Source organism: Telmatherina bonti (assembly GCF_933228915.1).
Source record: "Telmatherina bonti genome assembly, chromosome: 14".
Classification (NCBI taxonomy): domain Eukaryota; kingdom Metazoa; phylum Chordata; class Actinopteri; order Atheriniformes; family Telmatherinidae; genus Telmatherina; species Telmatherina bonti.
In genome coordinates this window covers 15,886,496-16,008,391 of record NC_136612.1, presented here as the reverse complement: position 1 = coordinate 16,008,391, position 121,896 = coordinate 15,886,496, and the positions used below count along the sequence as shown (strand labels likewise).

General features: G+C 40.4%; 7 protein-coding genes across 8 annotated transcripts; 4 read left to right on the top strand and 3 right to left on the bottom strand.

The window, feature by feature from the left end:
• Positions 1-1,234: 1,234 nt before the first annotated feature.
• Positions 1,235-10,103, top strand: chadla (chondroadherin-like a; the record flags this gene model as incomplete). Its single annotated transcript, XM_079253019.1, has 10 exons — positions 1,235-1,393; positions 1,609-1,803; positions 1,897-2,052; positions 2,153-2,298; positions 3,306-3,544; positions 3,698-3,972; positions 7,086-7,422; positions 7,546-7,898; positions 9,524-9,690; positions 9,797-10,103. 10 exons carry the CDS (start codon positions 1,235-1,237, stop codon positions 10,101-10,103), a joined length of 2,334 nt encoding a protein of 777 aa, XP_079109145.1.
• An 824-nt stretch (positions 10,104-10,927) lies between these two features.
• On the top strand, positions 10,928-13,864 carry rbx1 (ring-box 1, E3 ubiquitin protein ligase; the record flags this gene model as incomplete). Of its 2 annotated transcripts, XM_079252421.1 has the most annotated exons (5): positions 10,928-11,022; positions 11,916-11,994; positions 12,141-12,211; positions 13,274-13,359; positions 13,712-13,864. In XM_079252421.1, the coding sequence occupies exons 1-5, from the start codon at positions 10,945-10,947 to the stop codon at positions 13,722-13,724; spliced, it is 327 nt and encodes a 108-aa protein (XP_079108547.1). In that variant the 5' UTR covers positions 10,928-10,944. The 2 variants fall into 2 exon arrangements, with proteins under 2 accessions (XP_079108547.1, XP_079108548.1); XM_079252422.1 differs by lacking the exon at positions 13,712-13,864 and having other exon boundaries at positions 13,274-13,363.
• Positions 13,865-14,005: 141 nt separating this feature from the next.
• Positions 14,006-23,509, bottom strand: st13 (ST13 Hsp70 interacting protein). Its single transcript, XM_079252420.1, has 13 exons — positions 23,381-23,509; positions 22,856-22,995; positions 22,265-22,313; positions 22,036-22,126; positions 20,376-20,449; positions 20,183-20,249; positions 19,979-20,063; positions 19,747-19,857; positions 16,412-16,514; positions 16,199-16,315; positions 16,069-16,105; positions 15,766-15,854; positions 14,006-15,148 (listed from the first exon to the last, which is right to left on the bottom strand). Exons 2-13 carry the CDS (start codon positions 22,963-22,965, stop codon positions 15,014-15,016), a joined length of 1,068 nt encoding a protein of 355 aa, XP_079108546.1. The 5' UTR covers positions 22,966-22,995; positions 23,381-23,509; the 3' UTR covers positions 14,006-15,013.
• A 1,171-nt stretch (positions 23,510-24,680) lies between these two features.
• Positions 24,681-35,364, top strand: xpnpep3 (X-prolyl aminopeptidase 3, mitochondrial). Its single transcript, XM_079252751.1, has 12 exons — positions 24,681-24,896; positions 24,983-25,099; positions 25,971-26,093; positions 26,206-26,393; positions 26,504-26,723; positions 28,417-28,601; positions 28,728-28,790; positions 30,950-31,063; positions 31,191-31,276; positions 31,986-32,169; positions 33,912-34,032; positions 34,129-35,364. Exons 2-12 carry the CDS (start codon positions 25,030-25,032, stop codon positions 34,293-34,295), a joined length of 1,521 nt encoding a protein of 506 aa, XP_079108877.1. The 5' UTR covers positions 24,681-24,896; positions 24,983-25,029; the 3' UTR covers positions 34,296-35,364.
• An 8,107-nt stretch (positions 35,365-43,471) lies between these two features.
• On the top strand, positions 43,472-76,980 carry ep300b (EP300 lysine acetyltransferase b). Its single transcript, XM_079252942.1, has 31 exons — positions 43,472-43,642; positions 44,266-45,587; positions 47,271-47,869; positions 49,390-49,569; positions 50,996-51,305; positions 51,775-51,888; positions 51,975-52,238; positions 52,674-52,779; positions 52,908-53,036; positions 53,159-53,276; positions 53,390-53,573; positions 53,813-53,890; positions 54,110-54,195; positions 55,029-55,181; positions 55,433-55,969; positions 56,363-56,605; positions 56,706-56,901; positions 58,045-58,163; positions 61,807-62,046; positions 62,937-63,025; positions 64,157-64,237; positions 65,767-65,823; positions 66,537-66,614; positions 66,900-66,967; positions 67,146-67,296; positions 70,523-70,783; positions 70,897-71,062; positions 71,554-71,721; positions 71,822-71,983; positions 72,168-72,449; positions 72,551-76,980. Exons 2-31 carry the CDS (start codon positions 45,494-45,496, stop codon positions 75,671-75,673), a joined length of 8,436 nt encoding a protein of 2,811 aa, XP_079109068.1. The 5' UTR covers positions 43,472-43,642; positions 44,266-45,493; the 3' UTR covers positions 75,674-76,980.
• Positions 76,981-77,783: 803 nt separating this feature from the next.
• cbx7a (chromobox homolog 7a) lies at positions 77,784-84,243 on the bottom strand. Its single transcript, XM_079253380.1, has 6 exons — positions 83,943-84,243; positions 82,114-82,157; positions 81,922-81,987; positions 81,744-81,810; positions 79,501-79,792; positions 77,784-79,405 (listed from the first exon to the last, which is right to left on the bottom strand). The coding sequence occupies exons 1-6, from the start codon at positions 84,207-84,209 to the stop codon at positions 78,861-78,863; spliced, it is 1,281 nt and encodes a 426-aa protein (XP_079109506.1). The 5' UTR covers positions 84,210-84,243; the 3' UTR covers positions 77,784-78,860.
• Positions 84,244-88,837: 4,594 nt separating this feature from the next.
• On the bottom strand, positions 88,838-121,726 carry top3a (DNA topoisomerase III alpha). Its single transcript, XM_079253566.1, has 19 exons — positions 121,291-121,726; positions 119,520-119,579; positions 119,357-119,430; positions 119,191-119,266; positions 118,825-118,933; positions 118,605-118,748; positions 118,315-118,485; positions 118,125-118,225; positions 114,417-114,491; positions 114,195-114,277; positions 113,649-113,859; positions 111,563-111,748; positions 111,269-111,398; positions 109,547-109,660; positions 109,280-109,445; positions 109,005-109,151; positions 107,379-107,501; positions 97,620-98,365; positions 88,838-89,058 (listed from the first exon to the last, which is right to left on the bottom strand). The coding sequence occupies exons 1-19, from the start codon at positions 121,513-121,515 to the stop codon at positions 88,922-88,924; spliced, it is 3,078 nt and encodes a 1,025-aa protein (XP_079109692.1). The 5' UTR covers positions 121,516-121,726; the 3' UTR covers positions 88,838-88,921.
• Between the last annotated feature and the right edge of the window lie 170 nt (positions 121,727-121,896).

The window sequence follows — 121,896 nt, the reverse complement described above, 5'->3', positions numbered from 1 at the left end:
GAAGCTCTACCTCTTTGAAGTACTCCTTTTATGTTTAGTCATGTTCTTGACCTTTTGAAAATTGTCCAACACTTCTCTCCAAATCCCTGATCTATTTTTTTTTTCTTTTTATTATTTACTAAGTTTTTCCGTGAGTAAGGAACATGTTCACAGAATAACACAACAGATAAAGAACACAAATACATCGATAGTGGCACACAAGGCTGTGATGGACTGGCGAGCTGTCCAGGGTGTACCCTGCCTTTCGGCCAAAAGCCAGCTGGGATAGGCTCCAGCTTCCCCGCGACCCTGAATTGGATAAGCGGCTAGGAAATTGAATGAACAAATGAATGAATGGCACACAAGGGGAAAAAAAGAGAAAAAAATGGAGGTGGGGGCCAACTCATACATGTGAAAAAAGGATTAGTACACCACATGCACACAGTTTGTACATGGATAGATACATACATACATACATTGATGATCCATATTATTTTTAAAACTCTAAAAATGTTTTTAAAAGAAATTGGAAAAAATACTGTTTTTTTTTTCCCATTTGACACACATATCTAAACTGGCTCCCTCCTAACGACAAGACATGCATGTTTGGTTACCTGTTACGGTTAACTGATTGCTTACCACATGTAAGTCGCTTGTGGATAAAAACAGATGACTCAGGTTACTTCCACAAGCTTTTATTAAGACACTAATCAGAATTTACTCTGTAAAAAGCTGGACAAAATATCAAATACTTCAAACAGATATAGATGAAACTCAACACGTGTTTGGGTTTTTATGGAGTCAAATCAGCTGAAAATCCCGACTTTACCAGGTTTTTATTAAAAAGTAGATATGTTCAAACAAAAACAGTTGCTTGTTCCTTGTTGTCTAGCTGGGACTAGACCGAAAATGTAAAGCCACAGTGTTAATTTCTGACGAGCACAAGGATCAGGGGTCACAGCAAAAGAATTTACCAAAGCCACGTCTATTAGCCCACTGGACCCTCCAGTAACTCAGTGAGTGAGATCTTCTGCAGAAAGCTCAGAGCAGGACTTGCAGATTTACTCACTTTTGCCAAAAAGAAGGTGACAAACTGTTGAAGGTAAGTTTGTGTTTAGTTTTAAATTCAACCTTAATGCAGATATTTTGTTTATTGTATATATTTTTTACTTAAAAAGGTGACACTTGAAGTTAAAATGAGTAAATACAGTATTTGATAGCATTTCTATGTGTCTCACAAATTCTATTGGTCCAGATGCACTTCCTCTCTGCTACAGTCATCCTGCTCACTTTAACACTACGTTCATGTATTGAAGCAAGAAAATGTCCTAAAGAGTGCAGCTGCGATGACACCAAACTCACAGTCAGCTGCGTTGGCAAGAACCTAACACACATTCCCCCAACTATAGACGAGGTGAGGAATTCTGGTGTAGAAACTTATTTTTGTTTCTTATGGAATATTAAAACACAGAATATTTGTTTTATTCTTTTGAAAAATTCTGTATATCGCTTAAAACAGTATTTATGGGATCATAGAAGACTTCCACTTTGTTGCGTCCTTCAGGTTTCAGCCCTCATATAGAATATGAGTCTGATCTCAGCATTCATTCTGTTTGCTCATCCCTTCAGATTACAGTGAAGCTGGACGTGAGGAATAATAACCTGCAGATGCTATCCAGAGGGGCATTTATGCACCTACCTTTCCTTACTCACCTCAACCTGCAGCGCTGTAATATCATCAAGGTGAAGGAGGGTGCCTTCCGTGCTCTTGGACGCTTGGTCTCCCTAAACTTGGCCAACAACAAGATTGACATCCTTTACCAGGTTAAATCAGAGAGAGAAAAGAAGCTGTTTTTTTCTCACTTGAACGTAAATTTGGATGTGAGGTGTTGTTTTAATTTTTTGTGTTGTTTTCAGGAATCCTTTGATGGGCTCTCATCCTTAAAGGAGCTGCGTCTTGACCATAATCGTATTGAGGAGATCCAGCCTGGAGCCTTCACTCAGCTTGGCTTCCTGAACATGTTGGTCCTCACCCACAACCAGCTGGTTTACATCCCTAACATGGCCTTCCAGGTACGCAAACACCAAGGCGTAATCACCAAGACATGATTAGAAGCTGCAGTACACACATGCTATTAAGAGTGTGACCCTGTGTTGGTGAATACCTTTTCAGGGCTTGCAAAGCATCAAGTGGCTTCGTCTTAGTCAGAACTCCTTGAACAATCTGGCCCCTGAAGCTTTTGCTGGACTGTTCACACTCAGTCGTCTTAATCTGGATCACAATGAGCTCCAGTTCTTCCCCACACAGACAATGACGAGGTAGGACAAGCTGATGTTATGATTATTTTCAATGTTAATATTCTCTTATTATACATATAATGGTTATAGATTTCCAAAACAGTAACCAGTATGAAACCAATAAGAGAAACCAGAAAGAAATAACTACTTTCATGCATGCATTAATAAAAAAAACAATGCTACTTCTTTTTTAAATGCAGTATTTTACCTCTACAGACATATGTAATGATTTATAGGTCATATTTTTAATTAATTTGTTTTATTGATTTATTTTAATGTATTATATATAATGTTGATAAAATTATGTACGATCATAATTATATTATGCAATTTCTTTTCCAAAATATAGCTGTATAATTTTCTTTGCAAAGACAAACTTGTGTAATTACAATGTATGCGTCAATATTTAGTTATATCATATATTTCTTTATTCTTCAGTAATATATTGGATGACTCACTGACATCCACTGAAGGTTCATGTACAAATATACCATCCTCATTTATGAATATGCAGGAAAAAATTTAAATGTAAAAGGCTGTCCACTAAAGTGACCACTATGCATGAAAGGGTTAATCCATCAAAAAATAGCATAACATTTTTTTTGTTTTTTTATTATATGAGTAAACTGTAAAATGATGGCCTCTATAGTGATTTGGTATTCAGAGAAGTTCATGGTCAACTCAGTGACTGCAGAGAGTCCATGTCCTGTGGCTGTTAAACAAGTCCACATTATCAGCCCTCCACCGCCATGTCTGACCATTGTTCCAGAAATCTTGGGGGTTTTTTTTGGTTTTTTTGTAGAACTTAGCTAACTTTAGCCATGCTGCTGCGTATCTTTTTCAGAGAGAAGAGATCTTCTCCTTTCCCAACAAGCCACTCTTGTTCAGTCTCTTTACTGTTCTGAACTGTAACATTGAACTGTTCCAGGTTAAATGTTCCAAACAGATAAAGAAACAAATCCATTTTTTAAAAAAGCATATCAGATGTGTAACTTTTTTATGTTTGTGTGTTTTCCTACTTTTTACAGACTTCCTGAAGTCACACGGCTGGATATGAGCTACAACCCCATGACATACCTTGGGGAAGAATCTGTCTTCATGGCCAAGCTTACACACCTCTACCTGAGGCACATGTCCCTTCAGGACCTATCAGACCAAGCCTTCTCCCAAGCCCCCCTCCTCTCTCAGGTGGACCTCAGTCACAATCAGCTTCACTCCCTCGAGCCCCTCACAGGCCCAAAGGATTTAATCACCCTCAACTTGACTGGTACAACATCTGTCTATCATATCGTCTCATATGAAAGCTGAGAAGATCTTTATTTTAGATGAAGACATTGTGGAAAAATAGTCCTTACAACCCAGCTACATATGACAGGGAAATGTTTATAATCATCCAGATTAACATCCATTTCTTTTAAAGGAAATCCCATCTACTGCAACTGCTTCATGCGGCCCCTGAAGGAGTGGGCAACAGCTGGAGGCGTGAAGCTGCTGGGAGCGTGTGCTGGACCTCCCCACCTCTCTGATGAGCCGCTGCAGGCAGTCACATCCCTGGATCTCCGCTGCCGCCGCAGGAGTGAGGCTCTGAAGGAGGAGGAGGAGGAGGAGAGGAAGGAGCAGGAGAGTAGAGGAAGTATCCCAGCCACTAACAAGCCCAAGCAGCCCACCAAATGCCCACTTAACTGTGAATGTGATGTGAGTGTAATTTTTAGAGAAAATGACAGGTTTCAATATTTTTTGTTGCCGTTCACTTCTTTCCATATTCTTTTCATTTATTCATTTTTTCATTCATTCATTCGTTCATTCATTCGTTCATTCGTTCATTCATTCGTTCGTTCATTCAAGAAGCTTGAAAATGGAGAATGTTTTCTGTTTTCAGCTTCCATTTTTGGAACATTGCCCAATCTACAGGAGTTCCTCTAATCTTCCATTTTGTTCTTTTTCTAATCTAGTCCATTGAATTTACATAGCACGTAAACACGCGGTTACCAATGTGATGTACATATAGAACATAATTGTACAAATAAAGTCACAAAGACCTCTCTTTCCAGAAATTCCGTTCGGTATCTGTGCAAAAATGCACTAAAAAGTAGAAGGCTAGACTGTCTTAAATAGAAACTAAGACTAAAAGAAATTAAAAAATTAAGATGCACTAAAAGAACTTAAAGGTTAGAATAGATTGCCATAACACACAGAGTGAAAGCAGCTGGTTCCATATGCTCTCTGATTAACAACAAAATGCAGACACACAGTTTGGGTAGAAGTTAACATGCTCCTCAGGAAAAATCTGTTTCTTTTGAGAGATAGTAGAAAGAAAAACATAGTGGTTAATGGGGAGTTAGCATATTGAATTTGTAGCCATCATGTCCATTGAAAAACATCAAATAAGGCTAAAATAACTGCTTAACTTAATTTACACAGTTACAAGATGTCATCACGATTTTCAGGCTAACTTTTGTTTACGTATATTTACAGCAAAGATATTTTAAGGTGTGTAACATTACAAAAAAAAGTGGAAAAATCAGTGTGTAAGAATTAAAGACATCTAACCTAAAGATGGGCGTAGAAATGACTTCAAATGCCAAACGCAGCTGTGAATGGATGGTGGCTGTCGGTGGCCAAAATTCTTGCAGAGATAAGCATATTTTCATCTGTAAGTGCCTGTAAGTGGCTTCAGGTGAAGTATTGAATGTTCTACAAGAAGCTATTTCAACTTTGTGTAATGTGCACTGTTATCTTTTCTGTGTCTTTTAAAGTGTTACTTAAGTATTTGCTCATCTGCCTTCCCATGCATGTGAACTGACATCCCAAACTTAAGCCATAGTATTAAATGTGATGTCATTTCACCCTTAGAAGTGATCACAGCTTCAAGTTTTCTTGGAAAACTTTCCACAAGGTATAGAAGTGTTTTTATGGGAATTTCTGACCATTGTTCCAGAAGCACATTTGTGAAGTCAGACACTGACGTTGAACTAGAAGACCTGGCTCGCAGTTTCCACTTTAATTCACCCCAAAGGTCCTGTTGAGGTCATGACCCTCCAGGCCAATCAAGTTCTCCCACACCAAAATGGCTCATCCATGTCTTTATGGACCTTGCTTTGTGTCCTGGTGCGCAGTTATGACAGGGAGGAACCAAGGTCGGCTCTAGGAATGCACACATGAGGGAGCAGACTGAAATGTGAATGGGGCATCAACTCTTTTTGTTGTTATGATTGTGTTTTATTAATAGAACTGTTAGTAGAGTACAGCACTCTTTAGAAATGGATTTCACTTTGTCAGGCTTCTAACCAAAAACCTGTCCAGCTGGGGGGGGGGGGGCACACCAGAAATAAAGCTCCTGCTGGTATAGTTCTTAGGGTCACTGAGGTACGCTATCCCCCTGACCACAATACGGTGGCAATTCCTCAGGGGGAAAATTATAGACACATTAAAAAAGAAAAAAAATATTAAATATTAAACAAATATCAATAATACATTTTTAACAACCAACAACATAACAAATATCTCATTAGACAGCCAAATAACAATAAACCGAAATATGAAACTAAGCTGAAATAGTTTGGCCAGGGGTCTCCAGCTCCGGTCCTCGGGGGGTTACAATCCTGGAGGTTTTCCATGCATCCCTGCTCCAACTGACTCAAACTAATCAGTCATTGTGCGGAACTTCATTGGCTGTTAGATGCATTTAATGGAAGTCAGGTCTGTTGGAGCAGGGACACATGGAAAACCTGGACAGCGGACCTCGAGGACCAACTTTGGACACCCCTGAGTTAAGCCTATCACAAACAACAAAGCAGGGCAGAATGTCAAACTCCTGAACACAATAAAGCAGGATTCCCTCAAACAACTTCAAATTTATATAAAAATTAAGAACAAACAACAAACACAGAGTAGAACATTGAATGTTTTTAATTTAGCTGAATTTTTTTTTCTATCATTTTTTTTTCTTGAGAAACTCATTCCCTACTCTACAACAACAGTCTCCTGCTTTTCTGCCCCAAAACTCTGCAGGTGTTTACACACAGTGGACAGGTCAGTTTCATTTGGACATTTCTTGAGCAACATCTGTTTTGCCACAAGCATTTCATTTTTCTGATGAAGTGGATGCAGAGGCACACATGAAGCTCTATATGAGCTGCTGAAACAAGTGGGAGTAGGGGAAAAAACAAAAAGTAAAACTTAGTGCGATTATCCTCAAACCAGTATGTAGAACAGGGGTAGGCAACTCCGGTCCTCGAGTGCCGCAGTCCTGCAAATGTTAGGAGTTTCTCTGCTGCAGCACACCTTGTTGGCACACATCAGACCTAATTAGCAGACTTATGCAGAGCTTGACATCAAACTCTACACAAGTCTGCTAATTAGCCATTGATTTGAATCAGGTGTATTGCAGCAGGGAAACTCCTAACATTTGCAGGACTGTGGCACTCGAGGACCGGAGTTGCCTACCTGCCTTGGGAGGAATCATCCCCCAAAATGTTCCCATAAATAAGGTTTCACACCACTGTAGATCCCATTGGTTTGTGCACTTACAGCGGAAACATGACCAAGCATTAGGGCTGTGACATCATTCCCACTGTGGAGATCCGACTTTTGAGATAGATGAGATACAACAGGAGTCTTTGTGGACCACAAAAGTTTCATAATGTGGATGTTTATATACTTGGCCCACCTTTTGTAAATGTAGCTCCTGAAACTTTGATCAACCACTGGTTTGTGTGAGAACACAGCAACCAATATGCAAATAAACTCTGGATGGTTTGGATTTTCCATGATGTTATGTTAACATAAATATTCGATTTGTCCCTTAGATTAAAGCGCATCATGCTACATGTGAGAGTTCAGGTCATACCAAAGTCCCGCGAGGCTTCCCCATGAAGACACACCTGCTTGATCTCCGTGGCAACCATTTCCACTTCCTTCCCGCCAGCAGCTTCCCAAGCACTAGCCAAGTTGTATCACTTCACTTAGAGTTCTGTAAAATCCATGAAATTGAAGGAGGCGCTTTCCAGGGAATGAAAAGCCTGCTTTATTTGTATCTGTCTGACAATGACCTAACATCCTTGAACCCCAGAGCCTTTGCTGGAGTCCCAAATCTCACCTACCTCCACCTAGAAGGGAACCGTCTGGCACAGTTTCCTGGATCAGGTGAGTGATTGGCCGTGATTATCCTAGATGTATGTAGAATAAAGTTTAAATATATGTTGTTTATGCATGATTGAAAAAGACATGATTGTAAAACACATATTTTTCCTATTTTCCCCCCTGCAGCTCTTTCTCTTTTACCAAATTTGTTTGTTTTACATCTGGAGCGAAATTCCATCTCCAAACTGGAGCCCACTGGTTTGCTGTCTTCTGTTACTCCAACACTTAGGGAACTATACTTGAGCAACAACACCATAAATGTTATTGCAAAGGCTGCCTTGAGCTCTGCGTTCATAGGAACTCTTCACTTGGATTCAAATCAGCTGACTGAGGTTCCTACCCATGCTCTGCCCGAGGCCCCAAATCTGGAAGAGATTAACTTGTCTCTAAACTCAATAGGCTGGGTTGGACCAAAAGCATTTCAGCCCATATCTCAAAGTCTCAGGAGGCTTTACATGGATCAGATGGGAATGGAAAAGGTACTTTTAAACTGACATAAACAAGTAAAAGTCTTATGTGTTGGTTTTCTTTATTACTTTTTGCTGGTGAGATTTTGTTTTTCAAATGTAGGTTGTAACTACTGCCACTAGCAAGTTTATCCATTGCCTAAACCTACTTATCCCAATGCAGGGTTGCCTGGCAACTGCTGGGAGCTGATCCCACCAGCACAGAGAGACAAACAAACAGAATCTCTTTGGGAGCATTTAGAAACACCAGTTAATCTAGGTGTGGACTTCACCAAAGACGATCAATATTCTTCATCATTTAGTCTCCAACTTGCTGTAGTCTTTAAGGTCCTTGTCAGGGACCATACCTGGTGGAATATTATATTATCATTCTGAAAAATGTGCTCAGCATCACCAAACCTTTTTTAGCAGATGGAACAAAAAATAAAAAAAATAAAAATATCCAAAATGTCACCCTACAGCTCTGCTGTAGAGGTAATGGCTGCATCTCTGCTTGTTTTTACTTAACATTAACTATGTATCAGCACTGACTGAAGAAATGTTCTTCTTCAAGCTGAATACTTAGTTGAATCTGCACTAAAGTTCCAGTATTAACTCCTTGCCCAATGCAGATTTAAGATTTCTTATTAAATATCAAATTCATCTAATTGTCCACAATCCATGCCTGCTGCTATTTAACCCACTTTAACCTTGCTTTATCACTGTTACTGTTGATTTATTTATATTTTTAGTATTTAAAACCTTTTCTCTTGTTTTGGTCCATTCTTTTATTTATTGCGTTGTGCCATTTTAAGGCATATTGCTTTGAGCTTTCTGCTCTTTGATGTCTTCCTGGTTGACCTGTATCATTTCCATTCATCATACAGCAAGAAAATCCTGGGTTCAAACTTTAAGCATGTAGCTTGTGTTGGCTTGTAGGTTGTGTCTCTCTTTTTACTGTACAATTGTTCTCACCGTATGAGGTTTCATAGGCGTCATCCTTCTTAGACCTGGAAATGATAACATATTGTCATTGTGCTGAGACCCAGATATCAGCTGTGGAGTCCATGGTACACTCTGGGACAATGCTAATGCTAGCATAGCTGCTCAGTCACAATGACAATGCCATAGCATATATGAAATTAAATGAAAAATACCTTATTAATCCCCAAAGGGAAATTCCATATTGTAGTATATAATAATTAATTTGAGGAGGTCTTGTTCCGGAGGCTGCTGGCAGGAATGATCTTCTGTATCTTTCAGTCTTGCATCGGACCTGAAAAAGCCTCTCACTGAACACACTTTGCTGTTTCATCACTATGAAATGTGATGAAACAGCAAATATATATGATGATGAAAAAATATGAAAAAAAATATATATGATGAAAAAATATATGGCTTTCTGAAACACATTTTCTCAGTTAGGTTGTGAGCTGAACCAACGTTGAAAGGTAGTTTACAGGAGGACACATTTTATGTTTGACATAATAAAATAAATATTAAACTATTTAGTTATTTTAAACTTATAAGTTTTCTAAAGTAAGACTGAGATTTACATTTACTGTTTAGTGTCAATCCTATTTTTTTTTTTTTGCCCAATTAAAACTTAGATATCTATGCAGGTTTTACCGTTTTAACTAATTTCTACATCTGTTCAGATGTCTAAGGATGCGTTGTTGGGCCTGGGTCCGGGGCTTAAAGTGTTGACTCTAAGAGGAAACCAGTTGAAGGAACTCCCTGACCTTAGCCCACTCTCTGGACTGGAGGTGGTTGACCTGCAGGACAACCCTCTGCGATGTGACTGTGCTCTGCAGCCCCTACACAGGTCAGCACTTTCACTAAGAATAAGAATTTTGCAACATCCTTAATCAGATTGTTTATTTATTAACTGGAATTATATTTAATGTTTGCTCTCTATCTCTTTTGCGCAGATGGATGGAAAATATGAGGTTAGAGATTACAGCAATCTGTGGTCACCCTCCCAAACTCAAGGGTCAGCAGGTCAGAGATGTTCATGTCTTCACCACCTGCCAAGAAAACATTGCTCCTTCAAATAAGACCGTAGATCCAAGGCCTCCAAAGATGCAGACAGCCAGACCCAACTCGTTGAAGTCCCCCAAAGTGAAAACTAGCCAAGAGAAAGCCAAACTGGGCAAACAACCAAAGAAGCATTATCGTGGAAAGCCTGTGATGACAACAAAAAACAAGAACAAGAACACAGTGAACATAAGTAATTGAATTTAGTTTTTGTTTTTAATTAGCTGCGCCATCAATGTAAATTTTTTCTCCTACTGTGGATAAAGGTTTGAAGATTATTCTCAACAAATAAAGTCCTCAAGTTCACGTCCCTGAAATTATATTCACTCCATTTTATATATATATATATATATATATATATATACACATACATACATACATATCTCACCTCCACCTACAAGCCCATCGAGCATCTTCTGCTGAAGCTGAAGATGCTCTTAGAGGAGGCTTTGAGGCTACAGACTGGAACATCCTCTGTGAACCTCATGGAGACGACATCAACGCCGTGACTGAGTGTGTAACAGATTACATAAACTTCTGTGTTTACAGCATCGTCCCAACAAGAACAGTGAGGTGCTTCCCCAATAACAAACCCTGGATCACCAGTGACCTGAAAAAGCTACTGAACATCAAAAAGAAAGCCTTCAGGGATGGAGACAGGGAGTTATTGAGGGCAACACAAAAACAACTTCAAACACAAACTAAGAAGTGCAAGGAGGAGTACAGGAAGAAGTTAGAAAGTCGGCTCGAGCATGTGGTTCCATGGTGTAATGGTTAGCACTCTGGACTCTGAATCCAGCGATCCGAGTTCAAATCTCGGTGGAACCTACTGAATCTTTTTTTGCTTTCCATTTAGTCATCTTTTTATTACCTGAGATTGAAAAGGGCTTAATAAAACGGTTCATTTGCAACATTTAATATCTCCTTTGCCATATCCCACATTTCTCGATACCCTAAATCTAAATAACTATGATATAAATTACTATTATTGCTCATTCTTCCGGTTGCATCGTTACGTCAAAAGCTTCTCAACTGTTCCAAGATGGCAGCAGCGATGGATGTTGACACGCCGAGCGGCACTAATAGTGGAACAAGCAAGAAGCGTTTTGAAGTGAAGAAGGTACGGTTGAATTGATTAGCTGTAACGAAGTGGTTGAAAGTGGTATAATTAATCAGCAGGTCGGAGTCCAGCTTGATTTACCACCTAACTTTAGCATAGGGACGCTAGCATTAGCTCCCTGTAGCTTAGCCTAGCCCTTGCCCATAGACATTCCATGTACATGTCTACGGCCCTTGCCAGTAAAGCGTTAGCGTTTAGCCGGCTTCAGAGAATGAATGTGCATTTCTGTTTGTGGACTTAAATGTACTTTTGCTGGTTTGCTAGTGTATTTGAAACAAACAGTCCTAACTAACGGCAAACAATCGTCTGATTAATTAAATCAGATGTGCTATTTAACACTGAAACATAACTAATGTTAGAAACATAGCGAGCTATGTTAGCTTAATCAGCTGCGATGCGTTTCCGAGAGATTTGGCCTAATTAAACAGATTATACAATAATAGTGTCCGTGCTTGTTTTTACGTTTACACTTAATTTCGCTGGCAATGTCCACACTCAGACTCAAATGAACATTTTTCTCAGTTTAAGAAGAGTTACCACACATGTCATACTTCCCTTATGATTGCTGACATTACAGTACTTTTAGTTACGTTTGTCTTCCGGAACTGAAGTGTTTTTCAGATTGGATGCCATTTGTTGCTTGTGTTGTAAAAGCTAATAACTTTATTGAAGACAGTATTATTAATTTTCCTTAATCTCAAATGGACATTTATGAGTTTTTTTAAGCAGGGTTAATGTGTCATGGGTAGCATGTTATTTGTAATATGGATTCCAAATAATTTGCAGTATTGAAAATTAAAAAAAAAACTTTGAAGGACAGGTCATGAGTGTTTATCATTTACTTTAAATCTATTTGTCAATCTGTCCATCCATCTCTATCTCTCTTTCTCTAGTGGAATGCAGTGGCACTGTGGGCCTGGGACATTGTGGTGGACAACTGTGCTATCTGTAGGAACCACATCATGGATCTCTGTGAGTTCACCTAGACATAATTTTAGACCATTTAGTCCTCTGATTTACATTTTAGGTGTGAATAAGAACATACTTTTACTAAAAACATCTGTAGCTTCTGTGAGCTGTTTGCATTTCTGTGATGCATTTTACCCTTCTCCCATCAGGCATAGAGTGTCAGGCCAACCAAGCTTCTGCAACCTCTGAAGAGTGCACGGTAGCCTGGGGTGTCTGCAATGTAAGTAAAATATGCCCACTTACCTGACAATGTGACAGCTGCAGCTGACTGCAGGTCACCAATTGATCAAGGAGGAACATCTCTGGATTTGTCATTAGAGCGGTTCTTTTACAAAACCCAGTGATATCGACCATGAGATTTTTATTTCTGTGATAGTCAACAAAGGAAAGTGGCTATGTAACTGAACATCGTAGACTAGTGTGGTCTAAAGCTTTTATACTTGGTGGCTGATAAGAGAATTCAGTGGAAGCTCAGAGCAACCAAAAATGAGCTTTTTATCACAAATGATGAGACATGGTTTTTGGGTTGACTTACTATAAGGACCCCACACACAATTAGGTGATGCTCAGTTGTAATGGAAAATAAGCTAAACCAAGTGGAAAAGAGAAGTTACAATTCATTGTAAGAGTATGTCAATAATTCCGTCACATAAAGCTATCTGAAATGCAAAAGCATCAATAATAGTGCTTCTTAAAGTTTGCCTGTTAAAATGAACACTGTGGCCTAAATAAAGTTTCCCAAGTTCAAGTATCTTTTTTTTTTTTAACCTCCTGTAGTTTGACATATTGTATATATATTTCTGAACTTTTATTGAATGCTTTAAAACCATCTGCTTCACTGTGATAAACTGAGCTTCTTATGAAGAAGATGGTCTGCTACGGCCCTAATACAGTGACATATTGCAGCATGCAATTCAAACTGCACAACCTAATGAATTGATCAACACAAAGTATTTTCAATGTTTCAAAGGGGTGTTGTTCCTTTGCAAATGGCATCTAATAAAAACCTGTAGTGCAGCAGCATATAGTTAGAGCAGAATTTTATTGTTTTTATATGACCCCAGAACAATAGTGGGTACATAGATGAGAACCTTTTTGTTTGCAGTCAGAATTTTATTGTTTTTATATGACCCCAGAACAATAGTGGGTACATAGATGAGAACCTTTTTGTTTGCAGTATTGGTGTTCATGTCTATTATAGCCAGTCGGGATATAATAGACATAAACCAGTCATTCATTCCATGGTAGTCATTCTACTGATGCTTGGTTTTCTCTTCCACAGCATGCTTTCCATTTCCACTGTATTTCCCGCTGGCTGAAAACCAGACAGGTGTGTCCTCTGGACAACAGAGAGTGGGAGTTTCAGAAGTGAGTATGATCTAAGACTGTGGATCAGGGCTTTCCAGAGTCTGAGATAAAAAGTTATATTATGTTGTTTAATATTTTTTCCAAATACAGCATGTTGGGCAACATAACCACATGGTGCTGGGTTACATTTCCAAAATACATTAATAAGTCTGTTTTAAGTACATTCCTCATAAAATAATGTAGCTGAGCCCTTTCGCCATATCAGTTATCTTGGTAACCGGTAACTAAATTTATTGTTCATTTAGAGTTTGGAGGCTCAGCTCTTACTTTAAAAAGCTCAGCAGTGTCATGAGAATATTGTAGTAGTAGACTACTACTGAACTATTGTATTGATCACATCTTGTTTTCACAGATATGGACATTAGTTGTGGACCTTTTTCTTGGATTCAGCAAGCGTCACCCTCAATGCTACGTTTTTCCCTTTCCACTTACAATCCTGTTATTTTACACACATCTTTGTTTTGGTATGTTGTAAGTACTCAAATAAACAAATGTTGTTACAGTTTCTCATCTTGAGTTTTTAAGTATTAAAATGAAAATAAAACATTTTTTATAAATGAGGTCGCTTTGGTTGAGAAAGGTGCACCTTCGTGGTCATGGTGACGTCCGCAGCGAGACGAGTCTGCTCTGACCATGCATTATAAGGCATTAATCCTCTTTCTGAAGTTGTTCAGGAGGGATTAAAGGGCCTGGTGACCCACTCTCCATCTGAGCCTGACGTTTTCTACAAGAACGTGCAGCGTATTGATAGAACTAGTAATGCAGCTGTAAGCAACTTCTCTTATTAAATAGTCACAGCCTACAATCTATTAAGTTTCATTGATCACTTTTAAGAATTTTTTTTTTTTTTTGTAATGTGATCAATTAACAGTTTTCTTAAGATATTTGGACACTAGATTATCAAATCACTCCAAACCCAGAAAAAATTTCATTTAGCCCTTTCTTTTGAGACACCAGTAAGATTTATACTCTGCGTGGGGAAATGTCAGGCTGTGTTTCCATTTAAACCTTAGAAATCAAGAAGCGCTCAGGAAATTCATGGTTTCAAAGTTTTCAACGAACTGCTACCAAATTCAGTGGCAGAGGAAGGAGAAAATGACACATAAGGCAAAATGGCAAGTAAAATAAAGTTAAAAACAATTCAGCAAAAATAAAAAATTAACCTGCTCTGAATCAAATATTTTATTGTGAATTTTTCAACAAGGTCAAACATTAAGAGGGATTTTTTTTTGCACCTGTAACAGATCTAATAACAGAAAGTGCCGACACCAAGAGTGGTTTCGGCTCAGTTCAACAGAGGTTAAACCATTAGTGTGTATGAAATGGCAACAGAGATGCTAGCATGTTATTGAGAGATTCCAGTGCAGCTGTTCCAGATACAGGTTAACAATTCAACCTGCGGTTGAGTAAAATCCCAGCAGAGATGAGTCAGGTTTTTGTCAAACCTGACTCCGAACCTTGGGGGTATTTTAATTGAGGCTGGGGGCTAACAGGCTGATTAAGAACATTTTAGAAGTTTCCCCTTTCCCCGTATCACACCAGGTAAGCCATCATACGTTCATTCTGTTTCAACTACACAGTGAAAAATTGTTGAAAAGCATCGCTCTCCAGAGTGCTTCACCACACATCCACTCCATTTTGGTCCTGTCCTGGTCTATGGCTCTCCAGCGCCTGCATATTTGGAGCTCAGCTTGGTCATGAGGGACATGATTTTGGGGTTATTCTGATACTTAGACATGTTGGCTGGATTCTGTGCCACATCCTGAAAGGCAGCCATCACCTCAGGGTCCTGAGTGAAAAAGAAGACAATTTTTCAATTCAATTCAGCTTTACTTGAATAGCGCCACTTCACAACAATGTTGTCACAAGGCACTTTACAGACATCATTTCAAGCCAATTTATACATATCCTATAATAGAAACCAACTGATTGCATTGAGTCATGACATCTATCGAATTCTCCATCCTGAGCATGCAATCACTTAAAAACTTCAAATTATTTCACCAAAAGGCTTTTCTGAACAAACAAAACAAGTTGTCAGATTTTCCATCTAATTAAGTTTCAAGCTCATTTGTCAACAAATCTTGTCTGGATGAACCTTTTTCTTTTTCTTTTTTATATCTCTCTTGCCCTTTCTCTCTATATATTTACATTTATCACAGTAAACAGACTGACTCAACTAAATCAGTCTGTCTGCTTTAGGCTCAGTCACATGGTTTTAAGTGGGGTAATAAAACACATCAATCCTTTTAAAGGATCACTTTGTATTGTTCTTGTTTTCTAAAGAATACTCTCAAAACGTTAACATTTGTTTATTTTTTTCTCCACTATAACTGACTGTCCTGTGAAAACCTGTGCAAACACATGACGTATTAGTGGTAACATGAGAAGGGTTACAGAAGTCACCTTCATGGCGTTGAGGAGCTCGGGATCCTTAAAGAGTTCAGCGAGACCAGGCATTCCAGGAGGAGCTCCACCTGGGAATCCAGCAGGACCTGCAGAGTAACAATAGGACTGTAAACAGCTGCAGCACAAATGTGAAATTTAGTTGATGCAGGAATGACATCAAACTGTACAGAAATATCTTATCAAACCCAAAGATTCCTGATGAAATAAGGCTTTAATGATGCTCTAATAATCATTCTGACTTGGTTTCTAAGTCTACAGACGACAACTGGAGTCAGTTTTAGTGAAATTGCACTCTCCTACCTGGGAAGAAACCTCCAAACTGCCGCGCTTCCTCTTCCTGTTGCATGAGAAAAGAAGGTGCTTTTTCTTAAACTGTTCAAGAAAATACAACTGTTTTAAGTCTGAAATTAAGATCCTGACAGTAACTCACCCTCTGAGCCCGCGCGTGCTCCTCTCTGGCTTTCTTAATTCGCTCTTGTTTCTCCTTGATGACTTTCTCTTCCCTCTTGCGCTCATACTTGCGTCTGTGTTCAATGATTTTATTAGCCTGGAAAAAGAAAATGGAAACATCGCCGTTGCAGTTTACCATTACTGTTGCTACTAGTGCAGCAAAGAAAAGCTGAAAAGTATCTGTTATTCCCACCTTTGGCTGGACTTCCTTCAGCATCGCACTGGCATCCTCGTCATAGTCCAGTTTACACGCCGTTGCCAGGTCTTTGGCTGCCTCCTCCCAGTGACCAAGCAACCTGTAGCAGAGCATACACACATGTAATATACAACAAAGATAGATTACCAACCTGACAGCACGATAACATGACTGATTTTAAAACAGCACTTGCCTTACAATGTAGACTTTATTCAAAGTTTCACTGTTCTCTGGTTCATTTGCAGATGGAAGTTGGACGTGAAGTTACATAGAGACCACAAGTCTAAACCATAGACTGTATATAAAGAGATGGACATAGCCTCCGTGACGTCACCCATAGGTTTCTGAAGAGCTGAATTGAAGCTCGGTGGGCGGTTCCTACCATCGCCACCTTGGCAGAGGCATGCGTGTCGTCTCACCCGGAAAAAACAAATATGGGCAAAGAGGTGGAGCTGAGAGGGGGGCTGTGAGCGTCATGGTGGATGATTGACATCGAGCGAACTCGAGTTTTCTGTAACTAAAAGCTAACCGAGCTAACCCGGAGATAACAGGAGCTAACCAGCTAACAGAGGTAAGCGGGCTAAAGCTAAGTCACGTTGTTAACCGGCTAAAAACCACGGTTGTTCTACGTTCTTCTTACTTTAAGCGGGAGATCGAGTACCTGTCAATCAAAAGGACACGCCCCTAAATATGCCGAATTTCAAGATTAAATTACTTTTAAATGGACAAGTTAGAAAAAAATTCACTCCCCCCACAGTTGTCATGAAGGTAAACCTGACCTATATATAATGGATTTTTGAACCAGGCTGTAAAAATGTTTATTTCTGCTGTGAAGTTAGTCTTTTTAACATGAGAGTCTATGGGGATCTGCTCTGTTTTGCAGCCCCTAGTGGACGAAGGGGGAACTGCAGTTTTATGGACTTCCACATAGGCTTCACTTTTAATCACTGGAGGCTCTGTCCATCTTTCTTATACAGTCTATGGTCCTTGCGCTCAGTTTTTTTGCAGTTTGTTGTGTTTACAAAACGGCACATTTTGCAGTTTGTCATGTTTACAAAACGGCACATTTTAAAAAGTAAGAAAATGAATCTACATTTGGTACCATATGTGTCTCTACATAGGTTGTATTGCTTATATGTTTAGAAATACATTAAAAAAAATATTTATTGTCATTTTAAACACAATAAAAGCTTGCTTTTATAAAGTTATATCTCTGACTCTATGGTCTATGGTCTAAACGATTAGGGTTCTGGTGCAAGCCTTTGACCTTTGACCTAGCTCCATTTGTTTTATTGATGCTCATTTCAGATCGGACCCTAAATTTTGCTTTTAAGGCAGGGTAGAAGATCCTGGAAAAAAACGTTTGAGCTAGCTACATTTTAAAATATTTTATTCAAAAGTCCAAACCTTCATCAGACTCAGCCACCCTGGGACAGTGACTTATGTTTGGGAACAAGGCTTAAGAAGTAATGTGCTGGCTAACGTAGCTAGCCAACCTCTGGTTATCGCTGTTTGTTTTTACAAGTGCTCCAAGTCGCTAAGAGTGTGTGGTTTGTGAACAAAGAGGCACACGCAGAGCGGCTGAAGGAGGAGGGCCAAATGGCAGGTGAGATTGACAGACTCCATCCAATCACTAAGAATGGGCTGGTTGAAACGACTGGATGGCGTTTTTTCAGTCCTGTCCATTCTACAGGTGACTAAATCTTTAATTAAATGGCTGTGATCGGTGTGTGAAGGGGACTATGAGCAATAAAGTAGAAAATATTCCTGGAAAACATGTCCTACCCTCATGGAGCTCCATGTTGTGTAAAGGCAAACAGAACAACTTGGATTTAATTTTTTAAATGTATGTTTGTCTTTTAAAAAGATAACCAAAACTGTGTGTTTTAGGTCTTGGTAATGGATATAAACTCATAAATAAATTCACATTAACTAACTGAACATGCAACTGAATGAGAGGAGCATTATTCAAAGAAATAAACAATAAATGTCATTGATTTTTTTTTTTGTAAATTAATAAGAACTTATTCTAACAGCTTCATGTTTCAGTGAAAGGAAAATCAGAAATCTGCAACAAGACATTTAGTATGTGCGACAACAGTTCATGAAACATGTTTAAATGTTGCCAACTGTGTTTTACTGAATTGTGGATTTAAGAGGAGATAATTGTTTTTTGTTTTAGCTTTTATTTGTGCTCTTCTAAGTATAATTAGGGCAGGTCTAAAATCACAATTTCATGAAAGAAGGGGGATTTAGTAGGCAAATGCTGACTAAACCTCTAAAACTTGAATGTAATAAATAGCCTTTATGAAATCTATCGGCCTTGTCCCATCAACTGGCTTGCTAGTAGCTTCTTCCATCACTACAAAAACAGCCTCTCTCCCGACTGCCAGAATTTGACAAACTTAGGCTGTGGACTTAAGTTATATTGGATTAGTGAGAACAAAACAAGGTTAATTCATTAAATAAAGCTCAGAAAGCAACTTCACCATCTTCCAGCTCAGAGAATCAGCTTTATGTTCTGCATGTTGCTAGTTTTTGGTGGTCTGAGATCTGCCTGCGAGGGTGTTGTGCTGACTAGAGATGTTACGATTATAGATTATCAGGGTATGATGACCATTAAAGACATAATCACAATATTAATTTCCCAACACTATAAATGTGTTTGATAACAGTAACACAAAAAAATGAGAGAAAGTAAACAATGAGTGTTTCCAACTAAAGCATCTCAGCTCTGTAATTAATAAATAAATCCTTCATAAAAAATCTGGATTTCTCTCAGAGTAAAGAATTTAGAAACACAGAAAAACATCAAGCTGCCCTTTGGCAGAATATCTGCTGTTTGCAACTGGAATAACAGTGGAACATTAAATAAATAAGACCATATATCCATAAATTGAAGATGTTCCTTCTACAGACGCCTGCAAACGGACAACTAAAAGGCATCAACCTCGTGCCAGGATGGTTATCTGTATGATGTCACATTCAGTGAACACTGATGAAGACGTCAAACTGTGCTGCAAGTCCACCCTGAGTCGTACTGAATTACAAAATTATAAATCCAGAGAGCACCGATTATTTTTCTGTGATTTTGAGATTAAATTTTATATGCTCAACGACTGCTTTTATCTTTCATATTTGACCAGATGACGAGTATTAGCAACAGTTTGTCTGCAAAGTGACAAACTAAAGTAGGAAATGTCATCTTGTCAGCTGCCAAACATCATGTAGTGTTATATTTGTGTATTTACATTCAGGGTTTGGTTAAGTCACATGTGTAAATATTGATTTTTACCAAATAGGACATGTTGAGTTGAAGATTTTTTTAATACCTGTGAGCTTTTCCCCTCCACTTGTAGGGCTGCGCAGAGTCTGGGTTGATGCTGATGGCTCTGTCACAGTCTCTGATGGCAGCGTTGGGTTTCTGCATCATTACATACACGCTAACAAAATGGGGGGAAAAAAAAGAAAAAGAAAAAAGATGACAGCCAGTTAAGCTAAAATGTATTGAAAACAAACAGCAATCAGTGTAGTTTCATTTTAATTCAGCCAGCACTCTCTCACCTCGCCCTCTTTGCGTAAAGGATAGCTACACGGGGGTTCAGCTTGATGGCTTCGGTGAAAAGATCCAGAGCTTTCTGCAGATCACCTACAGGAAGAAAAGAAAATAGAAACATTTTAAAGACTGTTTCAGTTTTGTTCTTTTTTCTGATTAGGACATCAATACAAGATCTGCATGCACTGTCTGCTTTAAACACATTAACCCACCGTCTCCCAGAGCATTAATAGCCTCCATCTTCTTCTCATTGGCTTGATCCATCATCCCTTCTGTGACCTGATGAAAGTTTAGACTCATATTCAAACTAATTCTGTGTAAAATGAATTTCCCTCATCTCCAAAGCATTTGATCTTAATTAAGAGAACAGGACAACAAATAACAGGAAGCAAGGACACTCTTTACCTCGGTGCTGTCAAGGTCGCCCATGTCCTGCGGCTCGTCGGTGTCTGGTTCAATCACCCCTTCTTTGTCAATTTCTGGAAGACAAAACACACAAACCAAACATGTAAGCAATAAGGAATGTCAATGACTGGACACAATTACACACTTACATACGGTGTGAGATCATCAATGTCACCAGGTGGTAAAATTCTTTCCCTTCCTTCCTGTTTTATTTTACAGATAAACAAATTATGTAAGAAAAAAGGCCACAGGAAGGCTTTTTGATGGATGCATCTTTCACCGAGGAAACAATTATTGCTAAAAACCAATGCCTTAATCTACAGGTGTGCAGGTAGAAGTATGTGCCATGCTTCATAATAAATACATTCAATGTTTCTATCTGAATACTAAATCAGTAAACTATGACCCATTTTATCTGTGGCTACATTCACAGTGTGAAGCTTGCAACTGGGAATCCTCCAACCTGGTTTTTCTGTTGTCAAAATAACTGAATTACTTGTCCCAATCAAGATTCACGTGAAGGTTAAATGTTTCCTGGGCTGGATCAGAAAACTCTCCAAAGTTTCCAGTGGTTGCCAGGCAAGAAGTCAGGAGTAAGAAACACTGTTGTGATTATTTCACCCATAAATGTTAATTTTTTCCCCCCATTTCAGTGTTTATACTAATCTGAGCTAAACAGCTAATTCCAGAGTTAAACTAATCTGTGCATGAAGCACATCTCTGAAACTCTTGTCCTTCAGGCTATCACAACAACTACTGTCTGGACATGGTGTAAAATGCAATGTCACACAATGTCAAAAAAAATAAAAGTGTTACATATTATAGTAAGTCATATAAAAAACTTCTTGGTCTATCTCTGATAGTTCTCAACTACCAGAGATAAAGCACATTATCTTTGTAATACTTTAATCAATGCAGTTTTCCATATGCACGTCAAAGCGTGACATGATTCCAGAGCTGTGAATAAATAGACTAAAGTTGAAATTAACCACGTTCACGTGAGTTTTAATTCTGAATAAAAGTTAAATCTGCTTTAAAGAGATTTTAAAAATGACCATGCAAACAACTAATTTGGAATAAAAATTACAGTCCGAATTATACAAATTCCAAAGTAATTGACTGATTTATTTCCATTTTAGATAAAAACAGATTAATTCCTCTATCATGCTAATATTCATGCGTTCCAAGTTTATTCTACTCGGTACTTTGTCCCGTCATGAAGATGCACATATTCTGCGCCGTCTTCTGACTCCTGTCTCCAGTACTCTATCTTCTCCTTCTCAGCTGCTGAGTAAAATAAAGCAGTCTGCTCATATTGAACTGGTGCTTCAAAATTATCATCAAAATCAAAGCAAAAATTATTCTTATTATGTGATCTTCCATTTTGTAGCTAAAAGGAAAAGAAGCAGTAGGTGGAGTTTTTTTTTTCCTTTCTTTCTTTCAGTTGATGTAAGAATATCACCTCAACCAGAACCCTCCCCAACCCCCAGATCTAAAGCAGAATTAAGTAGAGGCAAATAAATGTGTTTTCCATGTAAGCCTCAATTCAAATTATTTCCATTTATACCTTAAAAATAATAATACTTTAATTTGGGATTATTTTAATTGGATTAATAAATTCTGAATTAAAAAACATCATGTAACCACAAGCATTCAATACCTATTTCACTCTCCTCGCTCTCCGACACAACGGGAGGCTCAGGCTCCGGAGGCGATGCTGCTGTCGAGGAAGGACCGCAAGGACAGCCACCCTAAAATTCAGAGAGAACACTCAGTGACATAATAGACCTTATTTGGTACAAATCAGCTTAAAAACAGCAAAAACAAATAACCTCAACAAAAGTAATAAAAGCACAAAGCTTGGCTTAAGAATAGTATTTGACTGTCACCTGGCATGAATCCTGGTTCTTGGTTGGAGGAGGGATTGTTGCACCCATGCTGCAAGATAAAATACAAAACAATGGAGAATGAACAAGGCTTGTCATTTCCTGGTTTCCACATCACCACTCCATATATTTCACCTCAGGATTTCACACGTTCACCATCCCAGTTGTAGCTGTCATGTAAGAAGAGTGTATAACAAGTTATCTACACCACTAAATGTAAACACAGCAATCTGAACAGCTTTCTTCTGCTTCATTAATCGTTGGGCAGACAAAAATCCAAGGAATGTAATTTTATACATCTTCAAATCCCCTCCCAGCTGACAGTTTAGTAACACCTCGCACACAAACGCAAACATAATGGCCGTGATTTGTACTGCAAGGTGGGCGGGACAGAGCACGTGGTGAGCCTGCTCCCTGTTTGGAACTGGGATTACGTGACAATGCAAAATTAAATAAATAAATAAATAAATAAATAAATAAATAAATAAAAAAAATATATATATATATATCTGTGAGTCTTTCCACCCCCCAAAAAACAACAATAAACATTGACCAGACAGGCAGGAGCAACAGCTGTGTTTTAGGTTTACTGACTCGAGCAGCCAACTGCGAAAGAAGCTCATTTCTGGAAGATGCAGGATCCCTGGATTGGACTCGCACATCTTTACGAAGCCCTTCAGCTCTGTCACTTTTCGTGGGTCCATGTTGGTGTTTCACGTTCAGCACACGAAGCGCTGCAAGTGAAGGGAAAAGAACAGAGTATAATTCAACAAACAACTAAACTGAGCTAGCCTTTATGTGTTTAGCAGCTAACGTTAATGCCCACTTTAGCAACAATGCAATGCTAACACTGAGGGATTGACTGAGTGTGCACCGAGTGTTCACTTAGTCTATTTTACAACTTGCATAAATAAAAAATACATCCAATGCAGGTACCATGTATTTTCTACTCACACAAACTGGTTGTAGGGATAAGTTTAATTTAAAAAAAGGCAGAAGTTTCTGGAAATATTAGTCGACGCGCTGACGCATGATTCCGTGATTAGCTTGCTACATTATGGATGTTTTGCAAGAAAAATGCGTCCCACGCATGTATTTAAACAATTTAAACGGACGCACCTGTTTGACAGTTATTGGGTGAAAAAGAAAAATAGTGTAGAGGAAGGAAGAAGTCGACTTTATCGCCACTGTAAAGCTTCACTGACAGTGGCGTCGCTCCAGTGTTTCATTCAGGCGACTCGCTAGACAGACCGATCGTGAATGGGCAAACTATGCCCTCATTTAGGCTTGTCAGGCATTGTTTACAGGTTCTTCGTTTTTCAAAGCCTAAACATAATCAGAAGAGCTATATTATGTTGTAGATCCGTATTGCCAGTACAAATGGAATTGCAAATGAACTAATCAGTTAATAAATGCATTAAAATACTGCATGCACTGTCCGACTTTGCAGTAAACTACTGCACTGGTGACAATCCTATCTTTCTAGGCTGTGGGCTATTTTAGATTAATCCTTCCCACAGCAAGAAATGATGACTAAACTGAAGTATACTGAAGTGGGCAAAGTAGAAAATATTTTTTAGGTCTCTAGAATATCATGAAACTTGATCTAATTGTTTCCATGCCATTTAAATAATGTAACCCCTTAACTGAGTCATACCTTGTCCAAGAATCTAATTTCTTTCCTTCTTTTAATTGACCGCGCCCAGCAAACCTCATCTTGTGTAACCGGGTGTGATACCAGTGTGTCTTACCCGATTGTGGTAATTAGACTTTCCCTATTTACACTATAATATACAGAGATAGCTTTGATGTTATATAGACAGGTGGTACAGGAAATTTGTCCCACCATGTCATCACACCTCTGGTACATAAGAAAAAGCCTGCTTTACCTGCTTCATTTAACATTTGTTTTCATCTGCTGTTTTTATGTATTGCTATTTTAATTGCATTTGATTCTACTTGGGGTTTTGCTACTTGGGGTTTTGCTTAGTTTTTACATTTTCTGGTTCTGCAGATCTGCCTAGTCCAGAGGTGCCCAAAGTCGGTCCTCAAGGGCCGCTCTCTTGCAGGTTTTCATTGTATTCCTGTTCCAACACACCTGGCTTCCATTAAATGGATCCAAGAGCCAATCGTGTTCTGCAAAATGAGTTTTTAGTTTCAGTCAGGGGGGATACATGGAAATTCTGCAGGATGTGTATCGAAATAAATAGATAGATAGATAGATAGATAGATAGATAGATAGATAAACATCTATAACTGTTTAAGAAGTACCGAATGAAAGTGATAATCCATATTTCAGAAATTTCTCAGTTGCTACTTTAGCTTTTAATAAAACCAGCAACCTCAATGTTTACTTGGAAATTATTTGAATGAAGTCTAAAAATCTTTACTTGGTAATAGACGAGTCCCTAAATATCTTACTAAAGCCCTCTAACAAACAGACAGACATAAAAGCATTCAGTTTTAATATATAATAAAAAGGTTAGCAAAGGGGGCGAGCGTAAGCCTTGCCTGCCAAACCAAATTCTGGGAAGCAAATTCCCATTGTCTCTAAATGAACGTGGCTTGCTGTGAGCTAGCTCATGTAACTGTCAGCAAGGGGAGCTCCGTGTTGTATAAGAACATTTTAATGTTGGTAAGTTACAACCACATGGCTTTGCTGTCTACTACGTTCATATGATTACATGCTAATTTGCAGAGTGTAACTTTTTGTGTGGGCAGCGGGACGACATGCTGTGAACTATCGGTGTCCTCCAGTTGCAGCAACAATGTTGCTCCCAGTCAGCAGACTGGTGAGATCTGCTGTTAAAGTGGTGCCACGGTGGAGCTGGCCTCAAGGTGGGACATGCATGCATACATACATAAATATATGTGATGTTCATCTCCACCTGGACCTGTTGGTCTTTAGTTATAGTCCAATAGTTTTGGCAATACTTACCTGATAATACTTTGACTTCCACATCTGAATATAAGTACACTTAAATACAAATATTGTATTTATATATTGGGTCATTTTACTTTAGCTATTCTCCATATAAACTACTAAAATAATTAGGATAGTTGCCTTTCAGGTGAAATTTATGAAAACTGAAAAGTTAATGCTATCGTGATATTACATGAAAAAAGTGGGGTGTTTAAGTGGATGCTTAAAACCCTTAGTTTTTTTTTCCTGTCACAGCACCATTCACAAGATAAAGGGCAGCTCTGTACTGACTAGACACATCTGTCTAGGCTGTAACACCAACAGCATTGGTGGTCATCATTTGTGCTCAGTGTGAACTGACTTCCACCAGAGAGCAGCTCTGAAGCCCACTGGTTCCTCTTTCCATGGCCCATGCAAGAAATGATGCCTGTGTCTGGTGGTGTGGTCAGAAACCCTTGCAGGTTATCTAGCATGCAGACTGTGCTGGTGTAAGCAGTTTCAAATGATATGACACTTATACTCCTCTGAATTACCTTAAATGTGTCAGAAATTGGGTGGCATTTGCCTTGTGGTTCCTCTGGACACCTTTCACAATGAATCAATCCTGAAAACATCCTGTTTGCTCCCTGATGTATTTGACACATTTACACCAAAGCCACATTTATAAAAGTTTTTTTTTTTTTGTTTAAAGCATAATTGACTAGTGTTTCCATTAAAAGTAAATAATTTTTATAAGAAATAGTTTGAGGTTCTGAAACTCTTCAATCTGTTTTTTAATGTCTGAAGGATGCATCTGGTGCCCATGCAGATGCATTTCTGTCAAACCAGGAGGTTTGAAACCCAAAACGGTTCCACCACGCTACCTTGGTCAACCCAGTCCTTTCACACATCCTCATCTAATCAAACATGGTAAGGTACTTAATATGATTGAGTGGTGACACGTTGTCATTAGTCTTGTTCATAACACATTTTAAAGCTGTTTCTTCATGTTGTTAGATTTTGTTTCCTCTCTGGTCCCCAGGCGAGGTTACCCCAGGCATAAGTCAGACAGAGTACGAGCTCCGGAGGCACAAGCTGGCCTCACTGATCGAAGCCCAGGCAGAAAGGCTGGGGCCATCTGCCTCATCTAGCAACCATGTGGTCATTGTCTTGTCTCATCCAACACGCTACATGACCAATGACATCCCTTACCCCTTTCACCAGAATCAGGTTAAAGCTACTTTTTTTTGGTCAACTTTAGAAAATAAAATATATTTTTGCTGTCATGCCTCCTGATAAACGAAACTTCACTAATTAACCCAGAACTAAATGTTCTCCAGGATTTCCTCTACCTCACTGGTTTCCTAGAGCCTGACAGTGCCTTGGTTCTTTATGGAAGGGGTCGACCAGACCAGGCCATATTGTTTGTCCCTCGCAGAGATCCGGGGAGGGAACTGTGGGATGGACCCCGGTCAGGAAAGGACGGAGCAGCTGCTTTGACTGGGATAGAGAGGGTACACAGCACAGAGGAACTGGGTCTCCTATTAAAGAGCCTTAAAGGTGGGTGAACAGGAATGTGGCGACGCATGGCCGGCACAAAGATCTCATGATGTCAAAGTGGCAGATTTGATGTATATTATCACACATAGGGAAAATAATGAGATAGTTTTTGGATTTTGTTGGCTGGGATTGTGGAAAAAAGTTTTCTAAAATACACTTTATATCAAAATTGTTAAAAAACGAAGTAATCATTTTAGGGCAAGGCCAGATTATCCAATGGGCATTATGGGCACGGGCCCAGGGGCCCACACCCACTGGGGGCCCATGTAGGGCCCACACCCACTGGGGGCCCATGTAGGGCCCACATAGGGCAAACACCAGCAGTTTGGACATGAAACAAAATGTATATAAAAGACAGATAGTTACACCACAGTGTATGGTGTATTGCTAGTGGTACCATTGGCTGAGAGATGTCATTTTTATTCTTTTTCTATTCTACAGTCATTTATCAGACACTTTTGTCCAAAGCAACTTGCATATGAGTGAGAAGAACAACACAAGCACAAAATTAAACAATAGAGGACATCGTAGGAAGGTGCTAGTGGACTGTCCAGTTGGACGCAGATCCTTCCATGAAGTGCTACAGGCTTTTTTGTTTTTGTTGTTTACTCCCTTCCCACCCCATAATATCACCTATGTTATAATACAAAGAATTAATACCATAAAGTTTGTTGCAAAGAACTGGGCTAAGTTCTCCAACTTTCCAACAAATATATCTAAACTAAGTGTTGAAGTGCTCCTTGAAGAGCTGAGTCTTCAGCTTGCTCTTAGAAGTAGACAGGGACTCTGCAGAGCGGACAGAGTTGGGCAGGTCATTCCACCATCGTGGCACAACAGAGGAAGATAGTCTGGCTAGTGATTTAGTCCCACGTTGTGGTGGTAACACGAGGCGTCACTGGTGGAACCTAGCTGTCGAGAGGGAGTGTAGGTCTGGATTAGGGAGTGAAGGTAGACGGGAGCCGTTTGAGTTATTGTTCTGTAAGCCAGAAGTAAAACTTTAAATTTGATGCGTGCTGTGATCGGAAGCCAGTGAAGTGCAATTAGCAGTAGAGTGACATGAGCTTGTTTGGGTTGGTTGAAAACCAGACGCGCTGCGGCATTCTGGATCATCTGCAGAGGTTTAACAGAGCATGCAGGCAGACCTGCCAGTAGGGAATTGCTGTAATCGATGCACGAGATGACCAGAGCCTGAACCAAAAGCTGAGTTGTGTATTCTGTCGGGTACGGTCTGATTCTCTTGATGTTGTAGAGAGCATATCGACAGGTACGGGCAACCGAGGCAACATGGACTCTTAAAGATCAACTGGTCATCCACCTTGACACCAAAATTCCGGGCAGCAGGCATGGGGACAAGTGTGATAGAGTCAAGCTTCACACTTAATTGCGGATGTAAGGAAGGATTGGCTGGGCAGACAATGAGTTCTTTCTCACAGTGTATCATTTACAATTTTTACAATGTTATGGTGTGGAAAGGGGGGCCTGAAACACTCTGGGCCCAGGGGCCTGTGCACTTTTAATCCGGCCCTGTTTTGGGGCCATTTAGTATAATTACAGTATGTGTGTTTAGTAACAGAAATCAGTGGATGATCAGATGATTAAATGGACAGAAAGGAGAGAAATGATGAACAAACTTCAACGTGGAAATTTGATTGGAACTTCCCTCTTCATTCACTTTTCTCTGCTCGTCCTTCAGGCACTCAGTTGTGGTACGACGGTTCTCAGCCTGCCCACCCTCGGCTCCACCAGACCCATGTGCTCCCTGTGCTGGAAGCCGGCCCGACCCCGCGCTCCATCAGACCCCTCGTACACTCTCTCAGGGCTCTCAAGAGCTCAGCAGAGGTGGCGCTCATGCAGGAAGCAGGTCGGATCTCATCACAGGTCTGTCAGTGTCTATCTGCTGTGTAACACTGTTCAACTTACTTTATCCAGCGTCGTCATATCTGAGTTTAAACTAAACTAATCTTTCAAATGCTTCTACTGAAATGCAAAGCCTCTGTTTTTCAGGCATTTAGGAGGACGATGGCTCTGTCTCAGGGAGATGTGGATGAAGCTGTGCTGTTTGCAAAGGTAATGTTAGTCTTTGATAACCTTTGTGCGAGCCTTCACTGTGTCTCTTGTTCTCACATGAAAAGAAAAACCGTGTTGCTCGGCTGATTTGTCGAGAAAAAGAACTCCCAAAGCAGGCTACTGAGAAAAAATGGCGTTTTTTTCTTGTTGCTGCCACAAGAACAAACTTCCTATTCCTGCAGAATATGTTACAACCTTTAGAGTTGGAAGAGCTGCTCCCTTTTTGAGTTGAAACTCTGCTCCAGTAAGCTCTGTGTGATCGCATAGAAAGAAAGGATTTAGCATACATATTACACTTGTCTCACAAAGGCAATCAGTACGTTTATTAGTAAGAATCGGTGGGAAATGGGAGTGGGTGGAGCTTGTGTGCACATAGGAATTTCCACACACTGGGTAGATCAGTAACTCAAGTGATCCAGAAATTTAATTCTTTATGTTGTGTGACATACTAACACGAGTAGGTAAAAAAATAATTAGTTAGTGTTTACTTTCAGCTAATTAATGATGCTTTCACACTAATAGTGGAAAAAGATTTTGCCCACAAATCAGTCTTTTCCTGGTTGTTTTCAGGTCCCTTGAGATTGCCTAATGACTACAAAAAAAACCTCTAAAAGTTGGACATATTAAAAGATGAAAGCATAAATTTCCTGAATGAACTGAACTAAGGATGCCGAACCCCGGTCCTCCAGGCTGACCTAAAACCTGCAGGTGCTTCTCTGCTTCAACTTGACTGATTTAAAATAGATTAATCCTACAGATTGTTAAATTCTGAACAACAAGCCATTAATCTGAATCTGGTGTGTTGAAGCTGGATGAAAATGAGTCAAGAAGGGAGGAGAAACATTGGAAGAATGAATGGGTGAGGATTGGCGAAGCATGGTAGCACAGTACATTTCTCACCACACCCTACCTCTATATTAGCAGCATGGCGGTGTAGTGGTTAGAAAATACAGCCTCAGAGCAAGAAGTTGACTAGTTCGAGCCTTGGCTTTAGAGGTGTTTGAACAGTGGCTTTTCTGTGTGGAGTTTACATCTTTTAGCACCCGACCCACCCACAAGACATGCATGTTAAGCATCTGCCAAATGAAAGTAGACTAGAATGGAAACGATGGATAGGTGAGAGAAGGGAGAAAGGATGAATGTGGGAGGGAAGGATGAGAGAAGATGGATAGGGTTAGAAAGGGAGGGGTTGAGAGGATGATGAGATAAGTAATGCTGAGTGGGTGAAGCAGTTTGCTAAAGTTCGTTCACTACTTAACAGTTTCTCACAGCCAACTTTCTCTGCTCCAGACACAGCTGGTTGTGTTTGTTCCTCTCTACTTGTCTCTAGCTTGGCCTGAAAGTGGCCACAATGCGCTGTAAACAGCACCATGTCTCTACAAATAGACGCATTATCAATAAAATATGGTAAACCAGGTATCATTGGCAGCAGGCTAATTTTGACCTGTGTGCCAGGAGTTGCCATCCAGTGGTGTAAAGGCAATGTTCAAGTTTTTTGCCTTAATAACTTAAAGCACAGCCAAGTTTAACATATACTTCTCAAACAGATAAAAATCAGAGGTGCCCAAACCTTTTGCCTCCAAGCTGAAAATGATCACTGCAGCCTTTTGGATGAAACACAATTAAATGTATAAAGTTATTTTAATTATTGTCAAAAAGTAATACAATGTATTTTTTCCTATCAGGGCAACAAAAAAAAAAGAAAAAGTTACATAAAAAATCAATATGGCAATAGAACAATAAAGCCACAGTAAGAGGGGTAAGAAACAATAATTACAGCCACTAAACTGCAACCAAGTGCAACATGTCAACAACAAGAAACCGTGCATGTTGAACAAGGCAAGTAGCTGATGGTTAGTGGGACACATGATGTTGATCTTTGGACATTACCAGTCTCTCCATGTTAGGTTGCACCTGGCTCACTGACAAGGTGAGGAGGTCATTAAAATGTGAGTCAGTCCGGGTCCCTCTGAGTCTGGTCTTATTGAGGTTCATGACTCTGAAAATATTGACTTTTCATTAAACTCTGTAGGATATTAATATAAACAACGACTAGCGGGCCAAAAGCAAAGTGCTGGCGAGTTGATTTTGGCCCACGGGCCCCACTTTGGCTACCCCTAGATTAAATATAGACTCTTTTTTTTTTTTTTTTTTTCCAGTTTGATTTTGAGAATCGCATCCACGGTGCCAACTTCCTGGCATACCCCCCTGTTGTCGCTGGAGGGAATCGAGCCAACACTCTGCACTACATAAATAACAACCAGATTATCAAGGTAATCACTACATTTGAATACGATCATTTCTCGTCATAAAAAAAAAAGTTCCCAACAAGCAAAGCTCAAAGTATTTATTTTACATTTATGTTGTTTTGTATTTTTGACTCCTTCTCTCCATCATCAGGATGGTGAACTGGTCCTGCTTGATGGGGGTTGTGAGTATTTTGGTTACGTCAGCGATATTACCCGAACTTGGCCGGTTAATGGAAGGTAAGTGTGACAGAAGAGTCATGAAAGCTTTAAAAAGAACAGAAAATGTCATATCTCCAGAACCATGCGCATCCATAAACACTTTACACGGAAGCTCCGTGTATTGACTTGCACATGCACCTGTCTTATTGAGTTAATCTATTAAAGATGGCTGCATTTAATAAAACTTATTCACATCTGAGATTTTGCATCATATATTTGAGCACCTCATTTTCTCGTTTATTAAACCATTATGGGAGCTGTGGCAAAGGAATATATCTGTTTGTTTTAAAGTCATATATTTACCTCAGTATAACCATTAAAGATGGCATTAGTCCAGATGTTTTATCAAAAGTTCAGTTAATCACAAAAGCTTTATGAGAATCTGCGCTCTATGGACTCAGTTGATGCCTTTTAAAAAGCTTTTAAAGATATTTATTTGGGTGAGCATTTTAGTTTTAAGCTAGACCCAGTGGTGCTGCTGTGCTATACTTGTATTGTTGTGTTTCTCTATATGTTGTATGTTTTTATTAGGTTTATTTTAGGTTTTATATTGTGAAGCACTTTCTGACTTACTTACCTTAAAGTCACTGTAGATTATTCTCAGTTGTATATTTATTCTAAAATGAAAAGAAATCTCACGTGATTTATTGTTTGACTTCTTTTATAAGCTGTTTCAAACAGAAAAACAGCTAAATATCCTGCTGCTCTCACCTTCCCCCCCTGGCAGATTCAATCCTGCTCAGACCGAGTTGTACGAGGCCGTCCTGGAGGTTCAACGCTCCTGTTTGTCTCTGTGCTCCCCAGGCGTCAGTCTCGATCACATCTACAGCACCATGCTGGCTCTGTTGGGACGGCAGCTCAAGCGGCTCGGCATTCTGAAGGCTGGAACCAGCGATGCTGATGTGCTGAAGGTAATAATCAGCTGGATGCTTTTCCATTCATCATCAGTCCAGTCCCCGTACCTGGTCATTTTCAGAGGAGTGTTTTGTTTATTTTATGGCACTTAACACTTGTCTATTAATCTTTTAAGCTTAAAAAAACGGCTAATTCAAACTTAGCAGTTCTGTTTGTACTACAAACTAGACAAATTACCCATTTGTAAGGGTTTCTTCAGACCAAGGAAGCCCTCTTTTTGTCCTCAAGGCCCACTGTGCTGTAGGTTTTAGATGTTTCCTGCTTCAACACACCTGACTCAGACTTTGGCAGGACTTGACAAGCTGTTGAAGAGATGCATTGCATCTAAATCCGGCTTTTTCAGACGTTGTCATCTGTCCAACGTTGATCTTTGAGATCTGACGTTTGACACTCTTACTTTTGTTATTACCAGTGTGTCACAAAGACATAAATTTTTCCTGTTTATTTACTTGTATCTATGAATCCGATAACACACAGGCATGAAATAATATTTTTGATTCTCCAAAAATGTTTAGCTGTAATCTTGATGTATCCCAGCATGATGCAGTTTTTCCTAAAAAATCTGAAAGAACTGGTCAAAAAGATGTGTCAGACTTAAAAATAAAAACTACAACAGATTAACAGTCTCTAAATTTGATTACCTTTAGTAATAGGGGATAAAAACGCCAGCAAAGATCCAAAAAGATCTGAAAAATGTATCTAAACCTTCAATAGATCCATCTACTGTTGACTGAAGCCTCATATAAATGGTCTTCATAGAAGAGTGGTTGTCAAGAAGTCATTCATAAGGAACTGATAAAGGGAGAAAGGGCTGAGGTACTGTCTGCCAAATGACCTGAGAACTGGACCAAACGCCTGTGTAAGCAGGTGTTTTAGAGTGAGGAATCCCCTCCAGATTTCAAACCTCTACATTACTGAATAACTGTGAGATTATCTTAAAGAAAAACAGAACAAAAAGTGGAAAACGTCTAAAGAACAGCTTTGGGAAGTTGTTAAAGAAGACTGGAGATCTATTGATGAAGATTACTGTAAAGAAATTACAAAAAAAGCCTTTGTCAGTTGGTTCAGACAATGGAAAAATGGAGAAGCTCACACCTATAGTCATTATAAGTAAGTTCTACAAACTGTTCTGTTTTTTTTTTTTAACGTAATTTACCTTTTTCCATGCATACTTTTCATGTTTAAAGTCATTTCTGAATCACTCTCCAGTTGTTCTGACAATATATTTAAAAAAATAAAATAAAAGAAGAGTTGGGGCGCAAGAATTTTGCATAGTACTGTATACTACCAGTCAAAAGTTTGGACACACTTTCCCAGTGGATTTAATGGGAAACCTTTGACTGGTACTGTATATGTATAAGCAGTACCAAAGTTTCCACTTAAATAAAAAATTATCTCTACATCTTTTTTTCTATTTGTTCATAGCTGCCAGATTTACAATTTGATAGAAACTTAAATGTTTTCCTCAATATGAACAGATGTATAGCTAATTGTGTTATGAATGTATCAAAGTCTAACCCTCCTCTGGACATTGTAGACGTCAAGTCCATTTTGACCATTTATCCAGTATGTCCGCTGTGTGTTCAGGCCCACCATCGTTTCTCATGACCTGCTCCTCTTGTCATGGCCATCATGGCTGATTTTAACTAGTCAGAAAAGAGAATGGAAGCTGCTGTTGGCAGAAAAAGAAGAAAAAATAATTGGTTTTAAAGATACTTTTCGTTTTTGAATATCTCAGGCTGCAAGGCGCTACTGCCCCCACCATGTTGGCCACTACCTGGGTATGGATGTTCACGACACTCCTGAATTATCCCGCTCCCAACCTCTTCAGCCAGGAATGGCCATCACCATAGAACCAGGTAGCAGGACAAAATATTTAACTTTCTGTTGAAACTCCACCTTCCTGTCCTGCTGTTGTCTCATCGGTTTTCCCATTTTTCTCCTTTACCCGACAGGGTTATACATCTCCGAGGACAACGATCAGGCCCCCAAGCATTTCCGTGGACTCGGCGTCAGGATTGAGGACGACGTTGTTATCCGGGACAAGGGAGGAGCTCTGATTCTCTCCTGTGACGCACCAAAGACCATCGCTGATGTAGAGAAGGCCTGCGCCATGAGATAACGCAGGGAGGAAAAGATGAGAGGTCATGTGAGCCAGATCATTGGTGGCTGCTGTCATCGCCAAGGTGATGATGTCATCAGGAGCATGAAAGGTGGAAGCACGCTGTAAGACTTCACTTTTAGTCTAAACAAGCCTGCAACATTTTTTAAGTTTGATCTTAAAGATAGCAGACGTTACAGACTATTATGTTCTCTTCACTGCACTGGATCTTTGTAAACTAAATGCACAAGAACATCAACAAGTTTTCAGCTAAACAGGTGCATATAAGCGGCGCCAACGATGCTTGAGAAGATCTCATGCTGGTTAAAGGCGGTTTCAGTCCTACGGTGCTGCGATCGAGTGAAATCTGAAGCTCAACTTAGAGGAAAACTAAAAATTCAGTTGTTCAGTTTAACAAAGACAGAAGTGTTTTTATTACTTTGTGAATCATTTCTCCACATCTTGTACTTTTAGATACCACTGTCAGTGTTTGGTGTTTTACTCCTAAAATTAAATCACGCCAAAGCTGATAGTTTTTTCCTCTGGTCATGCTGCACTTCAGAATGCAGGATACGTAAACACACATGATGAAAAGGTCGTATTATGCGATCATCATGTTGATTCAGGGATGAATAAAGAGGAAGACGTCCTACATGACAACGCAAGATCGACATGGAAGGATGTCGAAGTTTGTTTTGTTTTTGTTTAATATCTTAATTTAAAAAAAAAAAAAAAAAAAAGCTGCACACTAATGAGGTTGTATATGTGTGGTGGAATTCTGTCTTCAGCTACAAACAATGTGATTTCTGTTTAAGAAAACTGTGTTTATGTATATTAAAAAGTCACAAAACCATATTCTATAACTGCTAAATGTGAATGACTTGTGTCAGGTTATTTACAGTCGATAATATATTGTTGAAAACATTGACAATAATCCTGGTCATCCCACTGTGAACGGGGAGGGATTCATTGTCTTTATTACAACTTTAAAAGACAGACATCCAAGCGTATTTATTTATTTTATTGTTACATTACACTTATTATTTTAATAATTACAGCTGTTTCACCTGGAATTTAACATTTTGTTTCCTGACCCGAGACATAAAGGACAAAACTTGTTTTCTTTGAATATGAAGTCTTTATTTGGCCCTTTTAAGAAACACAAAAGAATAAATATACAATGGATATTTGTACTGTTTATTGTTTTGAATAAGTAAATAGGTCTCAAACTTGATAAATATGATACAATTGTCATTAAAAATAATCTCTAATGGGAGTCAGCTAACTAAAACACAAAAGGGTGTCCTGAGGGGAGGTGGGAGCATGTTCAAGCAGGTTGAGAAAAAAACAGTGTGAAATTCCACATTTTACCTTTTTTTGTCTTTATTTCTACATTGACAACATTTTTTATCATAAGACAAAATTTGAATACACATAATTATATTCCTTCCAGAGGCAATTTTCTTTCTCTGTCCACACTGTTTTATGTTTTTATTAAGAGGATATATTAGTCATAACTACCCCAGATGTGAATATTTCTAATCTGTTAAAATCCTTTGCTTAATAGTGATAAAAGGCATTCAGGATAATTAAATGAATCACTACAACAAAATCTTCAATATAATGTTACAAATCATGCCTTACTTTTACAGGACATGCACACTTTTGTTGAAATTAACGGTTTCTCATCTCCTAAAATTGATATATTTCTTTTACAATATCGTCATTTTCATGTGCCGCCCTTTACCCAGTCTGTAGTCTGGACTGGCCCGTCTTCATTTTGTAACAGCACTAACACGTCTAAAAATAATGTAACAGAGGAAATAAAGGCTGTCATGGTAAAAAACATATAGGCAAGCATTTAATAGCTTGGCAACAGGTAAATATGTAAAAGAAGCATTTTGGAAAGGCAGAGGCTCTGAGATGTAAAAATGGGCAGAGATTCAGTCTTCAATGAACTGTGTCCACAAGTTGTGGAACAGAAAAATGTACACTTGTGAAGACTTTAAAGTTCCATCATCGACACTGTATAATATCAAAAGATTCAGAGAATCAGGAGAAAATTGGACAACTTGGACAAAGCCAAAGGGTTAACTGGATACTTGAGATTTTTGGACAACCCAAAAATACAATTTAAGGCTCAGTCACGCAACACAGGAAGCCATGTGAACATGATGCAGAAACACCCCGTCTTTTCTAGACCAAAGGTCATTTAAAACAATTTGTGAAACTGTTCTGAAGTTAGATTTATCAAATTTAGAGTTTGATCAAAAGCCTGCATCTCTGATGTTATGGGATTAGGGTTATATAAAATGTGTGGGCAGATTCCACGTCTGTGAAGGCAGGCTTCATCCATGCTAAAAAAACATAGATGGACATTTTAGAACAACCTCCATCCAGACAACATCTTGGGGAAGACCTAGCAGATTTCAGCAAGACAATGCTAAACCACACACAGCATCCATCACAACAGCATGACTTTACAGGAGAGGTGTCTGGGTGAAGAAGTGGCTTGCTAGCAGCCTGGATCATTCACCAAAAGAAAAAAAGTAAGCGTTTTGCACATAATGACACAAAATGTCTGGCAATGAAGGTACAGGACTGTTAAGCAGCTGCATCATACAAGAATGGGACAGCATTCGTCTCCTAAAACTACAGCTGCTGTATCTTCACTTCCCAGGCAGTTTACAGGAAGCTGTTAAAACAAGAACAGATACTACACAATGGTAAACATCTCCCTGTTCCAGATGTTTAGAGATGTTTTTCACATCAAATGAAAAATTAGCTCATATTCCATAAATTTGCAGTGTTAAATTTGCATATTTTATTGGGAATTATGGGTTTATGAGATTTTCAAATCATTGCACTCTGTTTTATTGTCTCAACTTTTTTTTAAATTTGGGGTTGTAATCATCAATACTGTACACTATCAATGGATGTACACGGTGATCCAGATAACTACCATGATGTAATCACTTGCTCTTGTTCCATTTATAACATATCATGAAAATTTAATCTAAATTTGTCAGTAACTTAAAAAAAAACTTTAAAAGTGCTCAGGCACAAGGACTGGACTTAAAATACAGTCACTGTTGGGAAAAACATGAAATATCTTAAAAAAGTTTGAAGAATTATTGAAAAAGGCCAATTTAAAGTCTGTCTCATTGCAAACAAAATATAAAAATGAGGATGACTCCAGACTTTGACTCTATATTAGTACACAGCACCACTTATCTATCTAGATTTCATTGGCTTGCACTGCAATAACTGGTAGGCTATAAACAATGTTTTCAGAAGGTAGTTTAACTTGAAATATCAGGACATTTGTGTATACTCTAATCTACAACTAACCAGCATGCACAACGGCTCATATTAGTAGACCTGAGTAAAGCTTGTAAGCTTTTTCTCAGGGACTGCCAGATTTGTATCCTAATACTTTTCACCACCAGATTCTTCTCTTTACATTGGTTATTAAATCAACTTAGGGTAAAAAGAAGGGATGCACTTCCTCCAATCATGTAAAAGATAAGGTTTGGTTGATGGCTGATAGTAGTCATTGACTGCTTCAGTACCTTTCTGGTTACTGATTTTTGAGACAAATTGAGGACACACATTGCATAAAGTACTTTTGCTGCTCTGTGGGTGTGTATATATATATATATATATATATATATATATATATATATATATATATATAGTTTTTGGGTTTTTTTTTGCTAGGTAGCTGCTTAGATTAACCCATGGCTGCTCATTGTTGAGGCAAGGTTTGAAGAGTCAGTGTTTTTATGATGACTGTGAACACACCATGGACTTAACTAGCTAATTAAGGTTGGAGACCTTGATGCCAGAGCTCAAATCTCACAGGGTATTCAAACTTTTGCACTGTGTCCACTTCTTTTTATAAGGTTTCACAAATTAATATGGCACACAGCTATTTTTTTCAATACTGAAAAACAGTAGTTATCTTCAGCCGAGGTGCTGGAAGAGAAAAAATATGGTGTTTAGTGCTCAGTTGGCTGTAAGATTAACTAAAAACAAACTAATTATAATTAACACATAAATTTGGATATATAAGACATAAAATTTACTTGTATAGTTTAGAGCAAAACAGTTATGTGTCAAATAATTACCTAATCTCATAATTTATTCATGGGAGGAATTCTTTTTTCTTGTTTTTTGGGGATTTTTATTGTTAGATTTGTTCCCTATAATACATTCATTCATATACGTAACACCAAAGCAAGATGTCAGCTGGAATATTTCAGGATATTTCTCAGTTCAGGTTGTATTTACAAAACCAGAGTTATTTGGTTCCGATCGGCAGCTAAATCTGAGCCACGACTTTTGGAGTCCCTCAGTGGTCAGTCCTCAGACATCTTCTGTTCAATTTTCAATTCAATTCAATTGCAACCTAATTAAGCTCCATGTGGGTCAAATATTACAGAACCTTAGCAACATGTGTATCAAGCAGACAATACACAACTTTATGCATATCCACCACCAGACGACTGTAGACCAACTGACTTGTGTTTGGAGCTAATAAATAACTAGATGAGATTTTTATTTTTACTGCTAAATATGATCAAAACCAAAATTTTTCTGTTAGGTAACAAAGAGAAGAGGGTCAGCATTCGTAAACACATAGACTCAGATTCTTACACTCACTGACCAAGCTTGTAACCTTGGAGTGACATTAGACCTGACCTTCCACGACCACATTAAAACTTACCAGGGCAGCTAAAAGTAAAAAAAAAAAAAAAAAAGAACACAATAAACAGAGTTATAAGTTTTGTCTCCCAAAAATGTCAGAATAAATATGGAGAAGCAGCATTTAGCTGTTATTTTACAAACAAGTGGAAAAAAAGTGTAAGGAGAGATTAAACTTTCACCAAATGTGGACACCTTTAATCCAGATCATAAACTTTTCTTTCCTAGTGACAATGCATGAAATCTAAAATGTATCTTTAAATTGATGTAGTTTGATGTTCGCTTGTAATTAGCTCAGTTTTTATATAATTTTTTAATATTGTGTAATGGTTTTTGAACACTTTTGTGTTTTAACATGATTTTGACTAGGATATTCTATATATAAAGCACAGTGAATGGCATTATGTAGAAAATGCACTATAGAAATAAACAAGGCCCCTATTGACTTACGTATTGCAATAAATTATTTAAATATCTCATGTATTATTGGTGATCATAAACATCTTAATCAGCAAACATTTTGAACTTTCATTGCAGGAAATAGCTAAATTTAGGCTAATTTGTTTTCCATCCACTTAGATTTCATGGCCCCAGCAAGCAGCAACACTGAGAAAAACATCACTCACCAGGAATCACACTACTAGCTCATCAAAACTGAATATTGTCTGTTCTAATGACTTTAATTTGATCAAATGAATTACACTAAAAATATTAGTGTAGTTAAGTGGAGAGTTGATGGTCATAACTGCATAAAAATATATCAAAAGACCACCCATCCATCCATCCATCTTCCGCCGCTTATCCAGGGTCAGGTCGTGGGGGCAGCAGCCTAAGCAGGGAAGCCCAGACTTCCCTTTTCCCAGCCACATTTGCCAACTCTGCCCGAGCCACTTCAACTGGTTCCTCTTGATGCGGAGGAGCAGTGTCTCTACTCTGAGCCTCTCCCGGATGACGGAGCTCCTCATCCTATCTCTAAGGGAGAGCCCGGCCACCCTGCGGAGGAAACTCATTTCAGCCGCCTGTATACGAGATCTCGTTCTTTTGGTCACGACCCACAGCTCTTGACCTGCAGACGCCGCACCGATCCGTCTGTCGATCTCACACTCCATCCTTCCCCCACTCGTGAACAAGACCCCGAGATATTTAAACTCCTCCACTTGAGGCAGAACCTGACTCCCAACCCGGAGAGGGCAATCCACCCTATTCCGGCTGAGGACCATGGTCTCAGATTTGGAGATGCTGATTCCCATCCCAGCCGCTTCACACTCGGCCGCGAATCGCTCAAGTGAGAACTGGAGATCAAAACCAGATGAAGCCAACAGGACCACGTCGTCTGAAAAAAGCAGGGACCCAATCCTGAGTTCACCAAGCCGGATCCCCTCGAACACCTCGTCTGCGCCTAGAAATTCTGTCCAGATAAGTTATGAACAGAATTGTCAATAAAGGGCAGCCTTGGCAGAGTCCAACCCTCACTGGAAACGAATCCGACTTACTACCGGCAATGCGAACCAAGCTCTGACACCTGTCGTACAGGGACAGGACAGCTCGTACAAGGGGGTCCAGTACTCCATACTCCCAGAGTACCCCCCACAGGAGCCCCCGAGGGACACGGTTGAACGCCTTCTCCAGGTCCACAAAGCACATATAGACTGGTTGGGCAAACTCCCATGCCCCCTCCAAAGAGGATATAGAGCTGGTCCCCTGTTCCACGACCAGGACGAAAATCACACTGTTCCTCCGAGATTCAACTATCCGGCGGACCACCACAGCAGCCTGCCAGTCCAGTGGCACTGTCCCTGATGTCCACGCGATGCTGCAGAGGCGTGTCAGCCAGGACAGTCCCATAGCATCCAGAGCCTTAAGGAACTCAGGCAATCTCATCCACCCCCGGGGCCTTGCCGCCAAGGAGCTTTTTGACCACCTCAGCGACTTCAGCCCCAGAGATAGGAGAGTCAAGCCCTGAGTCCCCCAGCTCTGCTTCCTCATCGTCAGCAGCTCCCCATCTCCACTGTAGTATTAACGAAGCACTGCCTCCCCCAGAGCCGCTGAAAGGTGGACCAGAATCACCTCAAAGTCGTCCGGAAGTCTTTCTCCATAACCTCGCCAAACTCCTCCCATGCCCAAATTTTTGGGCTCCCTGAGCCGTCGCTGAGCCGTCACCTTACCGTGGTGGAGGGGTTTGTGCGTCCTGAAGAGCCTAGCAGCTATGTTGTCGGGGGCTTTATGCCCCTGGTAGGGTCACCCATGGCAAACAGGTGTTTAGGGGAGGGACCAGACCAAGTACGGCTCATAGATCTCGATATGATGACCACGAACATGGGCATAAATGTTCCCTTGCCCGGACGCGGGTTACTGGGGCCCCACTCTGGAGCCAGGCCTGGGGGTGTGGCACGAGAGCGAGCATCTGGTGCCCAGGACTTTGCCCATGGGGCCCGGTCAGGCTCGGCCCGAAAGGGTTACATGGGCCCCACCTCCTGTGGGCTCACCATCTGCGGGAGGAGCCGTAGGGGTCGGGTGCAATGTGAGCTGGGCGGCAGCAAGGGGCGGGGACCCTGGCTGCAGAAGCTGGCTCTAGGGAATGTCACCTATCTGGTGTGGAAGGAGACTGACCTTGTGCGCGAGGTTGAGCAGTTCTGACTAGATATAGTTGGACTCACCTCAACGCATGGCTTGGGCACTGGAACCAGTACCCTCGAGAGGGGCTGGACCTTTTTCCACTCTGGAGTTGCTCATGGTGAGAGGCGCCGAGCAGGTGTGGACATTCTCATCAGCCCCCGGCTTGGTGCCCGCATGTTGGGGTTTACCCCGGTGGATGAAAGAGTAGTTTCCCTCCGCCTTTGTGTGGGGGGACGGGTTCTGACTGTTGTCTGTGCTTGTGCACCAAACAGCAGTTCAGAGTACCCACCCTTTCTGGAGTCCTTGGAGGGAGTGCTGGAGGGTGCTCCTTTTGGGGACTCCATTGTTCTGCTGGGGGACTTCAATGCTCACGTGGGCAATGACAGTGAGACCTGGAGAGGGAGTGATTGGGAGGCATGGTCCTCCCCCTCTGAACCCAAATGGTGTTTTGTTATTGGACTTCTGTGCTCGTCATGGATTGTCCTTAATGAACACCATGTTCCAATATAAGAGTGTCCATAGGTACACCTTGCATCAGGACTCCCTGGGCTGCAGTTCGATGATCGATTTTGTATCACCGGCCCTGGGGCCACTTGCCTTGGACACTAGGGAGTAGAGGGGGGGTGGAGCTGTCAACTGATCACCACCTGGTGGTGAGTTGGCTCAGATGATGGGGGAGGAAGCCGGTCAGATCTGGCAGACCCAAGCATGTTGTGAGGGTCTGCTGGGAACGCCTGGATGAGTCCCCCGTCAGAGGAATAGCTATTTTGACTTATGGACTCTAAGACCACGCAAACTACTCTGGCATCATCTTGTGAAATACGCAGGACATTCCCTGGAAGAGACAGTGGAAAATAGAAGTATATTGGTGCTAAAACTCAAACAATCAAACAAAAAAATTGAAAGAGAAAAAAAACCAGGTTTGAATATTTTAAAATTGGCTGAACTTTAAGCTGTCAAGTCACTTGGCTCTTTTCCATTTTAACATGCAGGAGATGGCATTCATCATTACCAAAAATAAATGTTTTTAAATATGAAATGTTAGTACCCAAATTGACATGATCCCAAGATGCTGATTGTGTTACCTTCATTGTATGAAAGAGTTTTAACATTGTTAAAGGTTTACAACATATAGTAATTTCAGTTCATTTCAGTTTGATTTTCACTGCCATTTGGTATTAATCTTCGACTATGTTCACAGACAAGGCTGGATTATCCAGTGGACATTATGGGCACAGGCCCAGGGGCCCATGCCCACTTCGGGCCCATGTGGGGTAAACACCAGCAGTTTGGACATGAAACAAAATGTACATAAAAGCCAGATAGTCGCATCACAGTGTCCAGTGTATTTCTATTAGCACAATTCACAATTTTCAAAAGTTGTGGTGGGGAAGGGGGCCCCTGGAATATTCTGGGCCCAGGGGCCTGTGCACTTTTAATCCAGCCCTGTCCACACAGATCAGTTATTCTTGTATTCCCAAAATATTTAATGACAGACTGTAAATAAAATATTTTTAGTCGATTTAACATTCAAAACCCCATACAACGTCTTTATACAATTTAACAATGGTGAATAAAAACTTACATTGAGAAGAGGAAAAGCACAGGTTTCTGAAAGGCATAGTTTGCATAATATTTGCCTGAACACAGTCAATGTACATGACACCGATTTGTACAATGAAGTATGAAAGTGGAGCGCCACTGTCCCCTGCAGATTGAAATCGATGATTGCCGATAGGGCAAAGGGGCCGGTTTCCGGACACTCCCGAACACTTCCGAAGACAACCTCCCCTCTTCTTCCCTTCCTCCCTCCCCTTCACGCCTAATGTTGCTGTACCTCAAACCCTCCCCCCGTATCAGAGGAGTAGAAACAACAAGCCGCCATTTTGTTTGTGCGGACAGACCGTCAGGAAAAGGAGATAACCGATAGAAGGAGCGACTCCGGCAGCCGACGGCAGCCGCTCCGGAACCGCTGGGGGAAGCCAGAGCAGCCGAATCCTGTCCGTGCTATCCAGAGAGGGAGAGCATCACGAAAAGGATAAGACGTCAGTGGAGGGGAAGCCGACTCGGTGACATATATATTTATATATTTATAAATATAAATATATATGTATTTATGAGAAGGAAATGCTCTGAAAAATCCAAGGAAGGGGGTGTTTTGCGGAGCGGCGACGGGGAGGAGAGGCGGAAGAGGGCAATATTACAACGAGGAAAAACCTGCAAAAAGGGGAAAACATCAACATGAAAAATCATTATGTGTCCATCGCGGAGGAAGGAACGAGCCTGCAGAGACAATTATATAAATAAATTGCTGCCGGGCAGAAGGGATAGGTGGAAAGAAAGACGGGTTTAAAGAGGAAAATTGCCAGGACCAACACGAAGGGGGGCATTCACCATCACAAAGAGTCAATGAGAGGATTTTGTCAGCTCGAAATATTTTAAGGGGGAGTGTTAAGGTTACTGTGTCGATTTGAAGCTTTCCGCTTTCGAAACAGCCATAATTTTCCTACAATTCACCGTTATTTTGTCTTTTTAAAAAAAAAAAAAAAAAAAAAAAAAAAACAACCAAGAAATCTCTATCTTTTTTTGCCTGTCGCCTCGTTTCCGTCCTGGTCTTGCTTTTAAAAAAGAAAAAAAAAGCATTTCTTCTTTTTACATGCATGGCCAGGACATCCCTTAGCAGTGGAAAAAAGGTGGTAAATCACGCTGTTCATCATCTGAGATTGCAAGTGTTCAAACCAAGCGAGAACCAGAGGAGGCACCTCTGCAGGAGCACAAGATAAGTAACCCGACAGACCTTCTTGTACAATATAAAAGTAATTGGATCAATTTGACCGACCCTCTGATTGGCAATTAACGCCTTCAAGAACTATACCGTCACAGAAACCGAAGAAGAAAAGGTGGAATTAAAATGCATGCGGGGAAATTGCACAGGAGCAGTGATTTTTAGATTTTAAACCATTTTCTGCTTTAACCTTTGCCAGCTGTGCTGACTGCTACAGACATTTCGCGTTTGGGGGTTTTCATCCACCAAATGTGCAATAACAGTCTGTTCTTTCTGACCCAGTGCCTTGCATGGTCAAACACTAAGTGCACATTTCAGTTAGCATGCACATGCAAAACAAAAGTCATGCATGAGAATATACGTCTGCAATAGATTTTTATGGACAGATGTGCGTGGCTCCTGCATTCCAACTATCAAGCCAATTGCGTTGTTTTTCCTCTGTATTGCCACGATTAACGCTTGAACTGTGTTTTAAAAAATTACTACCCGGTGTCTTTCACACACCGACCGATTGCCTTTTGTTTTATCTCTGGGAAAAGGAAGGAATCGGTGAGAGAAATACATAATCCAGCCAAGGATTCTCTTTTTAAAAACTGTTGCATGAGATCGCAGTCCCCATGAGTTAAGAGAGAAGTACCCCTTACTTGAGTTGTTCTGGACACAGTTGTCATATCTGTGCCATCACAAAGACACTCCTCTCGGGAGCTTTTTTCCCCCCCTCCAGATCTGAAATACACAATTTCTCCTGCTGACTATGGCAGACAGAACTGAGTGTAGTACCGGGGACGGATCCTGGGACAGTTTCTGTGTCGCAGAAGAAGAGGAGGCTACATGAGGTTGCCGCACGCTTGCCTTTTCGCCGACTCCACCTTCCCACCTCCTCCTGTTCAAATCTGTGAAGAAACAAAATCTCCGACAAGGGAGGGGGACTGATATCTGCAGAGAGGTACGAACCGAGAGGGTGAACTCAAAAGAGTTCAACATTGCTGTCCTCTCCCCTACCGTCCCCCCAAACGGTGGGGGAATGATCAGAAACATTTCTTAAAGGGACTTGGAGACGGAAATAAAAGGAAATACACTACAGTCCCTTTTTTTTAATTCGTCAAAAAATATGGCCGATAATGTCCTGGAGTCTGGCCCGCCTTCAGCCAAGAGGCCCAAGCTGTCCTCTCCAGCTCTGTCCGTGTCTGCCAGTGATGGAAATGGTAAATATATTGCATGCATTACTTTGCAGAGGACCGCACACACAAACTGTTGTATTTGTGTTTTTATGCCGGACCTGGTCGCACCGTAACTTAGTTTGTTCTGACACTTTTGCTGCTTCACATTTGATGCTTTTACACGTGAATTTTTAAAGCTTCGTTGGGGGAAAGTAGTTTAGGGGGGAAGATACTGCTCAAGGGTGAAAATATGAGCAGAAACCAGGAGCAGAAGCAACTTTCCAACAATACTGTTTTGATGCGTTAGCCTCAACAGGCTAACTAGCCGCAACTAAAAGATCCACCTCCAAACAATGGAGGAGTCGAGACACCCCAGTTTGTTGAAAGGTTTTCCACTTATAATAAAGTTAATTAAGAAGAACTATGGGAACACTTACATACTAAGTAAACTGTTTTATAGTTATCATAGGAATATAGTGGTAAATGTATTTTTCCAAACAGCTTTGAGTGAAAGTTGCTACAACCGAGCGAGCTAGCCAAGTAGCTAGAAAGACACCCCCACCGGAGCGGCTCAGCTGAGCTACCAGCAGAAAATCGGGAATGTTTATCAGTTTACCCCTTTTTCTGAAGATTTAGCAACGTTTTAAGTGGATTGTAGCTCTTTGTGTGCCCGAATACCCCTTTATGTCAAGAGTTTAGTGCCAGTGCACTGTTATTTTTTAGACAACTATTGTCAGGCTAGCTATTGTTCGACACTTCGTTAAGTTGGACGAAACGTCGTCCTGCCGAAGTTATAGCTGTGTCACTTTATCTAGTTATACCGTGTTTATCCATAAAGCAAATTACCCGCACACTTCTGGGTGTCTTTTTTCTTTTTTTCTTTTTTTTTTTAATTCTTTTTTTTTTTTTTTACTCAGGCTCTTTTGTTGAGAGGCTTTTAGTGTGCTAACAATAATACTACGGAGCCCATTCTTGGTCGTCTCCATTGTCTAACTGCACGGCAACACTACGCTACACTTTTCGTCCACTTATACAAAATAACTCGAAATAACGCACATGATATAATTAATGTTTAAGTCTTTTCACTTTTATATGAATGCAAATATCTCTGAATGAACTCATTCACGATACTGAGCAAAAAGTTGTAAATTACTTGAATTATTTCCTCTTGCACAGTATCTCTGATATGACGCCAGACAGTTCGTACGATGGTTTAATTCAATCTGTTTATTCAGATACTAAATAAACTATTCAAGATTAATTTCTTCTTGATTTATATCATTATTAGGACTCCAAAGGAAATGTAGCAGTTTTTGACATTGACTCCTAGTATTGGATGTAATGAAATATTGAGGAAATGTTGAGATAATTTTTATAGAATTCATTATAATCAGAACACTTCTAGATTTGTGTGTCTGTCGAAAGAGTAAGATTTCTTGTGCTTTTTGCTCTTCCATCCTGGTCTGCTTTATAACTGCTGCATAAACCTACCTGAATGCAGTAGTGTTTACCTTCTGCGGCTTCTCACTTTGTCCCCACTGTGTCCACTCTTCATGTATGGAACTCCACCAAACCACAAACTCATGCCGAAGAGAGAAGTCTAGGTTATGAGAGGCAGCTACTGCTGTGTTGGTTATCAAGCTGCAAGTCATATATGAAGGGTTTAGCTTCATGTGAATGGAAAGAAATATCTTTTCTAATTTTTAATTTTTGTTCCTTCATATCTAGATTTTGGTTCATTCTTTGACCTGGAGCAGGACCTCCCAGATGAGCTCATCAGTTCCTCAGACCTCGGACTGACCAATGGCGACGATGCCAGCCAACTCCATACTAGTCTCGGAGGGCTTGGAGGGGGGATTGGTGGCCAGGATGCAGCTGCAAAACACAAACAGCTGTCTGAGCTCTTGCGTTCAGGAGCACCAACACAGCCAGGTGGCCCCACTCCCAACAGTGCATCATCTGGGAATCCCATGGGGATGATGGGGGGTGTCGGCGTGTCCTCTGGTGGACCTCAGGGCATGCACCCTCAGAACCAGCAGCAACAACCTGGATTAATGCAGCAGGTTGGGATGGTTGGAAGTGTGGCGGCACTCAGTCGGTCAGCAGCCATGATGGGTGGCCAAAAGGGCAACGTTGGACAGCAGCAGCAAGGGTTGATGGGGGGGCAGGTTGTCAATGGCTCACCTAGAATGGGCTACCCCGGCAACGCTGGCATGGGCAACGCTAGTAATATTTTGGCAGAGACATTGCAGCAACAGGGCAACCAGCCGATGAGTGCCGGGGGTCAGGCAGGGATGAGACCACAGCAGCCTGGTGCGCTGAACAAGGTAGGTCTACCTACAGTGGCAGATCCAAACTGTACACACTGATGGTTGGTCAGAAAGTCTCTTCTCAATTAAGTTATTTCATATATCTATATATAATTTTTTTTTTAAATTCAGGCCTTTCAGTTTAAGACAAACATTGCCTTAAAAAAGTCACTAATATTCTCTAACAGCTAAATGTTTTGATCTACATCGAAGTGACCTTATTAATCTGCCGGTGATAGAATAAAAAGAGCAGTTCTAGAGTATTGATCTGGTTGTGCTTGGAACAGCCCTCTTTCTCAGGCAGCAATAACGTTGAAATTGCTGCTAAAGGGGATGGGAGTGTGTCACGTTCCTGAGGAGAGTTGATTGAGATGTAAACTGAAGTATGGCTATAACTTTTAGATCGCTGAGGATGAGTTCTCCACAGCAGGTGCAGGGAAGACAGTTCGCTCTGTGGTACTGATGGTTAACCACTTTGTTAGTCAATATGCCGCACGGTGGTTGTGATTTTGTTGTCAAGGTATGCGAAGGCATTACTGTAAACTATTGTTAATTGGCTGGATAGCCCTGTTTTCCTGAAGCTTCTGTGCAATAGTAAAGATATTATTTAGAAAAGTAATGTTTGGATATCAGTCATTTGCTGAACCGCTTAGTCTTACTAAGGGTTGTGGCGGAGCTGAAGTCTTTCAAGAGGCAGAGTCCTCTCCATCACAGGGCCACACAGAGAGACAAACAACCATTCACACCTAGGGACAATTTAGAGTAACCAAATAACCTAACATGCATGTCATTGGATGGTGGGAGAAAGCCAGAGTACCCAGAGAGAACTCACACATACAAGGGGAGAGCTTGCAAACTCCACACAGACAGGCCACCGTTCGAACATCCCTCTAAAGCGATGGAGGCTCAAACCAGCAACCATGCCACCGTGGAGCCACATTTGGGTATCATTGGGCATTTTCAAAGAACTTGAATTAGTTTTTTCTAAAGCTTAGATGTAGAGATGAATGACTCCTAAGAAGATACTTTTCTCCACCTCACATATTAGCTTAAAATGGATCCTCTTGGTTCGTATTATTCCATGTTTTCATTTGTTAAAGTCTGCAGCTGTTAGTGTCATTTTCCCAGGCCTTAATGGTGGCGGTTTGAACATGTCTGTGTTTTTAATATATTTAACAATAAAGGAAGAGATCAGAACTGACATAGGTCATACATTAATTTGTTGCGATAGGAGTATTTTAATGTAGTATTTGCTAAGTAAATCTGTGGGACTATAGCTTTAGTTTCGCATCATCTGTGATGGTATTGTTTTGTACAGCACTTTGGTCAACTGAAGTTGTCTTTAAATGTGCTTTAATTTAATTTTGACATTGTGAAATCACATAATTAAAGGTTGAAAACTACTCAGTCAGCATTAGTTGCATCTAGTTTGGTCATTTAAGTAAAAAATCCTTAAAACTGTTTCTCTGTCTCTCACACTCTTCCCCTTACCTTACCTTTAATTTTGTTCCTCTTATGTCTTCTGCACCGTCCTCCAGATGAATATGATGGCCAACACGGGCCCCTATGGTGGTTCGTATGGCCAGTCTGCTGGCCAGGGGTTGCCGGGAGCAGGGCTGGGCCCACAGCTCCAGAATAAAGCCGGGCTGCCCAACAATATGGCCGCTCAGTTCAGCATGGACAAGAAGGCACCCGCTGGTCAAGGCATGCCCGGGATGGTAGGTTTTCTCTCTCAACAGATGTGACTGTCCTGTGAGTCTCTCTCTACTGTTGACCTAAAGTTAAAAACATGCAGGAAATACATTTCCTCAGCTTGCTTTCACACTTTCTAAGTCAAAAGGAAAAACCTGCCATGAAAGAAACGTACCTACGGGAAGCTGTTGCGTAATTTGTTTGAGCCACAAACATACCTGAGGAATTTGGAAAATATTGAAGTGGAGAAGAGCATTATGGGATTGTTGATTGTATCCAAAATCTAGACTATCTGTGATTTGATCCTTTTCTAGTGGTGATGAAAAATGTAATCTCATTTTACCCCGCAGCAAACGTTTAATCAATGTTTCGGATCTTGCAAAATTCTTTTTTTGATGCAGTTTTTTGAAGGATTTCTCTGCAGAGAAATCCTCACGTAAACACATATCTGGGCACAGAAAGCAGGGTCAACAGGTGAACCTCCTCTGTTGCACCTGACTCTTCATCATATACAGCAGGGTAGTGTTTATGTGGTGAGTACCTCCTGTCCGAGTCATGTTTCACCGTGACTTATTGAAAATCTTTGAAGAACTTTGTCAGACCGTTTCTCCTCCTTTTGGTCATGGTACGGCTTTGTGATGATACTGAATATTGCAGTGATTTTTTTTTGTGTCCCTTAAGATGACAAGTGATGATGATGGATTTGTTTTACTTCATAACAAACCCAGCAAGAAGTTGTGGGTGACAGGTTTGTGGTCCAGACTTGCCCACAAACAGCAGAAAGAGTAGTCTCATGTAGCTGCTGCGTCTCTAAGGAAAACCTGAGTTAAAACAAGAAATTTACATCAATTTTATGTTCCATTGAAAGTTGTTTTTTTTTTCTTTCTCACATTATCATCAATTAAGTTCTTATGTACATTAACATTTTTCTTAAACACCAGTAGAGGCTGATTTCCTGGACAGGAAGAAGCTCCTGCTAGGTGTTAACATAGTTGTCCTGTGTGGGATTATATTTTTAAAAAGGAAAAAAAGGCGCTTAAATCATAAAAAGCTTTCTTTAGGAAAAATTAAAAAGGACTTTAAAAGGTTAATCATTTTAGGCAAAATTATTCCCGTGTTGTTGTCAGATAACCACAGGTATGATTTTCCTGTTTCTGGTTTAGGTTGTTTTTTTGTTTAATGATAGAATTGATTAGTTTAACAGTTAATTTAATAAATAAATGGACGACACATTTATTTGTTAGTCTTGAGTATTAAAGTGTTAGAAAACAATCAGAGTTGGATTCCTGTGCTTGTAACCTGTTTCTATGGAGTAAAATCTGCAAAATGTAAAAAAAAAAAAAGATTAGATGCTTTCTCACCAGACTACGCATCCAAAGTATCTCCATGATATCTGATCACTTTGTGTTTCAAGTCATTAGTGCTTCATCACTCCTCTTTCTTTTTTATTAGACTGGTCAGCAGCAGCAGCAGCAACCCGGGGCGGTTGGTGGCGTAACGGTTGGCGGAGCAGCGTCAGTCGGAGGAACACAGGTCGGGCTGAACGCTGTGGGGGCAGGACCCGGCGCAACGCCCCCAACCGCTGATCCCGAGAAGCGGAAGCTGATTCAACAACAGCTTGTGCTCTTGCTACATGCACATAAGTGCCAGCGGAGGGAGCAGGCCAACGGGGAAGTGCGGCAGTGCAACCTGCCTCACTGCCGCACCATGAAGAACGTCCTCAACCACATGACTCATTGCCAGGCTGGCAAGTCCTGCCAGGGTGAGTCGGATGAGTTATGTTGATTGCTGGTTGACTAGCGTGTGGATTGTAACGTAAACACCAGACAGGCTTTAAACTTGTCATGTATCTGCAGCAATTCTTTTTACATGTTGCAAGTTTTTTTGTACAGTCTTTAATCACACTTGGTTTGCCTCTCAGGTTTTTATGTGTATCGGGATGAGTTATTCCCTCTTCGGCTGGCTGATCTTCTGTATTTTTCTCTGTTCTCCTCCTTTCATTGAGCCTCCATCTGGACATAGTTTTATTGTATTGAATGACTCATACAATAACTTTTAGTTTCTGCCTTTTTCTGGCTTCCCTTTTGACACATTTCCTTTTTTTCCTCCCATCTCATGCTTGTCTCATCATTCATCTTCCTCCTTCACCCCGATCATATTTCACTTGTACTCTCTCCTTTGTTTTCCACCTGTTCTGAAACTTTTCTCTATTTCTGTCTCTCCTCTTCCAGTGGCACACTGTGCCTCATCCAGACAGATCATCTCTCATTGGAAGAATTGCACACGACACGACTGTCCTGTATGTCTACCGCTGAAAAACGCTGGAGACAAGAGGAACCAGCAGTGTGAGTGTTTCTCTCTTTTAGAGGGTGTCTCGGCAATATGGATGCAGATGTTAGAAGTTAATCTTTCCCTTTTTTCATCGTCACAGCTCTTGTCAACAGTGCAGCAGCAGTGGGTTTAGTGAACTCTTTAGGTTCGGGTGTACCAGGTGGACAGTCCAACACTCAAAACCTAAACCCTCCCAGCCAGATTGACCCCAGCTCCATAGAGAGGGCCTACGCTGCACTGGGTCTTACTTACCAAGGCAACCAGATGCCGCAGCAGCAGCAGCCGCCGCCGCCGCCGCCACAGGCCAACATGCCAAATCAGGGCCTGCAAGGACAGCCTGGGATGAGGAGTCTCAATACCATGGGTTAGTTTAGTTTGTGTTATCATACAACTTAACATGGACCTTGACTGAACATCAGTTTTCCTTCTTGATGGATAGCATGCGCAACAATGGTTGACTTAATCAAAGTTAACTAACTTTCTGTTCTTAGCTTTCAAATGCAGTAAATGAATCTCTGCTTCACAGGACATAGCAGGTCTTTGTGTTCACTGGACTTGCTCTTTGTTTGAGATGTGAACGACTTTAATTTTTCCCAGCTGTTCAGCTGACTCGTGGTCAATCACTTTGTTAAACAAATCTGATTTATATTACAATGTAGTCCACAGTCACATGTCGTATGGTGATCTCCCTGGTAAGGAACACATTCTGAAGTGGACACTAACTAATGTTCAGATGTTTGGCAGAGCAACTTTTGTTTAATATCTTCAGCCTTTTAACTTCATCGTGACCTGTTTTTAGGAGGAAACTCTATGGGAGTGAATGGTGGAGTGGGGGTGCAGCCCTCCAACCAGCAGTCCACGTTACTTGCAGACGCCATGTTGCACAACAACATGACAGCACAGAGGTCAGGCTGTTATTCACTTGTGTACTTCACCTTCAATCAAATTGTTGCCGTACCACAGACTTCCAGAAAGTCAAAATAAGTCCTTCATTGCCTGAAAGTTTCACTTTTTTTCTGCTGTTTTCTTTCAGTTTGATGAACGACAGTGTGGGGAACCTGGGCTCAATGCCCACAGCTACACCCCCCTCTGCTGCAGGGATGAGAAAGTCTTGGCATGAAGACATCACGCAAGACCTCCGCAACCATCTTGTCCACAAACTGTGAGTCTTTTCTCTTGCTAAGGTTCCAACAAACCAGGTTTTGTGCATCAACAGATTAAATTAGGAGCTATCTGAACCCAGGTTAGCTGCAATGTTTTTCTTGCATGTGTGTGTGTGAGCAGTGTGCAGGCCATCTTTCCTACTCCTGACCCAGCTGCTCTGAAGGACCGGCGGATGGAGAATCTGGTGGCTTATGCCCGCAAAGTAGAAGGGGACATGTATGAGTCGGCCAACAGCAGGGTATGAGACCTGCATGCACACAGTATAAATGAATGTGCCATGGTCATCGTACATTTGTTATTCACCAACTGTGCAGTGTAACAACCTCGTGCTGCGTCCTCTCTCCTCTCCAGGCGGAGTACTACCACCTCCTGGCTGAGAAGATCTATAAAATCCAGAAGGAGCTGGAAGAAAAGAGGAGAACTCGACTCCAGAAGCAGGGCATGATGCCCGGTCAACCTGGCATTGCCTCTTCTGGCCTTCCACAGGGGCCCCCTGGTGTTGGACAGCCTCCCATGGCCCCTGGACAGCCCCCTAGTAAGTAATATTACCTGAATAACACGCTTCTCTGAGGGCACACACAAACTGCAGGATAGTTAACAATACAGACTTGGCACATAAAGCTGAGAACTGATCAGTTTTTATGTCAGAAGTGAAAAGAAAAACAGGAAGGTTTTAAAGTGGACACACAGGCTGACACACCAATGAAGTTTTCACTAATTTTCTGTGATCCTGAAGATAAGATCTTTGTTTTCTGTAATTTTTCTCTCTATCAGATGGTCCTCATGCTGATCCGTCCATGGTCAGACCAGCTGGTCCCAATCAGATGGTCAATAGAATGCAGAACCCAGCAGGTACAGCTCGAAGAACTGGAAATGTCATTGCTGCTTTCTTTTAAAGACACTCTACCAGTTTATTTTAAAATGTCGATTAACACAAGGGCAAATATTTAAAACAAAAGGTGATCTTTGTTCCTTTTTATTTTAGTTTTTATAATAACGTCAAGAGAATAACTGGACTGGACAGGTTTGCCTCTGAATTGGATGTCTCGTTTCTTTCTTCTTCTCTTTAAGGAATGAACCAGTTTGGTCAGATGGGGATGCAGTCAATGGGTCAGAGGTCAACACCTCCCCTTCCTCTTAATCCCTCAATGAACCAGGTTAGCATCACTTTGTCTTTAAAGGGTCCTATTATGGTATTTCAAGTTTTCTGAGCTTTCTACAGTGTTACAGTGTTGAATCCTCATCAGACATGTGAACGGCACTGTTTTTTTTATCACCTAAACGCATGTTTGAGTTTGAGTTCCAGTACTCTTTCCGTTCGGTTTCCATGGCGACGAAAAATGCGTCGTTTTAGAGAGTTTTTTCTACTTCAAAATCCTTGTGACGGATAAGGTTTGGTGATTGGTTACCTTCTACTGGTTAACAAGGGCATGTACAAATACATCAGGCGGGTGGAAAACGTGGGATAAAGTTATTTCCAACGATGGCTGGTGAGTTTACCAAAGAGAGACATCCTGCTGCATTCGTTGCTGTGGGTTGCTGTTTTCCACTTCGTTTTCAGGGTCTGATTCAGGTTCCAACATGTAGGGATGTATGCTATGTGTTGACATTGTAGTTTGTTTTTTTTTATTGAGTTTATATTTGCCTAATTCTTCTGTTTATGAGACGTTACAATGACGGCGAAAGCAGTTGCGGTGCGCGCTCCCGATGTAGTGCAGTGGCGGGAGGCGGGGCTTAATGCGGAAGAGTCTCAATCCACTCGTTTTTCCCACAGGCTGATCTGACAGCCTACGGAGAGGGTCGGTCTGAAGTAAATAAAGCGATTTGTGACAATAACTCGATCAATCCCAGCCCTTCTGGTCTCAGAAATAAAAATAAATTGGCCTGAAATGCACATAAATAGTTCCACTTTAAACTTGGGCTTATTTATGAACTGGATCAACTTAAAATATTCCTTAATGGTGGACGACTTTACTCATCTTGTTCCCAGATGGGGATGGGAACAACAAGGATGGGCCAACCCAATGCTACGCAGCTACAGAACCAGTACCTCCCTCCAGGCCAGTTTCCCGGCTCTAGTCCCGGACTTGGTTCTGGCCCTGTTGGCATGAACCAGCCAGGAGCACAGCCTGCTGTGCCTTCGGTAAGGGTTGGCATGACAGTAGCTGCTAGGTCTGAGTGTGAAAGAGAGCTGAACTTGTAATGTGATTCTGACATATTTTAAATGGGGGATAAGGTGCCAAAGTAATGCCAATGAAGACATAGGTTTCTATGCAGCTTTCCAGCCTGCTAAAAAGAGAGAAGAATCTGCATGATGTGGACTGTCTTTGTGTTTTAAGGCGTTAGAAAAATGGTATTTATTTTTAAAGAAAATCCTGTGTTCTTCCTTTGTAGCAAAACCAAATGACAACACCACCTTCCCTCCCAGTGAGCAGCCCTGCAGCACAGTCTGCCTCTGGCCCGGGCTCCGGAGCCCCTACAGGCTCTATGGGACCCACGAATGCCAGTGGTACTGGCTCTTTACCAAACTTTCCTCAGTCCTCCTCTCAGCCCAACACCTTCCCTCACTGCCCACCTGTTCGAACAAATTCCCCTTCACCAGCACGAAGCTTAACGCCTCAGCCCCACCAAACACCGCCTACATTACCTCGCTCTCAGACCCCGCAGCCACAGACCCCCAACACACCCCAAGTGCCCCAGCCACAGCATTCCCAGCAGCAGCAGCAGCAGCAACAACAACAACAACAACAACAACAACAACAACAAGCCTCACAGCAGCTTCCATCAGGAAAGACGGTGAACTCTGAGAAAGCCAATCAGCTTCTACAGCAGACGCTTGGGGGTGTGGCTTCTCCTGGCCCTCAAGCAGGTCAGACTTCTTCGGCCCCGGCCCAGAACGCTCACGTGCCATTACAGCTGCCGCAGTCTCCAGTGAGTTGATAAAATCCTTTCACTACTTCTCCAAAGCGTAGAGCATTTTGTTCAGGATAGTTTAGATCTAAAGTTATGACGAGGACTTTGTATCAGATGGAGAAAACTTTTTTTTTTCGTAAAGGTTTTCAAGTTACCGCTCTCATTTAGATGTATCAAAAAAAAGGGGGGGTTGGAGGTATCTTTTTATATATGTCTGTCTGTGTGTTTCCTTTGTTTGATTTTAAACTGTAAAGCACTTTTAGTCACGTATTTTATGTTGGAAAAGCGCTTAATAAATAAAGTTTGAGTTTCATTGAAGTTCATAAGCATTTGAGAAAGATGTAATTTTTCCTGTTTGAATCCAAAATGTCAATTTCTTATGCCATTCCATCTCTGTCCTTTATGATTCAGCTCTCTCCGAAGCCTTCTCTGACCACAGATGGTCAGGTGTCCTCTCCAGCTTCAGCGACGAGCAGCACTGATCCCAACTCTCAGCTCGCCCCTGTCGACGAACCTGCACACAGCCAGGAAGACGTCAAAATGGAGGTGAAGAAGCAGGAGGAGGAGGAGGATGAAGGAGCTGACACCCAAGGTGACGGCAAGGGCAAGATGGGCAAGGGTCAGTCGGAGGTGAAGACTGAGGAGAAACCTGAGGTGAGGTTTTCAGAAATTCTGTCATGATTTAAAGTGAAACTGCAGAGTTTGACAGATAAAAGAAAACTGTTGTCTGTTTTTCCCTCCCTAATCTTCTCAGATAAAAACTGAGAAATTGTCGGGAGATGGGTGTAAGGGCGAGCCAATGGATACGTCCTCATCTTCTGGGTCATCGTCAGTAGCAGCAAGGGAAGACAAGAAGCCAGAGGTGAAGAAGGAGCCCAAAGAGGAAGAGGAGGGGTCAGGGTCATCAGCCGTCAACAGCTCCTCAGCAAGCTCTCAGAGCAAGAAGAAAAGTAAGTGTGGATATGTCACTGTTCTACAAGTATTCCATGACAAGTTTTTCTTTTCTATTCTACATGTGATACAGGACTAATGATAGGCCGTTTGTTAAACCTCGAATAACATGATTAACTTGATGAGGAGGTGCAAGTTTTTAGCAACTTTTAGGGGGAAAAATGTTTGAAAAAGACCAAAGATACTAGCTGTGTTTCCATGACTTTTTTTTTTTTTTTTTGCAAAATATAAGCGATATTTGTAAGTTTTCACAAACAACATTTGCGATTTATGGGTGTTTCCATTTAACAGTGTTTACCGTATTAGCCTCAAGTCTCGTAAAATCTTGTTACTCTCGCAAGATTTTGCGTAAATAGCTGTTTATGCAAAGTAGGTATATAGTGTTATTTTGGGGTTTTCTACTTGCAAAAGATTTTTGAAGCTTTTCTCCTTCATTTTCTTTTCTAAAACCCTGAAATTTGCTGTTTGTTCTGAAACGCACCATCTTTACTGGAAATTAACTGGTCACGATCCCTCTGCACATCACGTCTGGGAAAATGTTTCCATTACACTTTTGGGATATGTTTCCGTATAGAAACGTCTGAAAACCACCTCATGAGAATGTAAAAACTTTTCAGCGATATTTGAGACTTTTTTTCTTTTATGTAGGTGTTTCCATTAGCGTTATTTTATTGCGATATTTAGTTTTTGTGCATATCTAGGTGTACTGGAAACGCACTAACTGAAATCTACCATGGCTATAAAGTTTCCCTCTGTCACATTAAAATCTGCTCAACAAGGTTTACAGTCAGCTTGAAGAAAAAATGTGTTAAGAACAAACAGTGTGACTTTTCTTGTCCTGTTGGCTGGCTAAGAGTTGGAGAGCTCCACTTTTCTCCTTCAGTAAGTTTTTATTCAACCTTGTAATGTCCAGGAACAAAACACCAGGTTGGAGCAAACAGAACAGCGGGGAACAACAGTTAGCTCTGAATCGGTCTGGATGCTGTGTCCGTCGTAACTGGGAGTTATTTAAATGGTCAGTGGTTCTTCCCTGCCAGGAAATCTCGGAGGATGGAGACTCCTGAGCAGTTTGAACCCTGGTGTCATCCTTCCTGCTCTGAGTGTTTCATCTCTTTGTTTTTCTTATCTCCTTCTTTGGACAGTCTTCAAGCCAGAGGAGCTGCGTCAGTCTCTGATGCCCACCCTGGAGTCTTTGTACCGCCAGGACCCAGAGTCCCTTCCCTTCCGTCAACCGGTGGACCCCCAGTTACTGGGAATACCCGTACGTATTCGAACTAGTAACAAAACTAACCTGGTAAGGGACTGCACTGGCTGCCATTTTGCTTCAACTCATGAAAATGTAGCTTTTTCCCTTATTTTGTACATGTTCGTTTATTCATTGTAGATAGTTTTTCTTCTTTCGTTATTGCCATATTTTTGTAGAACTGCTTAAAGTTTCTGTTAATCTGGTCTAGTTTAGCCCCACTGCATGCCAGATGTTAAGGAAATGGATTTGCATGCTTTTATACCATCTTCTCTGAATCATGATGTCATTTCCAAAGCAAAGCAACGGCTCTTATGAACACCCATGCAACTGAAATACATAAAAGTTTAAGATTTATAAATATCGCTTTCCAATACTGAATGCAAAAAAATCCATCATTCAAAGATCCATCTGTGTATTCAGGGCTCCAGACAAACTCCACTGCTCACCGGTGCTGGTGCTTTAAAACAAACATCTTAAGAGGAATACAACAATGATGTTTAAAAACCCAGAGCCAATGTATCCTCAAGTTTTATTTAAAAAGAAAAGAAAACAAACAAAAAAATAATAATAAATAATAAACATTTCAACAACAATAGGGCCCTGCCATACTTTGTTTGGCTCGGACCCTAATAATATAAAGTTGAAACAGTAGCTGAAGAAGATTTCAGTGCTTGCACAATTCTTCTGATGTTTTAGTGCTTAAAAAAATCCAGTGAAAACGTAAAAACGTACTCCACGAGAAACAAGAACTTTTTTCTTGTTCTCGAGGCTCTGAGAAGAAAATTACGTCATTTTGTTCTCGCGGACGCGTTTGAAGACAGTTCTCGACACATCGGGCTGGCAGAACTTTTTTTTCTTGCGCGGCTCCTAGAAGTATCGTGTGATTGGTCGGACATTTGAGGTGGGCGTGGTTAACACGGAGAAAGCATGAAGCGGAGTTGCTGCTTTTGTGTTTTTGCTGTTGCAGGTAAAAGGGATTGTTTAAATAAAACAGCTGATCAAGGTGATGAGAGAGTATGAACATTTTTACATGTGGCATTAAAACACTCGGCCCCAGCCGCGTGCACAATCCGCCCTGCCGCGGACGAAGTTACTTGTTAAATACCGAACTAGAAAAGCACTCAGAGCGGAAACCTCCGCTGAGCACAATGTTAAAGAATCCTTTTTTAAAAAATTCCTGGATCCAAACGGTAAACCCGATCACCACCAAAATTTAATTAGTTTTTCATTTTTACATTTCCAACAACTCTTGAAATTTTTATAAAAATCCTTCCGTAACCTTTTGAGTTATCTTGAGCAAAAAGAAGCCGGGAAAAACATTATCTCCTCGACGGAGGTAACAACCGGGTTCGCACATAAAAGCAGGCATCGCCCCCCGCAGTGATCCCTCCCCGCTGCAGACGTCCTTCTCGTGGAGTTTGTATGGACCTGACGAAAAAGAGTTTTTTTTCTTGTTCTTGCAGCCCTGAGAGCAAAAACTCGGTTCTTGCTTTTTCGTGGAGTGTGTAACAAGCTTTAGTCCAGTTAAGGGTCATGGGGATGCTGGAGCCTGTCTCAGCAATCATGAGCCAAGAGGCAGGGTACACCCCAGACAGGTCGCCAGTATGTCACAGGGCCAAACAACCATTCACACTAACATTCATTTCTTGGGAAAATTCAGAGTAATCAATTTTACTTATCATGCAAGTTTTTGTTTGGTGGGGGGAAGCTGGATTATCTGGTGAAACCATGCAAACGCCACACACAGTGCTGACCACTACGCCAGCATTTGAAAAATATTTGGATATTTTAATATTGTCAGCTATATGTATATATTTTCAAACGTGACCCATATAAGTAGTGGCAATATGAATTTGGCATGATCTCAGTAAAGGGAGCTGATTTTGGATTTTGAAGCAACACAGACAAACTTTCAATTACATATAGTAATCACGTATAGTAATTGAAAGCCTTGCTAAGTCACATGAGAGTAGGGTCACTGTTGTCAACAGAAAAAGAAACAAAACAAACAAAAAGAAATAAGTAGATGTCAAGAAATGACTTGTAGGGAGCTAAATGTAACACATATCTATACACTAAAAACTGGTTATAAAAGGCAACTAACTGGTAGCAGTCTGGAGTCCTGGTACTTAAACTATTGAGTCAGTGGCGTGCAGCACACCTAATACTTCACTCTTTTTTTAAAGCATATTCCAAATGGAAAAAGTCATTTGCAGTTCGTGAGCCAGTTGTAATCATTTATAACTAATTATTTGTGCACTTTTGTCACATTTCAGGCTTGAATTGTTTTTTTTTGTTTTTTTTTATTGCAGCTTTCATCATAGTTTTCCATTGCTAGCTCTCTAGTTCAGTTCCTCACCAGTAGTAGTTTGACAGTGTTCAGGTGGGCAGCATGTGCAGGTGGAAATCTTTTTGCTGTCATTCCATCCAAATCTGATGCAAATTCCTTACAAAGACTCTGTAGACATTCTTACTGAACCAGAGTAACCGTGTCTGCCTTGTGAGCTAACAGGACATGCAATTTGATCCATTTTCAAACAGTAATGAGAAACAAAAGCCACCTCATTGGACATCTCCCCGATGGTCTTCACAGTCAAGTGATGCAGCTCACAACTTGCAGAAAGACATTCAAAGCATTTTAATTTAAATCTCGCGGCATTAACTTCTCACATGTCTGTATCTACTGCAGTGTTGTATCATGAATTTGGCTCTGCAGGCCGTCATGGTAATATGCATCACTTGTTTGTCCACGCGAGTGGTTTCATTCAGAGATGAGGGTCTGTTCATAACCCTTGTTGCCATGGTGACTCTGAGACGGACTCCTTTCTTTCAAACTCGCACCATTTTTGCTGTCTCCCAAAAAGAGAGAGATGTATTTTCTTTTCCTCGCCCTCCTCTCCGCTTCTTTTTGCTGTAGTTTGAGGAGAAGTGGAGGGCAGGCAGCAGGAACAGTTTGGAGACTCATCCACCTCTCTGTTACATTTGCTTCCCCTCAGCACTGTTGGCTTCTGTTTAGGTTGTTTATTTTTTTGTTTTCTTTTACCACTCATGCTGCTGGTGTTGTTAATGCCAACAACATTGTTGCTTTACAAAAAGCTTAGCTCTCGCTCTCTCTCTCCTCTTGACGCTGCTCTGTTCTTCTTAGTTTTGCACCCTGATAACTATCTGAGCCTGGAAGTTTTGTTTGCAGCAAATTGACGTAAGACAAATTGATCATTTCACAATGCCACTGCAAGGCTTCAGTTTGGGGCTGAATTATGTAAAATAAAATGGCATCTAAAGGGAGTTTTAGGCAGCAGAGGACTGGCCAGACTCTGTTCACAGCACAGATAGGCACTTTGATTTAAAGTGTTGGGTGCAAAGCAGAGAGCTGGAGGGCAGAAGTTGTCATGTCTCTCTGTTTGCACGTGAACCTTCTCTGCAGCGCTCAACAACATTGTTCCCCTGCACCCTCTTCTCTCCCTACTCTGGTCCCACCTGGTTGACTGCAACGGCTTCACCACATCTTCCCCTGACGTCTCTGCTGCTGCTGACATTGGGCACGCTCTTGCTCCCAACCCATCTTTACCTCTTCAACCAACCCATCTGGCGTCCTCGATCTTTTCTTTTTTTAAATTTTTTACCTTCAACATCTGGACGGCGCCCTCTTTCAATCCAGGACTACTTTGACATCGTGAAGAACCCCATGGACCTGTCGACCATCAAGCGGAAGCTGGACACAGGACAGTACCAAGAGCCGTGGCAGTACATCGAGGACATCTGGTTGATGTTCAACAACGCCTGGCTGTACAACCGGAAGACATCCAGAGTTTACAAGTACTGCTCCAAGCTGGCTGAGGTGTTTGAGTCCGAGATCGACCCTGTCATGCAAGGCCTCGGGTACTGCTGTGGGAGGAAGGTGAGACACAACTGTTGCTTCATTTTTCACAAACATTGTGGGATGTACTTGTGGCGTTTTGTTTTTTTTAATCCATTTACAGTTTAGTGAGAAAAGATTGAGGAAACGCCACACAGCATGCCGGTTAGGTTAGCTTAGCACAAGCCCTGGAAAATGCCTAGAAAGTTCTCTCATTAGCAGCTTGTGTGTTGTTTGTTTAATCTTTATCAAAAACTAACAAGACAGAAACATGTGGCTGTATACTTTGGTTTATGTGTCAAAATATAGAATTTATAGTTCCTGAGCTTTTAGGGGTGTGTTTTTATTGTATTCTTGTGCAAGGCCAGATTATCCAGTGGGCATTATGGGCACAGGCCCAGAGGCCCAAGCCCAATTGGGGCCCATGTGGTGCAAACACGAGCAGTTTGGACATGAAACAAAATGTACATAAAAGCAAGATAGTTACATCACAGTGTCTAGTGCGATGGTACCAATGGCTGAGAGATGTGTATGTTTCACAGTGTATCATTCACAGTTATCATAATGTTGTGGTGGGGATGGGGTCCATGGAACATTCTGGGCCCAGGGGCCTGTGCACTTTTAATCCGGCCCTGTTCTTGTGCCCTTTGGACTAAATTGAAGCAGTGCTGTCTTCCAGTATTTACGCTAAACTGATGAGCTGCTAGTTGTAGCTGATGGATCCAGGCTATCCTAACTAATCTCAGCTAGTTTTCTGTCTCCTCACCTGGGATCCTGCTACAATTTAGCTTCTGCCTTTTCATACAATAACCAGACAAAGTTTGACCTTATAGAAACATTCAGCTGTGCTTTTGCTGTGAGGAGTGTGTGTAATTTCACAGCTTTCTAGATGACAGATATGCAATTCTTTCTTTTTTTTTTTTTTATTGCAGTATGAATTTTCTCCCCAAACTCTCTGCTGCTATGGAAAACAATTATGCACCATCCAACGTGACGCTGCTTATTTTAGCTACCAGAACAGGTAAGGGACGTTGGCACGCCGGACACACATGTTTAAGGGAAAAAAAAAATTCAGAGTAGATTTTAGATTTAGACTTTTCTGTGAAAATTCAGTCAGCGGAATCAGTTTGTGTTTTTTTTTTTTTTTTCTTGTACTTTTTACATTGAATACATATTTTTCACAGCATAGCTTTAATCAGTTAATCAATCAGTACAATCACAGATGAGTTTAAATTTGGCTTCCAGTGGTTACCCTGGCACCATTTCCATCTCCATAGTTTAATGTTTAACTTTCATGATGCTGTCATTCATAAAGTGGGCTCCTTTCTTCTTCATTTGTTGCACCTTTCTTTCCCTCAATGAGCTTTTTTTTTTTTTTTTTTTTTTTTTTAAATACCCGACAGCTGGCGTTTTCTGTTTACTTACACAGAGTGGGAGGGGAGGGGTGGGTTTGATTTATCCACCAGAAGAACAGCTCCCACTTTATAAATGACCAGAAAGGATGATGGATCTCTGTTGCTTTATCATTTATTAATTCTTTCCTCATTCACTTTTTCATATTTGGAGCATCGTCTCCTCACTTCCCTGCTCCTCCACAGCTCCTAGTGGTCTCTCATGTTGCTGTAATGTTGTTCTTGTTTACCACTGGATGTCTGACGCTAATCTTTGCTTTGCCTTGGCTCTCTGTCCTCTGTTGGTTGTTGTTCACATTCTGTCCGTCCCCCTCCTCCCCCAACCTCCTCCCTCTCTGTCCTTCCATTGTCCTCGTCTGACCTGTAACGACTTATTTCACGCTTTTTTTTTTTTCTTTTAATGTTCATTTTGACCTCCCCTTCCCTTCTCCCCCCCTCTCTCCCTCCCTTTTTTTTAACGCTTGTGATGTCTGCATTGGCCTGCTTTGGTGTGACCAATCATCCACTCCGAAATTTACGCGCAAAATCAAAACACCTGCCCACTCAAAAACCCTGCGTCACGATTGGCTGCTTCCTCCTGGCGACGACCCACCTTGCCCTCTGCCTCCTCCTGTGTGCGCGCCCCCCTGGCCTGTCCTGCCCTGCCCTGATTGGCGGCTGCTTCTTCGTGCCCTCTCTGTGATTGGCTGTGCTGATGACGAACGGTGTAGTTCACCAAAATATGGGCTTCTTGCTGACAGGTACCACTTCTGTGAGAAGTGTTTCAACGAAATCCAAGGCGAGACTGTTTCCCTTGGCGACGACCCTTCCCAGCCTCAGACGTGAGTACCATTATGTTCTTTCCCTCCTTTTTTTTAAAAACATAGAATTCACTTAAATATCCTTTAGTTTCACTTGTCCAGTTTATTAGTTTTAAATTATTTAACATCAACAACAGATAGGAAAAACTTTTTTTCTTTTTATTATGTGCATATTGAATCTTAAATTAGCTGACATCAGTATAATTACTATGGTAATTTCTCAATAAAAAGCAGTATCGTGTGCCTATTGAGCTGCTCAAGACACAGATGAGTCAAGAGAAAGTTGTCAGATACATGTAATCATTTTGGTCCGTCTAATATTCCTCCTTCTGTTTTTAAAACAACAAATTGGCGGAGTAAAAAGGAGATAACATTGTGCTAACTAACAAAATCGATTACATCCTTCATGTAAAAACACAAGTTGGTAGATGTGCAGGTGTAATAAGTTGGTGGGACTGTTGTTTGTGTCATGTGTGCAGCAGTGAGAAGCGTCCTGTCTGTAGAACGATTACTGTTGCCCCCAAAATTGTGCCTGCAAAGGTCTTCAAATGAAATCATTTGCTTTGTCGGCTTGAACAAAAACAGCTTTGTGGCAAATGTGTGTTTATTAAAGTCTCTTAGTTAGCATAGTAGTACTCATTCTTTAAGTGTTCAATTTTCATCCTGGAAGTCAAGTTCTTAAATCCAAAATGCATCTTAATGCACGAGTTTGACACTGCTCTCTCACATTGTCGTAAAACTATAGTAGACAAACATAAGTTTGCACATCAGTTGTGCGTTATTTACACATTTAAGGCCTTTTTTAAAATTGCCATCCATTGGATAGAAAAAGTGAAAAGATTTATTCTTGAACCAAATACAGAAAATGCATAATTTGTGTTTCTTGAAATTTTACGCTCAATATTTCTCTACAAAGCCATTCTGTTACTGGGACTTAGTTACGGAAGCTTAAACACACTGGACACGTGCATTGTTCCCAGTGTCTGCTTGTTTTTATGACCAGATGTTTGTAGATGGCTACAAAGCTGCAAAGCAAAACATGAGTCCAAGTTTGGCAACAGTTGCAGAAATTAGTGAACATTTTACACAACTTTTAAAAAGATATGTTGAGCTTTCCAAAAATCTCTCCATGGAGTCAACGGAGATCTCCATGTTTTTGTTGGATATTTCCCATTTTATCAGTTTCTACTACTGCATGTCTCCACTTGTGATGTATAGATTTAATTTAGCACTCTGTTGTCCCAAATTTTATTCTCAAACTCTAATAAAACCAAAAACAAAAAAACATCTGCAGAACAATCTGTGTGCATGGTCACATCAGATGTATGAAGGAATCTCTGCAGCTGCTCTGCTTTACCCGGGGCTTTTAATTCACGCCATTCACAATCACACATGAAAAGATATTTGAGTATTTTTGTCCGATAATAAATAATTGCTATCACAGGAAATTATTTTTTAAAAGTATTTTTGCAGTTTTTAAACAGAAGTGAGGATTTTGTCCACAGTCTGCAGTGTTCAGTAGGACTTTTTTTTTTCTGTGATTTCCACAGGTCCATCAACAAGGATCAGTTCCAGCGAAAGAAGAACGACACACTCGACCCTGAGTTGTATGTGCCCATTTTAACCCTTTATTTTCCAACTTTTTATGCAATTAAAATAATCCAGTGTTTAAAGTGTCTATCCTATCATGGTTTTAGGCTTTGTTTTCTCCTTCTCTGCAGGGCAAAGACATTGCATAATCATTTAATCATGATTGATGCAATTGCCAATATTGTTAGTAATCGTCTGTGGAAAAAATTGTTGAAAGGAACTATATATAAGCGTCATGTTTCTGTGTTGTTTTCTGCTCGATAAAACGGCAGACGGGTGCACTTTGAAGTGACATCATCTCTGTGCGTCAGTTTTACTGCTCGCCAGTGTTTTTGTTTTTTTTTAATATCTTTTTTTCCAAAGTGCCTCACATGTATTAAATCAACTGATTGTATTTCAGTTTTAACAACACTTGTTAACAGTAAGGTGATGGACTTATTTCAGAGCCAAACATCATGATGCCGGTTGGGAAACATTTTGATTTTTAAGTCCTATAAGGGGAGATAACTCATTAATTTGAGGAGCCAGTTTAAAGGATTTTTAACAGAAAGATGGTGGTCATCCAAGCTATTATCACTAATCTGGTGGAAAAAAATAGAAAGTAATCTTCATTTCTGACATGATCGTGACAGCTTTACTTTTCAGGTTCAGCTCCGGAAGAGAAATACCATCAGGAATTATAAGAGGTTTTATTGATTAAATATTTTGTCTCTCTTTTCTCTCCACTCAGACTTGTGGAATGTATCGACTGCGGTCGTAAAATGCACCAGATCTGTGTCCTGCATAACGAAACCATATGGCCTTCGGGGTGAGCCAAATTTCATGCAACCATTCAGCTGTACAACTGGGTCAAATGAACACCAAATCTTATAGTGTTGCTTCAACAGATAGTTTAGTAAATCTGTCATTCATCAAAGCTAAGACTTCCCCTCGTGTGGGTCTGCAGTTGTTTAAAGGGGGGACAACCACTATGAGAAGACGAGTTATTTCTTGATTAAACCCACTTTATCTTTGTCGTTGGTGCTTATTGTTACAGAACTGATGCTAACCTGCAAATTTAACCGGTCACTGTTCATTTCCTCCCCAAACACAGCTTTGTATGCAATAACTGCCTGAAAAAGGTCAATAAGACACGGAAAGAGAACAAATACGCAGCCAAAAGTAAGTGGAGACACTTTTTTGTTCTTTGTGTTCTAAAGTTTTATCATTCCAGTTTAGATCCCATTTAAATATTGTCATGTTTACAATACCACCAACTCCCAACGCACACACACATTTTAGACTAATTGAAACATTGCTTTAAGCTTCTTTTCTTACGTTGTACTGCTTGTTTTCGCAGGGCTTCCTCAGACAAAGCTTGGGAACTTTTTGGAGACACGAGTGAATGACTACCTCAAGCGGCAAAGCCACCCAGAGTCTGGAGACGTTACTATCCGCGTGGTCCACGTCTCCGACAAGGTGGTTGAGGTGAAGCCGGGCATGAAGTCCAGGTAGATGGTCACACATATACTGGCTTTATAGTTTACTTATAAAGATTTATAAAGAAGTTATTTCAGATCACTTCTGTTTTTACAACACAGTCGTAGATGTGATTGTTAAGGTCATGTGGAAAAAAAAAAAGGTTAAAATATTTGAGCTTTATAAGTCCTGTGAAAGAAGTTAAAACCAGTGTGCTGTTGAGTGCGGGTAGACGAGATATATTCTCAATATTTAAAACATGTGTATTTGTTACCATAAAGTAAAAAGCTGAAAACTTTGATATTTTAAAAATGAAATTTTTAGCATTTATCCCCAGAACGTATGGAGTGGAATTGGTCTAGCTAAGCAAGTAATGTGGAAAACATTATTCACAAATCTGTAACACAATTTCTGAGTAAATTTGGGTAATTGCAAGCATGTTTGAGTCTACAAACAAATGTCAGGAAATTAGAACACTTGTATCAAGTTGGAATAATTAATTCAGTTATTCCAATATTGATTGATAAAATTCAGATTTGTAATTTTTCAATTAATCAAACAATTTTTAAAACCTTTCCTTTTCTGGTGACAACAGCGATCTTACTCTTGCAGAACTTACTTATGCTCATCGAGATCTTAGCATATAGACACAATTGAAGAGGTTTCATTTGTCGCTATCATCAAAAATCAGCTTCTCTTTCTGAGGTGAATATAGATTCAGTCCAGTGAAGAGCAGACGACTTATTTTTCCTGCTCCAGTCTTGCGCTAAGATCATCTTGCCTGTCGCAAGAACATAAGCTGAACAAGCTCAATCTACCCTCGTAGTAATTTCTGAGTCGTATTTCTGCCCAAAATAGATCCATTATTCTGTCTAAATTGTGTTAACATTAACATGTTGTGTGAGATCTGAACTTTAGAAATAATTAGTGACTCCACTGAACGAAGGTTTCATCAGGACACTTAGTCTATAAAGGTTTTTTTTTTGTTTTTTGTTTTTTATCACAGCATTTATGTGTATGAATCGGTGGGAACTGTTTTGTTGTGGTATTTCATAAATGTAGTTTTCTGAGAATATCTTTAATAGTTAGAAAAACTGGTGTTGTAACATAGATACCTAGAAGCTAATCCTTATCGAATTGGATTTAATATAAATCTAATCAAGTAATATAATGAAATGAAATGAAAAATACTTTATCAATCCACAAAGGGAAATTCAATGGAAATCTGGAATCAGGAATTTAATGGTTATACCCAACCTTAAACTTCTTCACATTTGGAGTTAAACTATGCACCGCACAAGCACATTATTATTTTACATGTAGACTCTTACCTTCAGTCTTGCAGACGTGATCATTTTAATGCCTAAAAAGCTTCCTGTATAATATAATTTACTAAATGTATGTGCACATATGAGTTGTGGACTGATACATAGGTAGGTTACATTTGTTCATGGATCAGCTTTTGTGTGCATGAGGAGTTTTGAGACTACTTTCCCGCTTTCACATCTCCTCACAGTTCTACAGATAGATACTGCATTTAAGTAGTGATGGAAAGCTGTGTCATCTGGATCTTAATTGGATTCATTTTTTCCTCCTCATATATTTTGAAGTCTCTATGGAGACGGAGTCACATCTGCATTTAAAATATTACTGTGCTTATGTGTGCGTGTATTAGTAGTTATTTTACATGTATGTGGATATGAACACACATTTGCAAATATCCAAAGTTACTCAAAATTGTTAATAAATTTATACAGAATTTACCTGTTAGTGTTAAATTGCATTAGTACATACGCTCAAAATCTAATGGATACATTGGGGTTCAGTGTCTAATCTTCCGATTAGTAGATGACTGCTCTTCCTACTGAGATGATGCACAATCTTACCAGCAACTACATGGCATAAACTATCCATGAGAGAAGCAGTCCACAGTAGTTCATCTGCCTGCTGCTTTTGTAAATAAGGAATTTATAAATCACTCTGCATGGAGACTGAAAGGACCACAGTGGGCAGGAAGAACTGCAGTTCACTTCACACAACTTTATGGGTTTATGAGAAGTTTCTTGCAGTAATGGAGTTGAAGTGAATCTGATTGGCAGAAAAGATGTGACAAGTGTGCTGTTACCTGTCAGTGACACTTTAATAAACATAAGTTGATTTGTTATGCCATGTAATTTCTCATCTTAACCCTTTAATGTTTGTACAAAGTAAAGCAGTGGGAAATGATTTCCTCAGGACAAAAATAGTAGAAACCAATGAAACAGTAAATGAATAACAAATGCAGAGTGTTGGTATTGCAGACCCAAACATAGGAGTAGAGGTCGCTCAGGCAGATATAACTTTCACAAAAACGTAACATTTTAGTCAACAAAACGCTTTCTACCCAAAAAGCGGTGAAAGGGTTATGTGCATTACAGGTGTGTGTTTGGCAACATGGAAAATGTACATAAATACCACTTTGCTCATTTAAAAGAAATCTTCATCTGAATAAAGGAACTGACAGGTGTTTGATTTAAGCTAAAGGAGAACTTTGATATTTCTATAAATTGTCTGTTATCAAAACACCCTTAAATCCAGTTCACATGGTTTAAAGAGAATTTAAAAAAACCCAAAAACAAGTGTTGATTTTAAAATGGATGTAAATAGTGCTCAAAGTTGTCAGAGCCGTGGATGGGGGAAAAAAGTTAGTTTGGCTTTGAATTTCTGTAGTTTAATCTCCATCTGCACACAGTTCTGTGGTTTCAGACAGACTGTCCCAGTATGAATTCCCCAACATTAAATTTGTTACATCCTGAATAATGTGACAGAGGAGCAAAACTGTGCACACAGAGAACATAAATCAGCCCCATATTTGTTAACTGCTTAGAGACTAAATGTAAAATAATTAATGATTTTTACTGCATTACATTTTCATTCTTACAAATTATAAGCTGGTGCTTAATGAATAAGGCCCAAATATATTTTCTCATATACTGTGTTGTGAAAGCACACAGTTGTAGCAAAATTTTAGTACAAATGTAAGAAATTAAGTGTTTGCTTAAAACCTGCAGGAGAGTTTTAAGCAAACACACTCATACTTGGATTTTCTAAAGGAAAACAGAAGAGTTGTATTTAATGACTGCAGTTAGTCATGATGTTAAAGATAAATAACATTTCTGGAAACAACCTGTGACTAATCAAACTCTTGGTGTGTTACTTGTATCATATTTGCATGTTGGATTTTCTATGCAGTTGTTTAAAAAGAAATTTCCTCTCCAGATTTGTGGACAGTGGAGAGATGGCTGAGTCTTTCCCATACCGGATGAAAGCCTTGTTTGCATTTGAGGATATCGACGGAGCAGACGTGTGTTTTTTTGGCATGCATGTTCAAGAGTACGGCTCTGACTGCCCCCCTCCCAATCAGAGACGGGTGTATATTTCTTACCTGGACAGCGTGCACTTCTTCAAACCTCGACAACTGAGGACTGCCGTCTACCATGAGATCCTTCTGGGCTACCTGGAGTATGTCAAAAGACAGGGGTAAGGGAAGAACAGAGGTCCCACATGTGTGCAGCTTTGGATATGTTCATTTACTTGAAAATAATCAGTAATCCAAGATGTGATCAAGTTTATAAAATTTTTTATCCTTTCAGGTTTACAACCGGCCATATTTGGGCTTGTCCTCCCAGTGAAGGGGATGATTACATCTTCCATTGTCATCCAGCGGACCAGAAGATCCCCAAACCAAAACGCCTCCAGGAGTGGTACAAAAAGATGCTGGATAAAGCCGTTTCTGAGCGGATTGTTCATGATTACAAGGTGAGGCATTTTTAGATGCAGCCCAACTGAATGCTTTCTTTTAATTTTGCAGATGGTTTACCATCTTCTTTTGTAAAACCTCTAATTATGTTAATCTTCATGTCCATCCATCTATCTTCTTAACCGCTTAGTCCAGTTCAGGGCCAGCTGGAGCCTTTCCCAGCAATCATTAGGTGAGGCGAGGAGTGGGGTACATCCTGGACAGGTCGCCCATCACATGGCCAACACAGAGAGAGACAAACAAACATTCACATTCATTCCTAGAGACAATTTAGAGTAGCCAGTTAACCAAACATGTTTGTCTTTGGACGGTGGGAGGAAGTTTGAGTACCTGGAGAGAACCCACACATACAGGTGGAGAACATGCAAACTGCAAAACACCCCCCAGCCGAGGCTCGAACCAGCAGCCTTCTTGCTGTGAGGTTACAGTGCTGTCACCGTACGCACCCATTAATCTTACTAAAAAAGGTTTTGTCTTTGGCCCTTTTTAGGACATCTTCAAGCAGGCAACTGAGGACCGTCTGACTAGCGCCAAGGAGCTGCCGTACTTTGAGGGAGACTTCTGGCCCAACGTCCTGGAGGAGAGCATCAAAGAGCTGGAGCAGGAGGAAGAGGAGAGGAAAAGGGAGGAGAACAGTACTTCCAATGAGAGCACAGATGTGAGTAGTTTGTCCACATGTTGTTGCTGTTTTCAGTCTCTTTAATTTGTGACAAAATCTCTGTTTTATTTGTGCTGAATTGCCATGAAATGATTCACAGACGACAAAAGGAGACAGCAAGAATGCCAAAAAGAAGAACAATAAGAAGACGAGCAAGAACAAAAGTAGCTTGAGCCGAGCCAATAAGAAGAAACCTGGGATGCCGAGTGTTTCCAACGATCTCTCCCAGAAACTCTATGCCACCATGGAGAAACATAAGGAGGTACGCTCGCTTCATATCATTAAAGTTGTAAGGATGTTGTGTTTTATTGGATTAGACAGGAGAATTATCATGATATTAGTGACTTCTATGAGACCTGCTTCTATGGTAAGCAGGTTTACACTTTTCTGGCTTAATTTTATAATGGCAGTACACTAAAAGATGACGCAATGCTCTATTTTGGCAGGTTTTTTTCGTCATCCGCCTCATTGCCGGCCCAACTGCCAACTCGCTCCCCCCTATCACTGACTCAGACCCTCTGATGGCCTGTGACCTAATGGATGGCCGTGATGCCTTTCTGACTCTGGCCAGGGATAAACACTTGGAGTTTAGCTCTCTCAGGAGGTCCAAGTGGAGCTCCATGTGTATGTTGGTGGAGCTGCACAACCAGAGCCAGGATCGCTTTGTGTACACCTGTAATGAGTGTAAACACCATGTGGAGACCCGCTTCCATTGCACTGTCTGTGAGGTGAGATTTGAGATGAGACTTGCTGGTACATTGAGCCAAAATGTGATGATAAAACGTTTATGAATGTAACGTATATTCATTTTCCTATTTTCTTTCTCCAGGATTATGACTTGTGCATCACCTGCTACAACACTAAAGGTCATGAGCACAAGATGGATAAGCTGGGGCTTGGCCTAGATGATGATGGGAACAACCCAGCAGCGGCAGCTACACAGAGCCCTGGTGACTCTCGCCGGCTCAGCATCCAGCGCTGCATCCAGTCGCTGGTCCATGCATGCCAGTGCCGCAACGCCAACTGCTCCCTGCCGTCCTGCCAGAAGATGAAGCGGGTTGTTCAGCACACAAAAGGCTGCAAACGCAAGACGAACGGTGGCTGTCCCATCTGCAAGCAGCTCATTGCTCTGTGCTGCTATCATGCCAAGCACTGCCAGGAGAACAAATGTCCTGTCCCGTTCTGTCTGAACATCAAGCAAAAGCTCCGACAGCAGCAGTTGCAGCACAGACTCCAACAGGCCCAGATGTTGAGGAGGAGGATGGCCACCATGCAGAGGGTGGGACATCCAGCCGGAGGACCGCCAGGAGGACCTATGGTAGGTCTTCCCTCACCGGGAAACAATGGCACCACAGCTCCAAGTACACCAACATCTGGTGGAACCCAACCCCCAACTCCTCAGACCCCAACTCAGACCATGACTCCAGTCCCACAGCAGGGAATGGGTCCTGGAAATGGAGCACAGCAGCAACAGCAACCAGGAGGGATGCCTCCTCAACATGCTCTCCATCAGTTCCAGCAGATGGCAGCTGGAGGAGGCGGGGCCGGGGGAATGATGAACTCTCCACAACATCAGCAGCAGATGCTTCCTCAAGTCCAGCAGCAGCAACAAACTGCATCAGGGACCAACCCTCAGCAGCTTCAGCAGCACCCCAACAATTTGCCACCTTATGCTGGCAGGCCTCCCGGTTCTTCCCCAATTCACCAGTCCCAGGGTAAACCAGTTCTTGGCTCTGCAACACCACCTCAGCAGCAACCTGTTGGAGCTGTCATGGCTGGGAATTTAGGGGGCCAGCAACCACCCAGTCAACCAGCAGGCCAGCAGCAACAGCAAACTCCCTCTGGTCCTCCACCAGCAGCAGTGGAAATAGCGCTGAAGATTCAACAGGTGGCTGATGCTCAAAGGAAGATGGCTCTCCAGAGGCAAGCAGCAGCTGCAGGCTTGATGTCTTCTCACCACCAACAAGGTCAAGCTCAGCAGATGGCTATGGGACACCCAGGGACAGTAGGAATAGTTGGAGCGCAGGGTATGCCCCTACAAAGCCAAGCACCGGTGGCAGCTGCTCGAGCCCACATGGATCAGCAGCAAGGAGCTCCACCAGGGATGATGGTTGGTGCTGGTGGTCACATACAGCAGCCTACCCAGCAAGGTAACCTGCCGCAGGGCCAGCTCCCAACTCAGGTGCAGCTTCAGCAGCAGAGGATGGGTGCTTCACTTCAGAACCCTCAGCAGCAACAGTGGGCAGGACAAGGTGTGCCAGCCCAGCAGAGGCAAGCTATGATGAACCAAATGAACCATCCAGCCATGATGGCAGCTCAACAGCAGCAGCAGCAGCAGCAGCAGCAGCAACAAGCACAGCTCCAACAAGGTCAAGGCCACGCTGCCTTGATGAACATGGCCCAACAGCAGCAACAGCAACAAGGTACTGGTGGTGGGGTGCCAGGTGGAGGCCTCCCTGGAGCTGCTGGTATTGGTGCTGCTGGGGGAAACATCCCCCAGGCGGCTCTACAGGAGCTTCTACGCACTCTCCGTTCACCAAGCTCACCACTCCAACAGCAGCAAGTCCTCAACATCTTGCGGTCTAACCCCCAGCTTATGGCTGCTTTTATCAAGCAGAGGGCTTCAAAATACAAGGGGGTGCAGGGGGGCCCTGGTGGACCAGGAGGTGTCCCAGGAGGACCTGGTCCCACTGGGAGTCCTGTTGGAAACGTGGTTGCAGGAGGAAACCCACAGGTGAACATGAATGCTCCAGGTGCTGGCCAGCCAGGAATGCACATGGCGAGTCAGGGAGGGTCAAATGTCAACATGGCCGCCATGGCTCAGCTACAGCAAGTGCAACAGCAGCAGCAGCTGCAGCAGCAGCTACAACAGCAGCAGAGACCAGTGCTCAGTGGTTTACAGCAGCAGCAGGTTGCAGCTCTCCAGCAGCAGCAGCAGCAGGGGGTAGGAAGAGGAATGCAGGGCCAGGGGCCACAGATGGGAAACCTGAACAGCCCCCAGTTTAGAGAGTTGCTTATGAGACGACATCTGCAGCAACAGCAACAACAACAACAACAACAACAACAAATGGGAGTAAATCACAGCCAGTTCCAGCAACCTCAGCCCCCACAGGGGCAGGGATTCATGGGACAGCAGGGTATGCAGCCCCCTGCAGTGGGACAGGGTCCAGCTGGAGGCCCAGCTCTTGGCCCTCAGCAAGCAGGTCCCCCACCAGGTCAGCAGGGCCAAGGTTACCCAAGCTCAGTTGCACAACAGCAGGCCACAGCTGCTCTCCAGCAGAGGCTCCAGCACCAACACCACCTCCAGATGCAGCAGCAGAATACCATGGCAACCCTTCCAGTAGGAGATGCAGGACCAGGTGGAGGGGGTGTAGGAGGTCCTCAGCAAGCATCTCAGGGCCCTCAGTCTACCCAAAGTGGACCCCCACCTCCATCACTACTCCAGCAGGCTCTGCACCAGAGGTTGCTCCAGCAGCAGCAGCTGGGTCCGGGCGGGTCACCAGCCCAGCACAGCAATCCCATGAGTCCTCAGCAATCACAGCAGATGGCCCAGTCTCCACACCCACACCTGCAGGGCCAGGCATTGCCCACGTCGCTCGCTAACCAGGTGCGATCCCCGCAGCCTTCTCCCAGACCCCAGTCACAGCCGCCACACTCCAGCCCGTCACCACGCATGCAGCCACAGCCCTCCCCACATCACATCTCTCCACAGATGCAGACCGGTTCTCCACACCCGAGCCACCTGAACCAGCACCATCCAGGGATGGTTGTCCCTCCCCAACAGCAACAGCCACCAAGCCAGCAGCAGCAGAACACTATGGAGCAGTTTGGGTCAGACGAGAGTGCCATGTTGACTCAACTGAGCAGTATGGCTGGTCTGCATGGGCCAGGTGGCAATGGTCAGGACCCAATGGGCCAGAACATGAACCACAACCCTTTAGACCACATATAGGACTCCTTAATGTGATAAACTGAGCCGAAGAAATGCTCAGTGAATCTCGCACACAAACTGCACTCACCCAGGACAGTGTTATTAGCCTTTTTTCCTATTATAAAATGTTATTTAAAATGTTTTCAATAAAGATGCATTGAACTGAACTTCCTATGGGAGATGAACATTAAATCAAGCAGTCGTTAAATAAATTAGAATAAATGAATTGTAACTTATTGCTTCTTTTTTTGTTTTTTTTTTTTGTTTTTTTTTTATAAACACACACACACTAATATATATAAAATATATAGTGTGGGTGTGTGTCTTTTTGTTTAGCTTTTTTTGCCAATTGAGGACAAAGAGGGGGAAGGTTCCTCTTGCAACCAGCACCCCCTCCCCTCATCTCAACCTCTTGTAAAAGAAAGGTGATATGTTAGGGTTTTGTGGGGGGATAAATGGAAGTACTTGCCTTTTTCTTAACAAATGTTTTTAAGATTTTAAGAGGTCAAGACTTAGAGGAAATGATTTAATGCAAAGAACTTTTTTTGTTTCATCATTCAATCTGTCCATTTCTGTTTGCAGAGTGATGTGAATTTTGTAAATCCAAACATGATGCATATCTTTTCAAATGTTTTGCTTTATTTATTATTTTCCTTCAGGGGCAGAGGGGGTTACATTCACTGAAACTGCTACAATTCGTATAGAAATATATTTTTGTTATTGACTGTTAAAAATGGGGGAGGATAGTAAATATGTCATTTCACTCTACATGTCCTCAGTTGGCTCTGTCCAAATGGGAATAACGTTGCTGTTTAATTGCAGCAGTCAAGAGTCTGCTCAGACTTTGAGGTGTTCAGCTGACAACTTTTCTTGGACGTCCTGGCCGGTTTCTGTGTTGGGACGTCCGACACGCTGGAAGAGACTCTCCCCTCGCAAACATGCAAGCCCTCTCCCTCGAATGTGTGTGCACTCCTTCCTTTTAAAGACACTTAACATGGAGCTATGGAGGCTTGGGGAGGGGGAGTGCATACCTTTGTGCCTGTAACATTTTAATTACATGGGGGGGTGGTCCTTATAGTGTTTTTAGAATTCTACTAAACAGAGGAAGAGGATGATCCAAATGAACTGTGTTGCACAGAAATGAGGTGAAAGAAGACGGTGTGATCGGTTACTCTCCGTCTCTTTCGTCCTCGTCCCCATTGCTGCTTCCCTTGGACTTTATATCCTCCTCTGGGTGGGAGGAGGTGGGACTTTGAGCTCCTTCCTTACAAACTCCATCCTCTATCTTTCTGCGCAGAACTTTGGGAGTTTTATTTAATTTTTTTTTACTGTACAAAGGAAACAAACTGGACTCAAATGCTGTTTGTTTGTTTTTTTATAATAAAATGAAAATTACCAATAGTGTTCTATTCTACATGTGGCTCATCAATTAAGATATGACACAGGGAGAAAACTGGCATTTTATGTTATTCTAGTGTGAACATGAAGATGTGATGTGTGACTAATCTGCTCCGGTGAATTTCAGATGATCTGATTTGAAACAGCCTTTGTAGACTTTACAACTAAGAGGCATACAGATAAAGTAACTTGACAAGGATGAAGAATCAACCTACGTTTCCCCAGAGGGTTGAAAACAAAGCCTTAAAATGAACATAGACATTAAGATTCTTTAAATTTTGGTCAGCAAAAGGGAGTATGACTGGGAAGACCCAGAGCGTTCGGCTGTAAGATTAAATTATGTTCAGGATTCACTGACAAAAAATGTGATGTAACAATTCCTGCTTTTTTGTTAAATCACATCTCTTGTCAGTCCCATACTGACCATATGAGTCACACCATGAGCTTCCAGTAAAACCATCTTTACCAAGAGCAATATGCCACCTAGTGGGGATAAATATCAACGTCCGGTACTGTAAAGTTGCATAGCTGCGACCTCCATAATGCTGTTTCTCTATTGCAGCTTGATGACCAACACTAAAAAAAGCTGGTGGATTTGCTCCAATTGGTGCTGAAGGTAAATAAAGAAACAGTTCGTAATGAAATACACCATTAAATAAAAGAAATACTCCACTAATGTGTTTGACAGATGTTTATTGGAAAAGTCTTGGAAATTGTTCTCTGCCTCGGAAGTTGATATATGCCCACATTATCCAAGATGAATACACTCCAGGACATATTTATTTCAGTACACATTTATTGTAAATGCAGTAAAATAAAAATGACTTTATAGAGAGAAGACAGTTTGACAATCTATCTTTGTCAAAGACAGATTGACACAAAGTGACATAAGTTAGTTTAGCTTATACAAGTGACATGCAATAAATAATAGCTCACTACAGTTGAACCTAAAGTACATTTGCTTCCATTTGCACATTATCTACGTAGCATAAAAGTAGCAGTACAAACTGAAATCTCCTCTTCTGATATGCACAAAGGCCACTGAAAAGAGTAGATTTTCAATTGGTGATACAAAAATAGAACCAGGTAACATTTCATACTTGCAAAGTTAAAAGAGACAGCAAAGAACTGCACTTTTTTGTGCATCCATCTTCCTTGAAATGCAAAACTTCATCTAAGCTGTAGCCATTAATCTTCTTTCTTTGTTGTATTTCTTTTATACGGAAATAAACTTCTCTAAAACAACACAGGACAGAGCTTTGTGCATGTGTGGCACAAACATGCGGTTAGCGAAAAAAACAAAAAACAAAACTCAGCTCAACATATTTACAAAATGCTATTTGTAAAAAAAAGGAGCGACTGAAATGGGCCCCCAAGAAGAGATCTGACAGTGAGACCGACATCCTGCTGGAAAGCACTGAGGACAACTGGAAAAAATAGCTGCATCCGTGTCGTTGTGTCATATGTGTTGTTTTAGGCTGCTGCCTCACCATCTGTCTCCAGCGCCCACTAAACCCAATGGTCCTACAAATAAAACTTGCCACTGAGATCCATTAAGCCTGCTGGACTGGGATGGATCATTCGAGTGCTTTGGAGACGCTTCGGGCTTCATATCGCATCCAATAAATGAGCCACAATAATCAAAATTACCACTCACTTTTAAATTCCAAGGCAATAATTTTATACTTCAGTAGGAAATGAGTATCTTTGTAAACGTGAACTTATCTTACACATGATTATTTACATGTACAAAATGAGTGGCAAGTCTAATTATGGTTATTCTGATCTCTCCGTTTTTATTTCTTTTCCTTCAGTAGCCCTTAAAGAAGCCTTCCGCCTCCGTGGCTTCTTTAAAGGTCACCGTCAGGGAATTTATAGTCACGTGTGTCACAATCACCTTCCTGGGATGCTCTGCTGCATCAGGGGGAGTCAAACTTTCTGGTGTTGTCATGGTAATGGTCTGATTGTCACCTTTTACCTCCTCCTTCATCGACTCAGTGGTGGAGCAGACGGTGGTGGTGTCACTTGCCGTCTTGATGCTCCCCTGAACTCTCACTATCACCGAAGTCGTGTTGTTCCTCTCCAGTCTGGGATAGTCTGACATCGCCTCCACACCTTTTTCACGGTTGTCCCAGACTGACCCGTCGTCCTGGGAAACCGCATCTCCTGGTCTTGTCTCAAATACTGAGTCGCTGTCCTTTGGTGGGTTGCAACAAGGTGTTTGTCTCCGACATGCTTCAGACATGCCTCCATCTGATTTGTCAGTCCACATATCTGTGTTTATGGCTGTCAGGTGCGCATCCATGTCCAAGTCCTGCCGCTCCAGCAACGGAGGCGAGCTGCATTCTGACTGACCTGCAAGAGAGAACAAGACAACTTAATTAGTTTTGCTAGTAAATATCGTGACTGGGCTGCTTAATTTCATGCATTTATTGGGTTGACAAACCAACCGTATGAACTGTCTTCGCATCTCTCCTCAGTGGTGCCTTCAGACTCTGGCTTCTCCTCATCACTGGTGCCTCCCCAGTCCTCCTCCATGGGCTCCACCTTCTTTCTCTGCTGATGGAGCCGTTTGCATGAAGAGTTGCCACCTCTGATCATCCTTTGCCTCCTTCTCCTGATTGGCCGACGGTACACCTGGTCCACATCTGTGCTTGTCGACCGAGTGAGCGAGAGGCGCAGGCGTGGCAGGGGCTTTTCTGTGACCTTGTGGGCGCTGCGGAGGTCCATGGCAAAGACATTCTGTGAAGGAGCAGGGACAGGTCAGTTGTGGATTCATTGTAAAACAGAGATGAGCTGCAGATTTTGGATGCAGATGTGAAATGTTGTCACTTTCTCTGGAGTACAAACCTTTATTTTTTTTACTCTATTTTAGGATTACGTTATTTATTTATTTATTTGGATTATTTAGTATTTCTACATGTCTTGTATGTTTCTCTAATAGGGCTGTGACAATATCCTTTGGTCCCGATTCGATTCCAATTTTTTGGGTGCCGATTCGATTTAAATTGCGATTCTCAGAATTCTTCGATATTGCTGATTTTTGTAGATTAAAAACAAACCAAAAAAAAATTTACAAAACTTTTTTTGCTCGTCATTTTTCATGAATTTACTTAGGAAAAAACAACACAGTAGCCAGACCATCATTCTGCTGCTATAATGAAGACACGTAAAATGATCAATAAAAAAAACAATAAAAATGGCAAAAAAAAAATGTAGCATGGATTTTTTAAATTCATTTGAAAAAAAAAAAAAAAGGATTTTTTTAACAAAAAGATTGATTTTTAAATTGTGAAGCAAAAATCCTGATATTCAATTTTTTAAATTCGATTTTCTAACCCCTATTGTTGAATGTGGTCTTAATACTGCTTTCCAGTGTGGTTTTAAGACTGCAAATGGCAAATAAGCTTAACATAACAGAACGCTGAGATGATGGAAAAAAAACCATAGTAGTAAAAGTGATAGTAAAATCAAGATCAGGACTGTACTTTGGAGTCACATGCCTCGCTCACAAACGCAGCATGTCTTAGCTGCATTGCATTCTGGTCTGTTGATGATGTTATTAATATAAAAGCTATATTTCTGCTGCTTCCTTGATGTTTTTTTTCCCCCCTGGCTGAGTGTTTTTTGATGAAAACAGCTGACTTTATCATGTAACCATGGCAACAACACCCTATGATGTTTTACATTACTGAAACATCTTAGTGTACACACTTGCAAAGCCACATATTATCAAAACAACTAACACTGATAACTTTTTTAGTTCTTCATATGAAGTCTTTAAATTACATTAAAGGGCATTCCACCTATTTTACTTTAGCTATGGTCGGCTAAAGAAGGACTAGAATGCAAGAGAAAAATTTCCCAAACACCACAATCCGGTCTGATGACTTCAAAGTGACGTCATCTGAGCTTCAGATCAAGTTGCATTAAGTGATTCAGAATTTTTATGATTTTTTTTATCCAAATGGGCTCAAAACAATACCTTTACCTAACAAACAAAACTTTTTTTTTTGCACATAAAACTAATATTTCTGAGCAGAACTTAAATAAATTAATAAAACCTCAGCATTAATGAGCAAGCAAACTTATTTAAATAAAACTTTAAGTTCTTGGTATATACTTCTGAATTTTCCATTTTTTCCAACATTTTTGGATTTTTAATAAATAAATTTAGTAGAAACTTTGTAGTTTGTTAACAGAAATCACAGCAAGACTTTTATAATTTCAGATCTTCCAAAAATCTTGTAAATTAATAAATAAAAATTCACTAACTAAACAATTAGGATATCCAAACAAAACTATAGAAATCAGTTTAAACTGTAACTAACAAGACTTTGGTTACAAACTTGAACAAAACTTGAAAAAATGTGATTAATAAAACATTGATTTTAAATCGAAGTTGTGATTGCAAACCTATTCGGCCTAAATGCAAATTGGAAAATACCCAAACAAACGTCTGTATAATCTGGAAATCCCGGCCTTTGCTTATATTTATTTTATCTATAAGGGAAATCCCACATCTCAATGATTAATAAAATACCCTTTTATTGTTTTATTCTATATTTTTAGTTTTGGTAAGACCAAAAGCCATCTCTTTGTCTTTTATCTAACAGCCCCTCCAGCAGTAAGTATTACTACAGGAAGTTCCTGCAAAAATCTGCGAAACAAGAAGTAATATAAGTACATTTACCCGCAGCATGAGCCTCCTGGGTCTTAGACCTTTTCTGCGATAGGCCAGAGCTCTGAGTTTCTCCTGACTGCAAGAGGTGGACACAGAGGGAGGGGAAAGATCAGAAACCGTGAATAAGGGAACAAAAAACAAAAAAGAGGTACTTTACATGCCTAAAAGACTTTCCAGTATTACTCACTTCTCTTCGTAGGCCAACACCAGGCGAGGGTCCAAAATATTGTCCTCTGGTTCCCAGGTACTGTACCTGCAAACACAAATACATTCAAATACTTTCCATCCATCACTGACATGGTGTGTGAGTTTCAAGCTGTATAATGTATACTGTAATAAAGTGATGAGGTCATTGGGTGATGACTGGAAGCTTACTCACTTTGGGGGCCATCCCTGCCATTTCAGCAGATACTCCACATTACCCTGAGAAGATAAGAGGAAGGGGTGGGGGTGTCACATTTAGATCAGATGCAGCCAAGGCTGGATTTTCCATACGAGACACATGTAGAGAAAACACCAGCAGTTCGGACATTAAACAAAATGTATTTAAAAGCCAGACAGTTACACCATAGTGTCTATTCATTCATTCATTCATTCATTTTTTGAACCGCTTCATCCAGTTCAGGGTCGCGGGGAAGCTGGAGCCTATCCCACCTGGCTTTGGGCGACAGGCAGGGTACACCCTGGACAGCTCGCCAGTCCATAGTGTCTAGTGTATTACTATGGGTACCACCAGGACTGGATTAAAATTGCACAGGCCCCTGGGCCCAGAGTATTCCAGGGGCCCCCGTCCCCACCGCAACATTGTAAAAATTGTGAATGATACACTGTAAAACAGCATTTCTAACATCTTTCAACCAGTGGTACCAGTAGCACTACTCTAGACACTGTGGTGTAACTATCTGGCTTAAATGTATATTTTGTTTCATGTCCAAACTGCTGGTATAAGCCCTATGTAGGCCCCAAGTGGACATGGGCCCCTGGGCCTGTGCCCATAATGCCCATTGGATAATCTGGCCTTGGGTACCACTGGTTGAGAGATGTTAGAAATGTCATTTCACACTGTATCATTCACAGTTTTCACAATGTTGAGGTGGGGAAGGGGGTCCCTGGAACACTCTGGGCCCAGGGGCCTGTGCACTTTTAATCCGGCCCTGGATGCAGCGTGCGCACACACGGTCACACACTTAAAGCTGCCCTTTAAACAGAGGCGAGCTGCTGTGCGCCAGAACAGGGTTACTGTCGCTTTAACGAAGTGGACCGAAGGAAAGAGGGAGGCTCGTGGAGAATTTTCTCCCTTTCAAACGCTGTTTTTCGGAGGGATGACGTCAATGACAGTGAGGGGGGTTGCGTGGCCTCCAAACAGCAGCTTTTCGGGATGACGTTACCGCGCCGCGTGCCGGTTTCCACAGTCCTCGGGTACTTTCTAGAACAAGGTGGCTGGGATAGGTGGGGCCACGGGAGCAAGTAAACAACGTAGTGTTGCGCAACGTTCAAGTCCAAAACAATCACCAGTCAAGTGAAAATAAGTGAATTACCGATTTAATAAAGCGGTTTGACAATACGAGCACGAGCGGGTTATTATTATAATCACACGACGTCGGAAACTTAGAGTTTGTCCACGCTGTCATTTCCCCTCCTTTAACTATACGTTTTAAAAGACGTGCATTTGTTTAAACATGTCACGGAACACTTGTAGCTCGTTTCCACAGTGGGGTTCATCGACCAGTGACTTCACAACACCGCTCCACTGGAAACCAGTGGGGTCAGCATCACGCAGCTTTCATTACGCTGCAGTTTCACCCAGATACTGCCTCCACCGCTCATCTCACTGGCGTAACCAATACAAACTGCGCAGCTCCCCACACACGGACTGTGTACCAGTTTTAAGGATACACACCCCCTTTTTTTTTTTTTTTTTACATTTTTACTACAACTGCGTAGGCTCCTCCAAAACACGGTCATGCTGCAGCGCCACAGCCGACAGGATGCGAGTCGGAACTACGCGAAACTTTGTCGTCGTTACATAAAATAGGAGATTAGTCCAAATGTTTCTTTTACGTAAAGCGAACTGTGACGGCGTAACCTAGTTTAGTTGTACAGGAGAAAACATGTTTTACGCTGACGCACGGCGCGACATTAGCATAAACATATCGGGAAATTAAGTTAAGTTTGTTATTTTAAGTGTGTAAGAAATGCGGTTCTTACCTTTCTGACTCTTTTCTTTGTTATTGACTCCACCGCAAACACTTGGTCTCCTATTGATGACAGCTCCATCGCTGCGCGCTGCCTCGCACGTTCCAAACAGGACTCAACTGGATTCCCAAACAAGGCGCAGAAATTAGCAGCTTCTTTCAGATGCACAAGAGCACTAAAAAAAAAAGGACCAATAAAACCCTTCAAAGTGTCACCGCGGAAGCTGGCTTTCAGAGTGGGTGCTAGTTTTTTTCCGCTGAGCCTGTTCGCTGCTTTCATATGAAACTCATGCCGTCCGCCTGCCTCACTTTTTAAAATCTGCGACACATCAACACTGGACGGCGCGCGGCTTCTTTAAAGTCGCGCGCGACCCCGATTCTATTGCGTAGAGCCAAGCCCCCAATGAGCGTGCCCGCGACGGCAACGGGGACGAGCACGCAAATGAGAGCAGAGTGCAAAGGAGGGACAGAGGATGGAGGAGGGTCACAAAGCCTGAAATTACTGTCAATCTTGAGTTGTGGGGATGAAACTGATGTTTGTTTGTTTTTTGTTTGTTTGTTTTAATTCTATATTAAATGGCTATTTGGTATTACTGAATAAAAATGAGGCAAAATCCGAATTAAATAGTTTTCACTTAATCAAAAAAATGTAAACCTGCATTAAAGGAGCTACAAACTGATACAGAATTTATTCCTTTTCAGACACAGTCAAACATATCAAAATTATTATGCTTTTTTAAAAAATGTATTTGCAATACTCTCCAGTGATTAGCTTCGCTTTAGCATAAATACCCAAAACAGTTAAAACAACTTGCCACACTCTGTCCAAAGAGAACTACATTTTATTCCCCTTCTTACTAAAGTTAAACATTTAATCAGTGAGCTCGGAGGATTTAAAGTTAGATCGCTTACAATTTAAAGGCCTCAAATTAAGGATGTGCCGATCCACTTTTTGGGAGTTTCGAGCCGATACCGATATCTGAAATTTGATTATATGCCGATACCAAATCTGTTTATGTGAACATTATTGTGACTATGGTTATTATTGCTGTTATAAATGTATAAGATTTCATTAGGTTGTAATAAATGACCCATCCTTTCTGAAGTTACCTCACCAATACAGATATAATAATGTTACAGATCTAACAATTTCAACAAGTTTTATTTTGATTTGGCACATTTTTACCTAAATACAACTATAAATGTGTGGTTTTGAAACAAGGATCTCACTTTACTAGTGTAAAAAAAGATGTCACATTTTAACATTCAAGGCATTTATTTCTTTTAAAACATGTCAGACGGATGTCATCAAACACATCTGCGCTAGCTTGATCAGTGTGGTATTGGATATCGGTTGTGCTATCGGTACACTTCTATTAATACCAAGTAAACATGCTTGGTATTGAGCCGATACTGGTATCGGTACCGGTGAATCCCTACTTCAAATACATGTAGCTTTTTGCCTAATGTAGGCCGACGTACATGATCAATCAATAATTTCTTTTACCTCTGCATGAAAACTTTAAAACTATAATTTCCTAAAGTCTTTACAGATCTTTTCAAGAATTGACAAAAACCACAAAAGTCCAATCATGGTGCCATAATATGACTTTTTGGACTGATTTAAAAGACTGATTAATGATATGAGGCAGCATAGTTAAAAACTGCACTTGCTGAACTTGAGAGTGAAACTGTGTTCTCATGTATTTTTATGTAACAGAAGTAAAGCTGGGAAGATCAGAATCTGCAATGGAAATGAAAGCCTTGCTTCACTCTCGAGTGGAAATGTCCACCCCTCCAACTGTGTTTGATCCAAATATGGAACTAAAAACTGACTGAAAGTCTTACATTTACATCCTTAATATGCTAAGCAACCTATCTGCAGAGAGGAGAGCTGCAGATTGGATCGAGCACAACAAATGCAAAGGGTTCGCTGGAGATGACAACTACTGATGTGCAAAGGCAAAAATATATCAGTTCAGTCATGTGATCACAAAACACTTTTCCTACTATATGCCTGATCATCTGTCCATCCAGCCCCCAGGTGGGAACAGCTCATAAAAGGTGACTGCTGTGGAAAAAAAGGCCCAGTGCCAGATTCCTATTATCTTTCATTGAGGCTTTTGTGGATCAGTTTACAGTAAAACTCTGTTACTCTGCACACACAACAGTCCCTACACAGGCTGTATGATCCACGGTTTGTCTCTCTACACCTGGAACACTTGCATCACTTACTGGCATTCACTGTCATGGCAACAGTTTCTGTGGCAACTGCTGAAAAGCTGGATGATGAAGATGACGCAGCAGGAAGAGTCGATGAACAGTTCAGGGCCGTGGATCGGTTAGAACTCCCTGAACTCTGACCTCCCGCTTCTGAGCTTATATAATCAGCTCTGATGATTAATTTTCTGACAGTCGCAGCTTTTATGTAAAACTTCATTCTGTATCTAATTAAATTTCCTTCCTTCCTTTTCTTTCAGAATGCCAAAGTAGTGAATCAAAGAGCTGCAAGAGACCACATGCAAGCTTGACTTAGTTGCATCAATCTGAACTGGTCAGATCCATGCTTCTGTCTCTGTAACTTATTCTGAACAAATACATGTTGCACATTGAATGTCTCATGGCATCTCTGTCACCCGCATCAGGGTTGACACTATAACTATGCGGAGGTCGTTGTAGGATTACAATAGATTTAACACAAGTTTTTGCGGGGAAAGACGGTGATTTAAGATGCTTTTTTAATTTCCTGACTTTTTGGGGCGCTTCAGTCTTCAGTGTGGTGTCTTAAAAACATCCAACAAGATGCATTTATGTCCTGTAGTGACTTTGCAATTAGAGGAAACGGGTTCCAGTAGTTGTCCAGCCGGTTCGTATGGAAAATTTTACCCCTCTTTAGGGTAATTTTCCATGTTTATGGTCTTCCTACACCCAGCCTGCAGGGAAGCGGCGCGCAGACCGGGAGGAATGCGGCGCCCTTTTCCCCGTAAGTAGGAGGTTATTGCCTGTAATTCCGAGGAGGTACACGGGCAATCACATGACTTGTTATCTGCCCGGATACTACTGGTGTAGCGGAGTTGGGAGTCTGGATAGAGAGGGGAAAAAAGAAGAGAAAAACAACACGGCAGGACGGATCACATCGTTCACTCCCACCTACATGTTATGACTCACGTATGACTCACCAAACGTGCCAGTAAAGCGATCACAGCCACTGCTCTGGAATATCACCACACACACATATACACACACATTCAGAGGGAGAAGGGGGGGGGGGGGCATAAAACACACACACACACACACACACACACACACACACACACACACACACACACACACACACACACACACACACATAGGGTAACTTTCCGGGAATCTGCGTATTTCTGCTTTACTTCCTTTACATTTTACTTGAAGTTGCCAGTGAAAAGGAAAGGAACAAAGCTGCATTGCTGGGAATATAAAAGCACTCGGATTCTGATGTAAAACATGAATTTGCATTTTAGTTTAGTGTGTGTTTTTTAGGCTATAAGCAGTAAACAATCCAGGTTCAGTGCATCAGTTTACATTTCTGCATACAAGCCCAGAAGAGCAAATCACATGCAATGGAGTTTTCCAAGGAAGCAAAAGTGAAATTCAGTTGCTGCTTTGATAGTTTTTTTTTTTTTTTTTTTTTTTTTTTGCACATTGTAGCTCTGCTATTTACTTAAAATAGGTAAGCCGCATGTTTTTCCATCAGCAGTCAGCACAGGAGATGTGATCGTGCTCTGTGATAACAGATGTAATATGACTTGATGGTTATAAGTCTGGGCATTTTCCCAAATGAACCCCATTAAAAACTAAATCCTCCAAACCAAAAGCAAAACTAACAGAACTGAGATGGAGAAAAAAAAGGGAGAGGACTCAAAATAAAACCAAAACCAACAGGACAATGCAGAAAACCACCACTTGGCTCAGAATAAAACCTAAACTTCTGTTCTGACTGTGAAACACAAATAACTGTGCAGGGATACAGCATATAAAGTTTATTAGCAATAATCAGAACTGACATTAAAGGCTGTGATGCTGACATTTCCTTCAGATTTCTGAAAGAACAACAAATAAAACGCTTTCTTCGTTTTGCACCCATTACGTTTCACATAAAAAAAACACATCTTTGTGTATTTTTCCTTCACTCATCAACCTTTTAAAAACCTGTTAAAGACAGAAAAATTAACTAAAGGGACCAAAAAATAAAACTTAGCATGTCAATTCATACTTTTAATAATGAACTTAGTCATAAACTTTGAGCTAAAGCACTTTGAACGGCATATTTATCAACGATGGCATTGCTTCTGTAGCATCAACACCGCCATCCCGCTGATCTCAGTCAAGGATTGTGAAAACAGACTTTATAAACGAGGAAATAATCTGATCCAGGGCCTGCAGAGCGAATTTCCGATTAATCGTACATGCTCGCGTTACTGTGGTTACGAACAAATACAAGTCTTAAAAGTAAAACATCGGTGTGTGATGTTTTACTGCATCTCTTCCTGTGCTCAGATTTTTCTTCGGGCTGTAAGAAAGTAGTAAACTTCTGCCTCGTTATTGACGCTGCACAAGGTTTTGAACAAAAACTTTGACATAAGAAAATATGTCCAGCAGTCCTTCCACAAATAAACATGGACATGAGGTTTAGAGGAAGCAAAAGATTTATTTCACTATACATTGGCCTTCGTCTTTCCATCCGGGGGATAAAAAAAACTGAGCCATTCCTCTCTAACAAGCCCTCTGCAGATCTGACAACAGCTGAGAGTAGAGAAGCGTAGAAACAAAAGGGAAAGTTACACTTTCTGGTCTCACGCGACACATAAAAAGTTTCATTTTCATTCAGTGAAAGGAGGCTGAAGAGGATGTCCACTTCCTGAGAGGCGCTTACGATGTCGGCAATTTGAAAAATAAATGCAGTATTTTAGTCACTCCACAGAGGTCTGGAGCACCCTCAACCTGAAGAAGCCGTCACCGCTGAGGACAGGTGACTCGGGTGTGTCCCGGCATGTGGCAGATGCCACAGGTGCGAGGTTTTTTAGCAGCAGGGGGTCTGTTAGCATCTCCCATGGTCTTCCTCCCGTTTTTAAATCCACCTCCTCCCGACACTGTGGAACATAACCAAAAAACACGAGGAGGGTTAGAGAGGTAGTTACTTGAAGAGATTATTCTGTGTTGAGCATTGAAAAAAACCCCCAGCAGAGTTGGTGTGTGAATGCTTCAAGGTCTCAGCGTCTGAGTCGTGACAGCTCTTTTTTTCACCTTTAACTAAAGAGTTGCTCTTTCACTCATCAGAGTTTGATCTAACTGTGTATCTTATTTGCTTTTATGACCAGCAAAAGTCATTTATCAGAGCAAGCAGAAGTAATTCCAGGCCCGCTTCAGACCCTGCTCCCACCATCCTTCTTTGGGCCATCATCCACAGGGACGGTTTTCACGCTGCATATGTTTGAAAATTAGATTTGCACATGTATGAAACTATGGCACATTTTAGACAAACATGCAGAGCACACAGAGCTGCTGCAGGGACAAGAGCTTTATGTAGGAAATAAAAGATCCTTGAAAGAGCGCATCGATGACTCAGCAGACAGATACATTTTTGATTGAAACCACATTCCTCACAGACATATTCATTCTCCACAATGAGTCTGAAAACAGATGCAGGGTCCCGAATCAAGCACTATAAAGTGAAAAGATGCTCTTTGTGTGGCATTTGTAGACGTGACTTGAAGAATATGTTAAATATGAAGACATTTGTCTTCCAACACAGATTTATGTGGCTTAAGGACATGAAATCTTGGCATACTGGTCATCTCCTGAACAAAGTCATGCAAGGCCAAGTAAGCCATTGGTCCCCCTATAAAAGGTAAAGTTTGATTGTTTTGTAAATTCTTGGAGATGAATCCGTTGGGACGTCAATGCAAATGAACATGACTGATAGTTCAAGTGTAAAAGGGGGAGCAACCTTTCTGCAGAACCGCTGTTGTAATCTGTCTCATTGGGCTTGTCATTGATCTGTCAGGACAACATGCTGAAACTCATAATGGCATAAAAAAGCATTTATTTAAATAATGACATCATCTGTATGAGTCCTTGCGAAAGCAAATCTTGTGTCAAATCAAATTCCATTAGCAATGTGGCTGCAAGCAGCTCCAAAAAATGAAGTCCACCCAGTAAAATTGACATTGTTATTAATAAAGGAAAACAATAAGAAGTTGACATGCTCTGTTTTTACCATGTAACCAGAAAGGAGTTCACATCATTACAGGTAAAACTCTACATGCAATGTGAAGAACTTCACGGTTTGACCAATGCATTTGGTCACATCCGCTACTCTGATGGAGGCCGCATTCAGTCGAATCCTCAGCAGAAATCTGCCAGTAGCCTGTTGGCATCTACCAACAGCGTCAAGGTGCAACATCAGTTTGTGTCCACAACGGCTGTATCACAGTGAGTACAGTTACATGGTGTTTTTTATTTCAGAAGTAATAATTCGGAATTAAATAATTCGGAATTAACTTAATTCTCCTACGAGTTTACATGACAATAATAACACCGAATGAACGTTTACAGGAAACACATGCTCACTTAATTCCTCTTTAGAGCGACGGGTTGGGAGGGGTTATGATTGGACAGAGGGTGACGTATGACGTATACGGAAATAAACAAAGTTGGCTCCCTGCTTCTCATCTTTTCAGTCATAACTTGTAAAAACTACATAAGTACCAGTTTTGCTGCTATTTTTATTATCATTTTGAAGTAGCAGCTCAACACGAGCATATTACTTCACTTTTTGCAGCAACTGAGAAGGAGAAGAAAGACAGACCACCGAACATGGGAGGCAAAACAACGGGGCAGGACAAGGTAACGAGCATGCGCAGAACGACTAGAATTAACTTGGAGCGAAATTAAAGTTTACATGACAGAGGAATTAAAAAGATTGGAATTAAAATGCGAATAAACCAGCCACTTACATCGGAATTAAGTTTAATTCCGAATAAAAATTAGTATTAGGAGTTAAGTGTTTACATGGTCGTTTTTCATCAGTTTAAAGCGGAATTAACTTTTATTATGAATTAAACAGGAATAAAAACTCCCATGTAAACGCACGGAGTGTGACTTCAGCATTTTAAATTGCATTGCAAGCAGTAAATCGGATTGGTTTTGAGTGAAGGTTGGACCCAGACAAGGCTGACCTTTGTCACAGATTCTTTTCATAACTTTTATGGACAGAATTTCAAGGCACAGCTGGGGTGTTGAAGGGGGGATCCGGTTTAGTAGCTTCAGGACTGGGTCTCAGCTGTTTGCAGATAATGTAGTTCTGTTGGGTTTGTTGAGTCACAATTTCGAAGTCTTATTTGCGCAAATCACAATCAAATGTGAAGAAGTTGGGATGAGAATCAGCACCTCCCAATGGTCCTCATTCAGAAAAGGGTGGAGTTTCCTCTCCAGGTCGGGAATGAGGTTGAGTGGAAAAGTTACGGTGTCTTGGGGTTTTGTTCAGGAGTGAGGGGAGGATGAAGCAAGAGATCAGTAAGTGAATCAGTGTGGTATCTGCAGTGATACCAGACTCTGCATTGGTCGGTCTTGATGTGGAAGAAGCTAAGCCAAAAGGTGAATATATTGATTTGGATGTATTGAGCTTTGGATAGTGATCGAAAGAAGGAGATTGCAACTACAAGTGGCTAAAATGAGTTTCCTTTGGAGGGTGGCCAGTAGGGCTGAGACGATATGCTTTTCTCTCAATTAAATTTTTAACGATTCCTCAGTATTCAATTTTTAGTTTGCTTTTTAAACACCAGACCATGTCAAAAAGTTCCACGATGACCAACTTTACAGACTACATCACAAGTCTGATTTCCCAAATAAAAAAAAGTTAACTATGTGTCAGTTTTTAAGATTTATTCAGCAGCAATATATCTGAACCAGCTGTTTGAACTTAAACTGTAAACATGTTTATTTATGCTGTGAAGTTGGTCTTTTTAACATGGGAGTCTTTGGGGATTTGATCTCTTTGCAGCCCCTAGTGGATGAAGGGGGAACTACAGTTTTATGCACTTTTGCATAGGCTTCACTTTTAACCACGGGAAGTTGCCGCTTGATCTAAACTTATAATAATTTAAAATAAAAAAACAAACAATTAAAGTGAAAAAAAAAAAAAACAACAAAAAAAAAAAAAAACTTTGACTGACCAAAAAGTCTATTTAAAATTGTAAAACAAAAAAAATCTAAATTTTTACGTGAAACAATTTTTTCTCCCTCTTCAAGTGGCCGGGCTCTCCCTTAGAGATAGGATGAAAAGTTCAGTCATTGGCAGAGGATCAGAGCAGAGTTGATGCCCCTCTGCATAGTAGAAGTCTGATGTAGTGACTTGGGTATCTTGGTTTTTCCTTCCCACTGCCGCCTTGTGCATGCTCAGGATGAGAGATTTGATAGAAGTCATGATTCGATGCAATCAGTTGGTTTCTATTATAGGCTACGTATGAATTGGCTTGAAATGATGTGTATGTAAAGTGCCCTGTGACAGCATTGTTGTATAGAAGCATAGGCTTCTTTGTATGGGAATGTCTAATTGCGTAGTTTGTTGGTTCATGAATCACCTGAGTGACAGGACTCAGCGCACGAAATGCGATGGTCTATGTTCTGCTTTTGTAAAGGTCCACAAGGGGGTGCCACAGGGCTCTATATTAGGTCCCCTCTTGTTTATTATGTATATAAACGAAGTAGGAAAAAAGGTGTCTGATGTTAACATGCATTTTTATGCTGATGACACAATCATTTATTGTTTTGGATCATCTCTGGCTAAAGCTATTGAGTCTTTGTAGAGAGCTTCTGATGTTGTTGAACGTACTCTTCTGCAGCTTAACCTGGTTCTCAATGCTAGTCAACGCTGATGTTCCAACTTGTTCCAAGAAGGTCTCTCAAGTTCCTCCTTGGCTCACTCTTATGGGAAGTGTCACAGAGGTGGTTCTTTCGTATAAATAGATTGGTATCTGGCTTAATGATGCTTTTACTTTTAAGCCCCATATAGAAAATCTTGTGAAGAAACTAAAACTCAGATTGTCTTTTTTTCTTTAGAAACAAATATTGTTTTTCTTTTAAAGATTAAAAAAACCAGCTAGTCGCTGCTACATTTTAATCTGTTTTAGATTATGGTGATCTGGTGCATAGGACTGCTTCAGCTCAATGTCTACATAAAATTGACACTGTGTACCATGCATCTCTGAGGTTTATTACAAATTGTAAAAGCATGACCCATCATTGTGAATTGTATTCTAGAGTAGGATGGCCTTCGTTGTCCATCAGGAGAACGGGACATTGGTATATTTTTATTTATAAGGCCATGCTTGGGCTGCTGCCATCCTATATCTGTGATTTAATCACACAGAGATGTGTTGATTCTTATTTTTTGCGATCGAATGATCATTTGATGCTTTCTGTTCCATTTGCCCGCACAGAACTGGGAAAAAGGGCCTTTGTCTACTCCGCTCCATCTACGTGGAACTCTTTGCAGAGAGACTGGAAATTTCTTTGAACAGTTTTAAGTCCAGAGTGAGAGATTTTGAGATGTCCTCCTTTAGTTGTAACTGCTTTCAATTATTTGTTCTGTTTAAGTGGTAACATGTAAATTGCCTGTAACTCTTGCTGCCTCTTGGCCAGGACTCCCTTGAGAAAGAGGTTCTTAACCTCAATGGGACTTTCCTGGTGAAATAAAGGTTAAATAAAATTTAAAAAAATGTGTAGTGCTGCTATACAAATGAAGCTGAATTGAAAAGCTGAAATGAATTGTTAGGATGCCTCCTTGGTGAGGTATTCTGGGCACATTCCACCAGGAGGAGACCCGGGGGAAGGTCTTGGACACACTGGAGAGATTACATCTCACGGCTGATGTGGAAAAGCCTCGGGACCCCCTTAGACCACCTGGTATATGTAGCTGGGGAGAGGAAACTTGGGGCTTCCTAACTTAGGCTGGTGGCCCTGCAACCGACCCTGGATTAGCTGCAAGAAAATGGATGGATGCCTGAAATGGTTTCTGTTTGCAACTTATTTTTTATTCAGTTTTAATGAAACCCTCTTTGTTATGTATTTTTGTCACAAAAAGTAATGTTTAACATTTGATTCACATCTGTAATTCTGTCCAGAACCTTTAATTGAACACAGAAACCAAACAGGGCAAAGAAACCAAAAAAAAGTCTGTCTGAACATGATGACCTTTTAGAAAAAGTGGGAGATATCTTCATTTTACAAATTCTGCACTCAACTTTGTAATCTCTGCGATCATTAAAAATTCAACCAGATGCTGCTTGTTTTTGAGTTTTCGCCTTTTCTTCACTTACTTCACGATATGCTTGCTTTTAAATCTAGCAAGATGAAGTGTAGAGATACTTTTTTTTTCCAACACCCACCCATCCTTCCTCATGTCATCTTTTCCTCATTTATAAGGCGGCACCGGTAAAACTGGCAGCAGGGCCTAAGCTTCAATTCAGTTCTGTAAACTTGTCATAAATGTTAAATGTCTGTCAAACCTTGGACGAGCTGGCTTGAACCTTGAATTTCCCCTCGAGGATGAATAAAGTATCTTTGACTGATTGATTGATTGACTGTCTATCTGAATCTTGGCTCTCATGAATCAACTGTTTGTTCAATTTCAACCTAGGAATGATTTTGATATTTAAAATGTCAGTATCCATTCATAGTCATTTACATTCAGAGACGTCCTCTGTTTATTATATACAATGTCAACAAACCCGATTAGAACAGAGTTAAAATGGAGTATACACACTCCTTGGGGGTACTTGGGGACACAGGGATAATTTGTCATATCTTTTATATCAGTCTTACTTAAAAGAGCCAACTTCAGCTTGTATTGGGATTCTTATCATATAAAATGTAATATTTATATATTCAATACAGGTGAAGTTAATCAAATATATTCAAAAAATATATTGATCATTTTTATAAATCACTTTGAAAAAGAAATATAAAATACTTTAATAAGAACAAATATATATAATATCTTAGATATAAAAATATTCAATAAAAACAACTAAAATAAATAATGTGTAAATGAATAAAATTAAATGATAGAAATGAGTAACTGTGGCAAATTACTGTTACTGAAGTTTCAGGTTGTTCATATAGTTTTCTAAAGTAAATTTAAGCCTTTTAATTATGCACTTGTACTAATTTGCACTAAAATGAAAGTGAAAATGTGGAATTTTATTATTCAGAAGTTTCTGCCCACTTGAGATGAAATTGCATTGTATGTGGCCCAATACTAAACTGTCATCTAAATCAACAAATTTGGTTTCCGTTGGTACAGGGCAGAAAAATGGTTGTGTATGAGGTACAACATAGAAAAAAGTTTGAGAATCACTATTTTACAAAGGATGCAAAAATGCTTGTTCTTCTTCTCATAATGTTTGAGAGGAAGAATAAATTAGTTTCTACTGAGTCAACTAAACATTTTCTATTTAGTTCACTCATTCAAGTTTAACATTTATCAAAAGAAACAGATTTGAAGCCCACTTCAAGTTTTGTATCTAAGGAGATACAGGTCATTTAACAATCCACTGAGACAATATACTGCTGAGGTACTCAGTTCAGCCCTATGAGGTTCACAATCCAGCAGGTTTTCCACGTAGTCTTGCTTCAACACATCTGATTCAAATGAAATAGATTTAACAGCCTATCAAGTTCAGCATGACTCATTAATTTAATTCAGCAGTGTTGGAGCAAAGATACATGGAAAACCTGCTGGACTGCGGACCCCGTAGGACCGAATTGAGTACCCCTGACTGAATATAAAAAGTAAAAATAAAATAGATAAACCCAGCTGAGCGAAACAAGTGCAGTAACAGATTTGATCGAGGCGAGATGCTGATAGAACTTCTAGCTGTGGATGTTGTGTTGTTATCCTGGAAAGCTCTCTAGTTAATATCAGCTGGTTTTATAAGTTCTGTAGAAATAAAGGTGACTGGATCTGACATAACCTTCCCAGCTTGACTCCAGCACTTTCATTAAATTTCAGTCTGATGCTGAATTGTTAAAGTGGCTCTATTCTGCACATTTCATTCTCATTTACTTTAAAATGCAAGTCGAGACCGGCAAGAAATAAACAAGCATTTTTCACAAACTCCTTAATTAATTTTGTATTGATCCTCTGCCAGAAAGCTCCGCCCCATGTCCTGCCTGCGTCTGATTGGTCATCTGCTATGAGTAGTTATACTTAGCTATGAAGGTGGGCGTAGCCTTCTTCTCGTGAACTGCACGACCTGGAGAAGATAACCAATCGCTGAGTCCCTCCCCCGGGACGTCACTAAAATTTCCAAGTAGAAAAAAACTCTCTAAAACCAATTGTTTCTGTCGCCATAGAAACCGAATGTAGAGAGTGCTGGAAAAAAATGTGTTTAGGTGATAAAAAACGGTGCTGCTCATATGTCTTCAACACTATAACATTGTAGAAAGCTCAGAAAACTAGAAATGGCATCATAGAGTAAATTTAAAGAGAAAAATAAATGGTTATTATCTCAGAGGAAGGACTACATCCAACATGGATGGTGTAATGCAGCTGAATGATGGTCAGGGAATGTACAAACCATCTTCTACCTCTATGTCTGGACTTCTAGGTTATTGTTTCCTCACCTGTGCCAAGACGCTGGTACATTTAAATCTTCTTCAGGGGAGTGTGACTCTATGTCCATTTAGTTTGTGTGAGAAAGAATGATTACATGTGTGTGTGTGGGGGTTCTTTGATTTTTTTGTGATTGACTTTGTTGTGTGATTCTTTGTGGTTTAAAGATGCAAAAACTTTTTTTTAAAAAAATGTATAGACTTGCTGTCATGTATTAAAAGTACTTTAAGTATAAATAAAGTATAACTTACTCAAAAATCACAAAGTGCTTCCCTAAGAGAACAAAATAAATGGAAATAATATAAAGCACAACAACAAACGCGAAACAAAAGTTTAAAGTGGTGGATACTAAGATTCCTATATATAACAATTAGAAGACGGTATGGCCATACTTTGCAGGTAAATGTTCTTACGGACCACATATGCACAGCTCTACACATAAACACTGTTGATAAAGTAGAGTCTCAGCTTGTACCACTACACTCACTGTTTTTGGAGCATCTGTCCATCTTTCCTTTCACATAATGGCATAATCCCAATCTGTCCTTGCATGTGATTGGCCACATGCAGTACCACCATACTAAAGTCCTGACACCACCTATTATGCAGCAGAGGCTGAAAATTTCAGCTTCCCAATAGAAGCTGGGTCCCTCACATCATTAATAGATCACCTGCTGAAGTGATTTGATTTATAACGTCTGAATTAAAAGATAAAAGAGAACCTGCATTTGGTGAGTTGGTGGCTGTTCATTTAGAGAGCTGCAATTCTGACCCTCAGAAAGTTGGTTTAGATGTCCTGACATACTATTTGGCAGCATACTGTTAGCAGCATGGTAGAAAAGGACGGTTTTCCTTTTAACTTCTACAGCATCCTCACTGTGGTTAAAGCCACACGGCATTTAAGGCCAATAGAAAAGGATATAATGTGTGAAAACATTTGTGCAGGCAACTTCTGCGCTGCAGCAGAAACAGAGCAGAAAGGCTGAATATGACTAGTGTTGAAAGGCTGAATGCATTTACGTGTGTGAGCCTCACCTTGTGGGGGTACATTCTCATCAGCCCACTGGAAGAAGCCGCATTGCTGCTCTCTGGGTTTCCCACAAGTGTGAAACATACGGCCCTTGTTTGGGCCATCCTTCTGCACCGTGCGCGTCACAGCCGTCTCGTTGCAGTTGCACATTGTCTGTCCTATATGTCCCGTCCTGCCCAGTTCTTGCCCTCTGCTGCCTCCAGGTGCGTTCCTGAACCCCAGTGAAGGCCTGGCAGGTTGGGTTGTCCTCTGAGCTGACAGCGGAGGCCCTCGACTCTGCGGAGCACCCTGCTGACTCGGCTGATCTGCCCACAGAAAGAAGTTGCAGCTCCCAGAGTTGCACTTGTAGAACTGGCGACCTTGGTTGGGTCCGTCTTTGCGCACTGTGAGGAGGAGTGCATCCTGACCACAGTTGCACACAATCACATCACTGTTGCTCTCTGCACAGATACTGTTACCGCCTGAGGGAGGTCTTGGCTGCGGGGTCCAGGAGGGGACCGGAGGAAGGGAAGGACTAGGATTGGAACTCAAGGCTCTAGATGGCAGTGGTCTAGGGGGCCTGGGAGCTGGTGGAGGAGGGTCATCTCCTCCCCCTCCTCCACCTCCCCCACTCCCACCTCCTGCTCCCCCTCCTCTGAGGTATTTCAAGTCCAGAATCTCTCTGAGCGTTTCATCACAGCCACCAATGCAGCCAACAAATTCCAGAGGCATCATGGGAGGGAGGCTGCCGCGACGGAACTTGAACTTCAACCTGGAAAGCAGGAACACAAAAAAAAATAATCTCAGGGTCGGAGAGAACTGTATCTGCAGCTAATGCAGAGAAAACAGGAAGCAGGTGAAAACTTTGTTTTGAAACTTTATTAATTATTAAGTATGTTAAAGTAGAAACAGTGTGACTGTGTGCATCTGGTTGATAGTCTGTCGGGATTTATTAAGAAACTGTATTTGCTTAATACCTGCCTGTATAGACTATTATTGCTTAACAATGTTGAGCATCCTCACCGTGGTTACACTGCATTCAGGGCCGATACAAAAGGCCATATTGTGTTAAAGCATTTGTGCTGGCGATTTCTGCGCTGCAGCGCAGGACATGTGCTGGGAGGACATGTGCGGTTCTTGGTTGTTCTGACAGAAACGGAAAATCTCGACTGTAGAAACAAGCTGAATGCGAAGAACAGAGACGTTTAATGAGAAAAGGAAATTTCACATCATCGGCTGTGCATCATGGGTCATCGGTTCATCACCATTCTCCCCCGCTACATATTTCAGAAATATATCAACTTCCATTCCTATGCAGACGACACCCAGCTCTACATCATCTCTAAACCTTACTCCTCTCTTCCACCTACCTCCCCCCTGACTGTCTTCAGGAAATCAAAGAGGGTTTCTCCTTCAGTTGTCTCAAACTCAACAGCAGTAAAACAGAAGTTCAACTTGTCGGTAAAGCCCATCTGAGCTTTGGAACATGGACTCTCTTCAGTCGTTCAAATCTGAACTTTAAACCCATCTGTTCAGAATGGCCTAATCTCTTTAACCCTCCAACGGTCTGTCTGTTCTGTTTGTTTTAACCTGGTGTGCACATTTTCAGATTTGTGTCCAAACTTTTGACTGGTAGTGTATATATATATATATATATGTATATGTATATATATATATATATATACATACATACATATATATATATACATACATACATATATATATATATATATATATATATATATATATATATATACACACACACACACACACACACATATATAGGTATATAAAATGAAATGAATTGAAAAATACTTTATTAATCCTCAAAAGGAAACTCAATATTGTAGGAGATAATAATTAATTTGAGGAGGTCTTGTTCCGGAGGCTGCTGGCAGGAATGATCTTCTGTATCTTTCAGTTATGCATCGGACCTGAAGAAACCTCTCAGTGAACACACTTTGTTGTTTCATCACTGTGTTGTGGAGAGGGTGTGAAGAATCCTCCATCATCTTCATCAGCTTGTGCAGCTTTCTTCTTTGGACAATCAGCTCCAGCAGCTCCAGAGTTACTCCAAGCACAGAAGCAGCTTTCTTGATCAGTTTGTTGATTCTCTTCAAGTCTCTGGTTCTGATGCTACTACCCCAGCAGATGCTGCAAAGCTTACTGCACTCTCCACAACAGACTTATAGAAGATAGTTGTTTGAATAAATTAGATTGATTCTAATTTAATTAACCCATTGTCGACTTATAAAATCTGATGATCAATTTTTTTCCTTTTCCAGTAACAACAGCGAGTCTACGCTTACATGATTTATAGATGCTTGACTGGATCTTATTTACACAATTTAAAGGTTTTTTTTGTGTCACTTTAAAGTGGAACTATTACGTGCATTTCAGGCTAATTTATTTTTATTTCTGAGACCAGAGATTGATCGAGTTATTGTCACAAATGGCTTTATTTACTTCAGACCGACCCTCTCCGTAGGCTGTCAGATCAGCCTGCGGGCAAAACGAGTGGATTAAGCCCCGCCTCCTGCCACTGCACTACATCGGGAGAGCGCACCACAACTGCTTTCGCCATCATTGTAACATCTCATAAACAGAAGGATTAGGCTCATATGAACTCAGTAAAAAAAAACAAAATACAATGTCAACACATAGCATACAGCCCTACATGTTGGAACCTGAATCAGACCCTGAAAACGAAGTGGAAAACAGCAACGAATGCAGCAGGATGTCTCTCTTCGGTAAACTCACCAGCCATCGTTGGAAATAACTTTATCCCACGTTTTCCACCTGCCTGATGTATTTGTACATGTCCTTGTTAACCAGTAGAAGGTAACCAATCACCGAACCTTATCCCCTGGGACGTCACAAGGATTTCCAGGTAGAAAAAAACTCTCTAAAACGACGCGTTTTTCATCGCCATGGAAACCAAACGGAGAGAGTGCTGGAACTCAAACTCAAACTCAAACATGCGTTTAGGTGATAAAAAACAGCGCCGTTCACATGTCTGATGAGGATTCAACACTGTAACACTGTAGAAAGCTCAGAAAACTCCAAATACCATAATAGCATCCCTTTAAACGACCTCAGCTTCCATAAGAAGTACAGTCTGCTCTGACCTTTCTTGTAGATGTATTCAGTGTTGCATTTCCAGTCCAGTTTGTTGTCCAGCTGAACTCCAAGATACTTGTATTCCTCCACCACCTCCACCTCCTCTCCCAGGATGGAAACAGTGCTTTGCTTATTCTTGCTCCTCCTGAAGTCAACAATCATCTCTTTTGTTTTGCTGGTATTTAATATAAGATGATTGTCACCGCACCATTTAACAAACTGACTGACCAGTTATCTGTACTATGCTATATTTCTGCAGTATTTCTGCAGATGACAGGACTCAGAGTTGTACTGGAAGTCTGAGGTGTACAGTATGAAGAGGAATGGCGAGAGAACAGTTCCTTGTGGTGCACCAGTGCTGCTGACCTCCATCTCAGACACACAACCTTTCAGTGTCAGAAACTGGGGTCTGTTTGTGAGACAGTCATAGATCCAGGTGGTTGTGGAGGTATCCACCTGGAATTTATGGAGCTTCTCACATAAAGCAGGCTGAATGGTATTAAAAGCACTTGAGAAATCAAAGAACATGACCCTCAGAGTGCTGCCTGAATGGTCCAGATGAGAGTGTGCTCTCTGGAGCAGGTATATGATGGCCTCTTCAACCCCAAGTCCATTACGATATGCAAACTGTAATGGGTCCTGAAAGGTGTTTACTTGCTTGTTGAGGTGAGCCAGTAAGAGTCTCTCCAGGACTTTCATGATGTGAGATGTCAGGGCAACTGGTCTGTAGTCACTTGGTTCAGCTGGTTGTGTCTTTTTAGGCACTGGAACAAGGCAGGAGGTTTTCCACAGCACTGGGACTCTATTTTGTCTCAGACTGGTGTTGAAAAGGTGCTGGAGAATCGGACATAGTTGTTTTGAGCAGGTCTGGAGAACTCTGGGACTGACACCATCTGGACCTGCAGCCTTGTTCTGGTTCAGTTTCTCAAGTTGCTTCATGACCTGATTGCAGGAGACAAACAAGGTGGAGGTCTCAGGATGTCCTGATGTGGAGGAAGATGAAGCTGTGTTCTGGTCCATGACTGAGCTGCAGGGTGACAGATTGGAGGTGTGACAGGAAAGCAGTGGGTTGATGGAGGGTGTGTGGTCTGTTGGGCTGGAGGTAGGGGGTGAACTGAACCTGTTGAAGAATATGTTCAGCTCATTAGCTCTGTCCAGACTTCCATCAGGCTGGTCCCCCTTTAACTTGAAGCTGGTGATCTTCATTCCAGACCACACATCCCTCACGTTATTCTGCTGGAGCTGACTTTCTGACTTCTTCCTGTAGTCCTCCTTGCACTTCTTAGTGTGTGTTTTAAGTTTTAAGTATACATATATATATATATATATATATATATATATATATATATATATATATATATATATATATATATATATATGTGTGTGTGTGTGTGTGTGTGTAAAGTTAATATTTTTCCCGTTTGGCAAATAGTTAAGCATATATTTTTCATTTCATTAATACATCATGTTGCCATGGTGACCAGTGAGGAACTGAGGAACAGAAAGCAACAGATTCCTCCTGATTCATCTGCTGTTTAAGATATCCAACAAGCTGAAAGCTGCTGGTTGATTTCTTTTTTTTTTTTTAAATTGTTTCAGAACAACTGCTGGAGCTCAACTTTGCGCTCTGTACCAGATTGGTTGCTATGGTAACAAAAGCTGGTGTGGAGCTCTTTGGCTCGCTGCTAGTGAGCATGCCCTATATTTGGACTGAGCTGAGGCTACTGCTCAAGGGGTTACCGCCTACTTGTGTAAACAAGAATTTGGACAAATTTCTTTTATCAGATAGGCCACTGAGAGCCGCAGTGTCCTCAGTTTGTTGGCGTTTGCACAGCTGATAGGGAAAAATGACACACTGAAGGTACACGGCATCAAGGAGACCACCGAAGGAAAGAATACTTTTTAATGTAGTTGATTTATGTTTAACTGCGAAAATTTAAATTGTGTTGAGAAAACAAAATAAGTCTGAAATTTACTGTCAAGATCTTCACTGTAAATCCAAGCTGTTTCCTGCTACACATGCACATTTTACAAAACTTGTTTATTGAGTTCAGAATAACTTCCCCTTGTCTTGTTTTAGACACTGACCAGTTCTTTCTAAAATGTAAACAATCTTCCCTTTGGTGACGTTGTAAAGGCAGTCAGTGAAAACAGAAAAGTGACTAAGTCTTACCTGCCTGTCACTTAGAATGCATCTAATTTAGCAGCATCCAGGTCACTTGGCAACTCTTCCAACAACTTTATTGCTAGTCAAAGCAAGAATAAAACTAAACACAGAAAAATCCAAATGTGTGAAGTCATTTTTGTGTGAGTCTCACGGCATCTCAAATGGCCCATCGTTTCTGTTTGAAACCTTGGAGCAGTAAATCCCACAATGCTCTACAAGTTCCTACAACAAGCATCAATACTGTTGAGCAATAACGTAGTTTTGCATCAATAATTCTTTTTAAAAGTGAGTTAGTTGTTTAAATAAATTAGATTGATTCTAATTTAATTAACCCATTGTCGACTCATAAAATCTGATGATCAGTTTTTTTTCCTTTTCCAGTAACAACAGCGAGTCTACGCTTACATGATTTATAGATGCTTGACTGGATCTTATTTACACAATTTAAAGGTTTTTTGTGTCACTTTAAAGTAGAACTATTATGTGCCTTTCAGGCTAATTTAATTTTATTTCTGAGACCAGAAGGGCTGGGATTGATCGAGTTATTTTCACAAATTGCTTTATTTACTTCAGACCGACCCTCTCCGTAGGCTGTCAGATCAGCCTGCGGGCAAAACGAGTGGATTAAGACTCTTCCGCATTAAGCCCCGCCTCCCGCCACTGCACTACATCGGGAGAGCGCACCACAACTGCTTTCGCCTTCATTGTAACATCTCATAAACAGAAGGATTAGGCTAATATGAACTCAATAAAAAAAAACAAAATACAATGTCAGCACATAGCATACAGCCCTACATGTTGGAACCTGAATCAGACCCTGAAAACGAAGTGGAAAACAGCAACCCACAGCAATGAATGCAGCAGGATGTCTCTCTGGTAAACTCACCAGCCATCGTTGGAAATAACTTTATCCCACGTTTTCCACCCGCCTGATGTATTTGTACATGCCCTTGTTAACCAGTAGAAGGTAACCAATCACCGAACCTTATCCCCCGGGACGTCACAAGGATTTCCAGGTAGAAAAAACTCTCTAAAAGACGCGTTTTTCATCGCCATGGAAACCAAACGGAGAGAGTGCTGGAACTCAAACTCAAACTCAAACATGCGTTTAGGTGATAAAAAAATGTGCGCCGTTCACATGTCTGATGAGGATTCAACACTGTAACACTGTAGAAAGCTCAGAAAACTCCAAATACCATCAGGGCCCCTTTAATCTAAACTCAATTTCCCTCATCTAGATTATGTCAAATTCAGATTGTTAAAAATAACTTGTAGTAACTTTGTTACTGAACATTAAGTGGTAAAATTCTGCATTTAATATTGGAAAATGTTCAGAAATTTCATAGATAAGGAGGAAAAATGTTCTTGGGTGAATAATGCTGACAGCTGGGAAAAGCATCTATCTGTTCTAAAGCCGCTTCTCTTGATTAACGAACAAAGTCCAATTTTTTATCCATCGCTGGGTTACATTCAGCTGTAAACTAACAACTTATCACCTCTCACATGCGCAGCTGACATTACGGCGGAGTAATGTTTGCTGTGTTCGACAAAGATATGTTTTAAAAACTAACAGGAAGTGACATCACTATGCATGTGTGCACTCTGAAAATAAATCCAGACGCAGTCTATGGAATATTGTATTTCAGAAGTGAATAATGTATCGACTCACATTATTGAAGTAATCCGATTACTCCAAGATATCTAATTTTGATGGTCACATTAACAGGCTTTCTATGTCACCCCTAACACCTATTTACAAGCTTTTTTCTTGCATATTCATAAAAGACAATAGTATTTTTGTAAATAAACAACTTTTGATGTTAGTGAGTCATACATAATCACAATTATATTATGTAAATCTTCTATAAAATATATCTGTTTTTCCAATTTGTCGCAAATGCAAACTTGTGTAATTACATTATGATCATTTATATAATATATTCATTATATTTTATATTTATTTTATATATATATATATATATATATATATATATATATATATATATATATATATATATATATATATGTTATAAATTATATGTTATATTATGATATAATTGAACATCATTTTGCGCAAGATAAATGGAAAAACAAATGATACAACTTTATTTTATAGAAGATTTACATAATATAATTATGAATTATTTTATATATATATTTCATAGAATACATAGAAAAGGTTAATAAAAAACTTTCTTAGAATGTCTTGAACATTTAAGAAATATTGATTTTGTTACATAAATTAATCAAATTGCGTGTATTCTAAATAAAATCCAATAGAAGTAGGCTGATCTAACTAACTGATCTACTCAGGAAAGAAGGGCTGCTACCAGCCCACCACCACCTTCACTAGACTCTTACAGATCTTTATGTCTCATTTAGTTAACTCAGTGGTATTACAAATTATTGATTTACAGCATTATTTGAAATTTTTTCACAGTAACTCAGCTGACTTTTCTCTCCCAGGTTTTTTTAGACAGCTGTTTTATATCCGCTCCAGACCTTCCTGGACAGAAATGGGTCACTGAAACATTCCAGTCGGGTTTCAAAGACACAGAAACATCACTTCTTCAGATCTTTTATAAACTGTTTATTTCTTTATTTTTACTTCTGCTATTTTTGTACTTTTAGACCTTATTGTTGCCTTTAACTGTCTTGCATCAGGCAGGGTGTGTTTTTTATCAACATTATATTTTCTTACGTATGCGACGTCAATGAGGGTCCATTTATGCAGCATCAGGCCCTTTGGCCCGTTTTACAGACTTATTCGCTCTAATCATCAAACAATATTGTGTTTTAATGAAAAAAGAACGAACAAATGTTTAGTTCAAATATATTGCCATAATACGTATTCCATGTAATACTGGCATCCAAGGTAACGCTTTACAATACTGGACACATAATGAGCTTCGTTACTACGGAACACCTTGGGGTGAATCGGGAACTAATGGGTAATTAACCCAATACTTCCTGGAACCATGAATTCCAGTCGTTTCTTAATAAGCCCGGTCTTTGTGGTCACCAGCAAGTACTGGTTACATACTCATTTGTTCCTGATTCACCACAAGGCGTTTCCTAGTAACAAAGCAGATTTTGTGTCTTGTATTGTAAAGTGTTTCCCCAACCGCAACACATTCACATTTTACTCTCTTCTTTTAATATTATTACCTTTGCCAATAAGTTTATGTTTTTACTGACGTTTATCTGTTTGTTTGTGTTCAACATAACTCAAAAAGTTAGACGGACTTTCAGGAAATTTTCCAGGAGTTGTTGGAAATGTAAAAAGGAAGAACTGTATTAGTTTTGGTGGTGATCCAGATCACCGTTTGGATCCAGGAACTTTTTCACGGCCTTGGCAGAGGTTTGCGCCCTCCTAGTGTTTTTCTAGTTGTCTATAAAATAACTTTGTGATTTAGATCCAGTTTAATTTCCCTGCAGAGCAGAAAATCATAACACGTATCAGCTACGTAACAGTGTCTGCTTCAGGCTTTACGTCTTTATGACAAAGTCAAGATGACATTACATTTTCTAACCTGAAGAGGGAAAAAATACAAAAGGGTATTTCTTCTAACTTTTTGGAAAGAAAAAAAACAAACAAAAGAAACCCGGAGGGTATTTTTGGACAACTTTACTATGAATAAACAAACAACGTTGTCAGAGGAAATCTTCCTGTTTGTTTCGAAAGTTGTCAAAAGAGTCGGTACTTTTTGATTTCTGTTGAACCTTTAACTTTAAACTCTGCAGAGATCGCTCTCTTGCTGAGTTTTGCTGTAGTTGCACCGAACTTTTACAGCGACCTGCCGTTTCATATCAGGACCTCTCAACACTCGAAATCTACAAACTCTTTCTGAAAACATTTTTTGTTTCCTTCTGCATTTAAACTAAACTCCATCATTACATCTTTTGCTGTTTCTTTCTGCTTGTGTAGTACTGTTTTTACTGTTTCATCCCACGTTACTTCTGTATCACTTTGGTCAACGCTTATTGATGTTTACAAATAAACTGGTTTGATTAGATTCTTTCTTAATTTAACTCCAGTTTCCAACATCAGCAAGTTTTGTTCTACAAACACCTTCAGTACAAACTGATGGCGAGGTCATACAAATGCGAGCACAACACAAACTTCTTAGTGTACTTTTGTGAAAAACAATCAGTGTATTCACAGAATTAACTTCATCCTAATCAGCCGAATTTAATTATAAAACCATTAAAATTCAGAGAAATAAATATATATATATATATACATATACATAGACATTTACTGGCTACAGCGACAGGAGTATTGTCATTCGGTAATACATTTACTAACTTTTGAAAAATATATCTTATTGTCTTGTAAGACTTTAGAAGTCCCTGTGACCAGACTTTTTATACAGCTTATTCATTAATAATTTATTTACTTCTTATTCAGTTGGTGCTGCTTTTAAAGAGAAATAAGCCAATTTTTTATTTCGTCTCAATAAAATGTCTATTTAAAAAAATAAAATTCCATACTCACATGTGAATGGGGCTTGGCTGACATGTGGGACATATGCTTTCGTCCCTGCTGACCTCCAGCACCATGTCGGGGAACCACACTGCTGTCTTACAGGCTGGATAGCCCGTACAAGACAGGTATTTACTGCAGGAGGAGACAGAGCAGGTGAATCAGGAAAAAAACAGACAAATTCCAGTGATGGATTATGCCTCATTTGATTCAAGCAAAATCACATAAAAAGACATTTTCATTTGATAACTTTCTTGTGTGCAAAACAAACTAATAAAACTAAGCTGTCTATGTTAAAAAATACCAGCTTGGAGCAACTTATGCCTTGCATGCCTTTCTGTTATACACTACAGATCTGTTAGTAATGTTAGTATGAGTTGCATTTTTAGAAAGTCTAATCCATTTAGCTGTTTTAAAGGTGGAGTATGTAAGATTTTCAATATTTTCAAAATAAATTAACTTAAAAAATAACTACAATCATAATTAGATTAGTTTTTTTTTTAAACATGTAGGTTCCAGTCTGTCCATATTTGATGTGTTATTAAATTAAATTAGTTAATTTATTTAGAAAATATTGAAAATCTTACATACTCCACCTTTAAAGGAAAAATACAGACAGCACTTTAAAGTATCCAAACAAATAAAACACATCTTTGAAAGAAAAAAAAAAAAAGATATAAGTCACACAAAACGCTGAATGTGATGGATAAATGACGTCTGAAGGAGTTTTCCTACCAGGAAGCTAAAGAGAAAAAATCTGAGCCACTTGCACCTAAAAGGGCATTTTTTAAACACTGCTTAGTGAAGGAGCTTAGAAAATACCAAAACAACCGTGGAGATGTGTTTTTAGAGCAAGAAGACAAACATGTGGGTTAGTTTGGTTTCAGCTAGGGGTGTAAATATAAAGTTTAATCACAGTATTACCCCATATCAATTCAGTTGATTCTGCATTTTCTAATATTACAAATCCTTCTATAAAACCATGTGAATTTGATTTGATTCAGGAGCCGATGATCAATACGAGACCATATCACAAGCTGATTTAGCACAATCACTTCCATTCATATCAAAAACACAAGAAGCAACTAAAATATCATAATGAAATTTCATTCCTGAAATCAGACATTATAATAAAAGAATATTTGTGTTATTTAGACAAAAACAGAATGAACCACAACCTGTAAATTATTACTAATGCAGTGTCATTTACAGTGGAAATAAATAGACTTTTCAACAGTATAAGATTTATTCCATATAAGTTTTGTTAATAAACAGAAAAAAAAATCAAAGCTTTATCATGAATGCTGGACTCCTAAATGTTCCACGTCAAATCCGTAAAATTCGTGCCTTCTCCAACACAACACACAGAGTGGCATATCTGGAGTTCTCCAGTTACACTGAAAACATACTTGGCTGTTTTCTTTTCTTTAACCTCTGATGATAATGCAAGCTCAAAACAGGCCACATCAGTACCTACAATAGTTACGTTAACTTTATTTCTAGAATTATAATAACTAAGGTCGTATAGTCTACCTTTACCATAGTTGGACAGCTCACCTTTCAACTGACGCTACGGCATTGTTGATGATTGAATTGATGTATTCATACAACAACCTCCTACTCTTTCTCTGTTCTCACCTGTTTCCCTCCCTCCTCTTCTTCAGCACCATGTCCCGACCGCAGTTAGGACATTTCCTGACCGGCAGTGGGATCTCCATCTCTTGCTGCTCTGCTTCAGTCATCTCCAGAGCAGCTCCCAGGTACGGCGTCAGGGCTTCATCTAGCCTGCAGCAAAAAATACGGAAAGCTGACTTGTTGCCAACAAGCTGCAGTGACAGGACTGTTGTTTATTTAGGCCCACTGACAGCATCTGATATACAAACATAAGGGTAAAAAAAAAAAAAAACACGAACTTTTTTGCCTTCCTCACAGACTCAGTGAAGACGGTTTTGTATTTCTGGATGTGGTGTTGAAGGACAGTCTGTTTGTCCTTCCTGCCCTCTGACACCAGCTTCAGGTCTGCTTCCAGCTCAGCACGAAGGTTTGGTTTTGACATCTCGTAACCCATGGAGTTGTAACCTAAACAGACACATGTACTTAGATACATCGCACAACTGAGAGTCATTTCAATATCTTAAGGTTTATGGTATAAAGTGGCATAGAGGGAGGTATGCACATACCCTCCACTAGTCCCATGCCGAGCTCTCCAGGGAGAAACCTCTGGTCTGCAGTCAAGCCCACGTACATGCGGCTCTTAATAGTCTCAATGTGGTCTGCGTGAGTGGCATCTGTGCCTGTGACACACATAATTTGGACAGCATAATAAACATTACACATAAAAGAGCAAATTTAAGAAATAAGGTCTACGTTAAGTCAACAAGTGAACATTAAAGGCCACAGAGTTATTTACAGGTTACCTTTAGGCAACAGAAAGGGAAAATTTATACTTTTCCTATGTGTGTATATGTGCAAAATAAAAACATAAGCACACATACGGTGCATCTGGCAAATCTGCAGTCCACCCACAGAATACTGCTTATATGTGCAGTTTAAATGGTGACCTCTGTGTGCTGCAGGAGTTTTGTAATGCATCAAACATTAGATACTTCCCTGATCTGTTTCTACTCTATGAATTTGTCCTGAAAAATCTGGTTTTATGGGCTGCTGTTGACAAAGATTAAAACAAATTTTAAAATCAGTATCAGTGTGATAACTTTAGAGGATTTTATTCACCAGGTGAGTACAGAAGAAAAGACTGAAAAGTGCAAACAACACAACACAAGCAAATTAACCCTTAAAACTCCAAGACATTTATTGCTACTTTTTGTTCACCTGACCTGTCTATTAATGTACATATAATCTCAACCCTTTCACACACAGTCAATTAATGAAAATCTTTTTTTCAGGACAACCTGGGCAATCATAATATGTATCCTAAAATGATGCCGCATGGATGGATCAATAATTATAGGAGTATAAAACCAAAAGAAAAAACAAAACGGAAATTGAATGTCACAGAATTTAATTTAAAAAAAAGACACAGATCAACAATGTGGAAGCTTTCTCATTTTTAAGTATGTTTCTCTCAGGCTTTGGCTATCAGGACAAAAAGATTTTTTACTTTATTATTACTTTGTTTTCAATTCTGGAAGATAACTATTTCAACTCAAGCTCGTCTTTGGCGGCTCCAACTGAATGTCACCGTCATAAAAACAAAAAAAGAAGAAATCTGAGCATCTTATTGGTCAATAGACTGTTAGAAAATCATCAGTGTTTACATGTAGCTTCAATTTTGAGGTTCACTAACATAATTTACACATTTTTAACCACAAAATGTAATGAATCACGAACGTAGGGTGGTGGAATTCACATGTGAAGTTTCCGGAAATAACACCGCAATTAACAGCTGGACCTTCTCGAAAGGCTAGAATTGTACCTAGCTCACAATAGATAGTGTGCTTGTGAAATCCCCATTAAGTTTCATTATGTGGTTCCTGAGATATTTTGCAAAGTGTTGACGCTGTCTCGTTAGATCTTCCGCGTACCAGCGGAGTAGTCAGAGTTACAAAATAAACTTCATCAGTTGGAAACAGACTGGAAACTTGTCCTGAGTCTACCTTATGGCAGATAGCAGCTGGGACTGTAACCCTGAACAGAATTAAGTGGATGGAGAAAAGAGGAGAATGGATACACAAAACGTGCTAACAGAGGACCGAATACGAGTAACACAATGATTAAAAGACGAAGGGAATTGACTGCAGTTTGAAATGCATTTTCTTCTTCCCCTTTCCTTCGTTCCACTTCGTTCCACTCATCAAAAAAGCCCAGAAATCTAAAATTTCTGGGCTTTCTGGAAAGAAAGCTGAGAACAAAGTTGCTACTTTGGTGTGTTTAAAACCTACCGATGCCATGCTTCTCCATTAGAGATATGAGATCGGCTTCTGTAAGAAGCTGTGGTGGACTAGTCTGTCCGTCTACCATCTCTATCGCAGAGGGCTGGAACTGAGAGCCGTGTTCATACACTGGGATCACCTGCAAAAGAAAAAAATCAACAAATCTTGTCAGGCAGGAGTTATTTAAAGACCATCGGTGTTCAGTTTGTGTTGCTTTCAGCCAACATTGCAAAATATTTACACCTCTACAAGGAAAAATTATCTTTATTAACTGGGCTTTACACACACACACACACACCCTACCTTTGTGCTCCACCTGTCATATGGGTAAACATCAAGATAATTCCTTGCGATTATCATGAGTCCAGAGGTGGAAAACTTCTCTTGAGCGATGTCTATGTCCACCACCGTCTCCTGCCCCACGGCATCCTGGGATACACAGGCCAGGAAGTGCCGGACAATGAACTCATATATACGTTCTTCATTGCCCTGAACAAAATGGAGACAGATCAAATACATTTTACTCATCATAAAGTCCATGAAAGTGTATGCACTGCTCTATAAAGATCATAAAACTGAAGGTGAATAAAATATCTTCCAATTGCCCAGCAAAACTTAATTTCTTTTTAATTGTATCGCAAAACTGATCTTATAAAAATTCAATGTTAGCGTGATCTTTGGGCAATGACTAATGATAAGCTAAATCTGTGTCCACTGCTTCCGCTGGATGTTTAAAGCAGCAGTCTCCAACTCCGGTCCTCGTGAGCTACCATCCTGCAGGTTCAGTTCAGTTCAGTTGACTTTATTTGTACCCGTAGGTAGATTTGTTGCACAGCAATTTCAGGTTTGGTATTGTAGGAGCCATAATAGTATGTGTGGATATTCATGAGGCGTAGTGGGCGTGTTAGTGGGTGTGCGTATGTGTGTGTCAAAGTTTGAAAGGTACCAACTCACCGGTGTTTAGATGAATGGATGAGGAATTGGGGTGAGTTTGGAGGTATTCCAATTTTTGTTGACCGCGTATCGCATCACACAAACTGGAGGAGTCTGTTTAGTCAGTATACCGTTTATTCAGGTGTTGGACATAATCTTGGAACTTGATGAAAAGAATAAATGTGTCGCTGCTAATACAGAAGTATTTTAGAGTTTATTGGAACGCGCGTCGGACAAAGAGCCTCGAATTTAGCCCACAGCGGCCCTCATACGATTTAAGACAGTAACAAAATAGACACATGAACAGACATTGTGACATTCACAATGGCTCGCAAAGTAAAAAAACAATAAATAGTTACATTAATAGATAAAAAATTATTTAAAATCCTAAAATTTATTCAGGAGGACTGCTGCAAAATTGTTCCTATAATGTTTTCCTACAGCTCGGCACCTGGAACCTGCGTCCGGATGGGAGAAGGTGAAACTCCACAAATAAAGGACGGGAGTCACAGCTCACAATGTTAGAGGCCATACGCTGTACCTGCCTGTTGTACAGGGCCTCAAGACTCAGCTGACGCTCACCAATCAGCCTACTGGACTTTAGTTCTGTCTTTCAGAGCCAAATTACCAAACCAGGCTACCAGAGTTTCAGTGTTACCCCGCTGCAACACACCTGACTCAAATTAAATGGATCCAACAACCTATAAAGTTCTGCAGAGTGACTAATAATTTTGAGTCAGGCATGTTGGAGCGGGAAAACATGGTGGCCCCTGTGGACACCTCTGCCTTACAGCATTTTAAAACTGAGAAACCACACTTCAAATCTTAGCCAATAACGTCACGCGACAGCTCCGTTTTGCTTTTCAGCACAGAGTTGTCACAGCGGCACGGATGTCAACACACTCGCTGTTCTGAACACACACTGCAGCTGAGTCAGCACAGAGAGCCCAAAAGGAGGAAGTGAGGGAAAGAAAGACCAGATTAGGAGGTGCAAGAGTGTGAAACTCTGCACTTTAATATAATGCTAAAATCACAAATAGGGTTTAATATCAGAGAAAAAATATATTCCTTCGAGTGGTTCTGAAATGGGGTGGAAGCTGAGGGTATTTTAAAGCTCATTCCATTGATGAGCTGCATAGAAGAATAAAGTCGTTTGGCCAAGCTCCGAACACACCCAGAACTTTGAAAATACTTCTGGTGGTTCGTAGAATTAATTTATACAGCACTTTTTTTGCCATTTTGCATATAAATAAAAACAAAAACACGTATAAATTACAAATATTTCACACCAGGAAAGGAATAACACAATTATTTGAAACAGCAAAAACTAGTAAATGCCATGTTAAAATGTAAAAATAAATACATTTTCATCACAAATGGCAAAAAAAAAAAAAGCGTTAAAAAGGCAAAAATGAATAGATCAAAATCTAAATTAAGCTGCTTTTTCCAATCCTACCTGCAGTGTGTTTGTGTACTTAGTAGGGTGAATGGGAGGGTGGGCTTGATCCGAGTTCTTGCCTTGCCGTGGGTTGGGACCCCCCGGCTGCTCGATCACCCGCTGGGCAAACGTCCCCCACACTGGGCTATGAGTCTGCTGCTCCACCAGGGGGCCGAGGGCGAGGTTTTCGGGAAAAATGTTTGTCTCCGTGCGGGGATAGCTAATGAACCTGAGCAGAGTGAAAGAAAAGGGAAGAAAACTCCAGTCACATGTCATCTGTATGCAAACAATGAAAATATACTGGTTAACTCATCCATCGCATGCCTGCGATGCCAGGTGGAGCTTTTCATGTACAAAAAAATGTAGGGAGAACTTAGACGCTATTTTACAGCCAAGTAAACAGAAAATACATTTGACTGTTTCAGTGAAACCAGCTACACATAAACTGGCTTCAAGCCAGCAAGTAAGTTACTTCAAATGAGAGATCAGGATCAGGATCAGAATCAGGATCAGGATCAGGACAAGCGCTGGCTCTCCTAAAACAATATGTATGTCCAAACTCACCCTTGTGTATAGAGTTTTTCAGCAATTTTCATGGTCTCTTTGGCATTTATTCTGAGCTTTCGAGATGCCAGCTTCTCCAGTTCCTGTACGACAGATAAACAAGAGGACATTTGACAGAGGGACAAAGCAACTCTTTTCTTCTACCACGCTAAAAATTCCCCTGCATTTCTTCCATTCTATTACACACGTGTTTTATAATGCAGCTTCGGCTTATTTTCTTACCACAGTGTCCAAAGGCAGAGGTCTCCATTTGCTCTTAGGTTTGCTGGTTACTGAGGTAACTGTTGCTATGGGATCCTGAAAAGGAATAGAATTATTTTCTCCTTTAACAAGTGGATTTAAAATCACTTTATTCCCACAGGAGTACAACACTCTTAAAAATTTATAGTGGAGCTGTGCCGGCTGTTACGCACATTTACACACCCTGACAGAGAGAAGAAACAAACATACAGGAGACGCCATAAATTCTGTTGCATGATCCAATTTCTGCCAAGCTTTAGTTGTCAGAGAGATGACTTCATGTTAGACACTAGAATACTTTGGTAAACAGAGGAGCTAATGCTGTCCAGGTCCTGTCGAGCCTGAATCATCATCCCCGACCACCATGATCGACAGTCAGCGTGTGATGCTTATGCTGTTATTTTGTAGCTTTGCCTGAAGAGTCTGAGATGCAACTCTTGTGTGTTTTACAGTCTCTCAGAAAATACCATGTTCGGACTTTTGGATGAAGCTGCTGGGATGTTCATTCTTGGGCTTCTGATTGTAGAATGATGGACTCCATCGTGGTCTAACGGTTTCTGACTTGGTTCTTAATTTTCTTGGTTTTTTGGTCTTTGTAGTCTTTGAGTCCACTGTCCTTTTTCCCCATTTTGCCCAGATTCCAGCTCCTAATTCTCACACCAGATTCTCGTATTTTACCTAATTCCTTTTCATTTTCGCTCCATCTTTTCCTGTTCATTGCCAATTCATTGTGTTAGCTTAGCTGTCTCAGTTGTGTTATGTTCCGTTTTGTCCTCCAGTATTTTTAAGTTTTGTCTTGATTTAATCAAAATACCATATGTCCATCTGTGAGCCCTGCATTTGGGTCCTATCTCATCTACTGCTGCTTTCATTCATGACACTTATAACCTGAGGATTGGTGAGCAGCAACTGTTGCTTCTGACATCAATGCTGTCTTTCCTCCTGGACATTGTGTTGGGATGCACTAGAATGCTCCAGAGTTGCGGTATAGATGCACACATGCTGATGATCAATCAATCAGTCTATATAATTAGCATCACCTGGATGTGATTAATTGTAATGGAAACGTTGTAGATGTCTTTTATTTTTCACACTGCCTCTACAATCGGACAAGATTTTGCTTGGCATGCAACAAAAGGTACCTCAAGCTACAAAGCTTCTGGATACCATCACCAGTTTCTGATCAAGTTTTGTTCACAAATCATAAATATAATGATCTAAAGAAATAAAGCTGACCGTGACAGAACACACAGCCACCCAGCAGAGGCATTTCAGCAGGACTGCATATAGGCCATCATGTTTAGGTGCATAACGTAACTTATATGTAAACATATTTGTAGGAGTGAAAAAGAAAAAGCCTATACACCTGCAATAGTTACCATCTTAAAGGTCTTTTCACCATCGGCAGTAAAAAAAATAAAATAAAAAAAAAAGATGCAGATATGACTCACAAATAGCAAGAATGAGTCTAATACGAACAACAGGGTGTAAAAATGGAAGATTCAAAAAGTGATAAAAAAAAAAAAAGTCTTTGCAAATCTTGTCAGGAAGGGAATTCATTCAAAGCTTTTATAAGAAAGAAAATTCCCAATTAAAGTCTAAATTAATTGAGTTTATATAGTTCTGAACAGAGAATCCAACAAAATAAAATCTGAGCTGAGAGATGTGTATCACTACAACACATTCGACTCTTTGCATCACGGTGGGCGCATCTTCATGCATAATGCAGGGCCATGCAGCATGCTGACCTACTCTGATTTCTTTTCAGCAGAATCAAACTTTTGCAGCCAAAAAAAAAGATTTTTTTTACATCAGCCACTTGTAAAAGATGTTGATATTCATGCAGTTAGACCTTGGTGCACTGGGTGAGGGTTTTTATTTTTTTGACAGTTGCTCATGATCCAGTCAGATCCTCGAGAATGTCAAAGATAATTTCATGGTAAATATGTACAGATGCATATAAAAGTTCTTTAACTGATCCTTATTTGTCTGACAAGCTCGATAACCACATAACTGCAGATCTGTGATGGAGTCCTGGCATGGTGACCTGCGTCTGCTTCCTAACATTCACATCTCACTCTGTGGGAAACGGTGAGAACTGGCTAAGTGATAATTGCAGGGTTTGTCAGCATCATTGGCAAGAAATACTTGTCTTTTTTCCTCCATAGCTGTGATTGATTGAGATTATGTGACACCTCTTTTAAATCATAAGTACATGAGGCCATGAGAGATTTAAAAGATGCCAAAGCTGGATTACAAACAAGTAATAAAAAAGACGTTGACCTTCAGCACACTGCATAAAAAATTATGTTTTTTTCCTTATAAAACTGCATTATTTTTCACAAACAAAAGAACAATCATGCCTACCTTTCAAAAGCACATATCTTTCTTGTTTATTGTTCTAACAGCCTGGTATTTTGTGCATGATTAAATAAAGAATGAAAAAATATGTTCATAGTGTCTTTTTCATTGTCTTTTGCATATATTTCTTGAAAAAAAAACAAAAAACATACACAAACCAAAATTTATTTAGTTTTTCTTTGGAACTTTTTACTGGAGAAGATCAGGGGTGCAGTCTACCTTGAAATTCAAAGCCAGCTTCATTTTTCAACAAAAAAAAAAAACGATTTTAAAATTGTGAAGCAAAAAATTCTCGATTTTCAATTTTTTTATTCGATTTTCCCACCACTACTGCAGACGAGAGCTCAAACAGTTCGCCTTCAGACACATCATTGTCTTTTAAATGTGGCTCTGCAAGTTCACAAACAGTGAACTGTGTTACTGTATTTGAATGCGCTGGCAGCTGTCGAGCGCTTGCAACAATCGGGCACATGAATACGCCGGCAGTGTGCTGAAGGTTAAAAAGCATCGACACGACCACACAGTCTTCATAAAAATCTGAACAAAAACACAAAAATAAATATAGTGTATACAGGCAGCAATGACAGTGTTTGTCTTATTAACATACTATTTTGTTGTGGTATGTTAATTATAACTTAAATGTGACAACAAACAGATAATACTATAATATAATAAAATCTAATATAGAAACTACTAGGGCAGTGACGATATGCTTTTGTCCCGATTAAATTCAATGCTGATTTTTTGTGTACCGATTCGATTTAAAATCTCTGAATACTTCAATATTGCTGATTGTTGTAAATTAAAAACAAAAAAATAATGTAGAAAACCTTTTTTTGTTCGTCATTTTTCTTGATTTCAATGAGGAAAAAACAACACAGTAGCCAGATCATCATTCTGCTGCGATAATGCCCAAGAAGACAAGTAAAAAGATCAATAAAAATTAGAAAATTTTTCATCATGGATTATTTTTATTTATTTATTTATTCAAATACCAAAAAATAGATTTTTTTCACAAAAAAAAAAAACCAATATTAAAATTGTGAAGCAAAAAAATCCCGATTTATAATTCGATTTTCCCACCCATAGAAACTACATGAAAAGATGACGTAATTGAATATTTTAATTAAAATAAGCTGCTTTGCCATGACTGGGCATCTATCAAAAAAAAGAAGAAAATAATTTTATATTTAAAATATTATAAAAAGCAGAGCATCTAGAGAATTAGATATTTCCCAAAGATTTTATAGTTTATTTTATTGTTTATAGCAACAATGCAGGAGAGCTCACAATAAAGCCTAGATATCATAGTTTCAAGCATGCACATACCTCCATGCAGATCTGGTAGAGCACCAGGCAAGCTGTGTGATTGAAGAGACGATTTCTTTTCCAGGTGAACTCCACCGTATCTTCTTCCACCTCATGGAGCACTGAGACAGAGACAGAGACAGAGATGTTAAATCTGAATTGTTGTATCACAGGTGAGGTTTTTATGCCCAGTCAGGGATGAGTTTTTTACCTTTGATCTTGTAGAAAGTCTCAGGAATAAAAGCTTGAATAGCTTTGAAACGCTCCACCACAAAGCCCAGAGTGGGAAACTGACAGCTGCCGTATGAGATCAGCTGATTGGCCAGAGACTCTGGGAAGATCTTCTGTAGACGAAGTGTCTGGAATCGAGTGAAGGATGCTCCTGGAGAACATGACAGAAAGAAAGAAATATACAGAATTCCATATGCTACACTTTTACCCACTGAGTCTTAGTCTAATGCTAAAAGAATCTTTTTTTGGTTTGCCGGAGCAAGTGCTCACCTATCCGTAAATCCAGCTCCTGACGAACGTCAACAGCATCGCTGATGTTAGCATCTGGCTCAGTTAGAGTCTCACAAGCTCGCCGAATTGAGGCAGGGGTGATCTCTGAAAACTTTGCTCGGAAGACTTGTAAATTGGGCTTCACTAAAAAGCACACGCACAAAAACATAGTTACTACAAATGTACTTATATAATTCATGCTAACACATTCCTACTATACCTGCTTTGCAAACATCGATAATCTCGAACCCGATGTTTTCTCCCTCCCTATCACAATCGGTCCAGATAACCAAGGCCTGGCATTGCCTCACCTCCTTCTCTAGTGTCCGCTACAGAAGAAAAAAAACAGAAAAGAAAAAGAAATGGAGAAATTTAGAGGAAAGAAAGAAGGAAGCTTTCACGTATTAAAGGAATAAATTAAGAGGAAAATAGGACAGTTATCGACCAAGGTCAAGTTGATATCTTTTATAATATCAATTATTAATAATTTAACCCATAGGTGAGAAAAAGACTAAAAACTGTTGTTTATTTCCCATTATTAGTATTATTATTGTTAGATTTCTGACAGAACATGAAGTATGCATACCTTGATTTGTATCATGTTATCTGGACAATATTTCTCCACCTCAGCATCAAACAACAAGACAGGATTGCAGCTGTGCCTTAAACAGAAAAATGACATCAAGTTAGTTGATTTTATACTCTGTGATTGTAAATATACAGCTGAAGGAATCATCTTTATTTAAATGTACCATTTCTGGAAAGGTGCTTTAAACTCCAAAGCCAGTAAGTGGCCTGACACTGAAGTCATCGTTACCGCAACATTCTGTGCGGGATAAAGGAAAAAACTCAGACACAATGTAAATATATAAAACCAGACACTGAGGTGAATGTGTGCAAAGTGTAATTGCTCACCTGGCCAAACAGATGATATTCATACTCGTATATCTTATTAAACTTCGACATTCCTTCCCTCTAAAATGAAATAAGAAAAATAATAAAACAATCAGTACTCCAGCAAACAGCTTTATTCGTTCTTTTGAGCTGAAGTGAGTTTGTCAGGTCATCTCAGAGATTGTTCAATATGGATATGAGAGATTACCAGCTTTCTTTCCGGGTTTGCATACTGCCGGGGTGCCCAGAGTCAGTCCTCGAGGGCCACAATTCTGCAGGTTTTCTATGTATCCCTGTTCAAACACACCTGACACAAACTAATCAGTCATTGTGCAGAACTTGATTGGCTGTTGAATCCATTTAATGGAAGCCGGGTGTGTTGAATCAGGAATTCATTGAAAAGCTGAAGCACAGTGGCCCTCGAGGACCGATTTTGGGCACCTCTGTTTTAATGTATGTTTCACAAAATGAGGACGGCATCTACTAAGATTTAAATATTTGTTCAGACGATGCCAGATGGTATTTTGTTAACCCTATCATAACCTAAAGGCTGAAGAAATTGTGGATATGCGCTCAGTCGTATTGTAAGAAGACGCGTCTATAGTACACTTCATAGAACAAGACAGAGTGCTAAGATATATAATATGCAGATATACTCAATGAGTAAACAATTAGATGGTCATATGTTGTTTATAACATGGTAGCTACAAGTAGTTTCTTCAACAATGCTGTCTGCTTCTATTAAGCAATCTAATCAAATTAAATAAATGCTTGTTCGGTTTAAATGAACCCAATCTCTTCATTATATCCAAGGACTGTTATATCTTGGGTATTTGGTCACATTGCTGAAAAAGGTTTTGCATTTCGCAACGACAAGTCCCTGGTTTGTGATTTTGGCCTCTGTTTATAACTGGTACGCTAATTTATAGTCATTTGAGCAGACCAAGCAGATCCAATCTGATGAAACAAAAAAATTACAGCAAGCTCATTTTTCAGAGTTTAACCACTTTATCCAAATGAGTCAGAAGTAAACTGGGGGGCAATGTGGACTTCAGTATCTTGGCCAAGGACAAAGACTATATCAGCTGTGGAAGTACTGAAATTTAACTAGTTAGTTTCTTTCCCCAAAAAAGGGTTAATCAACCAGAGTTCAATTCAGCTCATTTCTCCTGACCTGCAGCCTACTTACGGATTTGGTTTAGTTCATTTTGTTCTTGTAATGAAATTAAATTCTTTTGAACATCTAGTTTTTTAACCATGGACTGTATATCTGCCTTGCTATAGTCCAGTGTTTCTCAATCCCGGTCCTCAGGCCCCCTTGCCCTGCATGTTTTAGAGGCAACCCTACTTTCACACACCTGAATGAAATAAAGGTTTGTTAACAAGCTGCAAAGAACTTGATGAGGAAGTTAAATGATCTGACTCAGGTGGTTTGGAGGAGGATCATGTCTAAAACAGGCAGGGCAGGGGGACCTGAGGACCAGACTTCAGAAAAACTGCTATAGTCCAATTTGGGATGTTGAACTACTTAATAAAATAAAATTTTAAAAAAAGTGCCTCCATAAAAATAATCAACATGATGATTTCACATCGATTTGTTTGGACACAGCAGCAAAATCGCCAGATCTTCATAGTTGTGAGGAAACAAAAGCAGATCAGAGAATAGCAGAAACCGAAGATGCAAATATTTGACATTTTTGTTTGATAAAAAAAAAAGTTGAACAGCAGCTACATCGTTAAAGTAATATAAACTTGTTGCACTTTTGCTGCTGTGCAGACAGAAAACACCCACCCTCCTGGCTCTGCCATTGGACATGATTTCAGAGATCCCTTTGGCTGCATCGTTTTTCTCTGCAACGCAAAGAACCCGCTTGATCTGAGTCCGGCTTCGGATCATGTCCTTCTCCTGCCCTGTGTCCCAACACTGGCCAAATTGCACACCGCAGAAGTACTGAGCTCTTATCCGATGTAGACCCGATCGAAGAGAAGATCTCCCGAGGAGATGCACCAATAACATGCCTAACCAGCCTCACATGAAGCCGCAGACCCTCCAGGCAGCGTCCCTGCTGCTCCGTCGTGTTAGCATGTTAGCTGTCGGGCTAGCTACATATCTTTCAGAAAGTTTTTTAAACAGCTTAAACCTTGCGACCAGTTGAATAACTTCACTTCTGATAAATGAAGCACGGGGAAAAGAGGAAAATATTACGAAATAAAAAAAACAAAACAACGGTTATGTGAAATCAGTAGGATAAAATATTTTGAGCACAGAAACAATTACAGTTAGCTGTGTTTACAAAATCCGCGCCGGGCTGTCAAAAACTGCCGTAATCCAGGTCGTAAAACTGTCGTAAATCACAAACACGATAGTCTAATTTAATTTAGTCTAAAACATTTCACA

What these genes read in the sequence shown, in the direction of transcription:
- st13 (XM_079252420.1), bottom strand. Translation starts at nt 22,965, where the DNA reads ATGGACCCACGAAAAGTGACAGAGCTGAAGGGCTTCGTAAAGATGTGC. An exon ending in CTTTACGCAAAGAGGGCGAG is followed by an intron (nt 19,858 to 19,978) that starts GTGAGAGAGTGC and finishes CCATTTTGTTAG; the next exon opens with CGTGTATGTAATGATGCAGA. An exon ending in GTTTGGAGGTTTCTTCCCAG is followed by an intron (nt 15,855 to 16,068) that starts GTAGGAGAGTGC and finishes GTTACTCTGCAG; the next exon opens with GTCCTGCTGGATTCCCAGGT.
- xpnpep3 (XM_079252751.1), top strand. Translation starts at nt 25,030, where the DNA reads ATGTTGCTCCCAGTCAGCAGACTGGTGAGATCTGCTGTTAAAGTGGTG. An exon ending in CAGGTCGGATCTCATCACAG is followed by an intron (nt 28,602 to 28,727) that starts GTCTGTCAGTGT and finishes TCTGTTTTTCAG; the next exon opens with GCATTTAGGAGGACGATGGC. An exon ending in ATAACAACCAGATTATCAAG is followed by an intron (nt 31,064 to 31,190) that starts GTAATCACTACA and finishes CTCCATCATCAG; the next exon opens with GATGGTGAACTGGTCCTGCT.
- ep300b (XM_079252942.1), top strand. Translation starts at nt 45,494, where the DNA reads ATGGCCGATAATGTCCTGGAGTCTGGCCCGCCTTCAGCCAAGAGGCCC. An exon ending in AACAACATGACAGCACAGAG is followed by an intron (nt 52,780 to 52,907) that starts GTCAGGCTGTTA and finishes GTTTTCTTTCAG; the next exon opens with TTTGATGAACGACAGTGTGG. An exon ending in CCATGGAGAAACATAAGGAG is followed by an intron (nt 71,984 to 72,167) that starts GTACGCTCGCTT and finishes CTATTTTGGCAG; the next exon opens with GTTTTTTTCGTCATCCGCCT.
- cbx7a (XM_079253380.1), bottom strand. Translation starts at nt 84,209, where the DNA reads ATGAAAGCAGCGAACAGGCTCAGCGGAAAAAAACTAGCACCCACTCTG. An exon ending in CCAGGAGGCTCATGCTGCGG is followed by an intron (nt 79,793 to 81,743) that starts GTAAATGTACTT and finishes GCTCCTTCACAG; the next exon opens with AATGTCTTTGCCATGGACCT. An exon ending in ATGCGAAGACAGTTCATACG is followed by an intron (nt 79,406 to 79,500) that starts GTTGGTTTGTCA and finishes TCTCTCTTGCAG; the next exon opens with GTCAGTCAGAATGCAGCTCG.
- top3a (XM_079253566.1), bottom strand. Translation starts at nt 121,515, where the DNA reads ATGTTATTGGTGCATCTCCTCGGGAGATCTTCTCTTCGATCGGGTCTA. An exon ending in GAAAAACTCTATACACAAGG is followed by an intron (nt 113,860 to 114,194) that starts GTGAGTTTGGAC and finishes CACTCTGCTCAG; the next exon opens with GTTCATTAGCTATCCCCGCA. An exon ending in ATGACAGGTGGAGCACAAAG is followed by an intron (nt 111,399 to 111,562) that starts GTAGGGTGTGTG and finishes TTTCTTTTGCAG; the next exon opens with GTGATCCCAGTGTATGAACA.